The following is a 144,179-nucleotide window of genomic DNA, read 5'->3' as shown; positions in this document are numbered from 1 at the left end:
CGTGCTCTTGACTGAGTTATTAATGAAAAGACAGATTGACACCATTACAGTAACAGGATTTACTTCCAAGCGTGGTCATGTTTTTCTCACAGAGCTTCTGCTGTCTGAAGGCTAAATATTCACAGGCGCGTTTACTGATGATATTAAAATAGCCTCTAATTCTTTCCTACTAAGGAATTTAAGCATTCCACTCTCACATCAGCCAGCACTTAAGAAAACCCTAAAGAGTGGTGGCTGTGGACTTTGATCAGCCATCAGAGCTTAGCCTAATAAAAACTGGCTTCCAGGCCATACATAATTAAATGGGCATATTTAGAAGCCAAAAATGCTTGTGGTTTTCCTAGAAAATATTATTAGAGTGCCAGAAATGTAAAATCCTTAATTCTGCAGCTCAAAGACACTCAAAACAACAGTGCACATGCCCTGTAAGTAAACAAGGCGAGGGGGGAGAGTTACTATTTTATTATCTTCAAAATGTTTGCATGTCTGACAAATTCAAAATGAATTCAAACTTCCATAGAAAGAAAAAATTGAAATGTTGTTTTTCATCAACGGGAGTGGTCACATTATTTTTACAATCCAGACTAAAATAGTATAGAAGTGACTAGCAGGAAGCCATAATGACTAAAAACATAACTGAAATAAAAACAAATCACATTTCTTTACCTCCCATGGGGTCAAATTTGATAAGAGAGTGGAGGAGAGAGAGAAACTACCAGGTAATTTCATTTTGGGGTAAGAATACCACTTGCTTCTCACTCACAGACACACAGAGCATAAAATAGGGAGGCCCTGAAACCCCCGCAGCTGTGCCAGGGGGACACTTGAGAGTGCAGCACAGGAGTAACTCCTGCCAGGAGGGAAGACATTCTGGGGAGCACTCGACCTGAATGGTGCTGCCTTCCTGCCCAAAGCTAAGGCAGGCTACACAAACTTCCCCTTCTCAGAAAACCTGAAACCGTGCTCAGCTCACAGTGCCAAGAGAAGCAGCATTTTGTGGCACACAGAACAGAAGAGGTGACCCTCTCTAAGTTCAAGCATTTCACAGGACAAGTAGGAACAGACCTGGAGGGACAGGACGCGTCTGTCCGTCATTCATTGTCTGCTACGTCCCGGCAGGCGAGGCTGAGCAACAGCACACTAGCGGGAGCCAGAATTCACCAATTCAAGTGCCAAGAGGGGTTAGGAGGAAAAAGAAAAATAGAAGCACAGCTGGCAGTCTCCTAGCAAACACGGGGGGCAAGCCTCAGACCCCCGCCGACCAGAAAGAGCACAATGGCTATTCAGCACCTGATTATTGCTCTGGGGAAAGAAACACTGGTTGAAATTCCCTGGTTTTTCAAAAGAAACTGGAAATCTTCATCTTAGGTGAAATACCCTGCTTCTCAACTGTTAACAAATAATTCATATTTTAAGAATATGGTGTGGGACCCAAAAATATGTATACGTGTTCAGGCATATTTAGTCTGAGACCCCACCCCCACCCTCACCCCCTGCTTCTAACCTCTGGCTTCAAGTCTGAAACATAAAGACCCACGAAGACTCAATTGTAGAGAAGTCTCTGTAGTTATCCTAAAGGCCGCGAAACAAAGAGGGACAATTTCGTGAAACTGGCACAAAACAGGACCAGAGGAGGACACAGAGAGTGTGATGAAAGAAGAGGAACCAACAGGATAAGATGCATGCATTTCCCGTAGCCCCATGTGAGCATGGTGGTGACCAGAGCCCTCGTGAAAAACGTGTACTTACTATACGGCACAGTGTTTACTTGTTAAATATACATAAACACATAAGCACAGACAATTTACAGTCCATCACATAATTTGGGATTTGTAAATCCCAACAAATCCTTTCTGTGGTCTTCATAAAACCATTAGTTAACAGCAAAAGTAGTTTCATGTATTTTTTAAAGACATGACTAACATCCAGTTAAAAACCCAATAAACAACTGCAGCCAAGGTGAGGTGCCTGGAGGGGCTGACCAGATAAGACCTCCCTTCAGGGAACCTTGCGTGAATAAGGCTGGACCTGTGTGGCTATCCCAAACACTTCACATTCAAGACGCCCACTGGATGTGAATTTGGGAACAATGGGAAAAGACATCGGGCTTTTGATATCTGAAGTCATTTTCCCTAAATTGCTTCTATGTGTTCAAGACAATCCCACATGCTTAGACGAAACTTATCTTTTTAAAAAAAAATTCATATCTATTTTCATTTTAATGAAATGCTGGGCTTTATTTTAAACACAGTATAACAGTAGATAATGTGGGTATATCCAAGTGCAAGTCTGTAAATATAAGAGAATACAAGAAGTTTTCTATCTCAGGTGAGAATTGAGACTAATTCTCTGGAGAGAGATATGAATGTGGCTGTCTAGACAAACAGGTGGAACTGGAAGCCACTGGCACCATAGGCAAGAGAACGTGCAGTGGGAAGCGAGAGGAGAAGGCTGGAGCAGTAGAGCCAGGAGAGAAAGGGGGTCAGTGGGGATGCAGCCCATAAGCTCTTTCAAGAGCTCTGCCTGGAAGGGCAGCAGAGGAGTGGGGCTAGTCCGGGGAGGATGTTGCTTAGGAAGAGACAAGCTAGGGTGGGCCTGCAAACATTCGAGAAAGACTCATGTGCAGGGAGGAGGAAATTGAGGTGAGGGAGAGGGACAGAGCCTCTGTAGAAACCAAGCGCTTGAGTTGCAAGAAGTTGAGATTTCGTCCATTGACGGGAGGTCTGGCCCCCTACAGAAACAGAACATCTGTCCTTCTTAACAGGAGATGAATTGGTCATGGACATGGAGACATGAGGAAGTTCCAACATGGCTGCTATACGTTGTGAGTTAAGGGAGATGTGAGTTTCTGGGATTAATAAAGCACGCTTGCTCTGTCCATAACTTTTTGGGAAATTGGTTCCTTAAGTAGTTGATATATGTGGTATTTCCCAGGGCTTTCAGTCAAGATCTCATTTTTTTTTTCATCCAGGAATATCTACCCCAGTCTGTGGCCTTAGGTTATCCCACAATTTGACTGCTCACGATGCCTATATGAACACGCCCTGAAAATTCCTCAAGTGAGGCTTCGGAAGCCAAGTTCAGGTCGTTTCCCAGAATGTGAAGAATGGGCTCATGCCTCACAAAGCGAGAGGTGTGCCCACTGACCTGTAATAAATTTGGGCAGGTTTATGAGCAAAGATGCGTGGGGTTGTTGCAGGAGATACTGAAGATGCGAGGTGGACTATGCTGGGAGACATGTGGACCGCCTCCCTGCTGGTGGGCAACGCTCAGCTCAGCTCCGTGGGCCACGCTGCAGTGGCAAAGGCCTCCCTGAGGGGCCTCCTAGCAGCTCCTCCACTCAGCTCCATTCAGCCTCCACATAAAGACCCATGCGCCAGTAGTAATGACATTCTCTTTCTCAAGTCCCATGTACCAATACAAGGTAAGTCTTTTGATTTTTAATTAAAGCAGTAATATGGTCAAAGAAAAAGTGAATTTTGAAATGTCACAGAGTCATATCCCACCTGTATCACCTTGAACACGTTAACTACCCCTTCCAAGCCAATAATATCTTCCTGTGGAGAGTATGTATCACACGCATTGATCCACCCAAGGAAATCACAATTAAAGAGTTTTCTTCCTCTTTCTATCAACTCTACCATCCAATGGAAAACTGGTAAATTTGTTTGGAGAAACATGCTTTTTAAATTTTAAATACAACATGATATTAAAGAAAGAAGATTCTATTTCACCATGAACACACTTCAAAAATGCAAGTAATTCATGAGTTAATTTAAAAGAATCAAGCTTATCTCCAATAGGGCATAAAATCAAAGTGCAGACTCTTCCCCCATTCCAGTAACAATAGCGATCCCCAAAGAAGAAACCACTTTCCTTGCTTTGCCCGCAGGGGAGAGGCAATATACTCACATACTCTTTCTTTATAGCAAAATAATTACTGATCTTTCAAATAAGAATGTATTTATTTGAAGAATAAATTTGCAAGACTCAAACTACCTGATTTCAAGACTTATAAAGCTACCATAATCAATGCAGTGTGGTATTCACATAAGGATAAAAAATAGATTACAGTAACATAATAGAAATTCCAGAAAGAGACACTCACAAAGGCACCTGGATACTGCATTGTGGAAACTGAAGTCTTTCAACCAACAGTGCTTAAGAACTTGACCAACAGGATCATGGGAATGACGAACCACAGATGCTACCTCACACCATAGAGAAAAACATACAAGCTGAAATCATAAAGCTTCTGGAAGAAAACCTAAGAGAATACCCTCACAACTTTAGGGTAGGCAAAGATTTCATACATAGGACACAAAAAGTACCAACTGTAAAAGAAAAAAAAAACAATAAAATGAACATCAAACTTAAAACTTTTATGCATCAAAAGGTAAGAAAGTGAAAAAGTAAGCCACAGACTGGGAGAATATATCACAACACATATATCTGCAAAAAGCCTTTAATCCATTAGCAATAAAAATACCATACACACACACACACAGAAAGAGCAAAGGGCCTGAAAAATTAAGGTAGATATCCAATAAACACATTAAAAGGCGTTCTGCATCATTAGCCATTAGAGAGATACAACAATGTTGAGCATGTAAAATGGTACAACCACTCTAGAAAACTGGCAGTTTCTTACAAAGTTAAGCACATACCTACCCCATGAATCTGAAATTTCATTTATAGGTATTTGCCCAAAAGAGATGAAAACAAATGTCTGCAAAACACTTCTACAAGACTATCATAACATCTTTATTCAAATAGCTCCAAGCTGAGAACAATCCAAATTTTCATCAACAGGGGGACAGATGAACTGTTTGTAATCATACCATGGAACACTGATCAGCAAAAAAAAAGAAAAAGAATGAATTGCTGATACATGCAACACCACAGATGAATCACAAAAACATGTTGATCTAAGAAGCTGGACACAAATGGAAATGTTCTGTATGATCTCATTTATAGGAACTTCAAGAACAGACAAAATGAATTCTGATGATATAAATCAAAAGAGTTGTTGCCAGTAGAGGGTGGAAATTTACTGGAGGGGAACAGGGAATGAGATTCTGGGATAATGGAAATGTCCTTCCTGTATCTTGACTGGGTTACTGGTCATATATATTCACCAAGATACATGAAATGTGTATACATTTAACATCTGTGCATGTCATTCTATATAAATTTTAACTTCAATTTAAAAAATATATCAGGTAAATCTTTCCATATCAAGGCAAACACATCAATCTTGTTGGTTAAAGCACTTTAAAAACACCCTCTAATATTAATAATCAGAAATTGGTTTAGAATCAAGAGTGACAGAATCCTCCCCAAATCTTATTCTATGAGTTTCTACATTACACTCCATTTGATTCTTTCAGAGCATATGATGTTTTCTGATTTCTGTGACCGTGGAGTAATATGTCTTGTAAAAATTTACCTCAATTCTTAAAGCAGTTGTCGCCTTAGAGTCTGTCAAATACACAAAAGGGAAATATGTAAATTCATTTCACCTACACATCCTTCATCTTTTTTGATATATCTGTCTTGGCCTCAGGATGGTACTAGAAGATTAGTTCAACTGTACATTAGTTTTACATTTAGAGAAATGTAGTGGAACCCAAGGGAAGAAATAGATACAGCACAACAAAATTAATTACTTAAATAAGTCAGCAACCCAACTAAAAGCTTTTGGAGAGACTATGGCTTCTGGCATGCCTTTCAAGCTATTATTTTAAGGGTACAGATCTGTTTAATTTCAGGTGGCTGAAGTGAGGAAATGCATGGGAGACCAAGAGAAGATTAATAAAAGTGAGAACAAAATAGAATCTGCAAAGTCAGGGCCAGCTGCTTGCCAATATGAATAGAATTACAGTAATCATTTGGATGAGTTGGAGGCCAAAGATAAAAGCACAATAAATTCCCAGAAAACCAGATTAGAGAGAGAGTCATTCTAAATTAAAAAGCTACAGAAATCACAAATTTGGAATAAAGGGTATTTATTTTTTTATTAAACTTAAAAATTTAATGCTCAGTTAACCTAACGCTCTCATTTAAAAAAGTTTTATATATAAAACAAGTTTTTATACATTTGTATACAATTTCTATGTAATATATAAAGTTTTATATAAAGATAACTTTCTTGTTCTCTATGTATTTTATATTCTTGTTGATATATTACCTTTGATTTTTCTAAGCGTTTTCTCCCACAGTGAGCTTGGTATTTTTGTAACCATGACAATATGCCTGATAATACCTTTTTTTTTTGACAGTGTGTATGTACTAAGGGTTGGCTGAGAAGACACAGTGAAACCCATCTTCCATTTGATTACATAGATCCATCTTCTTTCAGATCTAAGGGATTTTTATAAACCCATCACAGGTTATCCAGATTGCAAAGATAGGGACCTCACAAGGGTGTGATGGTTTTCCGGATGTGGGAATTTTACTCTGAAACATTTTCTGAGGGAATGGATGACAAGGCATTAGCTGATAGAGAGTTGAAAAGGAACTGCTGTAACTGTCTCTTTCATGACAGAATTGTGCCAGAAGGGAAGGAACACTTTCTGTTCAGTGGAGCCAGCAGATCGGCATCTGGTACAAGTTGAGAACATTTCTGAAAAATTCTATTATCCATGTATATGACAAAGACACCAGTTGAATAAAATGAGAGAATGATAATATTCTCATACCTTGATATCTTCCCTTTGAATCTAAAATATGATTCAACTGAGGAGAGGTGAAAACAGATTATTAAGCAGGAGACGGCTCTTTGCCAGTTCATCCTGAAAAAAAAAGCATTTCTCTGCCCAATGCTGTCATTTTTCATAAGCACTGATAAGAAGTCAGAGGCTGTGTCTGTATTTCCTGCATAAATGACCAATGATTACAAATCAAAATGGCTAAACTTGAGTTGTTTTGGTTTTTTTATAGAGAAATCTTTGGAAAATAATAAATGAAACAATAAGATATACCATGATTGCAAGAAATAGCGTCACTGTGAAATCTCTAGTAGAAATGCAAACATCCTTTACTCTGGACTTTTCCATGCTCTGTATTGTGAAGATCATACAGAATATCTTGAGAAAATGGAAACATTCCAAAGTTACCCTCAGTAAAATGCAAGGTTAGGAAATTCATAATAACCATATTCATTTAAATACTTCCAAACTTGAAAATGTGGTTTGTTTTATGATAAAAAAGAACGTATCACTGTTTATAATACATCTCTTTTCCTAAAATTCTGCTCCATGTTATTGAATCAAAATATACTCCAATCTGTTTTGAAATGTGAAGTGCCAAGTTGCTGTGTAATATTCCCAAGCCCCAGACACAGAAAAACATGAGTAAACACTAAACTCTAGTTAAGGAATAGAACTCGTTTTGAACTTCTTATTGCCAAAGTTGAATAAATCAGATCTTCTGGTGGACAATACGCATTACTATATAAAAATATTTTCATCTCTCCATAGATTTGTTTCCAGAGGAAATGAAACCAATGACAGCAATAAGAGCAAAAAAGAACAAACTAGACCCAGATATAGACCTGTTATGACAGGTTCCAGAAATCCAAGCACCTTTCATTGTCACCTGCCTCTATCTGAACACAGGACACAAGGAAGGATTGCTTTGGAGGGGGAGGAAGGCAATACAATTTCATCAGTGCCTGAGAAAGAAAAGTAGAAGAGAAAAAGGCAGGACCTTCGATGACAACCTGTCCACTTTCTTCACATTCAGGACCAGCACTGCCTTTGGATGACACTTAAGAGGCAGACATCCCTTCCTTGTGAGAATTCTGGCAACTTTCAGGTCTCACAAAACACCAAAACATTTCAGGTACCCTCTTAAATATTCCCATCCCCTTCCTTCTAATCCAGAGCACTCAAACGAGCACATAGTTTGAAGGAAAGTGATTCTTAACCAGGTTTTAAGGAAAGAGATTGTATCCACTATAAATGTGCTTAAACCACGGCATATGCCAATAAATCTCTGGGATGTGAGAGCTCTACAGTATTTACTCTTCAGTTGGACTTTTCCACGTATGAATTTTCAAACACAAACATGTGACACTCAAGTTTAATTCCTTTTGTTGAGCCTCATTTCCAACAAATGATAGAAACTTAATCTCGGCCAATTCAGGATGATCTCAACCAATTTTAGCTGGATTTATGTCCACATTTCAGGGATACATGGAACAGCAAAGTTTGGGGTGGGGAGGAAGGAATCTGGTTTTTGGACAAGGTTTCCTATCCATGCTAACACTCTGAGAGAAGCCCAAGTTCTGTTGTGTCTCCAGCCACTGGGTCACACAGACTGTTGTCCTCATCATTGCAAATGCAGTCTTTTCTTTACAAATATTTGCCTGTCCCTCCTGGACAGCAAGGGAATGCTGACTGCTCCCTGTATTTTGCTGGGTACAACAGAGTATAATCCCAGCTCTCCTTAGCGGAACCACACCCTAGACGCGCTCTAGGATGGGGTGTGAGGGAAGCAGGGTGAAGGCCCTATCTCTCAAAACACTCTGACATCAAATCTAACCCCTCTCCCCTTCCCTCCTTCTCTTCTTTTTCTTGGGAGCAAGGAGTTTTTAGCTCCTTTATTGAAGGGAAACTAGCTCTTAAGAACCAAATACTTATATTTTATTCAAATGCCATGGATCTTGATTGTTTTTTAATGTCTACTTTATTAAATCTCACTAATATTCTTTAAGGGATAACAACATAGATTAGTAGGCTACCGTTAAAAAATCTTACTTTAACAAGAGAATTAAGAAGCCACTAGGATACTTCCAGGGACTATCCTCAGTGATGCTCCTTATCTTTAATCTGGGAGTCCAGGTAATATTCAGCCCCTATGGCTACCACCAATACAGAAAATTCACACTGAATCCTTGGAATAATGCATCAACAAAGAAACGTTGTTTGCAAAGCCACACACGCATCTCCAAGTTTCATTTTGGCCCTCTGGACCCTCATGCGGCCTCTTCTTCTGCAGAGTTTCTAATGGTACCCCCTTTAATCTCCCCCAGCGTACAATCTGTAAATTCTGTTCTACTATGGCCATGTCCATGCCTGACCATAATCTGATCTCTCAGAACTGATCTTGACTTTTTAAAGTCAGAAGCCAAGATCTTACTTCCTGAGATCAGTGACCACTGAATGTCCAGTGCAACCTGACCAGAGTCTCACTTCTTCCCCATAAATCTTCGTGTCCCCTAACTCTGTGTCTCACTTAAGTCCCCACACTCTAAGAAGGTGGGAGGCAGGTCTCTGCCCAAGGTGGGTTCTCTGAGATGGTGACACGACAGACAGGAAGGCACAAGGCTGTGAAGGCAGCATTCCCGTCAGGAGCTCCAGGCCGTGGTAGGTAACCTAGACACTCGAATTCTCCCATCCCTCCACTGGGCTCATTATCCTTCCCCCCAGAGCTTGACCATCTGCAAGGAGTGCTCCAGTCCCCTTGCAGAGCCCCCGGCCCACCGTGCTCATCCATGAGCCAATTCTTTGTGCCTGAAGTCAGAAATGACAGATGCCGGGTTACAACATGGACTTCGAAGCCTAGCAAGGCGTCCTCACTGCCCTGCTGATTCCCCCACCTCTGGCCTTGACCGGGTCATCTGAGAAAAGAGAGGCAGGCTGTCAGCTGAGCCTAAATCGTTGAGCATTGGTGGGTCTCTCTGCAGCTTTGGAGGTCCCCCAAGGCCTCCATACCACACACAGGGTATTTCTGTGGGTAACTTTCTCCTGGAAAAGTCTGCATTCTCTCTGAGAAGCACAAAGAGAAGGGCCCCTGTGCCCTCGGCCCCATGTCATCCCTTCCATGCTGGGCAGACCAACGCCCTCTCGCAAGCCTAGGCTCCTACAGGCACCCAGGCCTCCCCTTCCAGGGAAGATTAGAACTCTTTGTGGTTCTAATCTGACCGCTCCACATACTTCTCCCCAAAGTCCTTTCTGTGGAAAAGTAAGCCCCATGAGATCCTCCTTGAAAAGTGGCTAGCTGGTCAAACCCACCTAGGACTGTCATAGGCAACAATGTCCTCATAGGACTGGGTAGAGCTGCTGAGGTGTGAAAGCCCTACCTACATCATTACTTTTTTTTTACAGCCCAGTATTACTTTGTCTTGTTCCTTTTATGAGTATCCTGGAGAACTGACACCCTGAGCACCACATTGGAAATGCTGGTTAAATCTACTTCTCAAGACATATAGGCAAATCTTTTTCTTTTTTCAGTAAGTTTACAGAATTGACCTCTCATTGTTGTACAGTTTTATTTATAAAATTCTGAGCAGAATGAGGCCCACTTGTTGGCTATCATGAAGGACATCTTAGTTGCTCCCAAGTTTTGGCAGTTATGAGTAAAGCTTCTCTAAACTTCCACATGCTGGTTTTTGTGGGATGTAAGTTTTTGGCTCCTTTGGATAACTACTAATGAGTGTGACTGCCAGATAGTATGGTAAGAATATGTTTAGTTTTGTAAGAAACCACTAAACTGTCTTTCAAAATGGCTGCTCCATGTTGCATTCCCACCAGCAGTGAATGAGAGTGCCACACCAGCATTTGGTATTGCCAGTGTCCTGGGTTCTGGCCCTTCTATTGAGTGTGTGAGAAAAGAAAATCTGTAATGATAATATCCAGCATGGGTGCAAGTAGGGTGTAGAAGGAAAGAGCCTTTTCCTATCTGGCTGGTGAAAGTGTAAACTGGTACCTTTGCATAAGGAATTTGGCAATGTGTATCAGAAGACCTAACACACTCATGTGCACTGACTCAGGAATTCGGTCCTTAGGAATTAACTTCCGGGAACACAGATTCACTGAAAGTAGGTGGGCATTGGTATCTTTTACAGAATTATTTACAAAAACAAAAACATGGATATAATCTAAATGTTCAAGGAGACTGACTAAAATATGTATTACACAATAATAATAAAACCTGAAGCACCATTACAAGACATATTGTGGAAAAATATTTAATTGTTAAGTTAAAAAGACAGGTTATATTTCATAATGACCCATAATATAGAATATGGTTATCTCTATATGAAGAGATTATGTAAGATATTTGGTTTTTTTGTCTTTTTTTCTCTCTATTTTCCAAATTTTCAACAATTAACATGTGTTACATTTCTATTCATTAAGAAATTATAAAAGCATATCAGGCACAAAAGGCACAAAAGAGGATTTAGCTCACTACTGCTGACTTATCTTTTTGATTGCTTTTTAAAAAAACTCTTTTGATATTCTGGCCATATTTAAAGATCCATTTTTGATTCCTTGTTGGAGGACTGGGTTATAAAGCTCTAAAGAGAAGTGAAATTTGTGTGGCTCAATATAAGAATAACTCAAACTCAGGTGTTTAGCTGATCTGCAATATTTTAGGGCAGCTTACAAGTTTCGAAAAACAACAATACAAGACTAATGTAAGTGAAATTCATACAGATATTTTCTATTCCAAATATGACATATTTTTACCACACTAGCAGGCTGCATGAAAAGAAGAAGAAATATTTTAAAATAAAGAAATCTTTATTTTTTGTAATCAAAATAACCTCCATTTCATTTCAGCATGTTGGAACCCACAGCTATATTGTATAGCTTCCTAAGGAAGAGAGGAGAGAAGGAAAAACAGCTTTCTTGGGATTAAAGAGAAAAGAAATGAAAGCAGAAATAAAGGCCCATGTCTCTTCCACCTCAGCAAGTACCTCCTTCAGCTACCAACTCATGTCCACACACGGCCCTTAAAGGCCGTTGATCTCCATTTATTCTGCCTTCTCTCTAAAACATTTCTTATTCTAGAATCTCATTAAGTCACATGAACAGCTGTACCAAGTTGTTATGGAAACAGGAATTTTTAAAGTAAATTAATTTCACTACAAGGTGTTATTAAGACCAGGTGAGGGTGGCCTTGAATCATAATGGCCCCTCTCTGCCGGCAAGAGCATGAAGGCTCCCCAACTGGCAAGAGCCACACTGGAAGGAAATATCTTGATTTATGATCATCTTTTCACAGTGCTTATAGGAAAGTGACCATAAATTGTGTTGGTTTTATTGCAAGTTTGTATATTCCATTTTAATCCTCCATACAGTGATAAATGAGGGAGTTAGGCAGCCATTGGTCCATTGGTCTCTGATTAACTTATACAACAAAAGGAGCTGTAATTCAGACAGTGTCCCACGTGGGCTGACAATGCGATCCTAATAAGCTTTACATTATGGAAAATTTTGACCTTTTAATTTCAGAGGAAAGGGCTAAAAGTTTCAGATGCAAAAATAACATTGGAAGCTGAGCTATCACACAGATGAACACGGAAGGCAGCACAGTTCTGGAGACAGAGAGGAAGAGGTTGTGCCAGTCCTGTCTCCAAGTTCTTTCACACTCTTGGTAGTTCTGGGTTCTCTAGGTTCGAATTTCCCAGAGTTACTTTTTTTTTTTAAACACTATTCCTAGAAAGGTATTCTGTGGTCAAATAATTATGGACTATAGTCCATAATATAGGCCCCCTCCCCTGAGAAAGTCACACGAATACAGCAGATTAGAAGCACTGCTAAGCCCTGCTGGAAAGAACCCATACTAACTGTATTTAAGCCAGTGTTTTACAAACATTTTTTGTCACTGAACCTATTTTTAAATATCTCCTTAGTTTTTAGTAACACTTTATTTACATCAGGTGGACACACTTGAAAAATGTTCCTTAGATTAAAATTTTTAGGTCAAAATTAGTAATAATTAAACATTCAAAAACTACATTCAAAAGGTCAATTCAAATATAGGAATACTTGTTTCCTTTTTCCTAATTTCCAGTGCTAACAAAACCACTACCTCTCCTCCCTGCTTCTTTTTAAAATATTTATTATGTGTCATACACTCACCTAATAGCTTTGCACAAGTCATACCATAGAACCTGGCCACACCTCTTTACTGGTACAGAATGCACATGCGTGCTTGTGTGTACAGGGGCACACATGCATGCACATACACCCACATGCTCACAAGCACACACATGTACACACACACTCTATGAGAAGGAGAGTGACAAAGGCAACGGCCACCCTGACGTTCACTTTCAAGCAGCATGTGTCAGGATAAAGAAAGACTCCCCCTAACCCTGGAAGATGGGTTTATATAATAGCAATCTGGAATTTCTGGGAGTGAAACAAACAGCAAAGAGAGCAGCAGGGGAGCAAATGAGATGGTTGAGATGCAAAGCAGTGAGGTGGAGGGGTTAAAAACAAGGCTCCCCTTTCTCTACCAGGAATCTGCAAAGCACTGGAAACTGGCAGAAAAGACAGAGAAACTTCATCAGTTTGTAAGCTGCCACAGAGGCATCAGCAGCAGGAATCTAGACAAGAAAAAAAGATCATTGTGCCATTTTACTCCCCTAATGAACGTACAGCTTCCGGATTTCTAATCTTTTTTCTTATAATCCACACTGGTCCTTGTTAAAATTTATACTCAGCAGGGAATTCCCTGGCAGTCCAGTGGTTAGGACTCAGTGGTTTCACTGCCGGGGCCCAGGTTCGATCCCTGGTTGGGGAAGTAAGATCCCACAAGATGTGAGGCGTGGCCAATAAATAAATAAATAAAATTTGTACTCAGCATACTGCAAATCAAAAAAAAAAAAGGCTAATTTGAGCTTCCCTGGTGGCGCACTGGTTGAGAGTCCGCCTGCCGATGCAGGGGACACAGGTTCGTGCCCCGGTCTGGGAAGATCCCACATGCCGTGGAGCGGCTGGGCCCGTGAGCCATGGCCGCTGAGCCTGTGCATCCAGAGCCTGTGCTCCGCAACGCAAGAGGCCACAACAGTGAGAGGCCCGCGTACCGGAAAAAAAAAAAAAAAAAGCGCTAATTTGAAATGACTTGGAAAAGCACCAAACCAGTAGTAGAAAGGGTTATTTCCCATGAGTATCTGTGCACATTTAAAATAAATAAAATTATATTAATATTCCTCACACCCACACCTTTTGAGGCGACTTAGGAGAAGATTTAAAAACAGGTAGTCTAAAAAAGAAAAAAAAAAAAAAAAACAGGTACTCTCTGTAGTGTATACAGAAGTCAAGTCAAAATATAATGTTTACGCATTAAACATAGAATGTTATAAACCAACATTAGACAAATAAACCAAAAAGCAGGTGGTCTAAAGATGTCTAGAGAAAGTGGTTTTCTGAGCCTTGTCTTTGAAGCAGCACTCAGCCACATCCTCCCATCCCCAAGGAGCAAGTGCCTGCAGTCTTTCTCTCTACCAAATAGCCAGCCGAGAAGAGACAGCTGGGTGCCCAGGCCACACCATCCAGGCACTGCCATGGGTGGCCTTGGCAGGCTGGGGTGAGGAGAGTGGGGAAACCGGGTGTGGGGGGTTGGCGGGCAGCGCAGTGGCGAGCATGGGGCAAACAGGGGCAGATGCCCGCCGAGGCACTGTGCCAGCCTGAGCAGCACATAGAAACTCAGCACAGCTTCTCTATGGGGCTTGTGACCTATGAGGTGCTCTGCAGTGGGGAGGAGGACAGTTATATGTGGACGGACAGAACGCCTCTCTCACAGAAAGAACCTTTGAGGGGCTGTCGGCAAGAGGAGAGGAGGCTGGAGGACGTGCCCCAGGCGTAGGCGACACCAGCATCCGAGGTCAGAGGCCAGGAAAGGTGAGTGTCACAGTCTGGCAGGAACGCTCTTGCACAGAACAGGAGGCGAAACCAAGGGAGTCCCAGGCTGTAGAAGAGCTCCACACCAGACAGGAGTCAGCTGCTCTTCAGAGGATAAAATGGACTGATGAGAATTTTTTGAGCCAGAAAGATCAGTTGTGTCTGCACCAAAACACTTTAGTCCAACACTTAACTTAGTCCAAGACACCTGAATAGGTCATATTGCTGGGTAACGAGTCGGAGGGAGTGGCAGGTGCCTGGCTCAACATGGCGACTGTGGAAGTGGCTCTTTCATCCTTGCTTATTTTACTTGTAAAAGAAACTTACTGCTATAATCATTTCCTACACTCTAATTTTTCTTTTTAATGTCTTCTTGGGTTAGACATTACATGGCTTGTAATGAGAATGGTAAAATGCCTTGTTCTTATTATGGTAATTTGAATAGCAAATATAGAATGAAACAACAAAACAGCCCAGACAATAAAAATAATTGTTAACCCATTTTACTAGCTCTGCAGCCAAATTATATTTTTATAAATTACAGTGCCTACAGAGGTAACTGTGCTCACAGGTTCCTTGTTAACAAGGTCACCAGTTTAATTTGAATATTTTCTACAGCTGTTGCCCTCACACCTAAAGAGGGAAGTGGCTCCAGCTATGTAGGGCAAGCGGCCGGGAATGCTAATGAGTCTTACAGATTGGTTCAAAATAGAAGCATAAACCTTCAATTCATGAGGACATGACAGTTACGAAACCAAAGCCAAGGAGAAATAATCTGTGTTCAGGAATTCAACCCTGCAACACTGCTTGAATTTTTGACATAGTTCTTGACCCAGGCTCGGCAAAATGTGCACACTGTAAAGAGAAGGACGGAAAAAAGGTTACAAGAGACCATATAATTCCATGACCATGAATTTCGCTTTTAGAAGAATCAACAAAGACTACATTGAAAACATGCTTCGTTTCCTCTCTTTAATAGATTTACTGTGAGAGAACCTATCACTAAGCAATGTCATGTGCTACGGGACAAAGTTGAAATTCAGAATTCACCAATGATACAGGTGGCATTAAGTAATGGATACAATGAAATTTTAATTTGAGGGTAAGAATCAGTCATTGTTTACTATTCTGGTTGTTTTTTTTTTTTTTAAGTAGAGATGAGGTAAACTTTAGTAACACTCGTAAATAATAAATCTTTTTTCTTATGCTCTTTCCCATTTCCTGTGCCTTCAATACTAGTTATAGGAACTCACTGTAGGTTACAGAATGCAATCACTGGGGTCATAGAACAGGAATGGCTGTACCACCAGGCACAGGAAAACACAGTTTGGCCAAGGATGGCGTCCAAGTGGAAGCCCTAGCATGGCAAGAAAGGTCAGGAGCTTTCAGACTAAATCTTCGAATGACACATTATGGCATGATGAAAATGTCATCAAACCCCTACAAACACGCAGACTGAATGTGTGCCTTATCCTAAAGGAGGTAACAAATAGAGGGCAGAGACTCGTGGGAGCTGTGCGATTCCATCAAAGTCTGACTCCTTGAGATATGTCATCCAGATGCTGATTCTCAAACCAATTCCCTAGCACTCGGGGGAAAAAAAGAGTTTAAAAAAAAATTGCAGAAGTAAAAACCAATGCTTTTAACTACTCCAGGTGACAGGTTGGAGGTGCCAGGCTTCTCGGAGCCAGCCTGATCCTTTGGTGGGCTGTGCATGGCACTTAGCTTACTTTTAATTGTCTTGAGTCCCCTGGAAGAGAGGCAGGCACCTGGAGAAGTCCCGTAAGTCTTTCAGAGCCTAGAGGCTTATGAAAGGGACAAATGGAGTTTATCACTTAAGGATCTGAGGGAAGACTAAAGAGATAAATTATCCCAAAATACTAGTGATGATTTACCTAATTAGTCTCTGACAGCTTGAAATGTGTCCTAAAGAAAAAGGTAATGCGGAGTTGTTTGTGCTTAAGAAAAGCTAGATCAATGAACTGTAGACACAAAAATAGCATCCAATTGGATTACATAATTCCCTCTGAGTAATTTTACCTGGTATTTCAGGACCTTCAGAAAGTTTCTTAGAGATAAATTTTTTTTTTAATTTTTAAGAAAACTTACCCTGAGTTTTGCACCAGGCTAAATATTTACTTACAAATATTTTTTAAAATACACAATATTTTAATATTAAAAAATATTAAAAGTCAAGGGGACTCTTTTAAAACTTATAAGGCTCTTTTCTACTGCTGTGGTAATGGGGTGGGGGAGTTGGGGGAGTATGGTAAGTGAACATAGAGAAATTCTCTAAAGATTTGTTTCGATTTAACATTCAACTCAGGAAAGATTTCTCTGCAGATTTTAAGAGATTCAAATAGCACCATTTATGTTCAGCTCAATTAAGCTACTGATCATTCCATTCTTTTAGCAGTAAAGTGTCCTCAACCTGTTAATACTTCAGAACAATAAAACAGCCTGGGCTGCCCAGGGCTTCATTCTACACTGTGCATAGTCCATGCAAAGATTATTAACACGCGCCTGCAGTTCTCCTTCTACTGGGAAATGGTAAGAGGGCCTGATGGTCTAGGCTTGCTCCTTGAAGGAGCAGAATGAGAAAGATAGATATCTAGTTCACAGTGGAAAAAAACAGGAAATCTGGTCTTTTGTTTTTTAAAAATTTCAAGAACTCAACAATTGCAAGTCTTGGGACATTAAGAAAAAACAAAACACACACACACACACACACACACACACACACACACACACACACACACACACTACTCCAAGGCATCCCAGGAGAATTCTTATATTGAATTTAAGACCGTAACTTATGTCCCTCCCTCATAAAGATTAGCCATATCATAATTGAGATAACAACAGAGGTAAATGGCATTAAATGGGTGTGTATATTAGTATAAAGTGCATCATTTAATTCGTCCCTATCTCAGCAATATTTATTCTGGGTTCTTAGTATGTCAGGCACAAAGGGAACAGGGTGAGTAAAGGCCTGTCCAGTCCTCTCAAGCCGGTTAAAAACTTGTCAAAAACAGGGAGAGTTTTTTTCTAGCAATGCCCAACTAGCTGGCTTCTGACAACCTTCTACCTCAAAACAATGACACACACTATATGTTAAATATTACAAAAATACGCATTAAATAAAAATATGTTTGAAGACATTTTAGATCTACCTAGGTAGGAGTACCTGATTGCACTAATGAAAATATGAGACATCCAGTTAAAGTTGAGTTTCAGATAAATAGCAAATAATTTTTGATATAAGTATGTGCCATTTAATATTTGGGACATACACTAAAAAGTATGTATTGTTCATCTGACATTTGTGTGACTGAGCATCCTATATTCATCTAGCAACCCTAGAGCAAAGCAGTGAGAACCTGGAGGCTAAGATCTGAAATGGTGGAAACCTACCCAGTGTGGCTTTTCTTCTTCAAGGCACCTGCTAATTCCAAAAACAGCAGCTTAGAACCAAGAGAAACTAAATGAAATTGCAAAGCATGTATAGAACTCAGGGAACAAAAATGGAGCGTTAGGATCCACCAAGGAAGTTCAGCTGTAGTCAAACCTCCTTTGGTTACAGAGTAGGAATAAGGACTGTTATTAGTAGAATTTTGTCCCCAAAAGATATGGAAGTTCTAACCCCCAGTGTCTGTGAATGTGACTTTATTTGGAAATAGGGTCTTGGCAGATGATCAAATTAAGATGTGGTTGTTAGGATGGGCCCAATCCACTATGACTGTCTCTTTATAAAAGGGGGAAATTTGGACAGAGATATACACCCAGGGAGAACACCAAGTGAAAATGAAGACAGAGATCAGGGTGATGCTTCTCCAGTCCAAGAAACACCAAAGATTGCCAACAAAACACAGAAGCAAGGAAGAGGCCTGGAACAGATTCTCCTCCAGAAGGAACTAACCCTGCTAGCACTTCCTACCACTAGAACTGTGAGACAATAAATCTGTTGTTCTAAGCCACCCAGTTTGTGGTACATTTTTATGGCAGCCCTAGCAAGCTAACACAAGTATCAACTAGAGACACACCTGGCTTGGGGGCTGAAGCCAACCCTGCCTAGCTTTTCTCCATTTGCCAGCACACCTAGACATCCAGCTTGTCAGAACTGGTAACGACCCACTCCAGGAGGAAGATGATCATGCTCAGAGCCTCAAGATATTTCTACATATGCAATGTTCAGCACCACTCAGGAACAACCAGGCACAGAATAAACAAGATGGGAACAACAACAATAAAAAAAGACATTATCAAAATGGCCAATAAACATATTTTAGGGTGCCCAAAGTAACTAATCATCGTGAAAATGCACATTGCAATCGTAATATTATACATATAGGTTTTTACCAGAATGCTTCAATTAAAGACACTGACAAGAACAGGTGCTGGCCAGGCTGTGAAGCAGCTGGAACTCTGCCTTTCAGTAAATTGGTACAAGTACTGTGGACAACTTGTTGGCACTATCTACAAAGCTGTCCCATACTAAACAATTCCACACTGGGGTACATACCCAATAGAAATGTGCATATATGTCCAACCAAAAGACAGGTACAAGAATGTCCATAGCAACATTTCTCAGAGTAGCCCCAAAATGGAAATAACTCAAATGTCCATCAAGAGCAGACACGTAGAACTACATAGCAATGAAATGGACACATAACTTACAAGCATCATGTTGAGAGCAAGAAGACAAAAGGTATACATACCACGTGGTTCTGTCTGTACAAAGTTCAAGATGATAAAAACGAATCAGGGTGTTATGGAGATCTGTAAGAGAGGTCACTTCTGGGAGCAAGGCGGACCTAATGACAAGAAGCAGGCACTTCTCTAGGGTACTTACGTCCTCTCTCTCAGTCTGGAAGGTAGTATACTCACACTGCGATAATTCAAGCTGTGTAGTTAGGATGTGGGTATTTCTTTTCTGCGTGTTTTTTAATTGAAGTATGGTTGCTGTATAATATTATATAAGTTACAGGTGTGATTCACAATTTTTAAAGGTTATACTTCATTTATAGTTATTGTAAAATATTGACTATATTCCCCGTGTTACACAATACATCCTTGTAGCTTATTTTATACCTAATACTTTGTACCTCTTAATCATCTACCCCTATACTGCCCCTCCCCAACAATGGTAACAACTAGTTTGTTCGTTATATCTGTCAGTATGCTTCTATTTGTTATATTCACTAGTTTGTTGTATTTTTTAGATTCCACATATAAGTGATATCAAACAGTATTTGTCTTTCTCTGTCTGACTTATTTCACTTAACATAATGCCCTCCAAGTCCATCCACATTGCTGCAAATGGCAAAATTCATTCTTTTTTATAGCTGAGTAGTATTCCATTGTACATATATACCATGTTCTGCATGTTTTGATGTCACCACTTTAAAGGGCATTTTTTAAATGCTTTAAAAAATGAGCTTTAACTATCTAAAAAAAATCCACTTATCACAGATGCAGGAATTATGAGGTGTTAGAGCTGTATTAGTCAGGGTTCTTTAGAGAAAGAGAACCAATAACCAATAGGATCAATAGGAGATGATTTATTATAAGGAACTGGTCCTGGAATTATGGGGGCTGACAAGTTCAAATCTGCAGTTTGGGCGAGCAGGTGGAGACTCAGGAGAGCCAGTGGCACAAATAAAGTCTGAAGGCTGGAAGGCCATCTGCTGGAGAATTTCCTTTGCTTGAGAAGGCCAGTCTTTTTATTCTATTCATGCCTTCAACTGACTAGGTGAGGCCCACCCACATCAGGGAGAGCAATTTTCTTTACTCTGAGTCCCCTGATTTAAATGTGAATCTCATTCATTAATACCCTCCAAGTTGACACATAAAATTAACTATCACAATAGCACACAAATAATAAAGAGACAAAGTAATTTGATGGCATGGTGGGCACTGGAAGCATTGATGCCTGTGGGCGTTCAGATGAACTTTAGCAATAATACTTCCAAACCAAGTCACCTGTAGAGATGCACAGATTTTATGCAGCAATTCAAAAGTTATTTGGATGTGTTACTAAGACTAATGTAGCTATTAGCCCTCATTTATCCATACACGGTATAGAAATAATAGCTTTCATTTTTTTTAAGTATGTATGCAATATTGCATCCCCACCAGCATTTTGGCTCAATCCTGCCTGTTTTGGTCTTTGTGGCATCAGCCGATTTCACACACTGTAATCGGAAGAGTATCTTTAAATCCAAGTCCACACGTGTTCACATTAGTCATAAGTTAAAAGCCCATCCTCAGTTCCCCACTGCCCACATGTGAAAAAGTCCAGACTCTACAGAAGAACCTTCCATTCCCTCATTGTCCTTCTCACCACCCCTCCCCCACTGCATTCTGGGCTCACCTCTCTATTTTTGACTCTTTTATACATTATGCTACCTCCTTCTTCCACCCACTGGGTCCCTGGACATGGTATACGTTTTCTGATCTCCATGTTTTCTGTCATGCATTTTTTGGCTGTTTCCTAATGCTGGGATTAGCCATTCCTACTCTGCTCCCCTTTCTGCCCAAAACCTGAAGTGGAGAAGAGGCCTGGACTGAGTGTAGAGGCCTGCTTGAACCTCGCTACTGAGCTGCCTGACCCAGAGCAAACCACATCGCCTCCCAAACCCTTAGTATCACTATCAGGGCTCAAAACTCAGCAATGGACCAGAGATGCAGTTGTCAAACACTTCTGCTCATGCTCTGCTTCATAAGCCTCTTCCATCTTATTAAAAATGTGAATGTGTATCAGGATACACAGTACAAACTCCTTTTCTCCATCCTGTTCTCCCCAGAGGCAACCCATGCCATCAGATTCTCATTTAGTTTCCAAGCTATGTTCTCCATGAACAAAAGGACAGATTGTTTTCTCCTCTCTTGTGCAACTGGCAACATGCTATGTTTGCTATTTTGCATATTGCTTTTCTTTTCATTTAACAGTATGAAACAAGAGATAGTTTCATATATCCACAAAAAGAGTCTAACCATTCTTTATAGCTACACAGTATTCTACCGTATAGATTTTTTAACTACTGACCTAGTGATGGACATTTAGATTATTTCCAGTCTTTTGTTATGACCGATGATGCTGCAATAAGTAACCCATTAGATAATCTATTTCACAGGTGTGTGGATTAAATCTGCTGGATAAATTCTTTAAGGTGGAAATGCTAGGGAAAATGGCATACACATTTGTAACTTTTAAACCAGTGCTAAATTTCATCTCATAGAGATGCACCCATTTATACTCTATCAGTGATGTAAGAGAGTTTCTACTTCATGTATTTGCCAGGAGAATGTGCATTAAACCCTTAGTTCTCTAAGAATATGATAGAATATATTTCTATGAGGTTTTACTTTGTACTTCTACTATTCTAAGTGAGCTTGAGTATGTTTTCACTTATTTAAGATCTATTTGTACTTCCTGCCTTTAAACTATTCTATCATAAACTATGCCCTTTTATCTATTGAGTTGTCTGCCCTTTCTTATTGATTTTAGGAGCCCTTTATATATTGATGAAAAGAGCCCTTTATGGGACTTCCCTGGTGATGCAGTGGTTAAGAATCTGCCTGCTAATGCAGGGGACATGGGTTTGAGCCCTGGTCCAGGAAGATCCCACATGCCACGGAGCAACTAAGCCCATGTGCCACAACTACTGAGCCCATGTGCCACAACTACTGAAGCCCGCACACCGAGAGCCTGTGCTCTGCAACAAGAGAAGCCACCTCAATGAGAAGCCCGCGTGCCACAACCAAGAGTAGACCCTGCTCGCTGCAACTAGAGAAAGCCCGCATGCAGCAATGAAGACCCAACGCAGCCAAAAATAAATAAATAAAATAAATTTATTTTTTAAAAAAAGAGCCCTTTATAATATGCATCACAAATGCGTCTTCATTTGTGTTTCGACTACGGTAGTTTTTAGCGTGTAGATAGTTTGGGGTTTTTTTAAACACAATTCAAAACTTTTTTTCATAGTTTTTTGGTTTTATGCCATATTAAAAGGTCCCTAGGATTATTTTTAAAATATCTTCTTGTGGTTTCTTCTTATAAGTTTGTATTTTGCATTTATGTCTTGGATTCATTTGAAATTTATTCTGCTTTAAGGCATGAGGTATGAATTCAAATATATCTGTGGGTCACAGACACAGAGAACAGACTTGTGGCTGCCAAGGGGGAGAGGGGGAAGGAGAGGGATGGTCTGGGAGTTTGGGGTTAGTAGATGCAAACTATTATATTTAGAATGGATAAACAACAAGGTCCTACTGTACAGCACAGGGAATTACATACAATCTCCTGGGATAAATCATAATGGAAAAGAATATTTTTAAAAAGTATGTATATATGTGTATAACTGAGCCACTTTGTTGTATAGCAGAAATTAGCACAACATTGTAAATCAACTATACTTCAATTTAAAAAGTAAATAAAAAATAGAAATAAAATGACAAATACATCTGTGGAGAATATTCAAAAAATCTCATGAACCAACTCATGGGAGTGTTTACAATTTTTTGCAATTATTTACTAAATATCATTTAAAAATATATATAATTTCCGAATTCAGCTATAAACTGTAGCACTTTTAAATGTAAACAAGGAGAGTAATACATATCTGTGACATAATGTATCTCATATACAGATTTGTGGTCTTCTGTTTATAACACAACATACCCTCCTCTCCCACATATGTTCCTTTACAGCTATCAGGAACCCACAGGTTGGCAATCACTGTCCCAGCCTCTTCATTGCCAAAGTGTGCATGATTCTACATCTCTCTCTTCCCCTGCCATTATCCTATCATCTTTGAATGTGATTTATGGTGACATAAAAGGCAACCCTTGTTGTTATTTTATCTTGCATTTAGAATGAGAAGAGGAAAAGGTATTTGAGGTCAGGTTATTAAAAAAAAAAAAAAGCGCTGACCCAGTGGCATCATCAAACTTCCAGGAAGAAACTTAATTACATCCCATTAAAAAGCTCAATGCTGTCCTGTGATTTGAGCAAATTAATGTGATTCAAGGTACAGTTCAAGATTCTTTCCTTTGTGCAACTCACCTCTGAAATCTAAATGGAGATCATGTTTAGGTTTCTTCTCTTGAAATGCCCAATTGGCATAAGCAACCACTTCTGTTATTTTTAAGTATGGGCTACTACTGAAATTTTTTTTTACTCTCTTAATTTGATACAAACTGTCAGCATTATAACTTTTCCACTTCAGTCACCATATATAATGGTTTTGTGAGTTTTCATAAAATTCTTCCTTAGTTTAACATAAATTTTTGCTTAGAATTTATAACAGTTTTATTATACATGATGTTATTTTCCCCTTAAACACATGTACGAAAGAAGATGTAAAACATGTTGAAAGAAGATGTGAAATCGAGAAGGAAACTTTGGTTTTTATCTCAGAAGATGAAAATGGAGAATCCGTGGAAGTGATGATTTTGGAGCAAGGAGTAGAAACTGAGAGCTCTGTTTTGGAATATCATTTCTGAGGTGTCTATTATTCATGTAGAAGGAGGTGTCAAGAAGAAAGTCCAGGGTGTCTGTCTGGAGACAGAGATTTGGAGATCATCAGCCTAGAGACAGTAGAATTAAATTACTTAGGAAAATGTGAAGTTAGGAAAGAGAGGAGGGCCCAAGACCACGATTTGGAGTTGGTAGAGGAGAAAAACTCTGTAGGAAGGAGTGAAAAATCATCAGAGGAGACAGAAGAGCAAGGTTCTAGGGGCTCAAGACAGGGAGGTGGTGGAAGAGTGGTCCACAATGCTGATTGCTATGGCGAGAGAACAGCACAGGGAATGGCTCATTGGCATGGGAAGAAGGTCTCAGTGATAATGGGGTACAGGTCAGATTGCACTGGAAAGTGATTTGGAGGTGGCAACAAGAAATTGGAGACAGCCAGATTAGAAACTCATTCCAAAATTACTGAGCAATGAAGTAAGGAGAGGGCATGGGCCGGAGGGGAGAGCAAACCAAGGAAGGGTCACGTGATCGGATCTGTAAGATCTTATAGACTATGAAAGCAAACAGGAGGGCAAACCAAGCAAACACTCAGGACCGCTGGGTGGTAGAAAGTGCCCGCCTGAGATATGTGGATTTAAATTTACAAGGAAGCCTTGGGTGACTTTGTCCACCAGTGATCAGCTGCTTGGTGGCAGCTAAGGAGAAAGTAGATGGATGAGCAAACCCAGAAATAGGGCTTTCCAGGTGAGGAGCCAGTCTTCAGAGAAAGAGAGAGATGCTAGGAAGCATGGGAGATAGCTATCACATACCACAAAGAAGTAGAGGGTTTTGAGGGAGAAAGGAAGAGAAACGGTTTAAGATATAGTTTTGCCTTCGTCTTTCTTGTAAACAGGAACATGTCTGAGTAGGTCTCTGCTTAGATAACAGAAGGTCTTGCTCTGCACAGTGCAGAGGTGCAGTTTACTAAACGTCTCCTAAACTTCCATACCTCACCACACTCACACGCTCCTGCCTGTTCTGATGGTCGCTCAACGTGAGGAACATATTATTACTAGATGAAGATGAAATGGCCAGTTCTGTAAACTGGTTGACAGTAAAAATTTCTATCCTGGGTTTTCTGGACAGTATTCTAAATAAATTCTAATTAAGAAATAGAATAAAAAATTTAAAAAAAGAAATAGAATAAGATAACCTTACACAAATTTCACATTCATTCACTGTCTAACTTATTCATGTTTGAACTGTGATATACTATCAGATAAGTCGGGCATGGGGTGGGCGTGGTGGGAGCACCTTCTGAGATTTTGATGTATGAAGTAACTGATTTCCTTGATACCCTGCACACTTTATAAATGAGCAGTGGAACTCTCTGCCAAATTTCACTTCTAAATCAACATCCAATGATTTGATTGTACATTGATAAAAGTGAAGAGAGACATTATGATACACTAGAGCTAAGAGCCTACTTAGTGAGGTGAGCACTGGAATACAAGAGAGCACACAAAGGGAAAGGAAAGCTGTTAGAGATACTGAGAAGCAGTAAAGCTAGAGGCATCACTTGGAATACACTTGCTGTAAAAACAACCTTTCACAGCAGTTTAAAAAAAAAAACAGAAAACAAAATAAACCTAGTCATAGGTTTTCTAAATCACATCTTATTTATTCAAGTGCCCTTTTCTCCACTTTTGCCAGAGTCTTGCCTCCTGAATTCTGACCCCATCCCCTAACCCCTGAGTAGATCATTCTCGAAAGTTTTAGCCAATGTTTCCCAAATCCCGGTCCACGGAATAATGTCAGGTTGCCTGCCTCAAAGTCTCCTCAGAAACTTTGGAAAAATGGAGATTCCAGGATCCTGTCCCAGGAATCTTCATTCAGTAGGTCTTATGTGGGGCCCAGGAGTCTGTAATTTAAAACAGATTTGCCCAAGTGATTACGATACCCAGGCAAATCGGAGAATCACTGCTCTGGACTATCTAATGGATAGTATAGATAAATAATTTAAATTATTTTATATTGAAATATATCAAATATAATACAATTCGAAATTTAAATTTCTAAATGCTGAAGCTCCTCTAACATTCCAAGAATGATTCCATCAAGAGCAACTGCTATGATGAGCCCCACCATCTCTCTGACACCACCATGAAAGGCAAATGCTGAGTCACATGCAGCACTGCTCTCAGTGTACCTCTCTTTATACAGCATGACCAATAGACCACTAGCATCCTGTTTTTTTTCAGAGTGATGATGGTATGTGATTACTCAAACAAATTGATTTTCTGATCTCCAGTGACTCCTGATTCATTTAGCAAGATCAAGAATTCATGTGTCAATTTATCATCTGAACCACACAGAACCTAAATAGATACAATCTCCATGATGATTGTGGTGGCTGACTGTGATGATTCAAATAATAATTGAAAATAATAACTCCATTGATAATTCAAAGTTTACCTTCATAGATACTGTTAGAAACTCTAGCTCAAGAGAGACAGATGTCAAGTATACCTGTGAACCGTTTATTAATAATTGTTTCATAAACTATAAGTGGAAAATATTATTTCTTAAATTAATGTTACCTTTTATAATAAGTGATTTTAAATATAAATCAGTAACTAAATTCATTAATCAAGAATTATAAGTATATATTTGAGTGTATCATCTAAAGCTCTAATGGCTTATATTTTATATCTCTTACAGGAAAAATGAATGGGTCACTCCACATTGGGGATTGTGTTATACTCAGGCCCCTGCACTCAATGAATAATCATCATGTGTTGATACATAAGTTAATAGGCATCTAAACACAATAGATTTGGGGAAGCTGTAGGGTCCTGTTAAAGATGTAGCTAGTTGCTCCTCAATATGTGTACTCTCCTTTTTAGTAACAGAGACCTGATTTTCAAGAAGCTCCATAGCCACTCAGAATAAAGAACATATTCACCAGCCTCCTTCTAGCCAGATGTTACCAGGTGACTAAGCTCCTGTTGACAGGATGAGTGGGAGAGTATGTGTAGCTTCCAATAACCACCTTACATGGAGTGGGCATCCCTTCCTTCCCCCTCATCCTCCCAGCTGGATGAGTGCAGGTGTGAGGACTGCAGGACACTTGAGCCAGCTTCTTGACTGAGTAGAAGCCACTTGTTATAAACGGTGGCTCTACAAAATGGGAGAGTCACGGAGGCCTCATGTCAATCCTGGAATGACCACCTCAACTTCATCTCTATAAGACAGAAATAAATCCTACTTACTGAAGTCACTGTTATTTGGGTTTTTGTTATTTGCCATCAAACCTAATCTTAAGGGCTTCCCTGGTGGCACAGTGGTTAAGAATCTGGCCGCCAATGCAGGGGACACGGGTTTGATCCCTGGTCCAGGAAGATCCCACATGCCACGGAGCAACTAAGCCCGTGTGCCACAGCTACTGAGCCTGCGCTCTAGAGCCCGCAAGCCACAACTACTGAAGCCCATGCACCTAGAGCCCGTGCTCCGCAACAAGAGATGCCGCAATGAGAGGCCACGCACCGCAACAAAGAGTGACCTCTGCTCCCCACGACTAGAGAAAGCCCACGTGCAGCAACGAAGACCCAATGCAGCCCAAAAAAACAACAAAAAGGCAAATAAATAAATTTATTTAAATAAATAAATAAATAAACCTAATCTTAACTGACTTTGGTCTCTTATAGGTTGACCCTCCAAGCAGTTGGTACTTATTATGGCACGCTTCCCATTATTTCCCTTAACTTTAGCCAAATCAAAAAAATTTGATGGACCCCTGGTGTCCTGGGGTCCACCCGCAGATCACTAACATTGGCTGGAACAGGTAACCACAGCTGGCTGCTTTCAATGAGACCAGAGGTGAGTTACTTCCACAGTGAGTGCTGTCTACTGAAGAGCGAGATGGAGTGTGAAAACCCTAATGTGTTTGATGAAAGGCACTCCGTGGGTGTAAAATATTATTGTACATATTATTCATGGAAATGGTTTGTGGCAAAGACAGATTCTTAGAGGCAACTGGCTTTAGAGTCTCTTGTTTTTAATAACATATGTGCCAGCCAAACAGACATATGCCTTAACAGCTTTTAATTATTTCTGCTGTTCGCTTACTTCTTTGCATTAAACATAACTTTAGTTATTTGCATATTCATCTGAAATCTCCATTTCCTTATCCTCAGTAATCACTTCTTTAATAATCGCTGCCAGGTCTATGGAGGTTTTTTTTAAAACAATCAGTCTTTCTTTAAGCCGAAACCATTCCATTTACCTCGAAGTTTTTTTTGTTTTTTTGTTTGTTTTTTTTTCCTACTCATAGTTTCTGTTGATCTTTCTTGGCAGGAGGGAAGTTTCGATTGCTCCCGTACTAACTTGTTTTCTTACCTGTGGCTCAAGCATAACCCTGTTTTACAGCCATCCCCTGACAGCTCCACAGTGCAAACGTGTCTCTGGGCAGAAGAAGTCGCCCCTGGTTCTTGAGTACTAACTCTGTCAATTTCATGGGGGATTTTGAGAACAGTGGGGAGCAGTTCACTGTGACTATGCTGGTTTGGACTGAATGGACAGCGTGTGTTACTGGGGAAGAACAGAGATGTTGTTATACAGTTTTATGTGGTTTGCCACCAAGCTTCATCAGGGTCACCCAAAAGACTGATTCAGAAGCCACCCCACAGCCCTGCGTTCCCCAGGAAACAAGCACAGATTTGAACAGCTAAGGAAAATTTGGCCTTGCTACCTCATCTGCGAAATACCAACACATAACCTACAACATTCTCTGTAAATAATCCAGATAAGGAATGAGACATCTAATGCATAAACCTGATAATACAGGCCCCAGAGGGAAAGAAAGGCAGAGATGATGGACGAGGTGGCTCCTCTCAGAGCTCTGTGTTGCAGGACACTGGAAAGAACCATAGGTGGGCTGCCAACTGGATGGGAATTAGCAATCAGTTGCTGATTCTTTGGAGTGTGTCAAATGCTCTTCCCATCCAGGCACATCCCTTCCCATCTGGCGGGGGTGTCGCATTTCCACCAGGCATACCCCACTGTGTAGATGTATATCCTGTATATGCACATCTGGGCCTCCCTCTCCCTGATCTCCCAGCCGGGCTCCCACTGCTTGGACTTCTCACCACTTTCCTCTCTAGACCAGCATGATCAATTGGAATGAGTCTTGCACTCTCAGACAGGATTTTCATCCAAATTACAGCTGTCTGATAAAATATACGCTGCCCACTTAAAGCTGAATTTCAGAGAGACAACAGTTTTTTTTTTTTTAGTGTTATGTCCCAAATATTATTTCTTATCTATCTGAAGTTTAACTTTAACTGGGTGTCCTGTATATATATATATTTTTCCAAATCTGTCAACCTTAGTCCAAATTTAATTTCTGCCATTAACTCACACACACCATTTAACATCTGAGGTTCTCAGTTTCTTCATGGTTGAAAGGAAGGGGTGAAGGTTGCTGGGAGAAAGGAACGAAGACGAGGGTCAGTACTAATCTCCCAATATCTGGCTCTGTGTTAATCCACTCAATGTGTGTTATTAATTTGACAGATTCTTCCTGAAAATCCTCTGTGTGTCAAGTGATATCTTCTGTACAAGTCATCAAAGATGAATGAAGATGAAGGGCTCAGGAATTAATAATTAATTAATAACAGTGGTTCCATCTTACTTTTATAGTAATCCTATGACGAAATAGTTATTCCCATTTTATACGTGAGGAAAATGAAACATGGAGGATTTGTCACAGAACCAATCATAAAGGAGTTAGATATTGATATGATCGCAAACCTGAACATTTTCCCTTACACTGTTCTGCTACCAAACAGCTCTCAAATGACAAGGCAGGATGGAGTCTTAGCACCTAAAGTACTCCAACTCCTGTGACCAGTGGATGTCCTTGTTTATCCTTTTTCCTATGTATGTGCTTTTAAGGCTTCCTGGTATCCCAAAATAGCCGATGGTGCGTTTATAACGCCAGTTCTTGTAACACAGTCAGACAGTTGTTTCCAGTGGGGTCATTTCAGTGATGCTCAAGAGGGAGCTCTTTTCAATGATGCCATGTCCAAATTCCCATTACCAACACCAACACGGGATGTGTTATTAATGAGACAACTGGATTCTTTTTTCTCTTGCTGACCTTCCCCCTTCAATCATCCTTGGATGGGATTTGGGGAGTTTTAGGAAGGGCTAAGGCCCTGGGGAGATGGAAGGATGTTTGTTGAGTACATTACTTGGAATAAAAATAGCTGATACCTTAATGATATTTTTTTAGGTCATGGCAAATGTCTCTGGGGTCAACAGTTGTAGTAAGAGTTGCATGAACATCACACTCGCCCAGCTGAATAGATGATGGGTTTACTCCTAGCCATTCTGAAGAGAGGACGTTCTGAAGAGAGGACGTTCCCTTCTGGAGGGTGTGACCAGGAGCTACAAAGAGGAGAGAGCTCCCTGTGCGTGAACTGACTGCAGCTCACTGAAGAGGCTTCCGCGATCGTGTGTGATCTGAACGGTTGTCCACATGATGCAAATGTTTTGTTGGTTTGTTGGTTTTTATTTATATATAAAAAATATCTGCTCATGGTTCAAAAATATAAAGCTGTCTACAAAGCTTACTAGAAAAGAACGGAAGCCCAACATCCTCCCCGATTTCTCACAGCAACCAATTTCAATTTGGGGGGCTGGTTCTTTTGTGTATTTGTTTCTGATTTTTTAAATAAAATGGTTATATTGCTACTTTTTGACTTCTCAGATGTAGGCAAACCTATGGACTAGCCACTGTGGAAAACAGTGGACTAGCCACTCTCTTTCACCCCAGTGTTCAACTATCTACAAGCACCCTAACTGTCCTCCTTCCTCCTAATAGAGTTAATTTTGGTTGTGTCAATATTCTTTGTTTCTATTGTTATGATTATGTAATCACAGTTGAGGCAATCAGTATATTATGATGATTTTTTTCCTTTCCTGTATATTTTATTGTCCCTGTTTTAAATAATTTTCTCCCTTTCAATTGCTTAGTTATCTATACTTTCCATAAATTTAACCCCAAACACTCTGCTCATTGTCTAAATCGTCTCTCCGTCATTTCAGGTGTATCAGGTAGCTTGTCAGTTTTGTCTTTTTGAAGAACGCCTCTGGAGCCTTCTGACCTGCACCAAGACACGCTGGCCATGCTCTGTACCTGGTCACCAGCATCCCGGGAGCCCAACCTCTCTGATGCACTGGAACCCCTGCTTTTGATTCATGATCCTTCCTTTCTGAAGGAGTATATTGTTCAGTACTTGCTGAGAAAGGATTCTTTAGAGGTAAATACTAAGAACTTGCAAGTCTGAATATATGTTTATACTAATCTCATTCTTAATTAACAGTTGGGCTGGGTATAGAATTCCAGGTTCAACAACACTTTCCTTCAGGATTTTGAAGGTATTTTTTTATTGTCTTCCAGCTTCCATTGTTTTGTTAAGAACTCTGACCATTTCCAACTTTTTTGCTGTATGTTGACCTGTTTGCTCTCTGAAAGCTAGTAGGACTTTCTCTTTGCTCCCAGTGTGATGTTCACGTAATATTAGACACATATTTAAGACTTAATAAATATGCAGTTTTTACTTGCTGGGCACTGTGCTACATGCTGGGGATTCCCAGAAAACAGGACAGACTCCAGACAGCACTCAGACTTCAAAGAGGTACAGTCTAGGGAGAATTAGAGATGCTGCTTTCTAATGCAGACATTTGCTATGGATTTAGACAAATCCTCTAGAGGATAAGCTAGGAATCAGCAGAGATCTTTGGCTCCTTTGCATCTGCAAAGACCATTTCCTGTTCAACACATACACTTGCATGAAAACCAGTGCCAAGTCTGAAATAGGGAAATATAGATCAACTATCCAGCCATGAAGCAAGGCTTGGCAAGCAGATTATAGCAAGAGAGTTTCCTAATATCAAGAAGGGAAAGGATGCAAAAAACCTTTGCCTTTATCTTATGACAATAAGACATAAATATCATTAGATATCATTTGTATCTAAGACAAATTTGATAGAAATGAGAGAAAAAAACTGGTAGGATACAATTTTGGAAGGCTTCTCCTCTTTATCAATCATTCACTGATACTTTCTTCCAGAGTTAAGTACCAAAATAACCAGGAAGGCTTCTTCTTCATTACTTCATTATTAGAATAAGCATCTGCTGATGCCAATAGGAAGCAAAGTTGTAAACACCTAGCCATATAGAACTGAACTCTGTAGTCATCTCTGTCTCCATTGCCAAAGCTTCCAGACATATTAACAAATCCAGGGGGGTACATAATGCCAGAACATTTAGACCACCTGTGACTCATGAGCTTGTCCACCAGTAGTAATTTTTTCCAAGATAAAAATAGGAGATGAGGGCTTCCCTGGTGGCGCAGTGGTTGAGAGTCTGCCTGCCGATGCAGGGGACACGGGTTCGTGCCCCGGTCCGGGAAGATCCCACATGCCACAGAACGGCTGGGCCCGTGAGCCATGGCCGCTAAGGCTGCGCGTCCGGAGCCTGTGCTCCGCAACGGGAGAGGCCACAACAGTGAGAGGCCCGCGTACCGCAAAAAAAAAAAAAAAAAAAAAAAATAGGAGATGAGGTTGGGGAAACATGAAATTCAGAATTTAAGGATGGGGGGAAAATGACAGAAATAAAAGTGTAGAAAGAGAAAAGTCTGAGGTTAACCTGAAACAGTCTACCTTTGCTTGGGAGGTGGAGAAAGCAAAATGCAGCATCAACAGAGAACCAGGATTTCAGATGTTCACTGTGGCACTTGGTTATTAAGGCTAATCAGAAGGTCACACATATCAGAATCATCAAAAGGGCTTACTTAGGACAACAAATGCCTGGGCCCTACCCCAGATACACCTTTTTAATAAGCTCCCCAGATGATCCAGGTGCCTACAAAAGTTTGGGAACCACTACTTGACATTGAACTCAGAGTGAGAAGGAGCAGTAACTGTAATACGCCACCTGCTTGGAGGGGAACAGCAGATGGAGGGAGTTTCCATACTGGATTTGTGGCTCATATTCAAAACAAGGTAGGTAACCAGCATCTAGTCTTTCCTTCTTTGTTTCTTATCTCTCCCCATCCACGGGTAGACTTCAGGATGCCATGCTGTTATTCTTTCCCAGTTTAAGACTGCTTATGTGCACATGTATGTCTCTGTGCGTGCATGCCTGTATGTGTGCATGTGTGCGTATGTTTGAGGAGGTACCATAGGAACTGGGAGAAAACCCTCTTCGTCTTTAGTGAACAAGAATAGGACTTTTACTTAATGGAAGAAGGCAATTTATAACTTTCTATTCATTTTCTATTCTATTCATTTAGAAAACTCAGAAGATTTTGAGCTGGGTTTGTGGGGGCAGGACAAGGTTGACTTACAACGATTTAACAACCTGAAAAACGTTCTCTCTGGCTACCAGTCCTCTACATCACATGGCAAATAAACCACTGTCCTCCCTCCCCAAAGCCTAGGGAACTGGAGATCCAGGTGGACTGTAGCCCACCAGACATGCTGATTGTCTGGGTGAGGTGGGCCCTGAAACTGGATCCATGGGGACAAATTCTGCAATAATATTAGCTCTGACTTGTAATTCCTCCTCTCACCATACAGCTGAGCCTAAGAACAGAGGAAACTGTGAGGTTTGCATCCCAGGTCTGCCCACAGTCACACCAGAGCACTGACTGGAAGTGACAGAAATTCAATTCAAACTAGCTTAATCAAGAGGGAATCCGAAGTCCTAGATGGAATGCGAAGCCGAGGGTTATTCTGAGTGCAGCTCAGACTAGGGCAACACGTAAGACTTCAACGCCATGTGGGACGTGCCAGAACGGTGTTCGTGAACGTGTGCGAGCGCTAAGGAAATTAAGCTGCTCCAAAAGAGAGTGCAGGGGGGCCTTGAAGATGGCGGAAGAGTAAGACACGGAGATCACCTTCCTCCCCACAGATACACCAGAAATACATCTACACGTGGAACAACTCCTACAGAACACCTACTGAACGCTGGCAGAAGACCTCAGACTTCCCAAAAGGCAAGAAACTCCCCACGTACCTGGGTAGGGCAAAAGAAAAAGCAGAGACAAAAGAATAGGGACAGCACCTGCACCAGTGGGAGGGAGCTGTGAAGGAGGAAAAGTTTCCACACACTAGGAAGCCCCTTCGCGGGCGGAGACTGCGGGAGGCGGAGGGGGGAGCTTCGGAGCCACGGAGGAGAGCACAGCAACGGGTGCGGAGGGCAAAGTGGGGAGATTCCCACACACAGGATCGGTGCCGGCACTCACCAGCCCGAGAGGCTTGTCTGCTCACCCGCCGGGACGGGCGGGGCTGCGAGCTGAGGCTCCGGTTTCGGACGGAGCCAGGGAGAGGACTGGGGTTGGTGGCTTGAACATAGCCTGAAGGGGTTGGTGCACCACGGCTAGACGGGAGGGAGTCCGGGGAAAAGTTTGCACCTGCCGAAGAGGCAAGAGACTTTTTCTTCCCTCTTTGTTTCCTGGTGCGCGAGGAGAGGGGTTTAAGAGCGCTGCTTAAAGGAACTCCAGAGACGGGCGCGAGCCGCGGCTATCAGCACGGACCCCAGAGACGGGCAAGAGACGCTAAGGCTGCTGCTGCCACCACCAAGGGGCCAGTGTGCGAGCACAGGTCACTCTCCACACCCCTCTTCCGCGGAGCCTGTGCAGCCCGCCACTGCCAGGTTCCCGGGATCCAGGGACAACTTCCCCGGGAGAACGCAGGGCGCGCCTCAGGCTGGTGCAAAGTCATGCCGGCCTCTGCCGCCGCAGGCCCGCCCCGCACGCAGTGCCCCTCCCTCCCCCCGCCCCGGCCGGAGTGCACCAGAGCCCCCAATCAGCGGCTCCTTTAACCCCGTCCTGTCTAAGCAAAAAACAGATGCCCTCCAGCGACCGACACGCAGAGGCAGGGCCAAATCCAAAGCTGAGCCCCTGTGAGCTGTGAGAACAAAGAAGAGAAAGGCAAATCCCTCCCAGCAGCCTCAGAAGCAGCGGATTAAAGCTCCACAATCAACTTGATATACCCTGCATCTGTGGAATACCTGAATAGACAACCAATCATCCCAAATTAAGGAGGTGGACTTTAGGAGTAAGATCTTTGATTTTTTTCTCTTTTCCTCTTTTTGTGAATGTGTATTTGTATGCTTCTGTGTGAGATCTTGTCTGTATAGTCTTGCTTCCACCATTTGTCCGAGGGTTCTATCCGTCCATGGTTTTTTATTTTAATTTTCTTCTTAATAATTAATTTTAATAACTTTATTATACTTTAATTTCGTTCTTTCTTTCTTTCCTTCCTTCCTTCCTTCCCTCCTTTAGAAAACGAATCATCCCAAATTGAGGAGGTGGTCTCTGAGAGCAAGATTTATGATTTTCCCCCCTTTACCTCTTTTTGTGAGGGTGTATGTGTATGCTTCTGTGTAAGATTTTGTCTGTATAGCTTTGCTTCCAACATTTGTCCTAAGGTTCTATCCGTCCCTTTTTTTTTCTAAATAAGTATTTTTTAATTCAATAACTTTATTATACTTTATTTTATTTTTACTGTATCTTCTTTCTTTCTGTCTTTTTTCCTTCTTTCCCTCCTTCCTTCCTTCCTCCCTCCCTCCCTCCTTTCTTTCCTTCTTGCCTTCTTTCCTTCTTTGCTACTTTCTTTCTTTCTTTCTTCCTTCCTTCCTTCCCTCCTTTCCTTCTTTCTTTCCTCATACTTCCACTAATTCTCTCTACTTCTTTTCCCTTTTATTCTGAGCCGTGTGGATGAAAGGCTCTTGGTGCTCCAGCCAGGAGTCAGGGCTCTGACTCTGAGGTGGGAGAGCCAACTTCAGGACACTGGTCCGCAAGAGGCCTCCCAGCTGCACATAATATCAAACGTCGAAAATCTCCCAGAGACCTCCATCTCAACGCCAGCACCCAGCTTCACTCAACGACCAGCAAGCTACAGTGCTGGATATCCTATGCCAAACAACTAGCAAGACAGGAACACAACCCTACCCATTAGCAGAGAGGCTGCCCAAAATCATAATAAGTCTACAGACACCCCGAAACACACCACCAGACGTGGACCTGCCCACCAGAAAGACAAGATCCAGCCTCATCCAACAGAACACAGGCACTAGTACCCTCCACCAGGAAGCCTACACAACCCACTGAACCAACCTTAGCCACTGGGGACAGACACTAAAAACAACAGGAACTACGAACCTTCAGCCTGCAAAAAGGAGACCCCAAACACAGTAAGATAAGCAAAATGACAAGACAGAAAAACACACAGCAGATGAAGGAGCAAGATAAAAACCCACCAGACCTAACAAATGAAGGGGAAATAGGCAGTCAACCTGAAAAAGAATTCAGAATAATGATAGTAAAGATGATCCAAAATCTTGGAAATAGAATAGAGAAAATGCAAGAAACAGTTAACAAGGACCTAGAAGAACTAAAGATGAAACAAACAATGATGAACACCACAATAAATGAAATGAAAAATACTCTAGATGGGATCAATAGCGGAATAACTGAGGCAGAAGAACGGATAAGTGACCTGGAAGATAAAATAATGGAAATAACTACTGCAGAGCAGAATAAAGAAAAAGGAATGAAAAGAACTGAGGACAGTCTCAGAGACCTCTGGGACAACATTAAACGCACCAACATTCGAATTATAGGGGTTCCAGAAGAAGAAGAGAAAAAGAAAGGGACTGAGAAAATATTTGAAGAGATTATAGTTGAAAACGTCCCTAATATGGGCAAGGAAATAGTTAATCAAGTCCAGGAAGCACAGAGAGTCCCATACAGGACAAATCCAAGGAGAAATACGCCAAGACAAATATTAATCAAACTGTCAAAAATTAAATACAAAGAAAGCATATTAAAAGCAGCAAGGGAAAAACAACAAATAACACACAAGGGAATCCCCATAAGGTTAACAGCTGATCTCTCAGCAGAAACCCTACAAGCCAGAAGGGAGTGGCAGGACATACTGAAAGTGATGAAGGAGAAAAACCTGCAGCCAAGACTACTCTACCCAGCAAGGATCTCATTCAGATTTGATGGAGAAACTAAAACCTTTACAGACAAGCAAAAGCTGAGAGAGTTCAGCACCACAAAACCAGCTTTACAACAAATGCTAAAAGAACTTCTCTAGACAAGAAACACAAGAGAAGGAAAAGACCTATAATAACGAACCCAAAACAATTTAGAAAATGGGAATAGGAACTTACATATTGATAATTACCTTAAATGTAAATGGACTTAATGCTCCCACCAAAAGACAGATTGGCTGAATGGATACAAAAACAAGACCCTTATATATGCTGTCTACAAGAGACCCACTTCAGACCTAGAGACACATACAGACTGAAAGTAAGGGGATGGAGAAAGGTATTTCATGCAAATGGAAACCAAAAGAAAGCTGGAGTAGCAATTCTCATATCAGACAAAATAGATTTTAAAATAAGGACTATTAAAAGAGACAAAGAAGGACACTACATAATGATCAAGGGATCGATCCAAGAAGAAGATATAACAATTGTAAATATTTATGCACCCAACATAGCACCTCAATACATAAGGCAAATACTAACAGCCATAAAAGGGGAAATTGACAGTAACACATTCATAGTAGGGGACTTTAACACCCTACTTTCACCCATGGACAGATCATCCAAAATGAAAATAAATAAGGAAACACAAGCCTTAAATGATACATTAAACAAGATGGACTTAATTGATATTTATAGGACACTCCATCCAAAAACAACAGAATACACATTTTTCTCAAGTGCTCATGGAACATTATCTAGGACAGATCATATCTTGGGTCACAAATCAAGCCTTGGTAAATTTAAGAAAATTGAAATTGTATCAAGTATCTTTTCTGACCACAATGCCATGAGACTAGATATCAATTACAGGAAAAGATCTGTAAAAAATACAAACACATGGAGGCTAAACAATACATTACTTAATAATGAAGTGATCACTGAAGAAATCAAAGAAGAAATAAAAAAATACCTAGAAACAAATGACAATGGAGACGCAACGACCCAAAACCTATGGGATGCAGCAAAAGCAGTTCTAAGGGGGAAGTTTATAGCAATAAAATCCTACCTTAAGAAACAGGAAACATCTCGAATAAACAACCTAACATTGCACCTAAAGCAATTAGAGAAAGAAGAACAAAAAAACCCCCAAAGCTAGCAGAAGGAAAGAAATCATAAAAATCAGATCAGAAATAAATGAAAAAGAAATGAAGGAAACAATAGCAAAGATCAATAAAACTAAAAGCTGGTTCTTTGAGAAGATAAACAAAATAGATAAACCACTAGCCAGGCTCATCAAGAAAAACAGGGAGAAGACTCAAATCAATAGAATTAGAAATGAAAAAGGACAAACAACAACTGACACTGCAGAAATACAAAAGATCATGAGAGATTACTATAAGCAACTCTATGCGAATAAAATGGACAATCTGGAAGAAATGGACAAATTCTTAGAATTGCACAACCTGCCAAGACTGAATCAGGAAGAAATAGAAAATATGAACAGAGCAATCACAAGCACTGAAATTGAAACTGTGATTAAAAATCTTCCAACAAACAAAAGCCCAGGACCAGATGGCTTCACAGGCGAATTCTATCAAACATTTAGAGAAGAGCTAACACCTGTCCTTCTCAAACTCTTCCAAAATATAGCAGAGGGAGGAACACTCCCAAATTCCTTCTACGAGGCCACCATCACCTTGATACCAAAACCAGACAAGGATGTCACAAAGAAAGAAAACTACAGGCCAATATCACTGATGAACATAGATGAAAAAATCCTCAACAAAATAATAGCAAACAGAATCCAACAGCACATTAAAAGGGTCATACACCATGATCAAGTGGGGTTTATTCCAAGAATGCAAGGATTCTTCAATATATGCAAATCTATCAATGTGATAAACCATATTAACAAATTGAAGGAGAAAAACCATATGATCATCTCAATAGATGCAGAGAAAGCTTTTGACAAAATTCAACACCCATTTATGATAAAAACCCTCCAGAATGTAGGCATAGAGGGAACTTTCCTCAACATAATAAAGGCCATATATGACAAGCCCACAGCAAACATCCTCCTCAATGGTGAAAAACTGAAAGCATTTTCACTAAGATCAGGAACAAGACAAGGTTGCCCACTCTCATCACTCTTATTCAACATAGTTTTGGAAGTTTTAGCCACAGCAATCAGAGAAGAAAAGGAAATAAAAGGAATCCAAATCGGAAAAGAAGAAGTAAAGCTGTCACTCTTTGCAGATGACATGATACTATACATAGAGAATCCTAAAGAGGCTACCAGAAAACTACTAGAGCTAATCAATGAATTTGGTAAAGTAGCAGGATACAAAGTTAATGCACAGAAATCTCTGGCATTCCTATATACTAATGATGAAAAATCTGAAAGTGAAATCAAGAAAACACTCCCATTTACCATTGCAACAAAAAGAATAAAATATCTAGGAATAAACCTACCTAAGGAGACAAAAGCCCTGTATGCAGAAAATTATAAGACACTGATGAAAGAAATTAAAGATGATACAAATAGATGGAGAGATATACCATGTCCTTGGATTGCAAGAATCAACATTGTGAAAATGACTCTACTACCCAAAGCAATCTATAGATTCAATGCAATCCCTATCAAACTACCACTGGCATTTTTCACAGAACTAGAACAAAAAATTTCGCAATTTGTATGGAAACACAAAAGACCCCGAATAGCCAAAGCAATCTTGAGAACGAAAAAAGGAGCTCAGGCTCCCTGACTTCAGACTATACTACAAAGCTACAGTAATCAAGACAGTATGGTACTGGCACAAAAACAGAAAGATAGATCAATGGAACAGTATAGAAAGCCCAGAGATAAACCCACACACACATGGACACCTTATCTTTGATAAAGGTGGCAGGAATGTACAGTGGAGAAAGGACAGCCTCTTCAATAAGTGGTGCTGGGAAAACTGGACAGGTACATGTAAAAGTATGAGATTAGATCACTCCCTAACACCATACACAAAAATAAGCTCAAAATGGATTAAAGACCTAAATGTAAGGCCAGAAACTATAAAACTCTTAGAGGAAAACATAGGCAGAACACTCTATGACATAAATCACAGCAATATCCTTTCTGACCCACCTCCTAGAGTAATGGAAATAACAAAAATAAACAAATGGGACCTAATGAAACTTCAAAGCTTTTGCAAAGCAAAAGACTAAAAGACAACCCTCAGAATGGGAGAAAATATTTGCAAATGAAGCAACTAACAAAGGATTAATCTCCAAAATTTACAAGCAGCTCATGCAGCTCAATAACAAAAAAACAAACAACCCAATCCAAAAATGGGCAGAAGACCTAAACAGACATTTCTCCAAAGAAGATATACAGACTGCCAACAAACACATGAAAGAATGCTCAACATCATTAATCATTAGAGAAATGCAAATCAAAACTACAATGAAATATCATCTCACACCAGTCAGAATGGCCATCATCAAAAAATCTAGAAACAATAAAAGTTGGAGAGGGTGTGGAGAAAAGGGAACACTCTTGCGCTGCTGGTGGGAATGTGAATTGGTTCAGCCACTACAGAGAACAGTATGGAGGTTCCTTAAAAAACTACAAATAGAACTACCATATGACCCAGCAATCCCACTGCTGGGCATATACCCTGAGAACACCAAAATTCAAAAAGAGTCATGTACCAAATTGTTCATTGCAGCTCTATTTTACAATAGCCCGGAGATGGAAACAACCTCAGTGCCCATCATCGGATGAATGGATAAAGAAGATGTGGCACATATATACAATGGAATATTACTCAGCCATAAAAAGAAACGAAATTGAGCTATTTGTAATGAGGTGGATGGACCTAGAGTCTGTCATACAGAGTGAAGTAAGTCAGAAAGAAAAAGACAAATACCGTATGCTAACACATATATATGGAATTTAAGGGAAAAAAATGTCATGGAGAACCTAGGGGTAAGACAGAAATATAGACGCAGACCTACTGGAGAACGGACTTGAGGTTATGGGGAGGGGGAAGGGTGAGCTGTGACAGGGCGAGAGAGAGTCATGGACATATACACACTAACAAACGTAGTAAGGTAGATAGCTAGTGGGAAGCAGCCGCATGGCACAGGGATATTGGCTCGGTGCTTTGTGACAGCCTGGAGGGGTGGGATAGGGAGGATGGGAGGGAGGGAGACGCAAGAGGGAAGACATATGGGAACATATGTATATGTATAACTGATTCACTTTGTCATAAAGCAGAAACTAACACACCATTGTAAAGCAATTATACCCCAATAAAGATGTTAAAAAAAAAAAAAGAGGGAATCCATCCCTATGTAACTGGGAAGGCTAGGGATCAAGCTGGCCTGACTCTTTTGGGAAATGAGTATTCTGGATCTCTTCCTCCCTCCCTCTTTTCTCCATGTGGCTGCATTGCCTTGAAACAGAAGTAGACGGTTTCCTTCAGGCATTGGGGGTGGGACGGTGGCTGCAGCAGACACAAGCTTACTTCATTCAGCCTGACAACTCCACAAGAAAGAGAGAACACACAGGTTCTCAGGGTCATTTATAAAATCCCAGGGAAGACCTCTCATTGGCTAGACTGGGGTCACTTGCCCATTGTAGGACCAACCATTATGGCCAGAAGGAACAGAGAACTGGCCAGTCCTTGAAGATGTGGATGGGGTGGTGACGGGATGGAGACCTCAATCAGAAGTCCCACAGGGAAGGGAGAGGCAATTCCCCAAATTAAGAGGTGACAGCTGCAGAGGAAGAAGCAAAGAAACACTGAGCAGATACAAGCATCCATTATTGTCATCTGCCAGCTTGTGACTTTGGCAAATTAATTAATTCCTCTGTGCCACATGCGGTTATTATGAACATTAAATAAGATAAATGATACCAAGCCCTTAGCGTGTAGTGATAATCAATACACAGTTACTATTACTGCCAACCAGTTTCCTTCTAAGAATTTACAAACCATGCAAGTATATGAGCATAATTAAACCCAATTTTATTTATATGATCGAAAATCCCCAGGAATTCTAGTTTAAGCATTTTATAAAATAGCGTGGCGAGAAGACTAGCAACTACCTTGAAAGCTAAATTGCAAGTAAATTGGCCTATTGTCCAGTAGAACTGTTGCATATCACAGGCAAATTGCAGATTTTAAGAAATGAAACCTGGAGAAAGCTCCTTGCACTAATGAGTCTAACAGTCCTACATCACAGATTAGGGCACTGGCTTTGTGAGAGGCTGGCGAATCGAGCCGGTGAACCAGGCTTGGCCCTCAAGCAGGACTGCTGGCTCCCAGCTGCTTCCCCCACTTCAATCTCATGGGCAGCTTGGCCAGGACAAGAGGGCAGACACAAGGGCCTCAGGGCAGCCACTCAGTTCCTTTCAGAGGAGCTGCCTCATCCATACCGACAACGGTGAAGATCAGTGAAGACAAAAGGCATCTGCAATCTCCCCAGGCCCTGCAGCTGCTGGCCTCACGACAGCCAATTCCACGGAGAGACTGCCTGAAGGCTCCCCTCATCTGCAGCACCTGCTCCAGGACTCTCCAGGACAGTGAGCCGGTGTCCATGGGCTGGGCACCTCCCTTTGTAGGATGTGCTCCCCGCCGGCTCCTCTCCCAGGGCTCCACCTCCACCACCCACTGGCTCCTGGCTCCTCAGCCCTGAAGGAAGGCAAATGTGCTGTCTGCTGGTCTGCCGCAGCCTCTCCTGCCCGCCTGCCTGTCCCTCCCTAAGGTCTTGTCAACTTTGACCACGTTCCCTAAGTTTACTAACCTCATTTTATTCTGACTCATCTTTTCCTCCGCCAAAGCAGAGCCCCATCTGCATTCCCTCCTGGATCAATTCAGTGCACACAAGAAAAAATATGTATTGTACAGACGCAGCGCAGCAAAGGACACAGACAAGGAGACTGATTTGGATTAAGTGGGTCTACAAATCAGCTAAAGGTACACTGCCCTTCCCCGAAAGGACCACCCTTCTACAGCTATTGGGTACCTCCGATTATAAAGCCACCCTGTTGCAGTTCAGTCTTGATCACCTGGGGGGGGGGTCACCTGAACACCCCCAATGCCAGGTGGGAGCAATTTTCCCAGGTGCTCAAGGTCACTGGCTCCTTTCCCAATTTGGCGGTGTTAACAACCTAGGAGGAGAAAGCCTAACACTGAGAAAGAAATGAAACAGATCCTAAAGTTCCCTTGGACACCACAAGCATCCATCAGCAGTTATTCTGTTAACATCACAGCTGCAGAGTTGGCCAAATTAGATGAGGTGAGTGTTGGAGAATATCATTAATTATTTTCATGGATTGTAGAATAAGGACTACCTGAGTCTGAATCCTGGTCCTGGAACTTACTAGTTACATAACCTTGGGGAAATTAAGCATTTTCCCCCTTAAATCTCAATTTGAGATTTATAAAATAGGGACACCATGTCCCAGGGACATTATTTCACAGTATTAAATGAGATAAATTGAGTGCAATGCATGGCATATAGGAAGCACCTAGAACATGTAGTAGCTGGTAGCTCTACTAAGTGACAGAAGGACATGCAAGATGCCATGTATGGGACACATCAGAGGGCTGCACAAGCTGCACAGGGCAATGCTGCATCTGGAATCATCAAGACCTTAACATGGGACTGCTCCCTACGAGGTACTGGAAGAGACTTCCAATCAGAGGCACTGAAGGATTTGGAAATTCATGTTATAATTAATACACTAAATATTTAAAAATAGTGAATACACAAAGAAATAAAAGAAAGAAAATGCAGTCCAGATGCCTCAGGAGGGTTTGTGGTGAGGGACTGTTTATGACTGAAAACATGAGGTTAGCCACTCTGAGATGGGATTTCTACCCGATGGTGAGAATTTGGACTTAATTCTGTGGGTGATCGGGAGCCATTAAGGGTGACACGTGGTCAAAACTGATGTCCCCTCAGTGTTCTTTAATGATGCTTGGGACTCCGGGATTCCCTCTCTAGGTCTGTATACAAACAATAGAAGGTTCTCTGAAAGAAGTTTCTCCATCTTAATGGTTACCTTAATTATGTCTCTTTGAGTTCACACTTTTTTTAAAAGTCCTCTTGTCATTATAACCACGGTGATGTGGTTGGCCTTTTTCCTCAGTGAATGTAGTTGTTCCCTTTCCATTTGAGAATAGTGTAACAATAACATCTGCAGGGGGAAAGGATGTGCTCCATCCCAGGGAGATGAACAGTCAGGAGCAGGAGGTGGGAGATTTACTAATGGCTTGACCACAGGCACCTCCCCCAAGTATACCTGGGGGTCTATGTAGATTCAGTGAATCACTGTCTTTAAAAATCTAGTGGTTGGGAACTTTGAAATCAGTTATGTTTGGGTTTGAATCCCTTCACTGTCACTGCCATGCTGTGTCACCCTGGACAGGTCACTTAACCACTCTGAGACTAAGTTTATGAAAATTGTCATAATAATGTCAATGTTATAGGACTATTGTTAAATTAAATGAAATTATTAAATTTTACATGTTCTGGGTATATAATCGGAGCTTGAGAAAGGGTGCTTATTATGAAAGGACCTTACATTTTTATTAGAGATACAATCCACTGGGCATTTTGTTCATGATGGGTGTCCTGGTATAAAGCAAATGCCACATCAAGACATTTTCTATCATTAAAAACCTTAATAATTGGATAACTGCCTGCTACTCTGTAACACAGGGAGACTAGTTTTCAGGGAATAGAACTCAGGGCAGGTTAAGATTTGAGGGTGGGATGTGGAGATGTCAGTGTGGAGGTCGGAGGACATCAGATCCTAGAGGAAGCATAGAGCCTGCAGGAAGTTTCAAAGGGATGAAGGTGACAAAAGAAGGAGAGATGAGCTGTGTGTGGGTGGTGGGGAGGGTCACGAGAGGAAAAGGCCCCATCACAGCTGTCTGAGCTCCCCTCAAGGCCCAGGGTCACAGCCCACTTCTGGGACAGTCACATAAGCACAGTCTATGGGTCATCGGGATGATAAAAGATAGAAATGAGCAACTGCCCACACCAGTTCATATGGAGAGTGGCTGCTGGCCAGCCACTCTCCTAATCACCTCTGTTCTTTTCATACTGTTGGAGGAGAGGTCAGCCCCACTGTTACTAAAAGCTTCTATTTTGTGCTGACAGGTACAATTTTCATGCGCTTATAATACTGATGGGGAGACAGGATATATGAGAGTTGAGTGATGTTATGATACTTATCTTTCTAAGGATGGAAGGGGCTAACTTATTATAAAGCAAGGGTTGAATTACTGGCTATTCTTCAGGAAAGAAGGAAGTCATAAAATAATTTGCTGTGTAAATTTTCTAGAATGAATAGTGTTTTGAGACTCCCCAAAATGTTAACAACAAGGCTGGGAAAGGGAAGAATTCACAATACACTGGTTTGTTGATAGATGCACTTTTTTGTAAGTTGTGCTGTATCTCAATAAAAAGTTTACATAAAAAATTACTTAGATGTCCCGTTATCGTGGTATGAACTACTAGCAGTTTCTGTTACCAGACAAGGAAATTCTTGCTGAGGCACAAGCAGCTCACAGACTGAACTATTTTAGGGAACCCCCTAATTCAGACATGAAGCTGAGGTATAGATAAAAATAGCTTCAGCAAACATAATTTTATTAAATGGTTTCTGTGCTCGAAGATTTGCCTGTTCCTTCAAGTTGTCTGTCCACATGAAGGCATCTAAGTAAACCTTAGGTTGCTTTAAAATAGCACATCCTGCTGAGAGCGATTATCCATGAGGTGTGGGAGAACACTCGCCCAGCTTGGAGCCTGTGTCCTATTTAATCACCCTGTTTCAGATGTGATTAAAAAGAAATCCATGCTTAGCCAAGAAAAAAGGCTCCAGAAAGTGCCAAGGTCTTCGTAAAAACACACTGATGCAATCCTTTGCCTGAATATGCAAAGCCAGTTGGTGCCAGTTTCGACTGTAATTCAGAGAAGTCAGTCTTTGAGATTAAAGCCTGTCTGTGGAACTAGTCTCAGCCTGCAGGCACGCACGCGCACGCACACGCACACACACACACACACACACACACACACACACACACACACACACACGCATCAAGTGTCTATTAAGGATATTGCATGATGCCAGGTCTAGAAAGAGAACTGCCACTCGCTGCCTATATCAGAACTGTGATCCTCAGGACACATGAGTCTAGGTGAAACTAGGTCAGCCAGGTTCTTATGGGATTAACACTGGATATTCATAAAAAATATCTCCAGGATGAAACTGACACGACATTATATAGCCATTCAAGCTTCTGTCCCTTCTCCGGTTACTTTATTGGCTGCAACTTAGCACTTTATATGGATAATTCGTGCATTTCTACATATAACTATGTTTTTACTTTATGTAAGACAAATTTTATTATACATCATACATTTAACTATTATAGGACCCAAAATCAATAGACTTAAATCCCAGATTGTAGTTCAAATAAAAGAGCGGTTTGTCAAAGAAATACAACTCTTTTCAGACTTTCTGCTAGCTTATTTTCTTCCTAAATTTTGTAAACTAGCCTTTTCCCATCTTCTGTTTTATTCAAATCTACCTTAGCCCTAAATCATGCCACTACACACACACACACACACACACACACACACACACACACACACACACAACTTTCCTTCCCAAATTAATGACTGTTAAATATATATTTGGTTCCTGGCACACAGCTCCTGAAACCCTTGTAATCTCTGGAGTGGTAAGAGTGTCTTTAGTATGCTAATTAGATGAGTGGTGGCTGGGGGCCACGAGATAGATCCAGGATGGGGGCTGGGGACCAGAAAGACCGAGGCATGATTAAAGGGTTGGAGCTCTTAGTCCCGTCATCACCCCACCCCCAAGAGATTGAGTTCAATAATTTAATCAGCCATGTCTATATACTGAAACCTCAGTAAAAACCCCTCCATGATGAGGCTCCAAGAGCTTCTAGTTGGAGGGCACATGGAGGCACTGGGAGGGTGGAGCACCCAGGGTGGGCACGGAGGCTCCACGTGCCTCCGCGCTCTCACCTTGCCCCCATGCATCTCCTCCACGTGGCTGCTCCTGACTTGCATCCTCTATAATTAACTGATAATAGCAAGTGAAGTACTTTTCTGAGTTCTGTGAGCTGTTCTAGCAAATTATCAAACCTGAAAGGAGGGTGTTGAAGGATCCCCAGACTTTGTAGCCAAGTTGGATAGAAGATGGGTACCCTGGGCAGTACTAGCGACAGGCATCTGAAGTGGGGCAGTCTTGTGGGACTAAGTCTGTAACCTGTGGGATGTGGGCTAAACCCGGGTCGTTTCAGAGCTGAGTTGAATTGCAGGATATCCAGTTAGTGTCCAGAGAGCTGGACAACTGGCTATTGTTGTGGAAAACCCACACATTTGGTGTCAGAAGGGCTGTGGACTGTAAAAACAGTTCAGCAACTGTAACTTTTTCAACCCCTTCTCATCATGGGGCCTTCACCCCAAAACAGTCAGCCCCAGCTTTTCAGTATAGTCAAGTCTTTTCCTCTGCTCACGTGTTTTCCCTTTTATATAGCATCATAAGTTTCTCTCTTATTCTTGATTTGACTAATAACTAACAATAACAGAAAAAAACAGAAAGCTAATAGAAACTGGTAGCTTACTGCATACCACACACTATGTTATGTGTTTTATAAAAACTACCTTTAGTTAAGCTTCCAAAAAGTCCTTCAAAGTGGATATAATTATCTCATTTTACAAATGAAATAATGCTGTTTTATCATCAGTCCACTGGCCTGACTGCCACTTCACAAACAGTCTGAGGGTGCAGAACTAGTTTCACTTGCCCTCCTTCCTCACCATCCAGTCCCTCCTCAGTCCCTGCCTTTACACTCATCCTCCTCTTACAGAAAATCCCCAGCCATATCCTCATCATCAGCCCAATAATGGCTCTTTGGCTACCATCCTCTACAATTTCTTATCCTGTTTTGAATTGTGAACCCCTATCACCCCCTCAATTCTCCACTTTCTCTGGGCTCCTTCTTGCCTCTCTGATCTTTCCTCCACCTCCTCAGGTGTCTTCTTCTATCTGCTCCTTAATGGTATGCATTTTCAAAGGCTCCTTCTTTCTCTTCTCTTTTTCAATCTTTTCTGAACATTCTCAACAATTTCCAAGGCTCTGAGACTCATCTATACGGCCAGCCCTAATGGCTCTCCTGAAATCCAGACCATATTTTCATCTGCCTGCAAGATACAGGCATATGCCTAAGTGTCCATCATTGGATGAATGGATAAAGAAGACGTGGCACATATATACAATGGAATATTACTCAGCCATAAAAAGAAACGAAATTGAGCTATTTGTAATGAGGTGGATGGACCTAGAGTCTGTCATACAGAGTGAAGTAAGTCAGAAAGAGAAAGACAAATACTGTATGCTAACACATATACATGGAATTTAAGAAAAAAAAAAGTCATGAAGAACCTAGGGGTAAGACAGGAATAAAGACACAGACCTACTAGAGAATGGACTTGAGGATATGGGGAGGGGGAAGGGTAAGCTGTGACAAAGTGAGAGAGTGGCATGGACATATATACACTACCAAACATAAAATAGATAGCTAGTGGGAAGCAGCTGCATAGCAGAAGGAGATCAGCTCAGTGCTTTGTGACCACCTAGAGGGGTGGGATAGGGAGGGCGGGAGGGAGACGCAACAGGGAGGGGATATGGGGATATATGTATTGTATAACTGATTCACTTTGTTATAAAGCAGAAACTAAAACACCATTGTAAAGCAATTATACTCCAATAAAGATGTAAAAAAAAATTCTTTAAAAAAATCTAACACAATATATACTTATATTAATATACTTATAAAAATAGACTCGAGATGTATTTCTATATCTTTCAGAAATCAATAAAAACTACTCTACTTTTTACTATAAAAAAAAAGATACAGGCATATGGATTATTTCATAGGCACATCAGATTCCACAAGTACCAACTTTCCTTCCAGCCTGTTTTAACAATGCATTTCTGACATGATTAATAACATCACCAACCACAGAGGTGCCAAGGTAGACACCTCCATGTAATCATTTACTTCTTCCTTTTGCCAGATATCCTAATTACAACACATCACCAATCCTGTAAACTGTCCATCGCTTCATTCTGTCATTCTTATTCCCATTGCCCTTGTTCTAATTCAAGCCTCCAATATCTCTTGCCAAAATAACTATTCGAATGCCCCAAAACTTCTGATTTCCCATCTTAGTTAACCTTTATATCACCACCCCCAAAGACCTGTTTATCTAGTGCCTCTTGTTTTATTTATTTATTTTTTGGCTGCACAGTGCACCATAGGGGACCTTAGTTTCACAACCAGGGATCAAACCTATGCCCCCTGCATTGGGAGCATGGAGTCTTAACCACTAGACTGCAAGGGAAGTCCCTCATGTCTCTTGTTTTAAAACCTCCTATACATCACCCTTACTTACAGAAGAAAATTGAAGCAATCTAATACGGCATTCAAGATTCCTTGCATTTTGCTCAAAGTCCAGATTTTTACCAATATTTCTGTGACTCCTGCCCTATTTACCTTATTGTGTAACTAAAACAGATTTTGAAGCTGGTCATCTCTCATATTAGACTTCCTTGCCTAGAATTCATTCAACTGACTATAGATAACATTCTGAGACAAGAATCCCTCAAAATCATAATTTAATGACTTGTGAATATCAGCATCACTTTCTTACTGCAACCTATAAGAAACTATAAGGAAAAGCCTTTTAAGAAGTCTTTTAAAACATATAGGTAATTTCTACCCTTGTTATCATCTATTGTTTTTATTTGGGTAAAAACACATACCTTAGGGAAGTGATCTTTGTTGTACTTCAGGTAACTTATATGAAGGGTACTGACTCTTTGCTTCTACGGGGATGTGAGGTCAGCTGGTTCCTGCAAGGCATCCTCCAGGTGGTGAATGGGGGCACTAAAATCGATTAATGAGAATGGACCTTATCTTGTGACCTTAACAATGCCTTTGTATATACTTGAAAACTGTAATAGGAGAAAGTGCTTGATGCCAATAATACCACATGGCTAGAATGATGCGCTCCCCCTTCAAAGTACTGAGTTTCCATGTGAGAGAACAGAAATAAAAATGGAATTAGGGGTGTGTTAGTCAGGGTTCTCCAGAGAAACAGAACCAATAGGAAATATATATTTGGAGATTTATTATAGGAATTTGCTCACATGATTATGGAGGCCAAGAAGGCTTCCTCTGCAAACTGGAGACCAAGGAAAGCCAGAGGTGTAATTCAATTTGAGTCTGAAGGCCTGAGAACCAGGAGCTCTGGTGCGTGAGGGCAGGAGAAGATGGATGTCTCAGCTCAGCTCAAGCAAAGAGCAAATTTAACCCTCCTCTGCCTTTATTGTTCTATTTGGGCCCTCAACTGATTAGATGATGCCCACCAGCATTGGTGAGGGTGATCTCCTTTACTCAGACTGCTAATTCTAATGCTAATATCTTCCAGAACCTTCCTCAGAGGCACACCTAGAAAGAATGTTTTACCAGCTGTCTGGTATCCCTTGCCTGGTCAAGTTGACACATATAATTAACCAACACAGGGGGTAATAGAGTATCCATTTCACAAAAAATTAGAATTTGTAAAACTTACTAAACACACAACAAAACAAAGATTTAAATGACTTAATTGAATTTTTTCCTTCCACCTAGAAATTTTACCAGTATTACTTCTTTCGTGTTGCTAAGAAAATAAAATCATAAATTTGTTTTGGCTGAATGGTGTGATTAGATGATTCTTTGAAGAGATGTATTTCCATACATTAAGGAGGAGAGACTGCTTTTCAACATTTCATGATCAAAAAAAAACTCTTTCAACATCTCCATATGTGAAAGGGAGGTTCAGCCCTAGCATCAGCACATTGGGCATCTCTGGAATAGGATGTGAACTTGTAAGCAGAGGGCAGAGAGGCAGAAAATACAAAATTCTTCCAGCGTGACTTCAAAACGGACATTTATTTTAACATAAGCATGTCACCTGTTCACAGGAGATATTCAAAAATTACTGAAGTCCCTAGAAGACAACATTTAGGAGGAGCTTCCTGAAGGCTGGCTCCTACCAAACTCGCTCTGGCCCTCCATGTTGACAACAGATGGCATGGCATGTGAATTAGGCAAAGCATTTGACCTCACCAAGATCCAATGGGCATAATGTTGAGCAGATGGGGGCTGACCAAGACCTAGTGGGCCGAGTAGAGGCCATCCAACAAACAAGCATTCAGGAAGGGACTCAGGCAAGGGCAACAAGACTCCCCTCTGAGAGTGGAGAAGAGGAGGGGGGAGTGAAAGAGAGTCCAGGGTGTGCAGCTGCAGTAGGGCTCCAGCTGAAACAGCTGTCAGGGTTTAAGGCAGAGGCCAGGTGACAGGAAGACAAAGCAGAACCCGATCATTGGTGTCCTTGGAACAGAGTCAAAATGGGCACAGCAGAGGGGAATCATGCACACCACTCACCCACGATGCTTTCCCTTGCAACTCCCTCTGATGGGTGTGCTCTGAGTCTTCCTGGGAAAGACAAGGGCAGGAAGTCAAGCAGGGAGTTTTAACACCGCCATTCTTAATCAAGATTTCCCTTTGCCTGCTGCTTTCTGGCTTATATTTTCCCAAAACCAGGAAATATAATTAAGGGCTTTGGTTTACAGCCTCTTTCCTTTTACAGTCTGTGAGCCTGAAAGCTAGAAATGAATAAACTTAAATGGTAACAATGTCCACAAAAAAATAAATTCACTAAAAAAAGTAGATAACATCGACGGGAAGGTGAAAATAAGATTTGCCACCATAAACTGCTCTTCAGATACTGTTTGGAGCTATTATATGACACCAGTCCCAAGCACCTTCCAGGTATCACTGTGAGGGATAGTTGCAGAATGAGTTACGTTTTCCTCTGAAATATGACTTCACTACTACAATGGTGTTTGCAGGGAAGGCATTCAGGGAGATCTCTATCTTTTGTTTTCCAACTAGAATTTATTTCCAATTCTATCTTCAAAGTTTCCAAGTGAAGGGTTGTTAAGAATAGTATTTTGCCATGAAGAGAAACCCTTGAATTATAAGGGAAATTTAAGGAAGTGGAATATAATTTTCCTTCCACCTATCATTAATTTTTGCTTATTCATCCAGTACTTCTCTCTGCAATGGAAGAAGTGACATTTCCACTGTGACATAAGGATCCCCCTGTGGAGTCTGGAATCTAATTTTGATAGTTTTTCTAATGACTATTAGTCATTTTTTCTACCAACCTTATCATGGTGAAATACTCCATTCGAGAACTCTCTCCCCCATACCTTTGCAACTTGTATTATGTTTGGATTATTTCCCTTTGCTGATACCCCATACCTTTGCAACTTGTATTATGTTTGGATTATTTCCCTTTGCTGGCTGATAATATTGCCAAATGTTCAGAGATCATCTACATGCTTTGGTAATGTGAGAAGAGGTTGAAACTGCCATTGTTTTTGCCCTAACTGGCTGAGTCAGCCGATGGGTATTCTGATTATATGCTCTTAGGCCAAGATGTGAAGCTGGTTTGGAAAACTTTTGGAAATATCAATCCAAGAACATTTCTTTCCTGTTTATGTATATCAGTCATTTTATTTCCTACTGAGAATTATTTATATCATTCAGTGTTTCCAAGTACAGAAGAACATGACTTTGAAATCCCATGGTTTCTGGAAATCTTTCAGAAAGGAAAAGGAGACGAAATGAACCAGTAATCAGGCAGACTTTGCTTCTTTGCTCCTCCCTTTGCTCTTTGAAAAGCAAGCACTTTGTCTTTTTTTTTCTGTTACAACCCTTCCTTCTGCCTCTAACTTGTTGATATTTCATATATGATTCTTCTCTCATAAGTTTACAGATGATCGGGACACTGGTTGAAAGACTACAGTCTTAATATACTATGTACTCAATACAGCATGGAAAGTTATCAAAAATACACCACATACAAATATATATGTGAGTCTGCATATATAAGAAGAGAGAGAGTGGGGGGGCGCACAGAGAGAGAGAGGAAAATATTGTTGACTTAGGGATTGACTGTCCCTCAGACGAAAGCTGAACATTAATGAAGATTATCCTTCTCTCCTATGTTTATACAACTCTGGATTCTACTTAAATTGAAGAAATAGTCATCAATTTATCCACTTATTCTCTACACAATTCTTGAGTCCCTGGTAAGATCAGACACTATTCTGGACTCCAGGGCTGCCATGATGAGTAAGCAGAGCAGCCTGACTCACGGAACTTCCATTAGAAGGGAGGAAGATGCACAATACACAAATGAAAACTTTAATGTCAGAAGGTGAAACCAGTGCACCGCAATGAAGAGTAGCCCCCACTCTCCACAACTAGAGAAAGCCCATGCACAGCAACAAAGACCCAACGGAGCCAAAAAAAAAAAGCAACAGAAGAAAACTATGGGACTTCCCTAGCAGTCCAGTGGTTAAGACTCTTTGCTTCCAGAAAAGGGGTGTGGGTTCAATCCCCGGTCAGGGATCATTTCACTAAGCATAATACACTCCAAGTCCATCCATTAAAAAAAAAAAAAAAAGAAGGAAAGAGGTGGCATGACTAAAAGAGACTGATGCAAAGATGAAGATTCAGCAGGCTACCTTACACTGTCGTCTGGAAGGGCCTCTCTGAGAGGTGACATGTAACCGACCTGACAAGAGTCAGCCATGTGACTCATTTAAAGGCCCTAAACCAAGAACAAGCTTGAGCTGTTTGAGAAACATCAAAAAGTCCACTGTGAATGGGGTAGGAGTGGATACTAAGGTAGCAGGGGGTGGTGGAAAGAGTACACAGGTGGGTAATGGTGGGGACCCCATCATATGGGCTTAAGTCAGAGTAAGCAGAAGCCATTGGCAGGATATGAGAAGAGGGTGATACTATATGATTATACTTTTTCATAGCTCACCCTTGCTGTTGTGTGGAAAATGGTATACAAGGGATAAGAATGGAGAAAGGGGGACTTCCCTGGTGGCATAGTGGTTAAGAATCTGCCTGCCAATGCAGGGGACACAGGTTCTATCCCTGGTCCAGGAAGATCCCACATGCCGCAGAGCAACTAAGCCCGTGTGCCACAACTACTGAGCCTGTGCTGTAAAGCCCGCGTGCCACAACTACTGAAGCCTGTGCACCTAGAGCCCATGTGCCTAGAGCCCATGCTCCGCAACAAAGAGAAGCCACCGCAATGAGAAGCCCGCGCACTGCAACAAAGAGTAGTCCCTGCTCACCGCAACTAGAGAAAAGCCCGCACACGGCAACGAAGACACAATGCAGCCTAAAATAAAAAATAAATTAATTTTAAAAAAAAAGAATGGAGAAAGAAGACCACATAGAAAGCTTAATGTGGTTGTTCAGGCAAAGACGGTAGTGTGACAGCAGGAAAGACGGAAGGAAGTAGGATCTGAGATGGGTTCTGGAAGCATGTTGCTTCCAACTTTTTAGCTTCAGCAACTGTAGTTAAACAATTTTTTAGCTTCAGCAACTGTAGTTACTGATGTGTTTTTTGAGATGGGGAAGACTGAGAGAGAAGATAACATTCTGTTAAGTTTAAGATGCTGATAGACATCTACGTGGATTTGCCAAATAGGCAACTGGATAAAAGTGTGTGGGGAGAGGTTAGGACTGGAGTCAGAAATTTGAGAGTCAGAGATTAGAAGACATTTGATCCTGCCCAAAGTGTCTATTGAGACATTTGGGTCTTGCCAAAAGATCCTTGAAATTTGGTCCCATCAAAAATGTCCATGAGCATATTTGGTCCATGACAAATGGTTTTTGATATTTGGGCCTATCAAAAACGTCCACACTTAGGAAACGTCCCTGGGTTCAAATAGCCCATAACTTTATTTATACTTTTGGTTTATAGGATTAATACATAAAAATATTTATCATGCTTTACTGTCCAATAATTGCATTGTAGCTATATTGCCAATAAAAATCTTTCTTGCCTTGGTAGCCTATGTGGTAACAGCACATGGGCTTAGGTAGATGCATAGGGGTCAAATCTTCCAGTAGCGTGGGATTTATAACAACTACGTATACTGAGAAGAGTCCTACAGTCAGAGAAATGCACAGAGGACAAGCTAAGGATGGGACGTCCCAACACATGGTGCCTGAAGATGTCCTTGAGCATTTAGTTGGATGTGGCTGGGTGGTTCCATAAGGGCGGAGTTTGACAGGAGGGGCTTGGTCAAGCTGCTACAGAAAACAGGAAGCTAACTCATTGGTGTAATTATTAACAAAGTGTCTTGCAGGAGTGAGAACTGGTGTGGCTCCCTAACACATAGTAGACGGGTGTAATATCTGCCATGAGGGGAACACCACTCATCTAATTAACCCCCTTAAAACTATCCCATTGCCCAGGGTTAATGCACAATGCTTCCCTTGAATTGAAGTCCAGAGGTACGACTGCAGTAGATGGCAAGAAGCGTCTGCCCCAATTTGGAGAGGTTTCAGTGGGTGTGACTCCCACACTTACTTGCCAACCAGGGAGGATTACCTTGCCCTTGGCTGGTGCCTACTTACTGGTTGATCCAGTAGACATCAGTAAGTTCTCCCCCACCAGTAAACCAGCAACCACTGGTCAGATGGCTACAAAATAAAATAAAATAGCCTCTTCTGTTGCTTGGCAATATGACATATTTATTTGGAAATTCCCAGCCAATGTGGCAGAAATAGTATACTCACAAAAAGAAAAGCCAGTGCTACATTATAATGGTTTTTGTTACCATTTCCATTCCTTTAACGCAGATATGAGTAAAAGGTACAGGTGCTGTGAAAAGAGGAGAAACTGCATGCCCAATATACAACTGGTCAGGATTCAGATAACATTACAGTCATTCAAGATGGGACAGGGGAACATCAGCACAATGTTGGTGTTGAAGGAGAAGTAAGGAAGATCCTGAATAAGTTAAAATGATATGCAGAAGAACCAAATGCAACACCATCACAGGTACTTCAAAGAACTCTCCATGTAACTCATAATGAAGAGGTCCTATTAATGCTAAATTCATTCAAGAGGCAAGTTAAGTAAAATTCAAAACAGACTTTGACCTCCAAACCACACTTCACTGTATGGAATTAAAATTCCACAGGAGTATGAAGTGACTAGATTCGAAGAACCAGTCCTTATGCTTGATTCCAGTGCTCAAGATGACGAAAGAATTCTTATTTACACAACTTATGAAATACTGGATATCGAAGTGTCAGTACCACATTAATCAGTGATAGCACCTTCAAGAATACACCAACACAGTTCACTCAATCATTACTGTGCCTGGTGAACTACTGGGTTATACTACGTGGCTGATTTATGCACTAACAATGAAAAGGCAAGAAGAAACTTACAGATATATATATGAGAAAGTGCTTGAATTTACACAGGAAATAAATCTAGACATTAACCTTTCATTGTGCGTGGTAGATTTCAAGACTGCAAATATGAATGTGATTCAACCACTCCTACCAAATGCTCAAGTAAAAGGATGCTTGTTTCACTTTTCACAATCACTGTGTCGAAAAATATCCTCTTTGTGTCTAACACTCCAGTATGTGGCAATGGAGAGTAACACCCCCGAGTGTGCATCCATGTTGTTGGAACTTCCATTTGGAGGATGTAAATGAAATTTTGACTATGTTGTGGAGAATGCAGAACAAAATTTAGATGACCTAATGGATTATGCTGAGAGAGTAAAGGCGTGGCAAAGGCAGAAGACCAGAAGCTCCAAGATTTCCACCAGGAATTTGGAATGTTTATACATCAGTACTGAATGGTGGTTACAGGATGAACAATGCAGTGGAAGACTGGCACAGCAAATTTCAAAAGCAGATGGCAGTGCACCACCTTTCAATTTGGAGATCTACTGAAGTGTTAATAAACGAACAGTAAAGTAATGAAAAAATTATCTCACCCAGGTTCTTGTCACCCACTCAAATACAGCCACCAACTTCACCACAATACTGACAAAATCAAATTCATATAACCAAAATTGTTAACAGATACAACCAATATAAAGCCAATAATCAGGTCGATATACACTTGAGAGCAACTGCTCATCAACTTAAGCGTAAGCCTGCTGAACTTCATGCCGAGGAAGAGCAAGAATAAATGTGAAATCCAAAGTTCATTGTGAAGCACAATAAAAAATAATGTAAATAAAATTCGAATGAAATTAAATGTTTGTATCATTTAATGTATCATGGCCAAATGTCTCAGTGGACATTTGGGACAGGACCAAACGTCCTGCAAGGGAATCAAACTTCTGGAGTATTTAAAGCTATAGAATTAGATGAAATTATAAATGGTAAATGGAGATAAACAGAGATTGCAGATCCAAGACCCGAGGTGCTTCAACATTTACAGTGGGGGTGGGAGGAAACAGTGCAACAGAGACCAAGTTGAGATCTGAAAGGCGGGAGGCAAGGGAATATATGTGTGAAGGAGGAAGCAGACAGTCGTGTTGAATGTTTCAGAGATTAAGAAAAACAAGGCTGGAAAAGTGACCGCTGCCTACAAATTAGTGTTGTTGAACTTGCCACAGAAGGCAGTGGACTGGAGAATCAGGGATGGAAATGGGAGAGGAAGAGAGAGGAACTTGGGTATGGTGTTGAGAAACCTCACAGGGAGACGGCACAGGCAAGGGAGTAGCTGGAGATGTTCTGGAATCCCAGAGTTTGCTTTGTTTTGAAAACTGTGTGATATTAAGGTGTGTTTATTTACATGCCTCACCAGTCAGTTTTTTTCACGCCATGTTGGAGTCTCTTTTTGCAAATTTTAATACCATAAAATAAGGTGGTGGTGATAAATATGGTGTTTTAATGTGTATTTCACACAGAAAGCAGAAACTGCTGCAGCCCAATCAAAAAGGAGAGCGGGAAACTGTGATCTTGTATAGTAGTCAGCAGGAACACGTCTAAGAAAGAAATCATCCTTGGGCCAAAGAGCTAAGATTTAAACAGAGTCCCAAACTGCGTAGGTGCTTCCGGAGAGAGTCACCTGCTAATTTAATTGCAGAATGATGATCTGGTTAACAAAATCTACGAAAACCGCTTCTCAGCAGACATGACTTCATGCCAGCTTTAGTCCAAAAGATCATGCTCATTTGAGGATGTAAACTGGCCTTGGGAAGATGCTCAGACACAAAATCTCAAAGTCTGGCCCCCAAGCAGGTCTGCAGTTATATGTTTAGGACCTTCTTTGAAAGCCATGTGTTTCCTTCTTAGACTAAAATCATTCAACTGCTGAATTTCTTATGGAGAATTCTGAATCTTTGTAGCTGACTTGCAAAACGGGGAGATGTCACGCCTCTTCAGCAGTAATCTATAATAATCTAATAATAATGTGATAAAGTGGATGCATAATAATCTAGAACAATTTCAAACTGCTTCATTCTTCCTATAAGCGAACTTTTTCTTCAATAATATGTCCATGTGATTAAGGCCAGTAGATCAGCTCCTCGGTCTTTACACAGGGAAATACTAAATGAGCACGACTGTGCAGGTGGGACAGGGCCATGGTGCAGGGGGTCAGTGTGAAACAACCAGCTCTGGTGGAGTAGAGGGATCCCTGATTTATAGTGCTTGCCGCTTTCCACAATGTAAAATTCCCCCCATGGCCAATTTCAGTCTCCTGATTTCACACTACCCAGTGAAGGCAGATTTGGTCATAAATGTCCACAGTCAGTCCTGCAAAGTCCATGGGGGCCAGTTCAGCATTGGATGGGGCAGAGGCCAGGCAGATGGGAGTGGCTGCCAAAGAAACAATACACTGGCCCCCCCGTGCCTGGCAAAGTTGCAAGTATCTTACTGAGCAAGAGCTAATGGTGCCTTGTTTCTTTAAGAAGAAAGGTTTTCATAACGACTGGTGCACTCACAGAAGTCCATCAAAGGAATGGAGAGAAAATATGAGCCCACACTGGAAAGCATTCTTAGATGTGAAAGAAAGCCTAATGTGGGTTCTTTTTTTAAAAAAAGCAAATTTAGCACAAAAGCAACTGATAGTTCCTAAAATATTTGTTTTCAGGCATTCCATTTAGATATGAACCTTGCTGTATACCTTTCTCTAGTGATAGATAATTACAATACAACCTCACTGTTCCTCTCTTCAGAAAATGATTCTAATAAAATTGCAAACCTGGAGCATCTTGGTCTGCACATGGTAGTTGACACAACATGTGCCTGCAGGACACAAAAATCTACAAAGCCAGACAAATATAAATAGAACTTATCTGCAAAGATTTGCACGCACCCTGATCCACCCCTCTGTGCAACTCTGGACGTGAATCCAACATTCGCAGACAGGAAATCCTTTCCTGTATCTGACCTCTGTGTCTCACTTTTTCACATTCAATTAACTCCCTTTGTCTTGCCCTAAATGAGAGTATAATCCTGCCACCTTTTCATATAATTAAAGATACTGAAAAACCTTTTTACTTCAGATCCCACTAATTTACAAATTGTGATCATTCCAACAAGGCCTGCACTGCAAAAAATAAGTAGATAAGCATATAAATAGAATAAACAGGATTATAGGTGTATCACTAAACCTGCTTGGGAAAATTGTTTCTAAGCACTTGAGAAGCTTTCATTATAAATCTGTCCAAAGTGATGGGCTTTCTACAAAACAAGCCCACGGTACACACTGTGGATAAGAGTGTCTGAATGGGGCTCAGGCCCTTAAATCAGCGAGAGAGGTTCTTTTAAGAACTCTGGAGAATATTTCTCAGGAAATTTGAGAGGGGGATGGGAGGTTGGGGGCTAGGAGGCACTGAAGGCAATCGGAGTGCATCTACTGAAACATGTTTCAAAAATCAGGTCTTTTGTGACTATGCAATTACTTCTCTTTCCTGTTATTTTCATCTATATTTTGTCAGCTTCCTTCATTCCCTTACAATTATTCACTGACTGGGCAAGGCTCCGAGCACAGGGTACACAGACGAATGATGCACAGTTGTTTGCCTTTAATTTTTAAACAATTATTTGCATCTACCATTTGCAGGCCCTGTTCTAAGCACATTACAAATGGTGACTCATTTAATTTACATTCCTCACTAAACTTACAGTACAGCTGAGGTGAGGAGACAGTTTACAGTAAAGGAAATTCATGGCAACACCTATGAGGGGAGCTTGATGCAGCCTGGAGAGTCTGAGGTCACAACTGAATGCACTCTAACAGATAAGAAGGAATTTTTCAGGCGAATAACTGAGGCCATTTGCAAAGCCAAGGATGGGAGTTGGTGAGGCCAGAGACCCAGGGGATGCAGCGTTGCACATCTTGGTGGCAGGTGAGACTGTACTCTCTCTCTAGCTCATATGTACCCATGAAACTGGCAAGAAACACAAAGCAGGGAAGAAGGACAGGGTGTGTCAGGTTGGTACTGACACTTTAAACAGGATGCCTAGGAAAGGTCCCTTGGAGAAGGAAGCCTCCGAGCAAGGAGCGGGAGGAGGGAGAAGCCCTGGGCAGAAGGAAAGAGAGCCGCAAGCCCCAAGGGAGCACTCAGGAGAGAGGGAGGAGGAGGAGTGGAGCCAGCAAGGGAGAAAGAAGTAGGAGCTGGGGTGGCCGCGGGCCTGTGTGAATTTCTGTAAAGACTTCCACTCTGAACGGAAGTCATTGGAGGGTTTGGACAGGAAGTGGCTTAATGTACTCCTGATTTGCATTTTACAGCAGTAATCTGCCTACTATTCTGAAGTTTTCTAAAGGGGCAAGGGCAGAAGGAAGGAACAGTCAGGAGGCCATCCTCCTGCAGCAATCCAGGTGGGACATGGTAGGCTCGGACCAAAGCAGGACTACAGCAGGTGGAGAACAGTCACATTCTGGGCACCATCCCAAAGTAGCATCAGCTGAATTTGCTGAGAGACTAGATGTGGGATATAAGTGAAGGGGAAGGCTTGGAATTTTGACCACAGCAACTGGAGGGCTCAGATGACGTGGGAAATTGTGGGAGGAGCGTGTTTTTCAGGTGTGACAGCCAACTCTGCTGCCTTCCAGTGTTCACGCCCTGTGTATTCTTCCCCTTTCAATGCAGGGGTGACCTGTAAGTTCCTTCTAACCAATGGAATACAGCAAAGGTGGTCAGATGTGGGTGACTGTGTGCATGTGATTAAGCCCATGAAATTGTAGCTCGACCTGTCAGAAGATGCCCTCTTGATGGCCTTGAAGAAGCAAGTTCCCAGGCTGTGAGCTGCTATATGGCAAGAACATGAGGGAAGCCACCAGCTAACAACCAGCAAGAAGTGGAGGCCCTCAGTCCAGAATTCTGGAAGTAACTGAATGCTGCCAACATCAGGTGAGATGATAAGCAGATGTGCCCCCTGAGCCTCAGGTGAGACTACAGCTCCATCCAACACCTGGATTAGAACCCGGCTAATCTGTGCCCAGAGTCCTGACCCACAGATGCTCTGAGACAATAAATGTGTGTTGTTTTAGCCACTAAATTGGTGGTAATATTGTTATGCGGCAATAGACAACAAACATATCAGGAGAAAGACCGATTTTGTCTTGAACATATCTAGTTTGAGATATACGAGATTCAAGTGGAAATGTGAGTAGGCAAATTGATAAAAGCATCTGGATTCAGGAGAGAAGTCCAGGCTCACTGTTTACAGGCAGGATCATCAGCTATGGATGGTACTGAGAGCTTACCTTCTCCCTGTGTCTTCTACAAGCCCGTGTATGTCTATGTCCTAATCTCTCTTTTTTTAAAAACAATAAATTTATTTATGTATTTATTTATGTATGTATGTATATATTTATTTATTTATTTTTGGCTGTGTTGGGTCTTCATTGCTATGTATGGGCTTTCTCTAGTTGCGGCGAGCGGGGGCTACTATCTGTTGCAGTGCACAGGCTTATCATTGCGGTGGCTTCTCTTGTTGCAGACCACGGGCTCAGGGCGCGTGGGCTTCTGTAGTTGTGGTACACGGGCTCAGTAGTTGTGGCTCGCAGGTTCTAGAGCGCAGGCTCAGTAGTTGTGGCTTGTGGGCTTAGCTGCTCTGCAGCATGTGGGATCTTCCCAGACCAGGGCTCGAACCCGTGTCCCCTGCATTGACAGGCGGATTCTTAACCAGTGCACCATCAGGGAAGCCCCTAATCTCTTCTTATAAACACACCAGTCCTACTGGACAAGGGCCCATCATACAACCTCATTTTAACTTAATCTCCTCTTTAAAGACTCTATCTCCAAATGTCACATTCTGAGGTCCTGGGGTTTAGGACATCAACATACGAATTTGGGGTTGCCAAACTCAGCCCATAACAACCACCAAGAGCTCAGCTGAGGTCCAAGCCTCCGGCCAGCAACAGCTGCAGCCTGTGAGTGAGGAGTTAGGGTGCCTCCAGACAACTCTGACCCTGGGACTGGGCCACCACCCCCAGACTCACACACTGAGAATCACTCTGCCCGTGTCAATCTCCGACCCACAGAATCTGTGAGCTCAACATATGTGTTTTATACCCACTGAGTTCTGGGGTCCCAGTGGCTTGTACCTCAGCAGTAATAACTGAAATATACTTGGGGACGTGGTCACGTAACATCTCAATCTTTACAGCCAACAGGCACACTTTTTATGGTGGGGAAACTGCTAAGCGATGACAAGTGATTTGAACCCAGGCGGCTGACTCCTCCATGGTGGGTCTGGGATGACCACAGAAACTCAACTCAGTGCTGGTGACCATGCAGATTTTCCCAGGCCAGTCCTGGTCTTCCCTGGATTTGCTGTCTGAGCGTCCCTGCCCTTCACACCCAGCCAGCTCAGAGGACACCCAGTGAGGATGTGTCCTGTGGCGGTTTACAGCATGCACGGCACACACTTCAGCAGCAGCCACAGCCCCCAGAACAGCCTGGCCTCAGCATCTGCAAGGCTTCCACATAGGTCACTTGCTCTCCAGAGCTGCACACACATGCGGGGTGGAGGGGCGTCGGTTGTGGCCCAGGGAACCCTGAGTGCAGACAGCCAAGGACACGCTCAGGGGCCAGGGGTGCCCACTCTGCAGGCCCCCAAAGAGTCCTGTGTTGTCTCCTGACCTTGTTTTCTGACCACGCAGGCTATCTACAAGGCTTATTTGTCAAAGGGAACAAGCTCTTCATTCCAAGGGCTAGTTTCTACTGACTTGAGTGGGCAGCAAGGCACAAGGGGAAATCCAGCTGAGGTTTATTTTTAACCACACTAGCATATTGGCATTTTTTAGAGACATGTGTCAAGCATTCTTCCCCTTTCCTCTCTCCTGCTCAAAAATATCTGGAGGATACACTACTTCTATTCAGGTGCTCCCTCTTGGGGGAAAAAGTCTTAATTTTTACCTACTGCAATGGCAAAACTGAGCTAGACCCACGGTGCCTCATCTCCATTTGCTCACTGGCTGTTGTCTTCTTCCCGACAGGAATAGCAGCCGTGGGCAGCTGCTGTGCATTTTAAGTGCCTCCGTTGGGGCACTCACTACTTCTGCTCCACCAACTGCGGGTGTGACGTCAGTTCAGCGGAGGGGCTGTGCTCTCCCAGCTCCTTGGTGGCCTTGCCCACTGCCATTCTTCCCCTTACTCTGCAGACACAGTAGAAATTCTCCTTCCGTCTTACACTCATGTGTTCCATCCTGTTGGTGGTTTCAGAGCATCCAGTCCAAGTCTGACGTACATCACAGAGTGAGACAGCCACCAGCTCACATGGGACTGAGACTAAGTGATTTTACTGGCTTCCCTGATGCCAAGGGAGATATATCACAATGATTAATAATTTATTTCCTAGATAAAAGCTTTTGCTGTTGTCTTTGTTCTACAGGGGAGTCCAAGCTTTTATTGTCCCAGGTTCAAGCACTAACTGGGGGGGTGTTTGCTGAGAACTTGGATAAAAACCCACAATAAAAGATTCATGGTCACCCTTCTCTCTGCCCCCAGAAAGGAGCAGTGGAGGCAGTGACTGAGGCTACACCAAATCACATTAGAGGGGAACGTGATCTCTGTTTTCAGAATTCCTGCCTACTCTACCCATAGGCAGGGGGTGGCTCTGGCTTGGGAATGCCTGCTTTGTTTCATTACCCTGAGAGGATATTTTAAACTATTTTTCTCTTTTTCTATTCTGATATGTTTTTCCCAATGTTTCACTTCTTCTGTCACCTCCCTTAAGCCAGTTTCCCTTAAATAATCATGCAAATTAGATCCCGAGCTGTTTTTCCAGAGTGTGGGTCATTGGAGAATCAGGTAACAGTAAGCATATAGCTCTCGTCACCAGCTTCTGGATCAGAGGACAGGACTAGAGCTGGGATGTTGCACAGTCCTGCTCCCCATTCTTAAGTGGGCTTTGGCTCAGGAATACAAATAAGGGTGAATTAAATAGAGTGAACCAAGCTTTCACTCTTGGAGAAACTCTAGAACAGATCAAGAAAATGAGAAGAGAAAGGATATTTTCATTTCGTAAATTTTTATCTGTATCCTTTGAGGCTTGTTGAATGGGCTTTCTCGGTAAGTTGCACAATATAGGTACACTGTTTAGCATTTAGATAACATGTGAACAGAGGCCTGAAGTGCTTTGCAGACCTTCGCCCCTGTGTGTGCTCTACAGTCTGGAAAGGTGGTGCCCAGACAGGCCTTCTGAAAATGCAGAGAATGAGAACCTGAGATGTTCTATGCAGCTGTATACAACATGCTTAGCTAGTTGGAAGCTGGGATTGATTTTAAGTAATCTGATTCTCAGGTCACAGGTCCTTGTCAAACTACAGCTTAGAAAAATGGTATATTGATTTTCTGAGTCAACAAACGTTATGTCAATATAGAATGAGTCACTTACTTGTAACATCTTCAAAAATGGAAAGAAACACATTTTGGTGTAGGTACATCAAATGTATGTGTGGTCTCTTTATCAACTGCTCCTCTTCTTACCACTATCAGAGAAACACATCTAGTATTGTCAAATTATAGCTTGAGAAACTACTGTGTTATATAAACAACACACTGTGTATCAACACATTTTTGTCAAACCCTAGAGCCTCTGTGCCCTTTATTAGCTGTTCACACAACCTTACAAGGCAGAGTTCAAATGCTGGCTTGATCTTGTCCTAATTATGTTACCTCGGGCAAACTGCTTCACCTCTGTGCTCCAGTGTCTTCACCTCTAAATTAGAAAAATAATATGGTGTGCCTCAAGAAATCAAAGTGAGGAATAAATCAGGTAACGTATGTGTAGTGCTAAGAAGCTAGGTAGGTTCGGCACTAGGTAGCACCATACACCTGCTTGCTGTTATCATCACTATTTAATAGGTGAAGAATCTGAGAATCACTCCAAAGTCCATTTCAATTCTGTCACAGAGAGGCTATGTGATCTGGTCATGGTCACACAGCCAGGCAGTGACAGAGGCTGTTCGAGAGCACAACACTCTTTTTCCCAGTCCCGCCTTCTTTCCATCGCGCTTGTCGATTCTGTGGGCAAATTTTGTTGCAGCTGCATTCAAAGGAGATGCAGAATCCCCTGACGTGGCACACACCCAGGGACGAGCCACAGTTGCCTGGCACACTGCAGTCACCTCCTCCTTGTGCTTCTTCAAACACTCCAGGCTGCTCCCCAGAGCTTTTGCAGGGGTTCTGTCTGCCTGGAATCTTCTTCGCACAAATCTGCCCAGCGCCCTCCTTCTCTCATCACCTCCCCAACCGGTGCCCCACCCCTTCCCTGCTTTTGTCTCCCTCCACTGTGCACATCACCTTCTAAAAGGCTACTCACTTGCTTTGTTTGTTGTTAATCTCCCCAAGCAAGGTAAACTCTGAAGGGCAGAGATTGGTGTTTGTTTTGTTCCCGCTAACAATACAAATTACAGTAGTATTCAATAAAGGTTTGCTGAATGAATAAATGAATGAAGGAAGGAAGGAATGAAAAGTGAAATTGGTCACAGCCAGAAAAAAGTTAGAAAAAACAATACGCCATTGGCATGGAGGACATAATAGACTCTAAAAGGGAAATGAGGGGCCTGATTCCTCTTCACATTTATGGGAAGGCAGTTTATATACAAATGAACTATAGTCCTTAGGGGGCCAGGAATTGCCTGAGGTGAGAGGCCTACCTGCTGGTCTGAGAAAGAGGAAAAGTGTAAGTAAGACTCACATGAAACCGAGAGGGAGCAGGATACTGGGTCACCCAAAGGGAATGCAAAAACTTTCAAAAAAGCCCCTAAATGAAGGTAAATGAAACCAAGGAAACATAACTTAATAATAAATGATGTTTCTCAGGGGAATACAGAGGTCCTGGATCCAGAAGGGTGTTCTCTCTCTACACCTGGTGTTTTTCCTTCTCCCTGTTAGCCTGACTTTCCAACCAAATCAATCCATGTTATAAATAAAACGTCCATCACACAACTCCCAGTTTGACACAGCAGGCCTAGACACACTATATCACGAGGGACAGATTCACTCAATCCTATTTCCAAATTTCTAGGTCAGAAAATTTGATTGGCTCACACTGAGTTCAGAACAACACAACAGAGGCCATCTCTGAGGATTTACTGGTGGGTGGAATGGGCGATTTAAGGGCCAGGCAGGCTCCCCCAAAACATGCACATCAGAAGGCCTCGACAGGAATATCCCTAACATCGTTAGCCACCATGAACAAACTGATGGCCTTTTAAGGTGGAAAGTATAGATGGCATCCCATGCAGCGGGCGTGTGGCTTGGGATAATGCAGATGGTGGGGTGCTGGCAGAGGAATCAACGTCACGTTACAGCAATGGGCAAAAAGGGATTATATACAATTTGTTCTACTTAAGATTCTGTGCTTGAAAGGAATGGTTTGGTAGCTTAGAGGCTCCCAGGTGTGCCGACTACCGAGCAATGGGCAGTATTTATAATCTGAGATCTTCAGGGCAGTAATAATTAGCACGAAGATTACAACCAGCACCACACGAAGAGAACCTAGCCCAATTACGTAATTTATTTCCCTTTAATGAGAACCCCCCACTCATCAGGCAAGCTCTGTAAACAGAGAACTTTGTGAACTCAAAGTGTAAGTAGAGGGTAGATCCTAGTTGAAGGGGAGGCAGAGGGGTCATGGGAGGGTTTACTTCAACCCAATTAAACAGGTATTTACTGATAACTGACTGCCCTCTGGGAAATCCTGGCTATGAAGAGCACCATTGTATAAAGGGAAGCCTCATGGCCTCAGGGTTCACAGCCTAGTTCTGCCACTTCTCACAAACTGTGGGCAATTATCTACCTCTCTGCCCCACAGCACCCTCATCTGTAAAATGATAACAACAGTATTGCCAGAAAGGGTAAGGATTAATATAAATACGGTAACTAGGGAAGTCTCCAGTTTATAGCAGGTGCTATATAATTATTAGCTATTGTTATCATTGTTACAACTATTGAGAAGTCTCTGAAAAATGGTGAAATCAAGCCCTTGAAAGGCCATCTCCTTATCACCTTCGTGATTTTTAATCTTTGCCATTTCTGTACTAGTGCAATAATTTATTCAATTCTTTTTCTTTATATATTTATTTTTAGCTGCTTTGGGTCTTCGTTGCTGTGCACGGGCTTTCTCTAGTTGTGGCGAGCGGGGGCTACTCTTTCGCTGTGGGTGTGGGCTTCTCACTGCGGTGGCTTCTCTTGTTGCAGAGCACGGGTTCTAGGTGCGGGGGCTTCAGTAGTTGTGGCACATGAGCTCAGTAGTTGTGGTGCACGGGCTTAGCTGCTCCAAGGCATGTGGGATCTTCCCGGACCAGAGCTCGAACCCATGTCCCCTGCATTAGCCCACAGATTCTTAGCCACTGAGCCACCAAGGAAGCCCTATTCAACTCTTTAAATGACATGACTGCTATGTTATTTATTCAGTTACTTATGTTACTTTTTTTTTTTTTTCGGTATGTGGGCCGCTTACTGTTGTGGCCTCTCCCGTTGCGGAGCACAGGCTCCGGACGCGCAGGCTCAGTGGCCATGGCTCATGGGCCCAGCCACTCCGCGGCATGTGGGATCTTCCCAGACCTGGGCACGAACCCGTGTCCCCTGCATCGGCAGGTGGACTCTCAACCACTGTACCACCAGGGAAGCCCCTATGTTACTTTATTATATCCATTAAAGTGAACACATAAACACTGAAATGAAGACATGCATTTGTGTTCCATTAAATTTGCCTCATCTACCATGCCTGTGTGTATGTGGAACAAATGATTGCTATCCCAAAGCATTATCAAGCTTTCAGAGATCCTCAGTGACTACTGAATTTATTCCTGATGCTTTGGCCTGAAAACTGCAGCTTTCAATGTCTGACTCAGATTTACCTTTCAGCATCATCTCCAATTAATCCTGTATCAAACTCCTACAATTCAGTTAAACTGAAAAACAGGCCACATATCTATCTCTGGGGTCATGTTATGCTGTTCCCTGTACTGCGGTTCCCTCCCCCAAAGTTTGTCTGCACTCAAAAAAATTCTTGGAAATTGATTTAACTGATTTACATAAAAAATTTCAGAAATGAACATTTCTAATTGACTTTTAACTGGTCATTTCTTTTAAGTCTGAATCTAGAAGTTTATTCACCTTTTCTCCTTGTCAATAAGTTAGTCATCTATAGCAAATTACAATAATATAATTACTTAAATATACTACAGAACAAGTACAAAGAAATATTATGAAAACTTTATGCCCATACATTCAACAATTTAGGTGAAACGGACAAATTCTTGAAAAACACAAGTTATTTAACAAAATGATTCAAGAAGAAACAGAAAATATGAATAGCTACATATCCACTAAGGAAATCGGATTTGTAATTAAAAATTTTCCACAAAGAATACTCCAAGCTCAGATGATTTACTAGTGAGTGCCATGAAAATTGAGAAAAAGTAATACCAATTCCATGCAAACTCTTTAAAAAATTTCTGTAAAGGGGATTATATCCCAACCAATCTTATGAATCCAGTAGTATCTTGACACAAAACCAGATAATAATAAGAAAAGATGAGAAAACCATAGATCAATATTCCTCATGAATATACCTGCAAATATCTTCATAAAATACTTGCAAATCAAATCCATCAATATGTAAAAAGGACAATACATCATGATCGACTGGGATTAATCCCAAGAATGCAAGATTGGTTCATCAATCAAAAACCAATCAATGTAACTCACCATATTGACAGAATAAAAGATAAACATCATATGATCAGCTCAACAGATGCAGAAAAAACATTTGACAAAAGTTAACACCCATTTATAATAAATACAATCAACAAACTAGGAACAAAATGGAACTTCCTTAATATAATCAAAGACATCTATGAAAAACCAACAGCTAACATCATATTTACTGTCAAAATGGAATTATTTCCCCATATGATCAAGAACAAGTCAAGGAAAACTGCTCTCTGCCTTTCTACTCAACATTTTATTGGCAGTCTTAACCTGTGCAAAGAGAAAATAAAATAAATAAAAGGTAAACAGATTGGGTAGGGAGAAAACTCTAAATCACAGATAATATATCTGTTTACAGAAATAACTCTAGGAATTCCTTTAAAACCATTCTCAAATTAATAAATAATTTTACAATGTCACAGGATAGAAAAGTAATATTCACAAATTACTTGTAATTCTATATGCTAGCACCAAACAGCTGGAATAAATCTGTTTTAATGCCATTGACAATAATATCCAAAAAGTGAAATATTTAAGGACCATTTAGCAAAAATGTGTAAGAACTGCACACTGAAAACTACAAAATATCACTGTAAAGGTGAAAAAAAAATAAAGGTGACAAATAAATAAAGAGCTATATCAGGTTCACAGATCAAAAGACTCAGTATTTCACAGATATGCATTTTCCTCCAAATTGATCTATAAATCCAATGCAATTCCAGTCAAATTCCCACCAGGCATTTTGTAGAAAGGGGCAGGTTTAATCTAAAATTTATATGGAAAAAAAAAGATCACGGAATAGCCAAAACAATTTGAAAAAAGAAAAACAAAATTTGAGGACTTAACCTGAGTGATTTGAAGACTTACTATCAAGCTGCAATAACCAAGGCAAAGTGACAATGATCTAAAGATAGAACTTTGGGTAATGAAACAGAATAGAGAGATTAAAATAGACACATATATATGTGGCTGATGGGTTTTTGACAAAAGTGCTAAATTAATTCAAAGGGGAAAGATGGTGTTTTCAACAACTTGTGCTGGAATAACTATATAATCAAATGTGGAATAAAACAACTCAATTCTTACCTCACAATATTCACAAACGAACCATAGGACTAAATATAAAATCATTAAACCTCAAAAATCAAACATAGGAGAAAATCTTTGTTCTGACTCCATCTGACTCAATAGTAGGCAAAGATTATCATGGCTAGAATACAAGAGAATAAATCATAAAATTTAAAGTTGATAAGTTGGACTTCATCAAAATTTAAAACCTCTGCATATTTAAGACAGTGAAATCACAAGCACAGATTGGAAGAGAATATTTATAATACAGATATCTGACTTATAGAAAAGGCAAGAAATGTGACCAAACACTTCAACCCAAGAAGACACAGGATGGTGAGAACCATGTGAAGATGCTCCACACTGTCAGTCACTAGACAAAGGCAAACTTAAACCACAACGAGACACCACTCACCTACTAAAGCACCTATCAAATGAACAAACACGCAAAATCCTGATGATTTTGTGCAGGTGGGAATGTGGAGCACCTGGAACTCGCACACATTTGGAATGCAAATGGTGCTGCCACTTTGGAAAACAGTTTGGAATTTTCTTATAAAACTAAACATAGGCTTATATTAAGTTAAACATATACTTATTAAAATACAACAGGCCCAAAATGGAAAGCACCAAAATATCTATCAACTTGTGAACGCATGAACAAATTGATACATATCTATATAGTGGGATACAAGTCATTAACTGAAACAAACTACTGATAACATGCAATAACATGGATGGACCCCAATAGATATAAATAAATGAAAGAATCCAGACACAAAAGACCACACCCAATGTATGACTTAATTATATGAAATTCTAGCTGAAGCCAAACTCATATAAAATGACAGATAGCAGATGGGCGGTTGCCAGGAATCAGGAGGCGCAGAGGATGGATGAACTGCAAAGAAGCACAGGGCACCCTGAGGTACAACGGTAATAGCCTAGACCCTGATAGGACTGGAATCCTAAAATTTTATTGCACATAAACTACACCCCACTAAAACTGACTTTAAAATTTCAGAGCAGGTCTGAGAGCTCTTAGGAGCAGAGAATTCTCATTCCTAGGGCAGGCACTCCCTGGGTGTTATACGTATGTTAAAGCACCACTGCTCACAGCAGGACAAATCAGTGGTATTATTATATCCATACCATAGAGAAGCAAACTGAGGCACAGCGAGAACAGAGTTCGTCCAGGGCCACTGGGCCAGGACTCAGAGATCTTCGTTTGCTGGGTTTTGACTCCAGCGCTCCCCAGTGCTGAACAGGGGTGATTTTCTGCTGGTGTTTACAAAAGCACAGAAGACGACGCTCACATGGGATGTCACCCCCAGGTTTCTATAAGAACATTAATGTGTGTGTATGTGTATATGCACTTACATGTATATATTATAGAAATATATATGCTATTATTTCACTGAGTCAAGCCACTAACTTTCAAGCCAGGTAAAGAATTCTGTGAAGTAAATCAATACCTCTGACCACTCGACTTGGTAGGTGGACTTTTTGGATCTCCTTAATTTAAGGTATACCTCTAGCTGCATAGCCAGTACTGGCTGGTTCAGCAAGACAAACAGTTCTTGAATCATAGATATAGAATCCTAGAACTTATATACTCCTAGGGATGAAGTATAATACTGTCACTTTGCGTTTTTGAAAACATGTCTCCTTGACAAAACTGCCTTCCACAGTCACCCAGGAAGTTCATCTCAGCCATTCTGACCATAAACAACTGTCACTATGAGGAATCTGGCAAAACTGCTAATAAAACACATAATCTAGATGACTGATAAGTAATTCTTATTAAAGTTATATTTTCTGAATTTTTAATGAAATTTTTCAAAAATATGCCAAAGTTGAATATATAGTACAATGAACCTGCATAGGCCTATTTCCCAAATTCATCACTGCCCCAAATATGGCCATACTTATTTAATCTACCTCATTTTTTTTCTTTTCTTTCTTTTTTGATGCATTTTAAAGCAAATCAGAGACATCATCATTTAATTCCTACACACTTTAGTAATGCATCTCTTAAAAAGAAGGCTATTTAACATAAACATAATGCTATTTTTACACCTAACAAAATTAACAATAATTCCTTGGTAAGATCTAATACAGAATCCATACTCCAATTTCAAAACTGGTTTCAATAACGTATGTTTAAGAGTTTTCTTTTTTTTTTCAAACCAAGGTCCAGTTAACATCCACACAGTAACAGGTTGACATGGTTTTCTGGTGCGTCCTTAGACCAGCCCCTCCTTCTCCCCCTTCTTTTTTCATGGCCCTAACGTGTTGAAGGAACCAGGTGAGTTGCTCCAGAAAAGCCCCACATTCTAGATCTGTCTGTCTCCTCATGGTGGACTTTAACTGTCCCTTGACCCCATATTCCTGTAAGCTGGAAGTCACTCAGAGGCCTTACTTAGATTCAGGTTCACTGTCTTATCCAGAATATTTTGTACCTGGTGCTTCATGCTTTGTGGTGACCTCATCAGAAGGTGTAGGGCCTGATTGTCCCCAGCCTGTCATTTAAATACTGAACTAGTTGGAAAACCTCTTAGCTAAACACTCCCGCACAGAGTGAGGAGCCGCACCACTGAGGGTTTAGGTCATAAGTGTCTCCTGTCAGCTCTCAGTAGGGCTGCCAGTCCTGGGAGGGGAGAATGCTCCACTATCCAGCAAGACAAGACCCCATGTTTGGCCAAAGATTCATGTTACTTTACATGCTGCCTTTCATGATTTTTACACAGAGCTGTTCACCCAAGAAGGCATCCACTTACCCTAATGAGCAGGAGAAAAGACAAGCTGGATAATAATCATTTCTAACTGGATACAGATCTAACAGATTGATTCATTATTTCCACCCATGGCTGTCAATGTTCCACGTGGTGCCCCTATTAAACCAATACCCTGACTTTCTGTACTGCTGTAGCTGTCAGATTAACTTAGTCCCTAATTGGCAGCCTCAGTCTCCTCCCCAGGAAATTAGCTAGAGGGTTTGTAAGTGAATGTGTGCATAACCCTGCCCATCCCCTCCTCCATCCAGGAATCCCTTGCCATGGCCTCCTTCTACCCACACCCCGAGTTTGCATCCATGGACAACCCCCTGTCTCTCTGATCCCTGTAAAGGGCATGCTTTCAGGGTAGCCTCATCCATGCCACCAGTCAGAAGACAGCACTCTGCCCTAATCATTCAGACTAAAGCGTTAGGGACTGACTGTTCTGTTTCCTTAACAGGGAAATAGAGAAGGCACAACCAAATGATATTAAGCAACCAATTTTCAGTCATCTATAGGAAACACATTGCTGGAGGCGGGCGTGGTGGCAGGACTGTCTGTCACCCACCCAATGGCCATCTTCCCTCCTCCTTTACTCATAAAGCAAGTGGTTTATTTGGCAGCAAAGTGCTCAACTCAAAGACTACATACATTCCCCACCTTCTTAGGGGTGGTGTTAGCCACAGTTTCTGGTTTGTCTGAGCTAGCAGCTTTTTCAGCCTGATGAGCTGTCACAGTTAACAGTAATATTTTACATGGCTCTTTCAAAAGTGCCCTTAGTTTAGACAAAGTGTGCAGTCACTAGGTAACTGTGACCCAAGAGATGTAAGGGGAAGTCATCTGGGGAGCAGCTCCTGGAAAGCTCATTAAAGGTGTCCCATTCAATGGGATGTGCACCTTTGTGCACACCCCACCCTCCCCTTCTTCCTGCATCCTGCAGGAACATAGAAATGAGGGTTGGTACTCCAGCAGCCTTTTCAGACCATAGGGTGGCCTTGAGGATTATAAACTCCACAAACTAAGTAGGGTAGAGCAGAAAGCTCAAAGCCGGGTCCTGATGAACCTGATGCTGCCAGCCAGTTCTAGGATAGTTATTCCTGAACTGCTGTCAGTTTTCTTTACCCTGCTGCTAACTCATGCTTCCTTCTACTTTAACAAGTAGACCAAGGTCAACTCTGGTGGCTTTCCAATGTGTCCACTAGTGCAGGTGCAGTACACTCCCAAGATTTCCCTTCCCTGTCTGTTTCTGGTTAGGGTGGGCCACCAGGGAAATTTCTATGTGGGATCTGGAGGGGAGGGAAGCAGCATCCAGTCTGTAGCTCCCACGGGTTGCCACTGATCTGCAGGCTCATCTCAATGGTATGGGGCAGCGCTGGGTTAGGTGGGGTGTTATTTGCCACTGAGCCCTAACTCATAGGGCTTGCATTAAAGAGAATAGTGTGGTTTTGATTTAGGTGGAACCAAATTTCAACCTATACACCATTATCACCAGCTCTATGAATGGGTTGTAGCACATGATTTTGCGAGCCTCTATTTTCTCATACGGAAAATGAGAATAATAACATCTACTCTCCTGATAGAAAGGTTTAATGAGGTAACATATTTTAAAAAACAAAATGCAGCTCTTAGCCAAAAGTAGATAGACTACCATGAGCCTTTCTTTCTACCTACTGGTTCCACTTCCTCCTTTCCTTTACTCTTTTCCAGATTTCCTTTTATTTTTCTCAACTTTTTATTTTGAAATTTTCAAACCTACAGAAAAACTGAGGAATCATGTAACGAAAACCCATTCGTTAGATTCGCCAATAGCAATCATTTTTCTACACTTCCCCTCTCTCTCTTTCTCTCTCTCACCCTCTCTCTCTCTTTTCCCCTCTCTCTCCCTCTCTCTCTCTTCCCCTCTCTCTCTATATATGGATAAAGTACTTATTTTCTGCTACAGAGATATTTCAGAATGTTATCCTAAATGCAACAGTCTTGTCTTACCTCACCACACATCACTTCCACACTTGTGCGATTTAACACTGACATGAGCCATACCTGGGTCCGTATTCCAGATCCCCCCATTAACCCAATCCTGGCTGGTACAGCTGTTTCCCCTCCATCCAGCACCCATCAAGGATCACACTCTCCCTCTGTCCATCGTGTCTCTTTAAAGCAGAACAATCCCTGACATTTTTCTTTCCTTCTCGTCCTTCATGACATTGTTTTCTTCAAAGAGTTCAAGCCAGTTGTTTTGTAGATGTCTTATGGTATGAATGTTTCTATTTTTTCATGAGTAAATTAATCTTAAACATTTTGGGGAGGAATTTTCCATAGTGTTTTCGTTGAACTCATCACAGCTGAGGACATAGAGCACTCTTAGTACTTTGGATAAGAGTCTGTAGCACTCTTAGTAACTTTAGGATAAGATAACCTATGGTCACAGGGGCAGCTGTCCATTCTTGTGTCCTAAGGGATCTTTGCTCCATCATTAGCAAGGAAGGAGGCTGGTGACAGTTGGAGACCATGTAAATATTCTGTTTCACAACTGCCCTTTCACCCAGCTTTTAGCCTCCATGATGGTCACTGCCTGAATCATTATTACACCAGTGGCTGCAAAATATTTTCCAAGGTTCTTGACTCTGCTTTAACTCAAACATCAAACATCATTCCCCACTTGCATCCTTGCCTCTCTCTCTGACATCCTCAATCTCTTGCTTTCTTCTGACAGGTTTGTTTCTGACATTCTTGAATTCACCATGCCTGCTTCCATCCACAGCTAGAACCTTGATACCTTACGCTATTGTCCTTCTTCCCTCTCACCATCTAATATTGTGCTTCTCAGACTGACTTTTTCCTTCTACTCGTTGTGGTTTAAATTTTCTATAATGAGAAGGAATGTTTTTAATTGGTAAGATTATGTATATATATTTCTTTTCTAGCAAGTCATTTTAACTTGTTTTCTCAACTTCCTTCTTTTTGAAGTGTCTTCAGCATTCAGAAATTTCGCTCAACTCTTCAGTCTTAACGTCTCCCCGTTTTCAGTAGTTATGAAACTGCTCTGCACAAATTCCCTTTGTCTCTTCGTCTTCTTCTGCATCTTCTTCTTACTGGGGTTGTGTCCTTTACCTTTTTACGTTGCAATACTTGAGGCTAATCGCCTCCTTCCTTAAGGAACACTCATTTATCTCTCTAGTCTCTGCCTGCAGGAGACCCGTCTGGTCTCAGGGCCACAACTTGTACTCAACAGATCAAACAATTCTACTGACAGGGCTCCTTCGACCAGCACTGTGGCTTCCTTTTGGTGGGTTGTTTGGATTCGTTCAAGTCTGCCACAGTTTTCATCCCTCCCTGCCATCCTGCACCTGCAGCCTTCGCAGACCTGAGGTGCCTGCCTGGCCCCATCGACTGGGTGGGGCCAGGCAGCACCCAGGCAACAGCACAGCCAGCAGGAAAAGTGCTTTGCCAAAAACACGAGCCTGCTCGACAAAGACCTAACTGGCTTGTGAGGAAAGCTTCCCGGAGGACGTGACAGTTAGCTAAGTACTGAGATGTGACGAGCAGCTACCCAGGTGAGGAAGGGAAATGCTTTCTCACCACGAGCAGTGGGATGGTGGGGAAGATAAGCGAGTTGATGGGCAGGAACTTAGGGTGTGAGGAAGGCAGTGGGAGAGAGCAGTGGAAGCCTGTGATGGCTTTTCCTGGGGGAGATGCATCATCAGATGGTACAGAAGTCATTTAGGTAGCAGAGTGTAGAATGGCTGGAGGGAGGGTAAGACTGGAGGCAGAGAGACCACTTCTGCGTTCATTATAGTAATCCAGGGAGAAAGGACGAAATTTGAGCTAGAGAGAGGGCACTGGGCATGGAGAGGTCAAGTTGGGTCTAGGATGAATGGTAACCATTTGGCAAGCTCATCCAGTCTCTGGACTTCACGTATGCAGATAGGTCTCAATTCTATTCAATGACCTTGGCCTCTCTTGAGAGATTAAAGCTTAACTTTCCAGAAGCATCCCAAACACAATTTACCTGAAATTAAACTATTATAGCCCTGTTGGACCCTGGACGACTGCTTTGCATCCTGATTTGTGCTAATATAGCCAAAATCCTCTTGGTTCTCCAGGCTCTATGACAAGGTTATGGCAGGACTAGTTACACAGAACAACCCAAAGGATTTTGCCAGAACCAGGACAGTTTCACTGGCTGAGGGCAGCTAGTTATAGGCAACTAGAGGGGTCATGACCTCATCAAAGTGACTGACTTCTAGGCCTCCTTCTCACCTGGTTCCAGTGAGGGGTTGTGCCATGTAAATCCCTCCTTCTTCTACTACATTGTCCCTTTCAACTTCACCACTTCCTCCTGGATTGGGGCTCCATTATCTCACCTCTTAACCTTTCACATCACCTCATAAGAATCTTTCCTCTTCAGCCCTGTTTAGTCGTTCATGTAACACCGACTGAGTAGCTACTGTGTGCCTGGCCCTCTGCAGTCAGACAAGCACATCTCTGCCCGCACCAGTCCCTCTGCACTTGGAGGCCACTGGGATGTTAACAGTAATAATCCCCATGGATGAGTCCAGGTGGGTTTTGGCAGTCTCAATTACAGATGAAGGAACTAAGAACTCAGAATCACTAAGGGATACCCTGGTCACACAGAGAGTATGGTCGCACAGAATGTAGATCCAGGGGCTTTATGATTTCAGGCCACATGTGCTTCTTCCATGTGCTAATGACCAGCACTGCCATCACCACCTTGCTGTATAAGACAGACTCACAGTACTCTGCTCTGCAGGCGTTCCAGAACTCCCACTGACCTACAGCAGGTCCCAACTTCTCACTCTGATGGTGAGTGAAGTCCTCCAGAACAATCCCCCTCCTCACAGACATGCAGGGATGTGTGGGCTCATCCAGAAAGTTTGCCTTTCCTAAGTGTGATTCCCATCTCTGCACTTTTGCTGAGGTGCTTTTCTCTGCCTGGGATGCACCTGGAGTCCCTTCTCTGTCTGTCTAATCCTACTCCTCCTTCACAGGTCAGTTAAATCCTTTCTCCTCCATGAGGCATCCACTCCTTGGCCTCCCTCCCTCGCTGGAGCAATCTTATCTGCCCCAGTGACTGCACTGTCCCCAAGCTCCTTCTTACCTCTGGCCATGTCTGGTCCTTACTTAGTGTGGTGGACATGTAGGTGCGCCCCCAGATTCCCCTTCAAGGAAAGAGTGGGGTCAGCAGGCAGCCCCCAGCTGGCCATTTCATCCCAATGCAGGACACGTGGCAGTTTGGGTCCTTGCTTCACAGGTGCCGAGACCTCACACACCCGGCACTCCAGATGCCATCTCAGTGTTGGCTTCCAGAGAACCCAATGTGGGATGGTCGTGAACATTCACGTGGAATCCTGGGTAGGCATGCAATGCTTAAACAGCTCCTCACATGCAGCACATTCCTACATGTGCTCAAAACCATATCTGAATGATGAATGAGGCCCAAGATAGACCTGTCTTCTACAAAATTCTATTCTTTAATGAATATATTAGTGCTCTGCACTGAATGTCTGCATCCCCCACCTCAGAATTCACAGGTTGAATACTATCCCCAAAGTGACCGTGTTAGGAGGTGGGGGCCTTTAGGAGGCGGTGAGGTCATGAGGGTAGAGCCCTCATGATGGGATTAGTGTCCTTACAGAAGACATTCCAGACAGCTCCCTCACCCCTTCTGCCATGTGAAGACAGAAGAAGTGAGAAGACACCATCTATGAACCAGAAAGCAGGTCCTCAACAGACATCAAATCTACCTGTGTCTTGATCTTCGACTTCCAGCCTCCAGAACTGTGAGAAATGAATGTCTGTTGTTTATAAGCCACCAAAGTACAAGTACTTTGTTGTGGCTGCCTGAAAGGACCAGGACAATAAGCAAATACGAATAATAATTTGTGATTAGCTATTCAATGCCCCACCTTACAGATTCAGCTCTATTTGAGTGTACACAAATATGAAACATCATAAAATATCTTCAAGTATCAACCATATGTGCATACTTAGTTAAAAATTAAAATAATATTGAGTGCCCTCTTTTTCGCACCCAAAAAAGTACATCCCTGCCCTCCTGTCACAGTCTACCTTTTCAGAATTGTTGTTTGGGGTTAACTGGAACTGTTAGTACTTCAAGGACGAAATTCAGGAAGCCACTGGGGATTTATCAACAGGCAGAGTTTACAGACAACTGAGTGGTTTCTGTGATTGTGTTAACAGCTCTCAGGCTACGAACATAGCTCTCAATTTGTTTGCCAAGAATTCTAAGTTAGCTCAGAAGTCTGTATGATTGTCACCAACAATGGCAACTTTGCTGTAGCATGATCCAGCCCATGTTAACATTTTAAAGCCATGAGAATGCTAAGTACTCAGCTGTCTGGTAACCTGGCTGCCTTCTGACACAATATCTGAACCAGAATTCAAATCTGTCTGAATTCACCTATCTACTAATGTCCCTGCAGCCTGTGCTCTGAAAGTCAAGGCTCATTCCTCCAGACTATCCCTGCCTCACGCCACCAAAATCATGTCAAAATCATATCAGGGGCAGGAAAAGAATGTTCTCAAAAGCCACATTTAAATTTCCTGACTTTATTTTTAAAAACAGAAATATAATACCATCTCTAAACTTTTCTACAATAAACACAATGAATTTGGGCAAGTTTTAGCACAAGCAGGCTAGAAGTGCTTTTGCCTGGACCACTAATGAGTCTGTAGGCCGCTGACTCTCCCCAAGGAAACTGGACCCTGCCCAAGGAAATCGCTGTTCAGGACTAGAGTGTGGAGGAGAGACTGGACCCCGCAGGGAAAAAGAGAGAAATAAAGAGTGCCCTGTCAGTGGTAAATGTCAAGAGTACTAGTTCTGCAGTGCAGCAGGCTCTCGTCTCTGAGAGGCTGGGTGTGTCATTAAGAGATTGGGGTGCCAGCTGAGACCGGGCACTTTATACGCTTGTGTCCCCATTGCCATTACCCCAGCATCATGGTGCTGGGTCTAAACAAAGTGATGGGGTGAATCACAGTAGGAGAAACAACAGTGAGTTAAGAAGAAAAAGATCCAGATAAACACTGCCTACCTCCCCACTGCCCAGTGTTTCACTTTCCCTTCCCTTCTTGGCTCCAAGTTGTAACGTGGGACTCGGCCCCACACTTTCACAGCAGCATCCACAGTGACCTGCTGAGCAGCAGTGGCCGCAGGCAGCTATGCTCTGGGTTCTGCCTGCACCAGCCAGTCCACGGGGAGTAGAGTCAAGCAGGGTAGCATTTTGATCTTTCCATTTCTTTCATTTGCTAGAGGGACAGGGAAAATAAAAGGAAAAGTGTACCTTGGAGCACAAGGCACTGTCACAGGGAACAGGAAACTAAGAAGCCCTCAGGGTCACAAGGCAGGTGGGACTGCAGACTTCCTCTGGGACGTGCAGGGCCGACATGCGCAAAGACATATCGATCCTTGGTGGCCTGTCTCACCGGCAAGGTGGTCATGATCTGCATATTAATACACAGCCCCAGACACTGCAGCCGACAGAATGGACAGCAGCATTTGCATCCAAGAACGCTGAGAGCAAGTGTTAACTTCCAGTTTAGATGAAGAAAGCTATACAGAATGCAAAATGGTACAGCCACTCTGGAAGTCTGGTGTCTCACCATATTTACCATATGATCCAGCAATTGCACTCCCTGGTTTAAGCCGAAAACTTATGGCCACATAAAAACCTGCACAGGAATGTTTACAGCAGCTTTATTCATAACTAACCAAACTTGGAAGCAACCACGATATCCTTCATAGGTGAACAGATAAATAAACTGTGGCCCATGCAGACAATGGAATATTATTCAATACTAAAAAGAAATGAGCTATCGAGCCATGAAAAGACATGGAGGAACTTTAAATGCATGTTACTAAGTGAAGGAAGCCCATCTCAAAAAGCTACATACTGTATGATTCGAACTCTACAACATTCTGGAAAAGAAAAAATTATGGAGGTAATAAAAAGATCAGTGCTTGGGGGATAGGAAGGGATGAATAAGTGGAGCACAGAGGATTTTTATAGTATGATATTATAATGGGTACATGCCATTATACATCTGTCCAAACCCATACTGAATGTATACACCAAGAGTGGACCCTGATGTAAACTGTGGAGTTTGAGTGATGATGATGTGTCAATGTGGGTTCATCAACTGTAATCAATGTACCATCTAGTGGGGGATGTTGATGGTGGGGGGAACCTGTGGGGGGAGGAGGGATACATTGGGAAATATCTGTACCTGCCCCTCAATTTTGCTGTGAACCTAAAACTGCTCTAAAAAATAAAGTCCTAAGAAAAACAAAAAAAGCTACATTAGACCCAACTGTACCAAGCAAAGATATTAGGACTGACACCTAATTCCACCTATTCCCAAGAGACTAAAATATATTACATTTGAAACCAAAATTTGTAATTAGACTGCTTTTCAAAGGTTAACAAGAATGTTCCAATATATTAGCAAAATTAAAGAAAACTTTTTTTTGCATTTCTTTTTGAAAAAAACATTGTATTAAAATCATATCTTGATTTAATTTTAATATAGTTTAAACATCAAAAACAGAAGAAACGAAAGTCTTACTTAAGTGGATCCTTCTAACTTATAGAGAGTTTCACCCATAGCTCATATAGTATGTCTTCCTGGAGATACAGTTTGTATGCGGTCATTTCTAACTTTAGATGTAACTGCCAATATTGGTGCCATGATTACATGTTTCGACAGAATGTCAACAACTCAAAATAATTCACTAGGCATATAACCAGATGTTTAGCTTATAGACCCAAATCACTCCCCCACAGACATTAATTGGTATTCCAATTAATTCTGTGTGGTGATGTTAAATATACATTTGGGAACAAAGACTTTCCCTGCAGAAACTCAAGGTATTCTTAGCATGGAATGATCTGACAACAGCAAGCTGGCATGAATTTAACCAGCTTTTCTTTGGACAACTGTTGGGTTGGCATTTCATATTTGTTTGTAACTGAAAATAAGAACAAATTCCTTTGGGCGAGTTTGTGTAAATTCAACTTAATCTGCAAGTTTATGGGAAAGAATGTTATACCAACCCCCAGTAATTGGCAATTAGGGATGATATCTAAGCAGGGTTAGGATGGTGACACAGAAAACCTTATTTATTGGGTTTTTCACTTACATGTAGTCTGCAGTATTTAGTTGTAGACTATGCTGACTACCACTTAGTAGTGGCATCCTACTGCGTGTGTGTGTTTGTGTCTCTGTGTATATTTGTGCATTGGGGTGAGTGGAGAATCAAGGACAAATACCACTAAAAAAATCTGTTAAGAAAAAGAAAATATAAGCAACTAGAGACACTATCTTTAATGGAAGAAGTCATTCAGAAGGACCAGTTAAGAAGAAACTTTAGACAGTGTTTCTCTTAAAATGTGGTATTGGCAACACCTTCCCAGTATCAATTCAGGTACTGATTATAGTGCAGTTTCCGAGGCTCTAGGATGTCACAAACCATCATCTGAAGAATCTGGGCCCCAAAGGTGCACCACTCACTAGAAGACATAGTGAGCTTTTCATGCAATTTCCTGGTTAAGAGTCTGCGTTAGTCCATCCTGAGAATGATGTGAAGGGAAAGTTTGTGCTCAGGTGACATTTCCCACCTTCACCGTGCTGCTTCACTCAAACCACCCAACTCTAGAAAGTCATTCACAAACTGTTTTCTGTAGCTGTCTGACGTCCCAAGATGGGGCCTCAAGGATTATCTGGGACTTAGTGGAGGAAGGGTACAGGTGGGGCGGAAGAGCTGGTTGGGCCCTGCCCTCCATCCCTGCCCCCAAACACACACACCAGGTTTTAATCATCATTAACTTCCCTTTTGTGTAGTTTATATATTACACTTTGAAAGAAAGAGTTGTATAGTTTTGAAAAACATTTGAAACTGTTCTAACCTTTAGCAACAGTTTTCTCTCACGCCTTGTCTCCATTTGTCATTGGGACAGAATGGGTTCCTTTTCAGGTTACTTTAGGGGAAATTTTAATAATCTGATACATTTTATTCTTCTTCTTCCATTAAATTGAGCATACTACTAGAGATAAATATGGAAGAAGGCCAGTCTGTGTTTATTTGAAGCCCGAATGATAAGTTATTTAAATGAAATTCATGTCACTATTTTCAGACATGTATAGTAAATGTAATCAGTCTAAGCAAGGGAAGTATGATTTGAAGGAACCTGCTTATCCTAAAAATCACTGACCCACAGGAGAAAAATGAACAAAGATACAAACACACACACTTTTATTTAACTATATTAAATATTAAACTTAAGTTTAAAATTAAAGCATGTAATGTAAAATGTATTCAATATGTATGATAGATACTATATTTAATTCTGCTCCATATTATTCTACTTAAAAGCCATTTAGGAGGAAATGGTAGAAGAAATAGATTGAGGATGATTAAACTGATCATACTACTAGAGGTAATAGAGGTGGGGAAGGCAGGAGGAATAAAAAGAGAAAAGTGAAGGAAAATACAGGCTCCTGAAGTTTGGAGACGAATGTTATTTCAATATCCTGCTGTTTCCTTGGGCACTGGCATCAGAGCAACTTATCATCTGTTACCCTGGACCTTTAAACAGGCCCATTAATCACCATCTAACTAGGCCCCCTACTTCTTGTATCAGCTTTGGGAGGTTCTGCTCTGAGTGGTATGCCTGGAATAGCCCCATCAGTAGGAAAATTATAATCTCAGAAGCTGCTTAGACGAACTCTGTCACCTCATACACCAGGTAAGAATGAGCTGAGGTTAAATTCTGACACCTGGGGACAAAGAGATTCCTTATTCATGTTTTAAGAAAAGACAGAGCTTATTTCTACACAGCCTTTCAGTTACTTCTAAGGGGTCATCTACAGCACTGTGTACTAGAAAACACTGTTCTATAAATAGGTGAAATATTTTACTGGTTTTGATTTTTTTAACTTATTTAGCAAATCCTTTGATTGCAGGTAATAGGTCAACTAAATTTAGCCTCAATCTCTGTTACTGCAAATTCTGAATTAATGTACTAAGAATCTCACCTTTTACAATAGGGTAGGTGGCCACTATGGCTCATGGGTGGCCTGCAGTATTTGTGTGCACAGAACTCAACTTCCCTTGGACTTTCCTCTTAGTTAACAGAGGCTGATATTTGGGTACATTTCATTTTCCTTTTTGTGCTCATGGCTACACTACCTAGAAACAAAATCAAGAATGATATACATAGGCTGAAAATTTACTCTTCCATAATACCTTGCACAGATAAGACCACTGGAAATAATTGTGTCCTCCAATGTAGAGGGGAAAAAAGTTTGAAGAATTCTAGCAGGGTCCAGGAAAGAAGGGAAACACTAAAATTTAAACAAGTAGATAAAATATGATTAAATATGATTATCAATTTTAGTTAAACCTGGAAGGGGGAGATGGGACTGTGATTTCAAGAATCTAAAATGTTTTAAATGATATGTGGTTAAAGATAGGAAGAGATTGCTGAATTCCAGGAACAACAGAGTAAGTAATACAACTCACCCTTTCAAAGCCTTTAAATTAGGATTAAAAATATCAGACAGTGACCTGGATGACAGCAGGTTCCTCATGTCCCTTCCATTTTGCCATTTTTATTGTTCACCAATTGTGTACAATTTTTTCCAAGGAGATATGAGAAATTAATTGCTCCTTCCCAGGAGGTAAGAGAAGTTAGTTGCCAAGACAGGGGTTTTGGTGACGACAAGGTAATTGGGATTACTGGAATTCAAATTCTGAAAGAGTTGCATGTCCTGAGTGTCATTAATGCCTCTGTGTTACACACTTGTTCAGGTGACTATCCAGGGATGAGTTAGACTCACAATGCTGTATGTGGTGGGCATTTCTTGCTTTTACCTTTTTAGCATTCATCCTCTCTTCTTCTGGCAATCAGAACTACTCCTTCTTAATGTTCATGCCATGTGCTTTGGATGGAATGCATCCTACTCATTTCCAAGAGTAGGCATTCATCCCAGGCCTCATTCTGTGGAGCAAACAACCCAATCCATTCCAACTCGACTCAATCTTAGGGCCTTTGCTGGAATCCTTAGGAGACAGGCTCTCCCTCCTAGGGCTGCCAAATGCAAGTATGAACCTCCTGTAAGCCTTCTCTTTACTACCTGGGGATAGCCCACCTGAGCATTAATCTACACGGAAGAAATACAAAGACCGATCAATTCCTGATGACATCACTTGAGCATCTGGATTTACTCATGGCTGAGTGGTGGAACTGTTCCACTCTTGGACTCTATAGCTTCACAAATCAATGTATCTCTCACTCTGGTCTTTGTTTGGCTTTCATCCACTTTTGTCAACTTGAAGTGTGGTTCATTCTTTACATCTGATAGTCTTAATAGGCTATATTTAAGAGAAATATTAGTAAATTTAAAGAATACATTAAAAAATACTAGCATGACTAAAGAGATCTGTAAATCAAGTCACTAGACAAATAGTTGAAGAAACTGGGGATCCTTGGTTTGGGAAAGAAAAAGTCAGAGTAGATATATTGCCCTCAATATTTTGAGGGATGTTATTCAGAAGATCTGAATCTGTGGGACCTCTTGAGGCATGCAGTGCCATCACCAGAGTTATTCAGGTGTGGCTTGGTGACAAGCAGTGTTGCTACAAAAGGGATTCCTCCCCAGGGCAGTGCTGAGGTCTAACTGAACTCTAAGGTATTTTGAATGATGAGTCTATGACTCCATAATCTGAAAAGGGGATTTCTTTCTTATTCTACAATGCACCCTACAATCAACTAGGACGGCACATCAAGAAAACTCAAACTCACTCTGCAGAGGTCCTGGTAGGGTGGGAGGAGAGAAAGGGGCAAGTGAGAATAGACTATATCTTGAACAGTTTTCTGGAATGCCACCACAGAGCTCCAAGATATATCTGGGAGTCATTTACATCCTACCCAACTTCTTCTTGGCTTAAAACCTTTCAAGCAGCTCCACATAGCTGTTGCACAGCAGTTATGTGCTAAAGCCGTAGAGGACTCTTGTTGAGAATTCCAGAGAAGCATTAGCAGCTATGTATTGTATTTAAAATGAGGCAATATCACTGTCAGTGCCCACTGGAGAGTTTACTTTTTAAGAAGACAAACTTTTGGACCAACAGACTTTAACCCAGATTGGATAAAAGTCCCAAGAATCAGATGCTGTCATTGGCTATCAGCTCATGGGGGAGGCTAAAAAAATGTTGGCTGAGAGACTGACCAGTGGTATCTGCAGAAATGTCAAAATATTTTAGTTATGAATATATGATGGATTTTACTATTTAAGTGGGTGTTAGGACATCTGGAATTATTTTCATAAAAAGGAAAGATTACACAGCAAAACATTTATTTAATTGTTCCAGCTTCTGGTGTTTACTATTTAATTGGCTAGTGACTAAGATTTTCAACAGATATGACAAACACTGATTATATTTTTTTAAAAACTAAAAATTTAATATATGAGTTTTTAAAATAATATGTAAGAATATAGATATAATAGAAGCTGGTATTAGAAAGGAGCTTAAGTATCAATGAGTTGAGCTTTAGGCTCAACTGACATTCCCAAGGTCATATGACTAAGTGGTAAAACAGTTTTAGGGCTAGTTTCCAACAAGATTAGCCTTTTTCTCACATACATAAAAATTCTTGAGCCTGTCTTCTTCATTTCTGTTTTGGCTGCTCTAATAATAATAGCAGATATGACTTTAAAACTCTCTATTAGTCTGCTCAGGCTGCTGTAACAGAAATATCACAGGCTGGGTGGTATAAGCCACAGACATTAATTTTCTCACAGATCTGGGAGCTGAAAGTCCAAGATCAAGGTGCTGTGAGGCTTGGTTTCTGGTTAAGAGCCCTCTTTCTGGCTTGTAGATTGCCACACCCCACTGTGTTTCACTTGGCCTTTCCTCTGTGCACATGTGGAGAGAGAGTGAGCTCTAGTGTCTCTTCCTCTACTTACCAGGACACCAGTTCTGTAAGATTAGCATCCCACCCATATGACCTCATTTAACTTTTATTACCTCCTCACAGGCCCTACCTCCAAATACACTCGGAGTCAGAGCTTCAACATATGAATTTGGGGAGTCAATAACAAGCACTTATGTCTTCCAGCCACTGCTCTTGGTATTTTTTATTTACTTATTTATACACTACTTAGTAAATATGTGTACTTACTAATTGTATTATCACAATATGTATTATCTCCATATCATAGGTGGGGAAACAGAGGCATAGCACATTTGAATAACTTGCTTGCAGTCACGTGGAGTCAAGTAGAGTAACTGAGGCAGGTGTGGAGTGATGGTAGTCTGGCTCTTGAGTCCATGTGTGTTCACCCTTCGACCATATAATCTCTCTTCACCCCTCTTTTACAACATGGACAAAACCAGATCCTGGCACTGGTTCATTTGTTACTGAAGTTTATTTGTCAGATTCCAGTGGTAGTCTGTTTCCTAAAACAGCCTTTATTTTTTGCAATTTTCATTCTTAAAATAATCGAGTAAAGGAAGCTTACCCACTGCCAAGGCAAATTTGAGTGACAAGAAATCTGATGATCTATGTGACCCATAGCACATACTTAAGAAATTCATCACATTTCTCAGGTACTTATTGTATTAGCAAAGTCATAATATCTAAAGAAATGTTTCTGTGATTTTAGTAAGATGAATCAGGGGTCAAATCCTTCCCTTTAATAATATGCTCCAATATAAAAGGTTTATTGAAATATGAGATACATTAAATATGAAGCACTGGGCTTTACACATTCTCTCACTGAATCAAATCGCATTTAACATTCCAAGTGTGTCCCCCTGTACAGTTTAAACGATGTTGACAATTTCCAATTGATAGGGACTCTCAGGGCTAAACAAATCCAGAGTCCTAAAATTCCAACAATCTGTTGTTTATAAGGTTTGTCTCTGGCTCACTGGGGATTTATACCTTTGCTCTAGTAATCACCCCATTTCCCTGCTACACAACAGGTGACTGCACCTTCTTTGTGCTTGGGGTTGTGTTGTCGTAGCCTAATGGTAACTTCTTGTTCACAGGCACTGTTCAGTGCTACGTCTTGCTGTTGTGGCTGCTTCATCCATCCTGCCTGACAAATGCAGCCCCCCAGAGGACAGCTGAGAATGGTCACTCATTCCCTTCCCTGCTGATGCAATGATCCTGGAGTGCTCACTGGTAAATGGAGTCTACGTTCCATAAAATAAGCATACTCCATCTAGATGGTATTGGCAGATCAATTCCTGGTGGTAGAAACACTTGCTTTGGTTCAGATATCGTCACCCAGAACTCATTTAATATTTTGCCCAGTGGTCACTGAAGCTTTATTTATCAGAAAACAATCAGGTTGCTAGGTGTCTTAGTGTGATGTCACGCATCCCTGTCTATATACAGACCACAGAAAATAAAGAAGAGGCAGCTTCCAGGATAAAAGGCCAACTTGGCCCATCTGTTTTGTTGAGTATGTCTTTTAAACAAGAAAGATTGAGTACTACAGCCTTTCAAATTCATTCTTAATTTACTCTTCCTTCTCCCTTTATCTTCATTTTCACAAATGGACATAGGGGAATGACTGGCCTGGTTTCTTAGAAGTATCTTAGAAACTTGAACTAACTTGAAGTACTACAGCCAGCCCCAGGCCCTCCAACCAGCTTCCAGGGCTTACTGGTAAGTCTGTTTAAAACTTCCTGCAAGAATACAGTAGTTCTTTTGGAGTTTGGATCAGTGATGCCAGATTTGATTGCTAATTACAGTTCCTGTGGAACTCTTTAAAAATATAGATTAGTGGGTGTCACTACTAGATATCCCAATCCATAGAGAATCTGTATGTTTATAATTGCTTAGAGAGGGGGGTCTATCACTGCCAAGGGTGTTCACCAGCAAGTCCCCACCACAAAGACAGTAATTTACTTCACTTGAGGAAAACATCTTCCTCCTTTCCTCCTTCCCTCCTTTCCTTTTCCTCTATTTTTTTCTTTTTAAATATATAATAGGAAGAAAACAGAACTAGTTGCAGGTGTTTACATACATTTTCTCATACATCCACCCAATAGTCTTTTGAAATAAGATAAAGATGAGGAAGCAGAAGGAAGGAGAGGCTCAGAGACATTCATAACTTCCACCATCACACAGCCAACAACCAGCTAAGCAGAGATTCAATCCTAGGTCTGTGTAGTTTCAGAACCCTCACTCTTTCTATTCTATTAAGTTGCTTCAAATATGAAGAAACTGTGAAATATTTTTTGTTTAGAAAGGAAAATAACTATAAGCATTTTTGTTCTATTTTTTTCTTTCTAACCTTTCTTCTATGTGTGACCTTTGTTACGTATACTATTTACAATCTGTTCCACTTAATGGCCTATCTTCCCATCAGATCTCATGTTATAGCCATTATAACCTCCTCTTTGTTGCTGTGTAACAGTCTGTGACTATTACACATACATTAATAGGTTACTCAAATACTCTTCAGCTGTTAGAAGTTAGGTAACTTTCAGTTACCCACTCATAGAAGCCAGTATGTCTGATGGACTTTGCACAATGAACTGAATCTGTCCCAGGCTGTAGGTGGTTTCAGGTCTGCTCCTTGTATTGATCTCATTCTGTAGAAAGCCAGTGCTGGTACTTCTCACTGGATGGCTGAAGTCCAAGTGGCCACATCAGATCACATTTAGCACCTCTGTGAGCGTGGATCTAAAGCTTTCAACTGGCCAAAGCAAAGCCAATGAGATGGGATTCATACTTTGCACATTCTGCTGGGAGGCCCCACAAGGAGGTAAGATCCCACTGCTGGAGAGGAGTGATGCTTCGGGAACACTAATCATCTACCACACATGCTCAGAGTGGGAAGGTAATCAGAGTAGAATGCACATCTAGCAGCAGTACTAAGAGTAGAGTTGATGCCATATTGGGTTAGATTGTAGGTTGGTACGAGAAGTACTGTGGACTGGATGTGTGTGTCCCCAAAACTCAAACGTTGACGCCTAATCCCCTCTGTGATGGTATTTGGAGGTGGGACCTTTGGGAGACAATTAATTCAGGTGAGGCTATGAGAGTGGGGCCCCCATAATATAAAAAGAGGAAGAGACACCAGAGCACACTCTCTCTGCCATATGACAGTGAAAAGGTGGCTGCCTGCAACCGAGGAAGAGAGTTCTCACCGGAACTGAACTTGCAGCACCTTGATCTGGAATTTCTTGCCTCCAGAACTATGAGAAATAAATGTTTGTTATTTAAGCCACCCAGTCTTTGGTATTTTTTTACAGCAGCCCAAGCTCACTGTACAAGTAGAAATTGAGAGAAGCAGACAGATTTAAGAGCTATTTGTTAGTGTATCAGTCAGTGTCCTGGAAGGAAACAGATGGTACATTAACAAGGGTTAGTTGACAAGGTTTATAAAAAGAATATTTACAACAGTATAGAAAGTGTTAAGAAAACCAACAGTGAAGTAGTGAAAATAAGTAATAGTAGTTATGACCTCTTGGCCTGAAGCAGATTTGTCCAGAACCACTGATGGTCACATCCATGGAGGAAGGTCTACGTTAGAGAGCTTGACTAAAAGTTCTCAAGCACTGCCAAAGCCATGGCTGGTCAGAGAGGGAACAGGGGGGTTAAAAAACCCCTATGCTCTTTCCTTCTATGCCTCTTCTTGGCTATATTCATCAAGGAGGCCAAGAAGACCAGATGATACCATCCATGGAGGTGAGCATCTCAGAGCACAGACAAGGCAGAAAGCAACAGGAAATGGGTCTGGAGGGTCATGAAGACAATCACCAGCATAATCTGTCCTCTTCACAATTTTGCAAACAATTTCTCCTTCTTTTAGATGCAAAAATTTTCATACCCAGCACAAGGAAACTCATTTTCCATCAACCACTGTATCCTTATGGAATGCTATCAATTTAATCACACTTCCACCAAGAACCAAAATGGTAATATTATCCACATCCAGAGCCCTTCACGTAAAGTAGCAGGAACAGAAGGCAAGGGGGAGCAAAGAAGGGATAAACATATAACACAGATGCTACAGTTCCTCCTTTACAAGACTAAATTCACCTTCCTAGCTTCCTTCTTTCACTGAACATGGATGTTCCATGTTCCCCCTCTCTTTCAGCTGGCATGCTGGCTCACAAAACTGTTTGCTTGCTCATCTGTTTGTTTTTGCCTAAATCTTACCAATAAAGGATGCAAATACTTAGTGGTCCTCCATTTATTGAATTCCTATTGTTTCAACTGACCATTATGATGCAAAACAGTAGCAACTCAGCAAATCCCGAGGTTTCAGAGACAATCTCCTAGCCCTCACTGTGTGAAATCAGCCAATTTTTGAGGTTAATCCTATCGAGTCATACAGTGATCTCCTCCTATGCCCCTCAGTTCAGTAAGGTGAGGAGTACAAATGGCTAGGGGCAGCCTTAGCTTCTAACACAACAAAACCATGGTGGTGTTCCCAAAAGCATTCCTCCCTTGGACACTAAGTCTCCAGATCCAGTAAGCCCAAGATTGCAGAGATGTGAAGCAAATTTCTGAAAGTGAGTTATTAGGTGTGATAGTGAAACAGCATTTCTGCACCTACTCCTTGGCTCCTGGACCCAAAGAGTTTAGCTGTCGGGGAAAAGATTGGTCCCTGGTTTAAGGCACGTACTATGTCCTGTAGGGCAGTCTTAACCATGCAGGGAGGGTACTGTCTCTTAAGGTATTAGGAAGGGTACTGTTGGTGCCACAATTTAGCCTTATGTTATTTTCCATAGTATCATGCCAGCTGCTTCCAAGTGATGAGGTGACCAGTAAACCCATGCCAAAATTCCTTTGTCAAAAAATGAGTTCCTCAATCTGAGGCAATGGTTTCTGCAATAATGTGTTAATGAGTAAGGCCTTCTTTATGTCCACAAATGAAGATGTCAGCACAAGTTTTATAAGTAGGGTTGGTAGGTAAGTATTTGGAATGTCTGTGAAGACAAATCACTGCCCTTCCATGATGAAACAGTTCTGAGATAATCAATATCCAATATGTGGCCAAGTTTCCCCTCTGGGAACTGGTGCCATATCAAGGATTCAACAGTGGCCCCTTATGTTGGCAGACTAGGCACTGAGAAGTGGCCAAAGCCAGATCAGCCTTCATGCAAAGGGAGCCTATGTTGCTGGTCTCCCACGTGATTTCCATCGCTTGGCCAGGGCCACCTGTGCAATCTGTTACATGAGAGGTCCTCTGTCCATCGATTGTTGAGGACCCTCTCTGAAGTGAATGCCCTCTGATTGGCCTTGATGTGAAGTACAATACCTTTATTCTCTGTCCATCCTCACTCCTCTGCCCAAGGCCTCCTGGTCACCAATCTTCTAAGTAGCCACTGTCCAAGGATCAGATCTGAACATCAGGCCATCGCTCCTTCCATATGCTAGACAACCAGACTGCTGGAGTGTGTCCATTAACTTCCTCAACCTCAACTCTTGGCTGGTGTAGATATACAGTGACCATCTACCTATAAGCCAGGCCCACACTTTTTCCTCTTCTGTCAACTCATGATAAGGAATTCCCTAAGAGGTCTTTGATTATGTTTGAGAGAGAGGTGGCAAGGCCACACAAGCAGGTACCATGGGAGTCAATTCAAGGCAATGTACTTGTGCCCAGTGCACCTGTTCAGGTTCCATCTTGTGTATACATTTTCCATGTTACGATGGAATGCCTCAGTGCATATTCAAAATAAAATTTTATATCTAATGCTTCATATAAACCCCAATTTTGACAGGTTGTGTCTCATAATTGCTGATATCCCATGGTCAGATGTTCAGTTTCTACCAGGGTCTAGGAGCAAACCAGGGGCAGCTTTTCAAATATAAAACACCATCATCAGGAGTAGGAGTGGTCTTCCCCGAAACCCCTAGGCCTGTGTGTGACTCTACTATTGAAGCTTTCTAGAGCTTCCACAGGCCATCTCCCTCTGCCATAGACACCTCTAGGTACCACTGAGTCTACTGGGGAAGAAGGTCGGAGTGGCAAAACAGTTTCCACCATACCTCAGGCCTTTCCAAAGCTGGGGAATTGAGGGCCTAGGGTCAGGGCAGCAAAACCCGACATGATATACGTCACACCAAAATCCAGAGAGACCCACTGAGAACTATGCCCCTGCACCTGGCCTCTTACATTGGAAGAGACACCCCACATTCAAGACAAGTGGACCCTAAAGGAGCTTTCCCAACCAGGCAGGCATGTGGCTGGCCACAGTGATAATCCCCCCATGCTGGCAATTAGGCTGCTTGTAAACACTGCCTCTCAAGTCCGTTTAGCATGAAGTAACTGGTATAACAGTCCAGTGTGATATTCTATTGGATAGTCAAGGCATCTCCAGACTAGTGTCAAGAAGCAGGAGGCTGGGCATAGTCCTATGGTATGGCAATAAAGGTTTATGGCTTCCCTGGCAGATACAGGTAAACTTTGCCTGATTATCTTTATTGATGGGCAATGTATAAAGAAAGCATTTACTCAACCAATGGGCACGTGACACAAAGCAGTGGCCAGAGGCTATACTGATTTATTCCTATGAAGATACCACATCTGGTATAGCAGCTGTTGATTATTATCACCACTGATTAAGTTTGTGAACATTCAAGTCACTCTACAAGATCCATCTGGCTTTTCTACCAGCCAAATGTATGAGTTAGAGGGAAGTGTGATAGGAATTCCCTCCTCTGCATCTTGACATCTCCATGAAGGCACAAATCTCTGTTAACTCTCCCTGATAATTCGATTTACTATTTTGAGGATGAGGGCATTTCCAGGAATTTCCATTTGGGTCCTTCCCACCATAGTAGTCCTTACTCCAATGGTAGTACTACCTATGTGGGATTCTGACAATTATTAAATGTATTAATAGCCTCCAGAGCTTTGGAAATAGCCACAAGTTAAGCCCATGGCCTAATTGGACCCTCTGTGAAACAGATTCATACTGTGAATCTATCACCTGCTACCGTAAACCCCTTTTTGGTCAACAGACCGTGGTGATAATTTGTGTCTTTAGGGATTAATGTCCTATCAAAGATATTACCTTATAATCCCTAGAAAATCTGGATATTTCCCATTTCCCAGTGCAGAGTTGTTCTGTTAATAGATCACAGGTCTTTCTGGGGGAGGCTTGGAACAGCCATGGTCTGCCTTATGGATGAATGACAAGGTTTCCCAAACATCTGGTAGAGGTAGGTAGAGGAAGAAACCCTTCAGGGAGCTATGGGACTTTAAAGGGGGCTTATAGGGGGCACAGTGGGTGGATGCAGGGGAGAGAGGGCAAGAAAAATCCAGATTCCCAAATGTGATGTGTTGAAATTAAGATGCATTGAAACATCCAAGTGGCAATGCCTAACAAACACTTAGATATATGAGTCTGAGCCAGAAATTTCAAATGGGAAGTATTAGCAATTAGAGGGCAACTGAAGCTGTCAACCTGGATATGAATTTAGTGAAAAGGCAACATTTAAAGTTTATGTAGAAAAGAAAATCCAGCAGAGAGGTCTAAGGAAGATCATCCAGAGTAGTACAAGAAAAATCACATAAAGGGGATATTGTAGAGACCAAGGGAAGAAAGTGTTTCAGGGAGGAAGTGGTCCACTGCATCAAATCCTGCTGGAATTTCAAAAAAAGTGGAAGAAAAAATGCCTCTTTGATTTGGTGACATGAAGATAACCAGTGACCTTTGCAAAAACTTTTTCTGTGGAACTCTGAGGGCAGAAGCCAGACAGGGTATTCACCCAGTGCTACAAAACACTGCATATATCAAATAATTCTGCCCTTCAAAAATCAAATGACTTAAGATTTCTTGAGCTTATTTTATGTGTTTGACTTTGATTCCTCCGTTATATTTTTATGGTCCATATTCCAGGGACGATTACCCCACTGATGATCCTTTTGTTTAGCCTGCTCCAACAAAGATTTGGCTCAAGCCACAGCCACATACCTATGAGGCCTCTTCTAAAGGGTTCAGCTTCCTGAGTTGTTTGTCTTGTGTGCTTTTGTGATGGATGATGAAATAGTAGCAGTGAGACAATGGTAAGGCTCTTAGCATGCTAAAAAGAATGCTCTGTTATTAACATAGCATCATCTATCACAAAGAAAAAACAGCCTGGAATTCTTTACTCCAAACATCACAGCCTTAAATTCCTCCCTAGAACTATAGCCAGAAATTCAGAAATTTGTATGGTTTTGTTATGTTTAGGTTTCCTGGGCACTTACTTTGCTTCTGAAATATTCACCTGTGCCGAGCAATACTGTCTCCCTTCTATGAGTTCCTTCAGTCTTGGATCTCTGTATCTGCCGGCCTTTGACATTGTGATTCATAGCTGATTTACATTTGGACATGAAATCAATGTACTAGGTTCCTTTTGGAGTTTAATTATTACAAAAAGATAGGCAAATCAGAGTAAACTTGGAATTGAGTAAGCATTACAGAGTGGAGAGACCACAATATTTACCTGTAAAGACCATTAATGCCTAAGTGGAGAGAGTTTAGCTAACTAAGCATTAAATGGGGATTTAACTACCCACAGTTCTGTGATCAAGGTGAGCCTAAAATAGCACCAAGCTAAGAAAGCTAGACACTGACTGACAGCACCAGGAGTCTATTAAAATCATTTTCTATATAATGACTCTGAGGGAACTCAATAAAGAGATTCATTCCCATGGCTTCAGCCATTTGTTTGGACATAAATGGGATACTTATAGTTTCTACATCTCACATTCATTACAGAAGTGGTTTGGTCTTTCTGTAGGCCTAAATTGTTCCCATGCGATAAGAATTTACACATGGTATAAATTCCACGTTTTGACTCCTGGTATGTAGATTAGTCAGTATCCAGGAGGACAAATCCATCACACTATTGACTTCTCTGTAGACACAGCTCTTCACCTCAAGTGGGAAACAGAAGCACGTTTTGCATATGGAAGACAGAAGTGTGAAGAGGATTCATCTAACATATTTAGAAACGATAATGGATTACAACTGCACAGAGCATCATGGTTGGCTGATCAGCAAACAATGATCCAATATCAAGACTCCCCACGTGGGCTGCACTTAAGACACAGGAGGATTCATTGACCAGCATCCTCCCCACCATGTCCCCGTGTCTGACCCGGTTCTCTCTTAAGTAGTAGGTACAAATAAAGAGCAGCTATTGCACAAGGAGGGAATAATGACCAAAAAAACCTACCCCCAAGCAGTGTGCTAACTGCTCTACAGCAGCACCTCATTCAATGACACGGCAGGAGCCCTGCAAGGTGGAGATCAGTGACCTCTGCAGACCTGCTGCCTCTCTGAGCAGAGCTGCACCTGAGCTCACAGCACCAGACCCCAGAGGCCATACTTTTCATCACTCAACTGTGTCATACATCTGATTTCTGCCAGTGTCCTGCATTTCTTTGTAATGTCCAAATCCTGAACCTTCTTTCATAGCTTATTTAGTTACTGGCTCAGCATGAAGGTAATGTGGAGGAATTGAAAGTGATCTCTCCATTAAAAATAGTCTGTATTATGATTGCAACACTGTCAAGTTACATGCAAGGGTGAACAAGGTCTATAAAAAAATAATTTTTACGTTTAGTGAGGCAGAAGTTGAGCATATATATTTTCTTTTTTAATTAGGACATTTTAAATATTTTTAGAATACTATGTAATTATTTTTTCTAAATTAAAAAGGCTGCACAGCTCTATATAAAAAACAATCTTATCAAACCAAAATGTCCCTTTTTGAGAACTTAAGAATTAATTTTGAAGGAGACAAACTTGAGTAGACTCAGAGAAGCAGCAGCATAAATACTGACATAGACTAATTGTGTGTTAGTTATTTTGGCCAATTGCCTGAAATTTTTCTCAAGGTGAGTGTGGAGGTGTCAGGCTAAGCAAACTAAACAGCAGAGCACACCAAGATGACAGCTCTATGGGAGAAAGTAAAATGACTCATCATAGTAAAGGAGCTATAATGAGGGAAAAGAGAAAAAAAAACTTTTAACACTACAGCGCTAGGAATGTCCCCATCATTAGAAAAGATGCAGACAAGTAATGATGATGTGAGAGTGGGTGGCATGTGCAGGGTTTTTCTTCCCCATTTTTATATTTCTGAAATGTGTTAAATATGCATGGATTTTTAAGAACAAAAATTTTAACTCAGGCATTCAATTTGTACAGTGCTGCAACGACTGAATGGACCTTCTGACTAGAAAACACCTGAAAACATGTGATCCTACTTATAGTGCTCATACTTGTACTGACAGTACTAGCAGTGCTCACAAATCCCTCAGGGATGGGACACTGAGCCGGCTTCACAGGCAGCTTCCCGCTAGTCTTCAAAGCGGTTCTGTGAAGCCAGGTGCTACTGTTCTCCCGGCTGAGGTCGACTCTCGCTCACTAGCAGATGGCTGACAGTCTGGGCAGGAATACCACCCCAGATCACCCCCAGAGCTCACCTCCTAACCATTGTGCTAGACTGCCTTCTGCAAAATACTGGAAATTTTCATCTTTAGTCACTCAGAGGAAATAATCTTTAACAGTATTTTACGCAAAACACGTTGAAAAATCAAAATGTTTAAAACACACAGCAAAGAGGTTCTGTTTCACTGCTTTTAGCAAATTCTGGATTAGAAGTGAAACATGAATTTCTCAGTGCAGTTTTCATATTAAGGTGTGGTACAGATGTTTTAACGATTCCAGAGGTGCCAATTTGCAAAGGAATATTGCTTAAACAGGACTAAATACTTTTTCTTTCTTTCCAATGTGTTGCTTTGTCTTAAACTGGCCTATTTAATAACTTCAGTAACCTCTTTAACAATCCGAACAATAATGGAGATGGTCAAAAAAACAAGCTGTCTCAAGTTGGCATGATAAGACACAGCTATATGTTTTCTTCTGTTTTTCTTTTTTTATTATGAATGGTTTTCCAAATGCATCATGTGTTTTCTTATCAGATTTAGACATAATCATTAAACAAATGAGCCACTGGCTAAAGTTCACGGTTAATAGTCTGGGATTTGGTTGGGGAGATGCTTTATGCATCTAGAGAATGATCAGGGTCTAGAGAATGATGTATTTCTTTCTTTAGGATGTACTTTACAAGACAGGAAAAGAGTCACAAGAGCAACTGTGAAAAACCTTTGGTCTGGAGACAGTGCTTGCCTCAGCTACTAGAAGCCGTCTGACGTGTAAGATGCTGATGTTGATAATAGTAACGCCCTCCTCAGAGGCTTTGCTGTGAGGGAGAAGTAAGAGACTGCACTTAATGGGCCTGTAGTAAGTGCTCAGCAAATCTGCTATGTGAGTAAGCCTTGAAGAGCTCTGGAAAGGAAGAGATAGGGAAACCCATTGAATTCCACAAGGTGCCATGATCTATCTAAATGATAAAATGCCATAAATTTTTAAACAGATCATTATTTGCTAAATATTCACTCCTGAACAAACTACAAATGTTACAATGTTCTACTGTACAGGATAAATATATGATTCCTTGGTAGTACTTAAAAGTGAATTACAGGATGCAGTTTCCATGCTCTCAGAGGGCTAATGAGCTCTTCCTTTCACTGTCCTCTGAGTTGTACCCAAAAATCTCCTGGAATATTCTATCATTTAAAAGCAGATAAGACCACAAGGAAGATTAAACTATATTTTCCTCCCTGGTGACACACAACAATTAGTCATTGTCCCATGAAGCAACTCTTGACACTTAACCCCTCTGGTGACATTTCAATAAGCTCCACGAGAAACACCACTCTCCTCTCTTAACTGAAGTTGCTTTGATTTTCATCATCTTCCCCAAAGAGATTTCACCCAAAGGAACCATGCAGTCCCTCACACCGTATGAAGTAGGACTGAAGTAAGTCTTCACTTAGCTCTAGTTGATCAGAGACTTTCTCAGTGTGCAGAGACCCACAGAGGTCATCTGGTTTCTTTTCTGCCTCAGGAAAACCCACCTTCACTGTCACTTAACTCATTAAAGATATCATTAAAATTCTCTTCATGGCCTTTTTTTCCCAGTCTGTTGCGGTTCTCCATTATTTCCATTTTGTAACCTCCCCAACAACTCAAGTAACCTGATTAGACCTCTACACTACTCCTGCCCAAACACAACCTCCAACTCTTTTGTGTTGGTTGTTCACATTATCCAAACATATTAATATCTGGGAAGGGGGGTGTACAATGACAAAAGGAACCTGAATATTTCATTTCTTACTTCTTTTTTGATATCACTGATCTTTTTTAATTTGGAATATGGCCTCCCCAGTCTTTAGAACTTCTACATATTTCTCATGAGGAACTGTGAATGATATTTACATCACAATAGTCTAATTCAGTATTTCCCAGACTATAATCTATAGAATTCATGCTGAGGGTATGCTTTGTCAAAATTATTCCAGGCTCACTTAACTGTATAAAAAGCTGTAACAAATAAAGGTAAACAGTAATGCCTCTACTGAAGGAGTTCTCAGACTCCTGAGCATGTTAATATATTATGGACACTCAAGAGAAGTAGGGAATACACTAGTCAACACATGTGTCTTTGTGTGTTGGAAAGGGAGGATATATTAAGCTTTTGTAAAACTAGGGTTCCAAGGATTATATTCTGAAAAACATTGCTCCAAAATACGTAATTTTTTTCTAGAACAGAGCTGGATTCAGGGATAGCCCAGCAGGGTAGCTCCCTGGAGAGCCAATATGAAAAGAATGAGAAAGAGACTGGGGCAGTGCATCAGCACTGGGATTGCAATGAGAGGAAAACATCACACTCACCAGAGCTGCGCCAAAAGAGAATGTTCAATAGGCCTGGAAGAAATATTCTAAGACACCTGAAGTGGGAAGTGAGATAACCAAAAGAGTAGCTTGATTAACAACAAAAGGTCTCTGATCTAGGGACACACTGATTAATGCTACCACAACCCTCCTTCGGCAGATATTTATCCTTTAAGTAGAGGTTGACCAGATGCTTAAACAAGGGACCCAGTGACCACCTGCCCTGTATGTACCCACAACCCTGATCTAATCTCTCTCAATGTTAAGAGCAAAATGGATTCTGGTTCTTATATTTTCCTTTGTACTTCTAGCTGCCAGTCTCTCGAGGGACATATTTTATGTGAAAAAAATGACAGAATTACTTTAAATTTTAATATTATTAAATATCTTATTTGTAATCACATTTGTAGAAAAAGAATCAAATAATACCTCTTGAAGCCTAAACATATGAAAATTTTAATATGCTGGCACAGTCTATAAGATAAACATTAATCTTCTCCCATAATGAATAACATTTCATATATGTCATGTGTATCCAACCATCTTCCATTGCAAACTTGCTTTTTTGTTAAGATTTTAGTCCCTTGAGCACAATACCTTTTATCTTATTTTTACCTCTCTTTACTCAAGGCCAAGCCCATAATCTGCATTCAATGAGGATTTCATGATAATGAAGATGGAAACAGTGATGATTTAAAATTTGAAAAATCCATCTGAAATTCTAAAAAATATTTCAATTTCCCAAAATGTTTTCACTTTAGTGAGTCAGAGAAAACATCAATAAAATGAACATCTATACTCAGAGAAGAATTTTTCCCCAATTTATACGATTCAACTAACTCATCAAAAATACAGTGAACCCCCTCTGCAGGTTTTTATTTGTTTGTGTTACAAGTGGAAAATTATTCCCTGTTCTTATGGATTTTTACTGAAGATGCTTTGTTTGGGGTCTCATTCATTCTTGGAAAGCTCACTGTTTTTTTTTTCCTTTGGCCACACCACGCCGTTTGTGAATCTTAGTTCCCTGACCAGGGATAACCAGGGATAGAACCCGGGCCACAGCACTGAAAGCACCGAGTCCTAACCACTGGACCACCAGGGAACTCCCTCACTGCCTTTTTTTTTTGTAGACTTAAGCAGTGTCTCTTATGTAAAAGTGGCTGGTTTTTTTCATAGTTTCTATTATTTCTGTAGGTAATTTGTGTGTAATTTTGTTTTCGTGGATACTATTTTTTTTTTTTTTTTTTTTTTTTTGCGGTACGCGGGCCTCTCACTGTTGTGGCCTCTCCCGTTGCGGAGCACAGGCCCCAGATGCAGAGGCTCAGCGGCCATGGCTCACGGGCCCAGCCGCTCCACGGCATGTGGGATCTTCCCGGACCGGGGCACGAACCCGTGTCCCCTGCATCGGCAGGTGGACTCCCAACCACTGCGCCACCAGGGAAGCCCCATGGATACTATTTTTAACAGAAAATTATAATTCTCTATTTCCTCATCTTTAATTTGGTTGTAATTTGCCAGTGGTGAATTTATTAAGACAACAATAGGATAAAAAACATTGATAACAAATGTCTCAAAATAGGACTGTGAGATGGGTTATCAAATATCTCCAAGAGTTGTTAAAAACTCCTGTAGCCATTGTTCTAATCATTGCTTGACATTATAAAATGGATAAAACAAAAGTTCATTCATCCTAAGAGTGTTAAGGGAATTAATATGGCCTAACATGTAAAGTGGATAACATAATATTTAACTCAATAATTCAATAAATACGATCTATTTTTATTTTGGTTAAAGGTATCAATATATGTGACAAATCCAGGTGTGAAATCTCACTGTAGTGAAACACAAGAATCTCTTTTCCTGACGATGTAAACACTATAAAACCCAGCATAACAAAACAAAACAAAAATTCACTCAAATAAAATCGTATTTTAAATATTTCAAGATATTTTAATTCTGACAGACTGTTGACCAGATCTGGCAATATGACTCATTGATATTGATACTGATATTGTAGGAAGGCCCTACACCTTCCTCATTATACGAAGGTGTACCTCAGCATCTCTTTACCGGTTCTTCAAAGGCACTTTGTCCATCACTGCCCACATGCTTTGGCTTCATTCATTCTAGAGCTTCTATCTTTTTTCTATATCACCACTTAAATTCTTCAAGATCCTTCTTTCTACTTCCACGTTCATATCCCATAAGGAACTCTCTGAAGTGCCTCCTGACTCATATGTTATAAGCATCCCTCACATTTGGTGTGCCCTTATATAATTTAAATCTTGATATTTGATAATGCCATGTTTCATCTTGTTGGCGTGTTGTCATTTCTATGTGTTTAATTTTTTTCCTTAGTAATATATCATGGACCATGAAATCAGAGACGTCCCTTTAGACAACAGTATGTGCGGAGCAATGTACAAATTTAAAGTATTAAGTACATAATGATTAATGTAGTGGGAATGCCATTTTAGAAAGAAACTGAGAACTTCTTTGCATTATTTGCATCCTTTTGGGTTCAGACTCCTTTAGTGCTGACGTTTCTCCCTCTTTGCAAATCACTCTTCCTCTTCCAGAAAATATCTCTGGGTTGTTGCACTATCTTTTTCTCCTTTTATTTACTTTTTTCACATTGGGAAAGATCCTAACGTGATTCTGTTGTTTCCAATATACCTTGACTGGCTAGTTTTTTTGAACATAAAATAAAATGCAACCTTTGGAAGGCTATTTATCTGCCTTCAGAAAAGGTCATGGGAAGAATGCCACAGAATTTTCAAATGGTTCATCCATCAAAAATGCAGCTCCCCATTGATTCTTCCTGAATTGTCGATTTCCAAAGAGCCTCAGGGACAAGCCTCATTCTGTGAGAAGAAATCCTTGAAAAGGAAAAGGATGAAATGATAAATGATTTTTACTGGTGTTTTCCTTTGGGAAAGATAGTCAACTTGCTCTTAGCTTCAGGCAATAGTGTTTCATGAACAGCCAGGACAAAAAGAGTTTGTGGTGATAATGATAATGTCAATTTGGCAAGTGTTTTAAAAGAAAAGTCACTCCCTAAATATGAGTCCCCTATAAATGACCTGTGCTGGAGAAAACTAGCAAAGCCCAGAAAGAAACTGACTTACCTCAGAGGAGATTGTCAAATACAGTATCAAACGCTGGCTGAATGAAATATCTTTCAAAAGGAAGTAGAAATGTTACAGCAAAATAAACCTCCCATCTGGGTCCATTAGCCAATAAATTAAAATAATCCTCAGCAAATCTAGATTTAATCATTTCTAGCACTAAAAAGAATTATATTAAATGAGATAAGGTGATTAAGAAATACACTAAAAGGGTCATAGTCCATGGGATATTACTGAACATTTTTCAGCCAGTTGTCACATGGAAAGTGTTTTGGTAAACATGACTCTGCCCCTCCTCCCGTTTTCACCCTCTTATTTTGACATAACCATCCAGGCGAATGTTAACATCACTCAATATTTGTGTATTTGTTCTATGTCCCACAGGTTCTGGATTCCAAACTGAGTATTATCTTCATGGACAAGCTTCATGGCAACTAATGACAGCACTGGGGTACAATGGTAAGGCCACATTCCACGTAAGGCCAAAAGCCCTGGGTCCAGCAATAACAAAGGACCCATGGTCTGTGTGATGCACACACGTGAACAGCACTTGAAATGAAGCATGATGAGTCCTGAGACAGAAAGTGGAAAGTGCTGAGAGGACCACACCCAGGCTCTAGCTGTCATGGAAAGTGTGTGGCCCAGGTGAGCCCGAGGAGCAAATGGGAGGTAGCCAGGGGGTATAACACCCACTGATACACACGCACACAGAGACACGTGCCTACATGCATGTGCACACACCCCACGTACACGCTTGTGTGCATCCAATCATGTGCATGAAACACACATAGGCACACATAAAATACTCGTACACACACAAATACATGACACGTGTGCACGAGGTGTGCATGTACACACACAACACATGGATGTATGTCTACACACAACACACATATACAACACAACACACACACACACCCCACAGAGGTGAGAGTGGAGGAACTCTCTGAAGCATTTTCCAGCCAGAAAACTCTGCATATTTGGAGAAAAGAAGTTGAGAGAAAGCATTGCCTGAAAGAACTTGGGTTATTACTGGATTTCAAAAATGAGAAGGAATGAGAGGAATTATTTTGCATGTTGTAATTTCTCATTATAAATTCCTAAATGACTGATATTGAGTGACTAACCCTGCAGCTGTTGGTCTACCATGCTGAGGAACAGGGTAGCTGACAATCTGTGAGTTTGCTGGGCCAAACTGTTTGAGAAGGAAAACAGTCTGGCAAAAGGTCAAAGGTTACATGTAGGAAGAACAGAATTTTTAGAGACCAAACTGAGCCAATTCAGTTCTTTTATCAATATTAGGATTTTTAGCCCAAATGTTATAAAGATGTAGACGTGTTATCCTCCCACCCCTGCAAACTGGCTTCTAAATGCTGCAGTTTTTCATTCTTGAAGTTTCAATTGTATCTTTTTGTATCTTCCATCTCTCTCTTCTTTATATTTATGTTTTCTTTCCATTATTTGGCATGTTTTCAAGATTAATAACAGCTGTTTTAAGGTTTTTCTGCTCCTTCCATCATCTCTTGTCATTTCTAGGTCTGTTTTTATTAATTTTTCTCCTATAAGTACACATTTTTCTTCTTTCCATGCCTCATAAGTTTTGACTGGATGCCAGGCATTGAGAACTTTACATCATTGAGTGCTGGACTGTGCCAGATTCCTTTATAGAAAATGGGCCTTTCTCTGGCTTTGAGGTTTGGTAGGCTAGATCAATAGCAGCCTTTACACTAGGGTTGCTTCAGGCCCACCTTAAGAAGGTGACCCTTCTTAAGACTCTAACCAAGCCCCTGCCTCTTACGTGCACTCAGCCCACTCTGGTGAAGCACATGCTCTTTCCAGCCCTGAGCAAGGCCCAGGAATGTTGAGACTGCTGCTTCCTAAGGTGGATTCCCCAAACTCAGATATACAGGTCAGTTCTCAGTCAGAGGCTAGAGGAGACCCTCATGATCTCAGCAACTCCTTCTGTGCAGCTCCTTCTCTACAAAACTCTGCCCCGTGGATTTTAGCCCCTTGGCCTCCCAAATTCCATCCTCAGTCTCCTTGATTCAGCCAGACCTCCAGGCTTTGTTCCAACTTTCTCTCCCTGGACAGTGGTCTGGAAATTCCTCCAGGCAGAAATTTGAGGCAATTTTAGGGCTCACCTTATTTCTCTTTTCTCAGGAATCTCTACCCTGTAGGCTGCCAGTTGCCCAATGTCTGGAAAGTACTGTTTTTCATATTTTTACACCAAGAGAGCACCGCTGTAGCCTAGATGCTTCATCGTTTTAATGAATATAAAATTTCTGGACCAAGTTCTGCCAGATAGATAGATGACAGATAGACAGATAGATAGATGGCACAGATATAGTTTATATATAAACACACATACAGCTTTATTAGCAAGCAGACACATACAGTCACACAAAGTATCAATAGTTCTGAAATGTTCTCTCTCACTGACTTCAGTTCAGGTGCCCCAAACAGCATCATATATAGAAGACTTTCTCTAAAGCAGACTTCACAAGTTCTTACAACCAGTTCTACAGGAGGCAGGATTTTTTCTTCCAAGAAATGGAGAGCAGAGATGGAACCAAAGGTCTCCTGACCTCAGGTACAGCACCCATGGGAAGGACAGTGGCTGGCTGGGTTTTACACCTTATTTATGAAAAGACAGTGTGCCTGTATACCATTCCTCTCCAACAACATATCTACAACTCCAGAAATTTCAATAATCTAAAACTTCTGTCATTCTTATGATAATAAAGCAATTCTAAATTGTTAGTAGCAAATAGGATTACTGTGTTTATATTATATGATTAGCTAACCCTACCATGTTTATGAACACAAAAATTACAGTATTTGTGAGGACGGAAATACCCAATATGTGACAGAAATACAATATAATAGGAATGAATGAAACTGAATCTATAGATCTTTTATCTAAGATAAAGGAAAACAAATATTGGGAGGTGTAGAATAATCACTTTGCTACTTTTCCACTAATAACATTTAGCACTATACATCTTTCATCTGATTTTGAGGAAGTATAATACCAGAGGAACTGATAAATGGGTATTCTGACATCCAACTATCCAAAGTCAAAGATGGATGGATACTGCAGCTACATACTCAGACGCTGTGGGAATTTTTTCAAGATTTCTAATTTCAATAGAAGTACAGTATCTCCTCGCAAAAGGGTGGACAGAGAAGTACACACAGGCTGCTTAGGGACTACCTGAACCACTCCACTGGCCATTTTAGGGGCTTCTAGTCTTCACAGCTGTTTTTCCCAGGGTGTACATGTGTCTTCAGAACTGGATAAAAAAGTCAATGTCTCTCTCAATCGGTGGTTTTTTCAAAGCACTTAATTTACATGCAGAGTACAGTGTCTTTTCACTTTTCTGCCCCCCATGTAAATAAAAAAGCAATTCATCTAATTCTCTATGAACCAGGTCAGAAAACTCTGGACCACATACCAGGAACTCACAGTACCAGTTTTATCTTGAGTTCCTTCTCAGAAAACAAGATTAACTTAAGCAATGGTTTTGCTACTATGATAAAGTAGTTTTCAAAAATGAAAATTGGTACTACCTAAAAAGTAATCCACACAAATTCCCAAGACTAGTATGTCTGAAAAAAAGTTTTGTGCTGGTCAAATCTGCTGCTGAATGTAAGAAATACAGAAAGAAGGAAGGAAGAGAGAGAGGGAAGAAGGGAAGGAAGGGGTGAGGGAGGGAGGAAGGGAGTCACCTTTGCTAAGGAAGGACAGATAGCTGTCTTCCCACAAGGTTTGTGTGTCTGAATGACAATGCCTGGTTTGTATTTCTGGGTTTTCCCTACAGCTACATTCTTTAAGAAAAAGAAAAACTCTGCATCCTACTTTCAGTCAAACCATATATAGAAGAGTCTCACAAGGAGATTTTTGAGGATTATGAAGCAGAGTCTGGAAATACCTATTAGTAGAGGTCTGAAGTGTGCAACAAAAAAGTGTATATATATATATATATATATATATATATATATATGATTTCCCTTTTAAGGAAAAGAATTTCCTTTATCACTCTTGTCCTGAAAACACTTTTTTTTTTTTTTTTTATTCAACAGCTCAGCACACACTTGGAATATACATTGATGCCTGATGACAGGTAAAAGGAGAGTCAAATATAAATATAATAAGCTTCCAGAGAGGGGAAGAGACGTTTATACCAAGAGTTATTTTGCTTTATTTTAAGGACATAGGGAATGCATTCTATGTTTAAGATTTGCTCAAATGTTTCTTTTTCAATTACCTTTCCTTCACCTCAGATAGACTATCAACAATATCCACTGTAACTGTGGTATTACTACAATTAATAGTGTTATTAATTATAGTATAAACAATATAACAGTGGATACTAATTAATGACATCCACTGTGATGTGGTATTACCACAATTAATAACAGTATTACTAGTTATATAGTGTAATAGTATTGTATAACAGTGGATATCAATTAACAATTTCCACTGTGATTTAGTATTGCTACAATTAAAAATAGTATTATTACTTACATAGTATAAATAGTGTTACATTTGTGAATATGGTATTGCTACCCTTCCTTCCAACTCCCTCTGAGGAAGAGAAGCAAATGAGAGATCATTAAACCAACCTGCCAATTAACCATTCAGTCTCTGAAAATGTTGGATGATGCTTGCCCTTATACCAAACTTTCAAGATTAACTTATAGCTCTCTTTGTAGCTTCAGGAGGGAAGCTACATCTCATTTAAGGAAATCAAGCGTTTGTTCTCATACAAATAATGAAAAGAGTTAATATTACAAGCATGATTGTCCCCTGAGAAAAGTGCCAGCGACACAAAAGACAATGTGACCTTTGCTTAGCGGATATTTTAAAGGTGTGGAAACAGTCATTAAATAAGCACATAATTGTGGGTTGTTGATGACTTTTTTTAACCTAAATTACTCTTTTTCTAAATTTTCTACAGCAAGAATATATTAGTGGTTTTAACCTAATTCCTTTTTTATTTCTAAATTTTCTACAACGAGCATATATTCATGGTTTTATATTTTTATAAGAAGGGACTCATGCTTAGTATGGGAAAGTGGAAAACAAAGAAAACTCACATTTCCCAGATTCAAAACATACAATGAACAACTATGGCAGAGACCACACCCTCTCTCTAAGGAAAGCAGTGACCATGTTGAGTGAACATCAGGAAGCCAGTCAGCAGACAAGCCAGGCTGGCCCATGAAGCTGGTTATGTCCTATGAGGGAAATTGGTAAATGTTCTTCTTAAAATCTGAAAATGCATGTAATCTGCAGATATGCAAAAGCAAAACAACATATCTCACATACTTACACAAACAGAGAGAAAACATGAGCTACACTTTCACGTTACTTGTCATATGGGTGTCCAGGCTTGCAGATCAAACACTCCTGCCTGTTGGCTGTCAAATGTATTTGTGTGTGTGTGTGTGCAAATGTGCATGCTCACATGCACGCATACCGGTGTATGTCTGTATCTCCAAATCTGTCACACTCAGCTCGATAAACTTAATCATGGTCTAAGAAAAATCTAGACAACGCTACCTCCCAAGCAAAACAGAACCAACAGCTCAGAATGTTTGCTCATAACCTGCTCTTAAAGCAGGGATGTGCTAAAGCATGAAGTGTTAAGAGTTGCTCTTTGCTCAGGGGGCTGATTTATGATGAAAAAATTACAAATCTGTTCTCAAGATGTAACCAGGATGGATTTGGAAAACTCATGAGAAAGCTGGCGAGCAGAGATAATCTTCAGAAACTCCTGAAAACTTGATCAAACTCCCAGTTCTCAGTTTCTCTCAGCCCTAGAAATTCCACTTTGGGCTCTAATTCACCTCGATAAAGAGTTTGGTGTCAGGTAATGGTGCTCAAAAACAGGAGGAAGAATGTCTTACCACTGGGAAGGTAGAGAACAGCCCAGGCTCTCGGCCACTCTGGATCTTTATCTCGTTTGCCATAAACATGGGTTCCCACGAAGGTCACCCTGCAAGCAGAGGGGCTCTCTGTGTGTGCCCACATGTGTGGGGTCCCAGACCCTCCCTCACCCAGGGTAAGAAACTTGGAGAGGGCAGGGGTAGCCAGCTCCTTCCCACCACCTCTAGGTTACTCCAGGCAAACTTCCAGACAGAAAAGAATCAGTGTCACATTAGAACCAGATGCAGAAAGCATCAAAAATGAAGACTGAAAACCATGAGGATTTGACTGGGAAGTACTTCTTTTGGAGAAACGCCTGTCAAAATATCTGATACTTGGGAACATTAAATGAATAGTTCTTACTAAATATAAACGAAGGCATTTAAAACAGTATATAGGATCTCTCCATCACATGAAACTCTGGTCTACCTTAAATCACCATTTAATGGGTCTGTCCTCTTTTTCTCTGATTTATTCATTCATTCAAAAGATATTAACTGATTAGCTGCTATGGGCCAGGCTCTGTGTTAGAGGTTAAGGGTCACATTGTCATCCACACATAAAATTTCAAGCGATGACCAGTGCCAAGAGGAAGAGTTCACAGTGTGATGGGGACCTGAACTAGTCTGGGCCACCAAGGGGGCAGTGTGTTTGCAGAAGTCTGAAGGAGGAGAAGGGCTCATTAAGTGTCATGGTGAGGAAGGTGTCTCCTCCAGAGGGAACAGGGGAGTGAAGCCCCCAGGAACAGAGAGAAGGACCTGAGGTTGAAGCCAGGAGATGAGAGGGAGTCTAAGCAGAGATGGAGTGAGGTGCTGGAGGTGTTATCAGCCACATTATAGATTAAGGGCTCATCAGAGAGCCTTGAACAGCCACTGAAGCATTTAAAACATAATAAAGGGACTTCCCTGGTGGTCCAGTGGTAAAGAATCCGCCTTACAATGCCGGGGACATGGGTTCGATCCCTGGTCAGGGAACTAAGATCAGACATGCCGCGGGGCAACTGAAACCCGTGTGCCACAACTACCGAGCTTGCGTGCCTTAACTAGAGCCCGCATGCCTCAAACTACAGAGCCCACGCGCCCTGGAGCCTACGCACCACAAATAGAGAAGAGAAAACCCACACACCACAACTAGAGAGAAGCCCGCACACCGCAATGAAGAAAGATCCCGTGTGCCTCAATGAAGATCCTGTGTGCCACAACTAAGACCTGATGCAGCCTAAAAAAATTTTTTTAAATTTTTTTAATGTAATAAAGCCTTGAATGTAAAGGTCATTCAGGTGCAAGAGCAGAACAGAAAAATCAGTGTAAAAAACAGGGGATGAGGCGGTGACATAACAGAGAATAAGTAGTAATGGAGACAGAAAATGATGAATGGGGTGCAGGAGGCAAAACCACTGGGAAGCTAGTGATAGATTGCACAGAGACCGGGAAGGAGGATGTGACCGCTGGGGAAGACTCACAGATTTCTGGCTTGTGCACTTGGATAGATATAAACCTTAACACCTGAATGTTGATGGCTGGATGTACTTTTCTGAAGCTCTGAGAAGAGGTCTGGGATTAGAGACTTATTTCTGAACTACACCATGTATAGGAGGCAACTGAAGACACCTGAGGTGAAAGTAGGCAGAGAAATCTGAGGACAGAGCCTTGAACTAGTCTCAGATTGAAGGGTCAGGCAGAAAAGAAACAAAGTAAGAATAACCGTCTAAGGTGAAGCAAGCTGAGTAGAAAGAGCAAAAATGTATGCTGCAGTAAAGCAAAAGAAAGAGGGAAAAAATGACCTGACAGATTGAATTCCACTGAGAGCAAGTGTAACAGGAGAAAGAAACGTCCCTTCCATTTAACAACATAAAAAAGAGATGAAAATAAAATGGAATATGTTATTATATGAAAAGTGAGTAACAAGTGAGAAATGAAAATACAAACCACTCTTTAATGAAATGTAGCTGTGGATGAAGAGGGGGAGATGTTGGTGGTGGAAGTGGGGGTGATGCAGGCTTTTGTTCCCTTCACCTATCTGCTCAGGTTTAACTGCCAATGGAAGGCAGGCCCTTTAGAGAGAGAAGTTGGAAACAGGAAAGAGCATAGAGCACTGATGTTGTGTGTTCCTAGAACTTAATGGAAGTGGAGATAGGAGCACAGAAGGGAAATGGCCTGAGTCTGGGGAGGAGGAAAGGACCAGCTGGTTCAGATCCACATCAAGTTCTGAAGCTCCCTGTGCAGACCTGTGGAGAGCCTGGTGGGCCCTCGAGCTGTAGTCTGGGTCTGCAAAGAAAGTCTGGAAATGGCACTAACCCATCGAATCCCTACAGGCAAGCCCCTCCAGGTGCAGCCCCTCACTCAATCTACAGGCAACTTCCCCTGGGCCTCCATCCCTGGGGGGCATCCCAAGACTTGTAGACCTGCGGCTGTGTCAGGCCCAGGCCAGGACCAGGGTGGAGAAGGTGCTGTGAGCATCTCTCCAGTGGGGCCCAGCACCCATCTGGGGGCAGGGGCAACATCCCCAGGCCTCTGAGGAGAACCCCAACTCCCTGGACAAAAGAAACAGAATCACCCCTCCCATTTAGCAGGCACCCTCCACAACTTTCCTTAGTTAGATTTCTTTTTATAATATTCAAAACCCATGTGACAGCATTTCCAGGCAAAAAAGGACATGCCCAGAGATGGAGGTGGGAAGGGATATCAAGAATTAAATGTTACCTGCATTTGGCTACAGAGAATTTTTTAAGTTTTTAAAGAGATGTTTACAGAAACTTTATTCATAATTGCCATAACTTGAAGGCAACCAAGATGTCCTTCAGTAGGTGATGGATAAATTCAGACAATGGGATGTTTTTCAGCAGAACACCTGGAAGCCTGAAGCTGTGCAGACCCATGAAGCTGCAGCACACAGTGAGGGGAGTACCACAAGGAGGCAGGAAGAAGGAAAGTCAACTGATGTTTAATTGGGGTTGAGGTCAGGACTCCAGTTCTCAGAGTGATGAGAGCAGAAAAAAGGAGCTGACCCTCACGTCTGGATACCAGACTGACCACAGACAGGGCCCAGCGGGGAAAGGAGAGCAGGCTGCACAGGAAGACAGGGACCATGTGGCAGACCTGGGGCACAGTGTCAGACACTGAGCCAGCAGGCTCCTCTGCCTCTGTCCAGGGACTGTGACAAGGGGGGTCAAGGAGCTGCTGAGAAGGGCCCAGGCAAGACACAAGGCTGCTGGCCACAAAAAACCACATTCATCTCAAAATCGCCTTCCTTCTGGGCAGCAGCCTCAGCCAGAGGAGGAAACGGCTGGATCAGGCATCCAGATCTGCCCACATATTAACTCCATCATGCATTTGTTTCACATCTGCTCCCCGCAGGTGTTATGGGGGTGATACTAGAAACCGATATGGCTATCCTGCTGGGATGTGATAATGCCCAGAAAATAGTAAAGGGATGCCAGGATGGAGGCCGACAGCCAGGGCAAGACCATTATGGTAGATTAAAGCTATTGGGGGTTTCCCAAGAAGCAATCCCAGGGAAAATATCAAAGAGCCACTTAAGGGGGAAATATGATAAAGATGAATGATTAAAAGGACGAGATAATGAATCTCAAGAGATTCAGGCAAAACCAAAGCCACACAGAGATGGCCCCTGATGGGTACAGACCTACACCAGAGGGGACAGCCTCACAAGTCAGGATACATGAACAGTAGACCAGTGTTTACAATCAGACAGAAGAAACTCAGGTATTTCATCCAGAATTCAGGCTTCCAAGTATTTATGTAGTAAATTTTAAGCAAAAAAAAAAAAGTGCAATAATGATTAAAATTTATTCATCCCCCAAACCAATTTATTACTCTTGTCATTAAGAGAGAAAGAAAATAAAAAGACCAGTGTATCATGGTATCATGTGATTAGCCCAGGACAGTAAGCATACTTCGAAAGAGGAATCCCTTTGTGGGATCTGTTGGTTAAAGGTTAACTTCCAAATGCAGCTCAACACGCCAAATGCTCATTCCAGTTCAGCAAAACTCTGAACTGCATTTATTTATTTCACATTAATCTGCTATTGCAGTCAACATTCTAGGGGTGATAGGAGTCATTTACTGATTCAGTCATGTGATATGGAGCACGGACAGGCATTATTAATACCACTCATCATCCCAAGCTCCTACCTTGCAAAATATGTGAATCATGTTACCACATGGTTACCAGGGCAGAGTTATGAAATGCTCCCAGGCTGACTCTACAAATGCAAGTCACATATTCTGCAGGAGGTTCTGGAAGAGGGGTTGAGTTCTATTCCAGGAAGCAGAGGAAGTGTCATAAGACAGACATGCTACAATTTGAACTGCCAAATGGACGTCTTCCCATTTTGTATACCCAGTGGTTTCTAAATAATACACGTGTCAGCTGCACAGATACTAGATGCCATTATGGGTTCTGACGGGTTGCCCCAAATCCCATCATAAGCATGGGTCAATGTCTCGCAGGAGACTAAAGGTAGAGACTGGAGGATCTGACTGGGGAAGGTGGCCAAGTGGTTGGGACTCAGCTGGAAAGCAGATTTTGGAATATGAAAGTCTGAGAGACTGGGTCATATTGACAGAATCGTGAAAATCATTTGGAAACCTGACAGGGGACATGGTAGGATGAGGGAGACTTCCAGTTAGAAGGGACCAGATACAATCTAGCACTCTTAGAATGGCCAACTTCATCTATGTAACTTGTTGATGCAGAAGGTCCACGTGCTAAGGAGAGAAGCTCTGGTCTCTCAGTAAAAAAGGAACACTCAGTCTGTGAGCCTCAGGTAGGTAAAAAATAAACTAAATTGAAGATGAGATTGATTCATAAGAGCATATTCTCAAAGTCCTCCACTTTTTCCTGGAGGACATCAGTACATGCTGCCTTAATTTCTGCTGCTTTCATTACACCATTTTTGCATCATACAGAACAGTTACTGAAATCTCCAACTTGGATACTTAGTACCCAAGAAATACTCATTCCCTCAGTAGTCAATGTGCCACTATAGAAAGACTAGGATGTTTTAAATTTACACCTATTCTCTTACTTCCATCCTACCAATGGGGTTTGGTGTGCCTGCAGAGCACCACAATTCCAGTTTTTAAAACTGTTGTTCAGGGCTTCTCTGGTGGCGCAGTGGTTAAGAATCTGCCTGCCCATGCAGGGACACGGGTTTGAGCCCTAGTCCAGGAAGATCCCACATGCTGCAGAGCAACTAAGTCCGTGTGCCACAACTACTGAGCCTGTGCTCTACAGCCCACAAGCCACAACTACTGAGCCCACATGCCACAACTACTGAAGCCCACGCCTAGAGCCTGCGCTCTGCAACAAGAGAAGCCACCGCAATGAGAAGCCCAACCACCGCAGTGAAGAGTAGCCCCCCGCTCGCCACAACTAGAGAAAGCCCACATGCAGCAATGAAGACCCAACACAGCTAAAAATAAATAAAATAAATAAATGTTTTTTAAAACTGTTGTTTACTACTGATTGTGAGTCATGTAAAGAGACAATGCCTTGATGGTTTAACTGAATATATTAGCCACAATGGTTTGAAAGATGTTTGTTATGGACTGAATGTTTGTGTCCCCCCCACCAAAATTCGTATGTCAAAACCCTACCCCCCTCAATGTGATGGTATTAGGAGTTGGGGGGCCTTTGGGAGGCAATTAGGATTTGATGAGGTCATGAGGGTGGGGCACTCATAAATGTGATTAATGCCTCTACAAGAGTCACAAGAGAGCTTGCTTCCCCTCTCTGCTCTCAGCCATGTGAAGATGAAATGAGAAGTTGGTGTCTGCAACATGGAGAAGAGCTCTCCCCAGAATCCCACCACACTGGCCCCCAATCTCGACTTCTAGCCTCCACAGCTGTGAGAAATAAATGTGTGCTTATAAACTGCCCGATCTGTGGTATTTTTGTTGGTAGAGTGTAGAGGCCCCAGCTGTCTTATTTAGAGTGTCCAAGAGTGTTCCCTCTCCAGATATGACCTTAGGGAAAAACATGCTCATGCTTCAGTTACGTGGTAAAAGTACGCATGTAATGTGAGCATCAGGCTCAGCCCCAGCAGGAAAAATAACTATCATCTTTAAATCAGAAGTAACTCCATAGACTTTAGCCCAATATAGTAGCTATACTATGGCAAGAATAAATGACTAAATATATAAACACCAGAAGAATTTTCTCTTATTCAGGTGATAGTCTACTTGATTGAAATTACACTGCAGAACCTTACCTAGGAATGGGAAGACAGAAAATAGAATGAGTGAATTGGAAATCATAGATCTTCTGCAGTCTACTTCCATCACTGACTCTTGGAGGGCTTAAAATTTGCTATTTGTGGGCTTATTGGAAAGTAATCACAGTGGCACTAAATTTGGACAACTTGATTAGTTAATAAAAGTGGACATGTAACACTACCAATATGCTAATAGTGTATTCTGCAAAACATTTTAAAATTACTTTAATAAAATATTTGATTAAACGTAGATTTGTTTTAAAATCACACATTTTTAATCAAGAACAGCCAGTAATTAGCTTTGATTCTTAAAGCAGAAGCATACTTATAATTTCATCAAATAAGGGATACATGCCAGGGTGCCAGGAGGGGACTGAGTCCATGACCTGTGTTTGTATGAATAACTAAACATTTGCTATATCCGGGGGATTCGTGGTAATTTAATTTCAGGCCAATTAACAGAGAATTTGACATTCCCAATTATACAAACCAGATAACTGGTCAACTCAACTCAAGACTCCTCATACAGCAGAGACCTCACTTAAGAATTTTCTAAATGTGGGTAACCATTTTAACTGACATCTTGAAAAGGTGTCCAGAAATCTAAATGAGTGAAATCAGTGGCAGTATTTCCCCCAAGAAACGTGTACTGTTTTCAAACCTCCCATGTACAGAGTAAAAATTCCATAAATGGTCAATTATTAAAGCATTTTATCAATACTGCTATGGACAGGAGGAATTGACTGAGCTCCAAAAGCATGTGTTAGGAGAGGTTCTTCACACATGTTAGTATCTGGTATAACCCTCAAACTCTCCCTAGAGTGAGATCTTATCGCCATAGCTGGCATGGAAACTGAGACCCCAAGTGCTCAAGTAAGAAACCAGAATGAGTATAACCAGGACTCCCTCTGTAGCCTGAAACCACAGCCTGGCTCCTTCCACCAGCCTACTTGAAGGGTCCTAAGCAAGAATTCTCTTATTTACTCATTCATTCACTTAATCTCTGTTTTGTACCCCAAAATTATTTTAAAGTAGTTCCAAATATAATTAATAGAGTGAACTTTTTTAACAATACTGATTCAAACTATATTCACAGGTGCTGAATGAATTTATGTGCCAAATTGGAACATATTACAAGCTCTTGGTGTTATCCCAAAGCTCTTTAGATTTAAAATTATATAGAATATTAAAATAGGCTAATTTGATGACATCAGTTGTCAAGTTGTGAAATATTCTTCAAGTTGTCTTCAAGTTGTGAAATATTCTTGACACCACTTGTCAATTGTGTGCATAAGAATCACACAGGTAAGTGTCTCCGAGTTATGCTATGTGTATATGCAGTTCTGCAGGGAGGAAGCAGTAGAGGTGGTTTCATCCTTATACCTTCACAAATGTGTCTACACAAACCTGGATAACTGGTCAACTCAACTCATTTCAAATAGATATCAGCCACATGAGCAGAGACTGTAAACTGACAACTCATTCACTCCAAACTCTAGACCTGCTTGCTCAACATAGATCCCTGTAGAATGGGGTTAGGTTAAATTCAAATTAAATTTTAAAAGAAAAAGAATTATTTTCAACTTATTCAAATTTTCATTTAAGGCTAAAATGCCATTTTGTTATACATGACATAAGCCTTAATTTTTGTCAAGTGCACAGTGAATTCCTCTGGGGGTACTGATTGTTAATATTTATAATATATAATGATTTAATATTTTTAATTCTTTGAATTCAAGTTTGTACCTTTTGTAGGTGTATATCAAACAAAAACACCTCATCAGAATTCCCTTTGAGGATGTCTGAGCCTACATTATTAGAGTGGGTGCCAATAACAACTTTTCACAAAAATCTACTCACGCTTAACTTAGGATATTGGACATATGGTTTGTGGAAATATTTGATGCATTTGCATAAGACATACAAGTTTTGGAAGAATGACGATTTTAATCAGGCTGACTAACTGAGATGAGAAGAGAGAGGTATAACCATCTGTTTAACTTTGTCTTGATTTTATTTAGCACCTGCAAAAAAATTAGATTTGAGCTACTGTGTACCAAGGAAACGTGAAAAACCCATCTAGGAATGCCTCTCATGTCCTTCTCAAGGAAAGGAAAGGTCAAGTTACAAACAAACCACACAAATACACACAAACTGTTCTACCCTCTGAAATCTGAAGTCTGTAGTTCTACACTTCATTTGATAACTCTGGGTCTTGATTTTAGGATTCTAAGATAACATTCAGCACATATGCTAATATTTGCTGATATACATAAAGGCAAACAGGAAAAAGGTGAAGTCACTATGAGCAGGAATGATAGAGAGGCTTCTGATCTGAGAGAGGCAGTTATACAATTTGCCAATTCAAATCTGTTTACATAATGGTTATACTTTGGGTACGCTATATTCCCTAAGAAGGAACGTCTCTACATGAATATTGACATGACATGAAAACAAAGGAATTAAATCCCAAGTTATACTTCAGTGCATAAAGAATGTCTAGAACTTAGTAGGCACTCAATAAATATCAACTGAATCAATTAAGAACATTCCATAGTTTTCTGAAGATTTTTAAACAATAAATAGATTTGAAGTTAAATATATTTTCTTCATCTATGGAGATTAGCCTGAGGCTTTTGTTCCTGCAGTTCTTGAGATACATTATGTTATAGATTTTCTGATATTGAAATTTTTGAAATTTTCCTGCATTCTTGACTAAATACCCTTTTGTGACAGTAATTTCCCTTTCTTACTCTGGATTTTGTTTGTATTCTCTCTCTCTCTCATACAAGTCTTAATGAAGATTTAATTATTAATCTTTCTAAGACTCAGCTTTTGTTGTTGTTCTCTATTTTATTAATTTCTGTCCTTATAATTCTCCTCTTTCTTTTGTGATTTTACTCTGATGCTCATTTTTTCCCCTCGCTTTTTGAGTTGAAAATTCAGCTTGTTTTTCAGCCTTCTTTGTATTTCTAGTTAAATTTATAACTTTCCATTTGAGTATTGCTTTAGTGCTGCCCCTCACATTTGGTATGTAATGCTTTCTTTGTCATTCAATTTTCAGAATTGTTGCTGTGATTTCCTTTTTAATCCAAGAGTTGTTTTGGTAGCATTATTTTAGGTTTTTGCAACAGATTTTTTAAGCTTATTTTGTTAATTAGGTCTAACTTGATTGTATTTTTAGTAAACTTAGACTGTTCAGCTATTTTTCTTCTGTAAATGTATTAAGATATGCAGAGTAGCCTGCTACATAATCTTTTTTTGTAAATATCCCATATGGGCTGCAGAAGTGGGAATTTCTATTTTTTATATGTAAATTTATATATAGAATATACATGTGTGTATGTATGCATACACACACACATGAAACTGCTGTATATTAGATTAATTATCTTTTGTACATTTTTGGATACTTGAGTTGAAAATTTCCCAACAAATGTGTTAAAATCTCTGAATAAAATTTATTTTCCCTATAACTTTGTCAGTTGCTACTTTCTGAATTTTTAGGCTGTATCATGCATAACTATTGCATCTTCTGATTCATTTTTCCAGTAAAGTAAGTCCCCTACATACAAACATTCAAGTTGTGAACTTTCAAAGATGCGAACGTGCATTCCATCAACGTCAGGCGTGAGTGAAATTCCAGCTTGCCCTCCGTCTCCTGTTGCTGACGATCCTTCAGCTCTACCATCTCCCACCTCTTCTCCCTCCTCCAGTCAGTAACTCCTCTTGCCTGTTCACTCGATGCCAGCCCCTGTATACCAGCTGTTGTACTGTACTACTGTACTTTTCAAGGTACTGTACTATAAGATTAAAAATGCTTCCTTTTTGTGTTTGTTTTTTATGTATTATTTGTGTGAAAAGTATTATAGACCTATTACAGGGCAGTACTATATAGGCGATTGTGTTAGTTGGGTACCTAAGCTAACTTTGTTGACTTAAGACCAAAGTGGACTTACGAACACGCTCTCGGAATGGAACTTGTTCATATGTAGGGGAGTTACTGTATTTTCTTTGTCTCTTATTATTGTTTTGAATTAAATTTCACTTCCTTCTAAAATTGCTTTTTTGTTCATTTGCTTTATTTTTGCCTGATGTATCTGCATCTATTTCCATACTGTAACTTTCAACATTTCTGAACATTTTTATATGTTAATTATAGATCATATATTGCTTTTTCTCTCATCAAATCTGTAATTTGACACAAATACATGTATTATAATCATAATTATTTTAAAATTTATCTTCATTTTACTCATGTTTCCTATATTCAATATTGTTTTCTCTTTTTCTTTTTAATGGGCACAATAAATTTTCTTATGCCACTTTAAAATTGATAAACTTTATTTCAATTATTCTGTGATTAACACTATCTCATGCTTAACATTTTGTAACTGACAGTTTCCTAATGCAGCCACACCATTTTTCATTCCCACCAGGAGTGCTTGAGAGTTCCAATTTCTCCACATATAGATGGACATTTGACCTTTAAGAAACTGCCAAATAATTTTCCAAAGTGATTGCACCACTGTACATTTGCACCAGGAGGGGATGAACTCCAATTCCTCCATTACCTGGCCAACATTTGGTATGGGGTCAGTGTTCTAAATTTTACCCATTCTAATGAGTGTGTGGTGGTGTCCAATTGTGCTTTGAATCCAAATTTCTCTGGTGAGTAGTGATGTTCTCATATGCTCTTCTCTTCTTATCTCCTTAAGGTGGAACCATGGGACCATTACTTAGAACCTTTTTCTTTTCTTAAATAAACATTTAAAGTTGTAAACTTCCCTATCAAAAGTGAATTCATCCCTCAAGTATTGATGTCTTTTATTTTTCTTATCATTCAACTTCATTATTTTCTAATTTCATTGGTGATTTTTTTCCTTAACTTATGAATTAATTAGAAGTGTGATGTTTTCCAAATATGTGAGGGTTTTCAAGATAACTTATTGATTTCTACTTTAATTCTATTGTGGTGAGACCAACTGTGTATGATTCCTTTTCAAATTTATTGAGACTTGTTTTATGGCCCAATATATAGTTTACCTTGATAAACATACCACATGCACTTGAAAAGAATGTACACTCTGTAGTTTTGGGGCACAGTGTTCTATCATCAACTAGATCAAGATAAGCAATAGAGTTAGATCCTCTATGTCTTCATTAATTTTTGTCTAGTTGTTATATCAGTTGCTAAAAGGATTTTTAAATCTACTATGTTTGTGAAATTTCCTATTTCTCCCTTTCATACTATTGGTATTTTCCTCATGTATTTTGAGGCTCTTACTAGGTTCATACAGATTTATGTTTTTTATGACTTCCTGATGAATTGACACTTTTATCAATTTCGAATTCTCTTATCCTTGATAACAATTTTGGTCTTGAAATTGTAGGTATTTGCTGTTAATCTAGTAACTCCAGTTATCTAATACTTACTGTTTAAATAGCATATTTATTCCATCCATTTACTTTCAACTGTTGCATATATTTAAATTTAAAGCAAATCATCTTTCTACAGACAGCAAATAGTTGGTTCTCCCTTAGCATCCATCCTGATATCCTCTGCCTTTTAAGTGGAGTGTTTAGTCCATTAACATTTAATGTAATCACTGATATGTTCAGATTAAGTCCATCACTTTATTATTTATTTGCTGTTCCCTCTGTTTCTTGTTTGTTTCTCTCTTCCCTCTTTCCCATCTTCTTTTAGATTATACAAATATTTTTACATTCTATTTTGAAAAAAATGTGGCTTTTTTAACTGTACAGATTTGCATTTTTTCATGGTTGCTCTAGGGATGTACATCCCTAGAGCATCCCTAAATCTAAGGATTACATCCTTAACTTTTCACAGTCTTTTTTAACTGTACAGATTCTCATTTTTTCATGGTTGCTCTAGGGATTACATCCCTAGATGTACATCCCTAGAGCATCCCTAAATCTAAGGATTACATCCTTAACTTTTCACAGTCTACTTAGAGTTAATATTACATCACTTCATTGAAAATACAGATCTGCAACCATATTAATCCATTTATCCTCTCTTGCTATTTTTACATTGTAAGTTGTCATATATGTTACATACATACCTCACAAATCCCACAAGATAGTGTTATAAATTTTTACACTCACATGCTTTTAAAGAAATTGAGAAATATGCCTTTTATGGTTGCCCATAAATTTCCCATTTCTAACACTTTTCATTCATTCCTGAAGACCCAAGTTTCCTTCTAGTATCATTTTCCTTCTGTTTGAACAACTTTGTTTAGCATTTCTTGTAGTACAGGTCTCGTGGCAATAATTTCCTTTAGTTTATATTTTTCTGAAAAAAAAGTCTTCACTTGTACTTTGTTTTAAAAGGATATTTTTACTGGACATTGAATTCTGGGTTAAGAGATGTTTTGTGGGAGGGAGATGCAAGAGGGAAGGGATATGGGGATATATGTAGATGTATAGCTGATTCACTGTGATATAGCAGAAACTAACACACCATTGTAAAGCAATTATGTTCCAATAAAGATGTTTTTAAAAAAAAGATGTTTTGTTTCTTCTTTTTGCAATTTAGAAGGTTTTCTTCAGCTTTCTGTAGCCTCCACAACTTCTGATGAGAAATCTGTGATGATTAAAATCATCATTCCCCTGTATATGATTTGTCATTTTTCTCTGGTGATCTCAAGGTTTTCTCCTTATCTCTGATTTTCAGCAGTTTGTCCATGATGGGACTAGTCATGATTTTTTTGACTGTATCCTATTTGAGGTTCATTGCAATTCTTGAATCTGTCAGTTTACATCTTTCACCAAATTTGGGAAGGCTCTGACCATTATTTCCTCAAATTTTTTTTGTCTCATTCTCTCTCCTTTTGTTCTAAGATTCCTTTTGTTCTCGGTCTCCTTTCCTCCTAGAACTTCTATTACATATAGCCTAGACTTGTGAAATTGTCTCACACTTCCCTAAGACTCCATCTACTTTTTTGTCTCACTTCTTCAGATTTTATACTTTTTATTGCTCTATCTTCAAATTTACAGACCCTTTTTTTCTATCATCTCTAATCTACAATTGAGCTCTTCTGGTGAACTTCTTATTTTGCCTATTTTATTTATCAGTTCTAGATTTTCCATTCAGTCATTTTTATATTTTCTATTTCTCTATTGGAATTTTCTGTGTTTCTGTTTGCTGTAAGTATGTTTTCCTTTAATGGATCAAGCATAGTTTCAATACTACTTTAAAGGTCTTGTCTGATAATACTTACCTGGGTCGTCTCAGGGCTGGCATCAACTGATTATCTTTTCCCTTGAGTTGGGAGAGGAGGGTCAAGTAATCTTGGATTATATCTACTCTGCTGTGTAGATTCTGGATTTTCTTCCGCTGCTCAGAAGAGTGTGAATGTTCTTATTTTAGCAAGCATATAATTTGACTAGATTCAGTGTAAAGAGCATCATGCCACTGTTGCACAAGATAGCCAGATTTTATTTCAGCTCTTTAAGTCTTTGTTGCAGCTGCTATCAGTTTGCTCCAAATATGTGAGATCCAATGTTCAGCCTTGGGCTGCGTTTACACTCAAAATCAGATGTCTCTCTTTTTGTCCCCCTCCTCCCTGGGATTTTCCTCCATTCTCTAGCCATTCTGGCTGCTCTAGGCTTCTCTCCCTAGTTCCTCCAGCCCAGGAGATGGTGGTTTTTTTGTTGTTTTTCTTTTTTGTCAGAGTCTTACTCATCCAGGGCACATACTGCCTCAACAGGAGCTTCCCTAAACATAAAAACTAGAAGAAAAATGGAAATGTGTCCAGTGCCCATCACTTGCCTCACATTCACCTCCCCTCCAGTTCCCAGAATGCCAAGACAGTTTCTGTATCTCTTCCGGCATTTATAGCTATTATTCATGAGCATGAGGTCTATAGAAGGCCCTAATGAATTCTTTTATGCAATGCCTCTTTGTGTCTTTTATGCACTTTCCTCTCTGTCGTTTTCTTACACACACACATGCACATATATGAAAACATATATGTATACATCTGTACATATATGTTCTGGATTCTAAACACTTGATTTCTTCTTGTGTTTCAAATATTTTCTTCTAATTCATGGCTTGTCTTTTAATTTTTTATGATAAACAGAATTTTCTAAGTGTAGTCAAGTGTATCAATCTTTTACCTAATGGTGTGCATTTTTTCATCTTGTTTAAAAATACTTCCCAAATCTCATGATCATGTTGATATTCTCCTTACTTTCTTCTAAAATTTTATGTTGTTTTTTCATATTTAAAATTTTAATCAATCTGTAATTGACTTTTATATGTGATGTGATGTGAGAACTAATTTCTTGAGTTTTGATTTTGGTTTTCTGAATGGATAACCAAAAGTCAAATGTTATCATTTGCTAAAAAGTCAGTCTTACCCCCACTGACCTGCTGAATCAACTCTCTACTGAGGGTCTATAAACAAATAGGTCAATTTACAATAGTCTATCTGTCTGTCCCTTGTCAATACCACATCTTACACCTGAGCACAACACTAACAGATGTGGAGGCCCACTGACAACCAAATGGTTGCAAAATAAACTTTGCCAACTTCAGGACTTTGCCTAAAGTTGGTCGTTTCTGCATGGCATTATTCAGTCAAGGACCTCAAAGTGCCTTTTAACCTGATTAGGAGACAAAAGGTGAAAACTTTCCTTCTTCTTTTACAAATAAACAGAATTAGGTAGCTGGCATAGTCAGCATGGACCCTGAAATAAAATTGCCTGAGTTCAAAATCTGATTTTATCACTAACTTAAATGATTAACCCTTGGAATATTATTTGACCTCTTTCAGCTCCAATTTCTTATTTTTAAATCACTAACAATAATGCATTCACACGTGAAGAGTTGCTATAAAATTTTACTGAAAAAAATAGGTGAAATGCACCTGGCAGGAAAACCAGCAGAGTGTCATACAGAGAAAGACTTAACTAACCAAACAAAATAGAGTCCTGTAGGGAAGACACTACAAATTGGTCCACGCACTCCTATGCTGAACCCCTTCTGTCTTAACTGTCAGTCCTAACAGTGGAGATTCCAAAACCACTTTCACAGGTTTCTTTGCCACTAGGATCATTCTGGCCACCTGGCCTCTGCCAAGCAGGCAAAGTCCAGGGAGAAGTGAGTGAATAATAAGAGGTGAGAGCCAAGAGGCTCCTTACAAGCATGGTGGTGAAGGTGTCTTCTCAGTGAGGCCAGTAAGGATGCAGTTCCTAGTCCAAGTGATAGTAACCATAGCAGCATTGCTGTGACAACAGTGGGTATGGGGATTTCCCCATTTAGACCAAACTGAACAGCTTTCAAACCATGTTTTCTACCTCTTTGGAAGACTGCCTGACCTATCTAATATTTTTGTTCATTCATTCAACAAATATTTTCAGTACACCTACTGTGAGCTCCACACTGCTTATGTGTTTTGGAATACACCAGCACATAAAATAGTCAGCTGCTAACACTGTAACAGGTGAAAACAAATATAAATGTGCAACAGGATGAATAAATAATTTTAACAGTAAGGGAAAAAGTGGAAAATGCTCTGGGAAAACAAAAGGTAGAGTCAGAAAGAGGGATCTGGTGTGTCAGGAAAGGAGAGAGGGCTAAGCAAGGGGTTGGTGAGTCCTCATGGAGCAGGTGAGATTTGAAAAGAGGCCTCAAGGAGGGAGAGAGACACCCATGTGGGTATCTTAGGGAAGCTCACAGTGAGAGGAAAGAGCCACTGCAAGGCTGGAGGGCAAGATTCGTCTGCCCTGCTCAGGGAACTGTGGGAGGCCAGTGCAGTTGCAGCAGTGTGAGCCTGGGATGGACAGGAGAGTGAAGAGCTGGGTTATATGCAGCCTCTCAGATCAGGCACCTGAGGTACAGCCACACAAAATGGCCAAGTTCCTTGCTAGGATACCATCCCCCACCCTCCTCCCTGGACCACTTGACTTTCCTGACAGCCATCCAGCATCAGCTCTGTGTTCTCTCTGGAAGCCTCTCCAGCCCCTGCCTCCATGCCCTCAGCCACTCTCTGGGTGTCCCAGCTCCGTGCTCTGCCCTGTGATCAGTCCTTTCTGGACTACTGCAAGGGCCACCAGGAAAGGGAGTGAGTTTTATTCACCTCTGTACCTGCAGCTCCTAGCTGGAAAAGATTCAACTTTTAGAACTGGTTGGTGCATAGGTGAATGGATCATTGAAAAAAATTATAATCTCTATTTTCCCCCTTCAGGTCAATTAATAGTTACAGCCTACATTACCCAACAGCATACATATCACATGTGAAATTGTTCTACGATTTATAAGTCCCATCTACAATATTCTTAATGCAGTATTGCTACAGCGTAAGTTCCCCTCAATAATAAAACAAATTTGACTCAAATGGTTCCAGCTAGGAACTACCTGTAATGAGCCAGATCTTTCTTGCCTTAAACCCCAGCCTGGGAGTACATTAAGCACTTTTGGGTGAGCTTTCAGGCTGCCAGGGTAGCCAATTAGTGAATCATTACCTCAGCACCTATGCCCTTTTAGTGTCTTCTTCAGCCCAAAGGAGTCTTGTGTAATATTAAAATACAGTTCAATACACTGAATACACACTCAACTTACCTTGGGTTTTCATGTTAGAGGTTTTGATCAAGAAATCTGTATCAAACACTTCATGTATCAAAATAAGGAAATGCATGACTATAGATAAATAACTGTATAGCATGTACATGTTATCATTTCATTGCATATGTATACACAAGCAATTGTGAGGAAACCAGAAGCTTAAAGGCCAGAGTGATTACACAGAGTCCTCCTGAACTTGCTGTACATTACAAACTTGGTAACCCAGTTTACCAAACTTGGCAGGGCTCAGAAGTTTACTCACTGACTCAGTATATTTGGGGAAGATTTAGTGTAATTTTAAATACTTTGTTGCTAAGCTCACATCCTCATGAGTGTGTTTATACAATGCTAATTACTCATACAACTGAAAAATGTACCTTGTTTTACACAAAATACCCCGTATGATTGGATTTGAATGTATTAGCATTAGGGTAGGTTTAACCAAAGATTAAGCCTATTCATAGAAAATGCAGATTTGGACTTGTTATTTTCAAAAATTTTAAAGCAAGAAGATAGTTTTTAACATGTATGAGAGTTGACTTGGGGTTATGCATCATATTAAAACATATTACAATAATTATTTGCATTATATTACATTTTTGTTTAAACAGTCTTAGGAAAGAACACGTGTGTGTGTGTGTGTGTGTGTGTGTGTGTGTGTGTGTCCTGGTAGGTTAAATTCCCTTCATTACTCTTTTTTTCCAGAATTCACAGATTCATTTAGCTATTCTTACCCAGTTACTTTTAAGGTGTATTTTAAATTAAATTTATGAAATTCCAAAAGAAATTCATTTAGATTTTGCTTGGAATTACATCATATTTTTACATTAATATGGAAGGAAATTACATTTTTATAATATCTAGCATCCATCCTGGAATTTGTTTTATCTGTCATTTACTTAATAAAAATTCTTCTGTAAAATTTGAATTCTCTTTGTCTAGTTTATTTATACTTCTTATTAAGTTATGCACAATGATAGGAAAGCTGTGAGCTCAGAAAGGATGAACCAAGTGTTTTGTATTCTGTTATCACTTCTATATCACTATGTAAGGGGATATGATTGGTCAGTACAGTTTTTCCAAATGTCAAAATGGTCATTTATAAAGAAGCCTTCTATGTGTGCAGCACCACCTCATTATCCAGCAGATGGTATAGCAGAAGGTCTCATAAATTTCACAGACTACATATTATCACAATACAATCAATAAAAACAGCATGATCATTACTAGATAACTACTGTGTAGTAAAAATTTCATTTGAACCTAAAATTCAGTAATAAAATGAACGACGATTTTCTATGAATACTTCGTATCTTGTATCTCTTAAGAGTAAAGAGAAAAGTGACAAGCAAGCATCGCATTTTTCAGAAAATAAAACACAGAGAAGTATCACTGGCCTAGCACAATACAGCTTTGTTTCTTTAACTTTTCATGAATTAAAGAATCACTGTCATTCTTCTCCTACCATGCACCAATGTTAAATGTGGAGATTAACCTTTTAGAAAATAACCATCTAGAAGTTAACTTGGTGTTTCCAGTGACTATATAAAATTTTATTGAAATAATCTGTTAAATTACAAAGATTTTCATTGTCACCTTTCTGGAATCTGTAGCATCACAGTCTTCACTAGCTCTACCAGGACCAGGTCACAGTGAGGCACCTTGCTATCCACTAAATCTCGCCATCCATTTGCCTTCCAGAAAAATGTACACTTAAAATGACAGGTTTAGGGGCATGGGTGGTTCTTTACTACTTTTTAAACTAGAAATACAATTTTTCCCTAGATTGTGCTACTAAAAGGTTCAGATAAGAGAATCTGTAAAACATACAGAAATTTTATGTTCTATGAAGTGAAAAATTATCTATCATTTTTCAGCTTCATATGCAAAGAATTATCCCAGCCAACATTCTGAGGATTTTATGACAGTTAAAAATGTTACAGCTGGATGATATGGAATCTCAAGGTAATTCATTTCACTCTAATGCGTATTTGTCAGAGAAACATGTGCATCACTACCTTTTTTTACACCTAGCTTAGGAAAGAGAAATTGCACACATCAGCTTAGGAAAGAGAAATTGCACACCTAAATCCTGCTCCTGGAGCCCAATCCTGGAGCTATAGGAGTGACAGAATGAGCACAGGGCACTAGCAGTGGTATATCATCCTTAAAACCCACCAAATTACCAGTCTCCATTTAAACATTAGAGCAGCTAAGATTTACTGAACACTCTCAATGGGCCAGGTACCACACTAGGCACATTTGTGAAATGACCTCATTCGATTCTCACAGTAACCTTATGAGCTAATGACTATTAGTATATGTATCTTTCAGAAGAGAAAACAGTTTTCCAGAAGTTAGTAGAAAGGTATCCAGGTTATGCAGCTGTCATTATAAAGCCAGTATGTGAGTCTGGGCAAAAGTATCCTGCCACATGCCAGCCCACAGTGGCAGTATAAAAACTGGCTCCAAAATTCTTTCTCACTTGGCTCATCACAAGTTGGGTCTCTCTCCTCACCTTGACTCTGTGCTCTGTGACTGATGAATAGCACACAACCGAAGTAATGCTGGGCTGGCAGAGAAGAGAGCTGGGAATACACAACTCGGAGACACCATCCTGATAAGTTCTCAATGCTTTACCTTCACGGCTCCTCATGCTCCAGCCAAAGACAGTGGCAGGTGGCGGGAGACAAACACACTGACCCTAGATACACATCTAGGACTTGCAAGACCCAGACAGTTGGTCACAGCTTGAGGATGCCAGTGAAACCCACAACTGCCCTTGATAGGGAACCACTGCCCTTCCAGGAACCATCCTGCTGTTGTGCCATACCCCAGCCCACCCTCTGCTTCACCTGCCTCTTCTGATCCCTGTTCCTACCTTCTCCTTTCAAAGATGTTACTTTCGACAATCTTCACTCACTAGTTAGGAGAGCTGCCTCAGGCTGTCTGTTCTAGCAAAGGAGTTCCTACCCACCTTTCTGCCCCCTCCCACCTTATCTAGTGATCTACCCTGACACCTGAACCCCCTATCATCTTTTGAGCTTCAACAGCTCTATGAGTACCTACAGTATGGACTAGTAGACCAAACTTAAATGCCGTGACAGACCAACTAAGTAACATTCAGGGGAGAAACAACTGGGTACCAGACAATAGGGAGTGGTGTGGTCTTTAGCAAGCTTATTTGTAATCCAAAATATGTAGATTCAAATGTATTAAAGTACCTCCAAAACAAAACTAGTCTAGAGAAATGATAATGGAATAAAATCCTCATTTTGATCCACTCATAGACCTTACAACTCTGGTTAAAATCTGTTCCTGGGACTAATCAGTGCAGCATCCTAGTTCTGAAGTTATTACGACGAGAAAAGTTCAGGGAATCTAGCCTGCGTGAACACTCACTCGCATACTGGCACAAACCAGAAGAATCCTTTCTGCCCTGATGTACTTAATGGCAGAATAATCTTAAAAATGATTTTATTCAAAATAATACTGATATATTGACATGGAAATTATGACTAAAGTCATTCAAAGAAGCAGTTCGTTGCCAGGCACACACAGATATTTAGACATCCTATTATCCTGGCCTTTCACAAGCATGTGCTGACTTACACACACACACACACACACACACACACACACACAAGTGGAGTCTGTGCCCACTGGAAACAAGGAGACTCATTCTCTGGAAAGTTTGAGATGCCCTACTGTAGATTTAACTGATTTAGGGGTGAGCCATGGAGAAAGGAGGTCATTCCACCAGCTAAAACCAAAAGTAAGGCTTCTGTTTATACAATCAGTTCAGAAATACCTCTGCCATCCCCACACCAGAGGCATTTATTTTATCTGATACTTTTTCATTTAAGAATGTTAGAAGAGCATTTTAAAAATAAATAAATAAATAAAAACTCTAACTGGGAACATACTACTTGCCAATGAGATTTTCTTTTTTTATGAAAGGTTGAAACCAACTTACCTTCCCAAGCTGATTTGGAAAGTCAACGTATCAGAAATAATAAGGTACATAATTAAAATTTCCTGTAGCCTCAAGATCTGTTAAACAGTTTAAAAGTTGGAGGAAATGTTTCCCACACATATGGTTGCAAAGAGTTAATACTCTTAAAATATAAATGACAGATAAAATTTGAAAAGAGACACACACCTCCACAGACTAATGGGCAAGGATATGAACAGGTAATTTTGAAAGAGAAAATACATATGCTGTTTTCACTTAAGAAATTATGAAATATTAAAAATAAGTTACAGTATCTAATGTCCCAGATAGGAAGAAGTGAAGAGCCTCCTACACTACTGAGGGAAAGACAAACTGATACATACTTGCACAAATTTGCTCAGTCCTATGGAAAACCTTCAAAAGACTAAATCCTTTGGTCCCACTTTGAAATGGAATAAAATCATTATGGATCTCCTCAAAGATTTAAATATGTTCATTGTTAATGTCTGACCAAATATTTAAACAATCTGTTAACAATATATATTATAGTCCCATTTTTCTGAGAAAAAATATTTATATGAATATAATATATGGTAAAAAATAATACATAGAAGTAGATATAGCAAAGAAGTTATTCCAGAATGGTGAGATTTTTTTTTTCTTTGATAATTTAAGACGACTATTTTTTTCTCAATAATTATGTTATGCCATTAGATTTTTTTACTAAATAAAAGTTTTCATTCCTTTGTTATTAAAAAATAAATGCCTCTAGGAGAAGTAAGTAAAAGTGATAGAATATTTTGGTATGAAAGTTATTTGTAATATATTGACTTGTAATAAAACCATGCAGTTTAAGAACAGAAATACTCGCATATGCAGAGAAAGAATGAGGAAATATATCAACAAAGAGACAAAACCAATAGTCCTCACGTCTAAGTGATGGTATGATGAGAGATGTTTATTTTCTTCTCCGTTCTTATCCTAATTTCTTTATAAGAATGTTGATTACTTTCTAGGAATACATATTTTAAACCCAGCTACTGTGCATTTTACAACTACACAGAATAGCTTCCTGAAAGTGCTAAAATCGAACTATTCCATGATCATTAAATGTTCAGGGGAAAAACAAAATCATCACCCCTAAATTGCATCCAAGTATAGTAGACATATAGGCATAGGAAGAAATACAACAAAATATTCACAGATACCACCTATGGATGGTGGGTCTTCAAGTAGTTTCTGTTTTCTTTATTTTTTTCTTTTTGTATTTCCCGAATTTACTACCACGAATATATCTTATAATCAGAAAAAATATTTTAATGTATCCCCAAGTGACAGAAAAATGTTTCCAACCAGTTATAGTTAGTATGTTTCACATAAGCACTAAACAGCACTAGAATAATGTGTCTCTCAACTTTATACACACTCTGGTTTGTAATAATCCTATGGAAAACAATTAAAAATACATCACTTGACTTAAGAGTAGGTATGTCAATATATTTTTTCCAACCAGATATCTGACAAATGCTTTTGTTTAAAGGTTCCTCCCTAGATAAATAGGAACACGCCACAATCCACAATAAAATAAAGTTGGGAGGGCATTTACCCTCCGAAAGGAGTGGGGTGCTGAGAGATAAGGGTTTTGCTCCACCCTGGCCAACCAGCCCATTTGGAAAGAAAATGCTTTTCCTGTTTCTTCAAAACAGGAACTACAGTTAAGTCTCATAAGTTGTTTAATTCCCACCTTGCCATCTTCAAATCCTCTAGGTTTTACCTCTGAAGAGATTCAAACACACTACCGAAATGACAGGACTGGATCAAAGGGAAGGCTCCATTACGCAAGGCTTCCAAACAGACTGAATGGAACAGGATCCATAAAGACGGAATCACCCCCAGGCACGAGTAACCGCGGGAGGGGATGGCTTCCCAGCTGAGGCAGAGAACCTTCTCAATAAGGTGAGCCATTTCACGACAATTCGGGGGCTGCCTTTCTATCTGGCTAACTGCGTGATCTCAGCAAACCACCGAAGGTCCCAGAATAACGTCTGTGTCCTCGTTTTTCATGCAGGACAGCAGCTATTTCGTAGGGCAGATCTTATGGGAGGACGTGCACTAAGCCCAGAGGCTGGTCCAGAGTAAGGACCCAAATCACTCAGTCACCGCTACACTGCGGACGGCGCTCCTGCTACACGTGCAACCAGTAAAGGGCCACCCATGGCCGCTGCACACCGGCCCCTGTCACACGGCCAGTGCCCCAACACCGTGAGCATCACCGGCGTCAGAAACCCGGGTATTCCCTGGATAATCTAAGGAGCTTCAGAAAAATATGCCTAGTAGGATCGTTTTCTACCGTAAGATACAGTTCTCACTTGATAAAACTACGACGTATCTTATCACATGGTAAAACTGTGGTCTGACAGCCAACTTTTCTTTCCGGGCCCATCCTTCCTGTGACGACACTGGCCGCCGCGCTCCGGCCACAACAACGGGCAGCCCGGTCCCCTTTAGTATCTAAGCCCTCGGTCCAGAGCCCACAGAGAGGGAAATCCGGGCAACAGAGCTAGAGGGGCCCGAGGCCGCGTCCTGCTTGGCGCCCTGGCCCCCAACCTGGCCAGCGCCTCACGTCCGTCCCCTCCTCGCCGCCTGGGTGCCCCGCGCGGGGTCCCCAGGGCCGCCGGGCCTGCAGGAGGACCCGGACCCCGCGGCCCCGTGAACCAGTCCCGGGAACCGCCCGGCTTGGCGTAGGCTTCGCAGACGCCCGGACGAGCTGCCCGGGGGCAAGAGGCAGTGGTGTCGCCGGGACACCCCCGCCCCCAGTCCGGAGGGGCCTCACCCCGAGGAGACCCGAACCCCAGGGCCGTGCCCGCCTCACCCAGCTTGGAGACCCGCCTGAGACGCACACACTCACCTCCGGTGGCCGCCCTGTCACGGAGTCGCCTGAGGGCCTGGCGTCCTGTGGGGGCTCCTCTCTTCCGCCCGGAGATGCCTGAGAGGCGGCCTCCTGTCAGCGGCTTCCCGATCAGTGCAGTCGCCTGAGGCCAGGCGTCTGAGGCACGCGGGGCGCTGGGTGCTGGCCGTCTATGCTCCAGAGCGCAGCGTGGGGGGTTCCGGGTTACATCTCCTACCCGGGTTTACGTCTTGGGGACTAACGACTAGAGAGTTTACCACCGGGTGGGGATTCACGACTGGACCCCCGGTTTAAATCTGAAGGGCTTACGTCTTGGCGCAAGGGGGTTATGACTGGAGCGTTTACGACTCGGCCAGGTTTACGACTGGGGGGTTTACGTCTGGGCCCCTGGTTTACGGCTAAGGGCTTTACCCGGTTTTCTGCGTGAGGGGGAGGTTGGAGGCGGGGCAGGCTACCACAGCCCCCAGGTTTAGGTATGGATCTGGGTTTTCCTGTAGACCAGGGGTTACTTAAGGGCGAGGGGGTTATTCAGGGCTCGGGTTCTCTCTGGGGTGTTAACATCAGGCCCGAGTTTCTGGCTGGGCCTCTGGGTTTTTCACTGCCCCCAGGGGCCACCTGTAGGCCGTCCGGGTCTGTTGGGCTAGTGGGGCTCGTGCTCCAGGGTCCCTCAGCATTGTATGTATTTACATACTTTAAAAGCTCTTCCTGTGGAGCCGGCTTCCAACCAGCCTGAGTATCGGTGCTGACTGAGATCCCCTCAACCACTAGGCACCTCCGAAGGTGAAATACACAGCTTAGACAATCACAAAGTTTTGAGAGACAACCAAGAGCTAGGGCAGGTTCAACAACAGCGTTCGTCTCCTACAGGTGGCCCCTCCTTCCAGGCTGGAGAAAAGCTGTTTCACCTAATGCACAGAAACCAACCCAGAGTCCAGCAGAGTGCAGGAGCAGAGCTGCATTGATACTCTGGGAGTAAGGCCCAGACTAAAGTAGGTGTAACCGCTTGGCCTGCTTGCTCTTCTGGGACCACTAGCACATCCTGACTTCAGAATCTTGCAACATCACCTGTGTACAAAAGTACCAAGAAACAATAAAGAAGGGAAGGTACATATGGGGAAAAGTGCTTATTCCTTATAGGGTAAGTTATTCTTCTGCTATCTCCCCATAAGGAGGCCTTGAACCAATTACCTGGGCTGTTTTCCTGGGAAGAGAAGGTAGGAGGAAGCGGTACTGGGTCCCCTCCCAGATGTGAGTGTGTGCAGCCAACACAACCCTAGAATTGTTTTTTTCTTCTGTCAACCCAAAGAGCAAGATCCACGGTCCCCCCTCACTCCCCAGAGATTCTGGTCTCCTGTCTAGGAAGGAGATTGATAGAATATCATTAAACTCCGGTTCCAGTCCAGGTAAGGTAATATAGACCCGTGCCTCCCTACTCATTCCCACCAAGGGCAACTATAAAGTCTGGAGTGAGGTGTAAAAGGAGAAAGGTGAGCTTCTTAGGGACCCCAGGACTCAGGGAACAAGAGAGGCAGAAAAGCCAGAGAACCCCTCTCCACCTGGAAACAATGGTGTCCTGAGGCCTTGGCAAAGGGGATCCCACACAAGTGGCTGCCACCCCTTCAGGCATCCCAGCAGGGATCAGTGGGTGCTCCAGAAGCACCAGACCAACCAAGCAGACAACAATAGCTTGACAAAAGGCTCTAAGAATTAAATAGCGACAAACGTAGAACCTAAACAGCGTGACTGCATGCAAAAATGGGAGATTGAAATGGGGTCCATATTAGGCAAAATTCCAGGAAGCAATTTTAAGAAATCACCTGTCATACCAAGAATCAGGAAAATCACAGCTTAAATGAGTAAAGACAATCAACTGATGCCCACATGGAAATGAATCAGACACTGGAATTGTCAACAAGAATTTGAAAGCAGGCGTCATAAAAATGCTCCAGCAATTGATTACAAATTATTTCCAAACAAATGAAAAAAATAGAATATTTCAGCAAAGATATACAAGTTATAGAAAAGAACCAAACACATTATAAAACTGAAAAATATACTAACTGAAATAAAAAATTCACTGGATGGGCTTAATTAGTAGAGTGTCCTTTTATGCTCAGCCCAAAGCCTTTGGCATACTCCACCCCATTGGCAAACCAGGTGCACACTGGGTGCCAAGTCAAAGTTCAGCCCTCTGGAAACTAAAAAGATCATCAAAGACCTATCAGAAAATTCCAGCCTTGCAACTAGGTATCTAATAATTACATGCTCACAAATTGCCCTCGAGCCCCAAGTGTATTTTCCCTTTTTAAAATTTCATTTATTCCACAATGATTAATGATCATCTCCTATGTGTTAAGGATTATGCTAGACACTGTAAAGACTTAAGTGAACAAAATAGTCTTTGCACTCATGGAGCTTAGAGCTATTTCCCATTGGGAAGTGTACCCAAACAGAGGGCTTGTCCCACCTTAGCATTTTTTCCAGCCAAGTTTCTTAATGTTTAGAAGCACAACTCTTTGCAACCTTCCTATGGGGGTTCAGTGACCTGAGACATTATCAGAGTAGAGAAATAAATGTTTACATGGGTATAGAAACTAATCTGAACCATTTAGGAAGCAACCTCACATTAGTCAAACATGTCTCTCTCAGTGTTTTCTATCTCCCTGGAATGACCCAATTCTTAAAATTCAGATTCCAAGTGGATATGAGGAGAGGTGAAGTGTGTGGGTCCGAACGACCACAGGGAGCATGAGGACAGTGAGGAAGGTGATGGTGAGGACGGTGAGGATGCCTGCAGCTGAGCAGGCTCCCATCTTGGGCACATGCACAGTGTGGAAGGGGAAGCACCTCCTATGGGTGAGACTAGGCTTTGTAACCAATCCACCGTCTTTTCATATTTACCTTATATTTAACCTTATTGTGTGGAATGCAGGTGTCAAGCTCCTTGGGTCAAAGATTCTTCCAGTGACATCTAAGGAGCAGATTCTCATGTCCACATCATGATGTAAAGACTTCCTGCTTTCTGCATGGTGAGGTCTTGAGGTTCACTCTTTTAGGAATCTCTCTTTCTCCTTGATGCTGATATTATATTATGGACTGTGAACGCCTCCCACTTGGGAGAGATTCCTTCCCTTTAGAAAACTAAACCAGTGCCGTTACCGAGAGGAAGGCAGCAGGCAGCCAGCCATTTAGGCTTGCCTGGTCTTTCCCAAAATAGTCATTTTGTCTTACATGAGCTCAAATCCAGATCTCCAAAAGAACACATCAGATTTTTGAGGCCAGACACTAGCTGGCAATAAAGAGTGTGTATTTCTAGGGAGTGTCCTCCAGCTTAGTCCTCCCTTTGGAACTAACCAGTGTGGCCAAGTCTGTAGTAGAAGTAATTTGGGCATTGGGAACTCTGGACCCGGCCCAAGAATTTTCCAACTCACCACAGTGAGTAAAATTTAATACATGTTGACATAATCTAATACGTAATTGCATCATTTATTCCGTTGTTCCAAGAACTCATTCCTAATGGAGGAAAGCCAGAGTATATAATTATATATACATAGAGAGGGAGGGAGAGAAATTTGGTGCTAAATTATATAATGTTTGTTAATTATCTCACAGGTTTCAGTAGAATTGTTTGTTCCATTAAATTGAATGATAATTTCACATTTTTTATTATCACCCCCCCCCCACCCAGAGTCTATCAAAGTACAAGGCACACAGTGAGCACACAGTAAATACCTGATGGACTAAGTCCTTTTTGCAAGGTAAGGCCTGCTCCCACTGAGAGCTGCCTCCTTCTGTCTCATTTTGTTGAGCTTTTCACTTAGGAGTTTTGCAGCTGGTAAAATGAGGAGAAGTAAACTAAAAAGGCAGAACAAACATGGAGATTATAGGATAAATTTAGGAGAATCTCAAAATCCACTAACTCAATGGAATGATGAAGACTAAGTTGTCAAAGGAAATGAAGATATGAAAAAAAGAAGTGAGGAAGGAAAGAAGATGGAAAAAGAAAATGAGGGAAAACAATAAAAATTCAAATAAAATTATTGTGTTTTTATTCCAGTAAGTGGCTGGGAATAGTAAGTAGAATGTAGAGAACTGGAAAAGGGGAGGAAAAATAACTCAGCACAATAAAAGACTAAAAACAATGACGGCCTGTTGGACGTGGGCCAAAGGCGATCAGATGAAGTACAGAAGTTACAATGTTCTGTAATATGGAAATGGCGGGGGTGGGCTATTGCAGTGACAGTCTCTGCTTCATCATCTCTTAGGAGAGTTTTGAATACTTGTATGAGGCCAGGACAAATGACCAATTAATGGACTGTAATGACATCTCTCTCTCCCTTCCATGGGAGGGAAAATCTGGAAATGTGCAGCAGCTTCGTCCCTCACTTGTCTAGACAAGACGGTTTCAATGTCAGAATCCATCACCATATTCCAAAAGTAAAAGATAACAAAGGCTATATCCTAAAATCCTTTACAACATGTTTCAAACATAGAATTATTTGTAGCTACTGTGTCTTATCCTTGCTAAAGCCATCAATAATTTCTTTGTTACAAAATACAACAAAAATATTCTGTCATTGTTTTTACTAGTTTCTTCTGCAAGATTAGATGAATTTTATCCTCCCTGTCTGGTATTCCAGTTTCATTCATTCTTGGAATCCTTTTCCCCTGCACAGCCCTTAGGGGCTAGAGTACCCTGGGTGATCTCACACATTTTCCTTAGTGACCTTGGCCGTTACCTTAGTGTTGTCACCAACTGTATGCAGATAGAACCCGATCTCCAACTCTATCCAGGTCTCTTCTTTGAGTCCCCATACATTTATCTGTTGGCATCTGTGCATTTCCCTCTGAACATTCCCCCTACCCATGCTGAGTTATATTCTTGCCCTATTCCTATCCCTAAGCCCCATATCCACCTGAGCACGAAATCTTCTCAAAATCACCGCTGCAGTATCTCTTTAATCTCTTTATTCCTCTTTCCTGATTTCATGGTTCATTCCTCCATCTCTCTTGACTGCCATGGAAGCAGGCTTGAAAACTGACATTCTTGCCTTCAATTTTGCCCCTGTGTTAGATAGTCACCAGAGTACCTTCCTGAGAAACCATCCATTGGATTACACCTGCCCTCCCCCCTTTAGAGCATGCTCCCATGATCTTCAAGATAAGGTCCAAATTACTTCACGTGAGAGTCGAAGTATTAGCAATCTAATCCTGTTCGCTCTCTTCCCTTTCCCCATCTCTGATGGCCCTCATACTCTACAAGCCCTCCCTCCAGCATCCACACTTTGAATAGGATGCTTCCTTTGTGTGGAAAAGCCTTTCAATTTCTTAGCCGCTTTTCAACAAGATACCTCCTTTTTAAAATTCAGCACTATGCTACAATGTCCACACCTCCAGGAAGCTTTCTCTGCTGCCTGTTTCCAGTTTGAAATAACAAACCTATGTGCTTTTCAGCCCACTCTTCAGACTAGATCACAGCAGTTATCAACTTGGATTTTAATTATCTATTTCCTTAGCTATCTGTCTAAAAACTACCCCCTCCCACTAGATTATAAACTCTGTGAAGACAAAAAATGCAGTTTATTTGGTTTATGCCTGTTACAATGCATGACCTGTGATACACCGTCAATAAATGTTTGTGGAATAAATGCATGAATGAGAGAGTGAAAATAGTTTAACTTGCAGAAAAGAAACCAGAAAATCTGTAAAGCTTTAAAGAAGACTGTAATTGGTTATATATGTCAACAGACAAATGGAAGTTTGGCAGAGGGAAAAAAACATCCCGGAGCGTGTGTTCTGTTTACCCAGACCAACATCTGTTGATGTGAAGTTTTAGGAGAAAACTAACATGATCATTTGCTTAGAATTTCTCTTCTGGTAGCTCAAAATATTTGAAATGGGTTGAATAGCAATAGTGTATCTAAATGTATTGGTTAACAATTTAGAAGAATAAATGACAAACGAATAAATATCTTCCTTAATGTAGGCACATAAGAAAAGACAGTAGCTACCTCTAACAAATAGTACTGCAAAATAATTTTGGGCCAATAATTTGACAGCTTTGCTTTATTGCATTTTTCATTCGGTACTGCTGATGTAATTTTTTTTTCAGTGATTTTTTTGCAAGTCTTGAACTTTTTAGTAATGTCTTTTAATTTTGGTTATGTAGAAATCACAAGCACATGTCTAGATGTGGCTCTTCTTTATTTGAGTTTTTGAGTATTTTGGGGGACCTTCTGGTCTAAAGGCTCATGTTCTTTAGGTTTGAAAAATATTCTTGCTTTGTTTCTTTTATAATTTCTATTTTCTTAGGCTGAAATTCCTGTTCTTTTTTTAAAATTTATTTTTCCTGAATTAGTTGTCTATATATTTTACCTTTTCCTATTTCCTATCATTTTCTGAATCTTTATATTTTTCTCAATTAAATTCGAGACTAATGTAAATGACTATTTGACATTTTGAAATTCTACTGTCAATATCAGGAGGAGAAAGAAGGTTGAAACAATGACAGTACCTCACACAATATCTTTATCGATAATGCTGATTGAATTAACTATGAGCTAAGAAGAGCCATAAAGCAGTTGTATGAATAGGGAGAAAGGACAATTATCACATTCAAGGAACATTAGGAGACATTGATTGGGCTCACCAGCTCTGTGCTAGGTGTTGCTGATTTGTGATGAATAAGGCTTTGTCCTTGACCTCCAGGGCTGAAAGTTTGACAGTTCTGTTATCCTGCCACCCTTTATCATAGTGAAACAATTCCAGGCTTTGAACAAAGCTCTTCACTAGAGTATGATGTAAAATTATTGTTTTACTCATAAAAATCTTACAATCACTACCAGACTTTATAATCCATCAGAATATTACCAGCCAATCAGGGTTTGTGTTCTTTCATTTACTCCAGGTTCCCTTCACCTTCCTGGGCAGAAACATACATGCATTCATTATTTACCTGCCTGAGAGCTGGCTGCACCCCATCACTCTCTCCCTACACTTGAAGTCACCACCCTTTCTTCTATTGTCACTCATTAGAACCAATATTCTCAGTTAATTAGGATTCCATGAGCTGCAAAACTCTCAGGCTTCAAAGAAAAGTTAAATTCGTTCCAGAATTTTTTATTCCTCATGACAGTTTTGTCACTGTACATATATTTTTTACTCTCCTTGCATTCTGGAACAGGTGATAGGGGAGAGCCAGAGAGGGGAGCATCCATCCTCCCATCTCTCAGAAGCACCGTTCCTTTCGTCAGTCATCACAAAAGAGTCCAGGAACACTGGGCAAAAAGACAGGCACCTAACATACGAAAGAGTTCATGAATATCAGCATAAAGCAAGACCTTAATTCCAAACTCATAAAAATGTGCTGCACCCCTTCCAAAAGAAGTCTCTCGCTTAAAATACTAGCCTATGAAATATTACAATGTCACTACTGCTTTCAACAGGAAAACACCATTTAAAAAGTCTCAGGAACTCATCCACATTAAGAGAAACACCAATATAAAATTGAGGCAGAAAATATTTACCTTAAAAAGATGATGGCAGGGCTCCCCTGGTGGAGCAGTGGTTGAGAGCCCACCTGCCGATGCAGGGGACACGGGCTTGTGCCCCAGTCTGGGAGGATCCCACGTGCTGCAGAGCGGCTGGGCCCATGAGCCATGGCCGCTGAGCCTGCATGTCCGGAGCCTGTGCTCTGCAACGGGAGAGGCCACAACAGTGAGAGGCCCACTTACCACAAAAAAAAAAAAAAAAAAAAAGGTGATGGCAATTGGAAACACTCTAAATGCCCATCAACAGGGAGATGATAAAATAAATGACATTACATCTATTTGGTCACAATCCCAACGTGTGTTTGGGGGTGGGCGGGTTCCACCCCTCCCCCCCGACACACACACACACACACACACACCACCACCACCCCACCAATAAGCAGTTCTCTGTCACTAGCTAGAAGTCCTACAATTCAACTCAATTCTGACACTATCTACCTGGAGATTCCACAGGTTGAGTCTCAGTACCGCAAGACTGCCCTCCCCCTTCAGATGCCAATCAAAAGTGCAGGTCATCTCCTGTGCTTCTGATCTACTGGCTATAAATCCCTGGTTTCCACAATCCCCTCCTTGGATTTGATGAATTTGCTAGCATGGCTCACAGAACTCAGAGAAACATTTTACTTACTTGATTGCTTGTTTATTATAGAAGGATATAACTCAGAAACAGGCAGATGGAAGAGATGCGCAGGGCAAGATGTGGGAAAGGGCTTAGAGCTTCCATGCTCACCAGGTGCACAACTCTCCCCAAATCTCCATGTGTTCACCATCCCAGAAGCACTCCATACCCCCCCCTTGGGGTTTCATGGAGGATTCATTACAAAAGCAAGACTGATTAAGTCATTGGCCATTAGTTATTGATTCAACACCAGCCACTCTCCCCTCCCTGGAGGTCAGGGTGGTGGGACTGAAAGTTCTAATCGTCTAATCACATGGTTGGTTCCCCTGGCAACCAGCCTTCAGCCTTAGGTAACCTAGGGGCATGCCAAAAGTCTTCTCATTAGCATAACAGAAGACACCTTTATCACTCTTATCACTTAGGAAATCCCAAGGGTATTAGGAGCTCTACTCCAGAAACAGGGGAGAAGACCAAATATATATTTCTTATCATAAATCACAATTTCACAATATCCATTCAGTAGCATAACATGTCAATCTTAAAGTAGATATGTAGAGCCATATCAATTGACTGGAAAAGACAGCTGTAATATTTGATGAAAAAGAGTCGGGTTCGAAACAGTAAGTAAAATAATATTCTGTTATAAAACCATGAAGAAAGGAGAAAGAAAAGAGAGTGAGACTTCTCTAGGATCTATAAATACAGTTAATGCTGGATGATGAGTTGTTTTCTGTTTGTCCCTTTATTTTTTTCCACTGTCTAATATTTATAGTGAATATGTATTTTGAAACTAGTCAAAAATTGTTACACATGTATAATTTATGCAATGCAAAGGCATTTGGGTCTGGGGTGGGGACAGCTCTGGGTTCTTCTAGTTCTGTGCCAAGACATTTAGGAAGGCCATTGAACCACCGAACCACCTGAGCCTGAGTTTCCCCACCTTAAAAAGTGAAGAGGTTTTAAAATTCAATAACAACTACAAAATTTGGATTGATGGATTTTTTAAAACTACTATATCTCACTGTATCATCTATCCAAGTAATAAACACTGACTACACAGCAGAGCCTAGGGGACCACCATGTCTGCCAGGCGGTAACACTGTTGGCAGCTTCCGGCCAACACATGTACCCTTCATGTACAGAAGGGTGCAAGAGGCCACAATTCTCAGTCCAGGAGGCAGGGTTGCCGACCATACGATGCTGCTCACTTAGACTCTCTCAGTCTTCACTGAGCTCGACTTAAAATAAATAGAAACATTTTTATTTGAGAGTAGATGCTCATTTTCTATTTAGGTAGGGACTTCTGATGATTCTGTGAAATCCTGTTGACATTTCCAGTAAAAATCCACGGCTGACTCTCTCACCACTGGTCCAAGAACCCTAAGGTGAAGCCCTTGGAGTGCGTACAGCACATGTCTACACAGGTGGGGAAATGCAGTCATGCTCACTGAGAGTCCAGGGGTGCAAGTGGCTGGATGGAACCCTTTCGTGCTGAGGCAAAGACATGGATGCCAGAGTCCACACAACCAAGGTGGGAGGCTTGGGGACCAGCTTCCCCACCAAGAAGGATGCAAGTGTGAGAATAGCGGTCAGGACTTGGGATGCCTTCAATATCCGTGAAGCCTGATGAATCTGGCAAAGGGAGCTCTTTGTTTCTCAGGCTGGAGGAGGGCAGGTGAAAACAACATTCTGGAAGCTCAGGCTGGCTTCGGTGAGCTGTGTGAGAGGGACTGTGGAGAGTGCCCTCCCAGGACCCAGCCAAGAGTTGTGGCAGGAATCTGGGCATGGAGGACTGAGAAGAGGATAAGGCTGTAAAACTAGGCAGGATGATGCATCCCACACCCTTGGGTACAACGCTTGGTTTGTGTGCATGTGGGAAGCCCAAATAGCCAGGTTCTAAAATTCCCAGAGGAGAAAAGGGTTACTTTATTTCCCCTGAATTCCCCTCCTCCTGGCTGCACACATCTTTTTTCCACTGTCATCCCCACTAGGAAGGGTCTTGAATAACTCCCCAGGGTCTCAGACAATGGAGCATTACAAGGCACCCCTGTCTTTGTTGACGTTGTTATTACACTATGAAAAACCATAGAAGGATGACTGAGCAAAAATGGAGGAAAGTAAGAATGTTCACCAAATAGGAATATGATTTTAATAAAGTTTGATTTTCAGGAGTGCCACTTACTTTTATTATATAAACTCAAAGCTCTTTTACATTCAATCTGGGGAAGTAATAAAAAAGTAACCTATTTGACCAACAGCCATCGAAATCCATGAAAACAGGCATTCATAACACATCTGCAAACAACTACAAGCAGCATGCACACCCGGGAGAGATGAAAACAAAGCCTTTTTCTGGGTATTGTTTTGTGGGACTGGATTACGGTTTCAAAATGTGTGTCCCATTACTAGCACAATGTTCTACACTTACACGCTGGTAAATATTTTTGCAAGATAATATTTAATGATAAAGGTATTTTGCTCACTAGACTTTCCCTGTCAACAACTGGAAATTGACCTCTAACTTGGCCAAAGCTGAATAAACAGTGGAGGTGGATATTTGCATCTGTCACTTCTAAAACGCCTTCCTTTTAAAATCTGGTATGAAAGAATTTCCTCTACTAAAAAAAAAAAAAAGTGTACCAAAACAAAAGCTTCTTATTATTCTTTAATTCTTTTTTTCTCCCCTTCCATTTTTGAAATGTCCCTTAGACCAGCAGAAAGACAAGTCTTTTCTGGAAAGCAGACTAGCTGGCATTGATGAATAAAATGCCATTTGCAATAACTCCTCACCCACCTGAGCAGTTAAAGATGAGATTCATGACGTGTGGAATTATGCCATGTGATCACAGGGAATTTGAATTTTCAAGCTTTCCCTCACTATCTCATCTCCTTTCCTCCCCCAATAACATCTAGGGAAGTGATGCTATGCTAGGTGAATATTCCTGTGCTGTGCTCAACTACACAGAAAACAGCCTCCTGCCTGCTTCATGCAGAATGTTTTATTGTCAAAACGGATTCATCTGGGAGTCTGGACCCCTCTGATGTCATCATGATTTTGCCACAGCTTTCCTAAAAGTCACTTCCCTTCTCCAGGCCTCAGTTTCCTCTCAGTAAAATAAGGAGTCTGGAAAGATACTAATTTGACATTCGGTGATTTTATGAACCGTAAGAGAACAACTGGTGGTAGAAGTTTTACGGAAGACCTTGCTTCTGTAGATTTAGAACATTCA

The sequence above is a fragment of the Phocoena sinus genome, chromosome 2 (genome assembly GCF_008692025.1).
Source record: "Phocoena sinus isolate mPhoSin1 chromosome 2, mPhoSin1.pri, whole genome shotgun sequence".
Lineage (NCBI taxonomy): Eukaryota > Metazoa > Chordata > Mammalia > Artiodactyla > Phocoenidae > Phocoena > Phocoena sinus.
This window is presented reverse-complemented; position numbering follows the sequence as displayed.